Source organism: Phalacrocorax carbo, chromosome 8 (assembly GCF_963921805.1).
Source record: "Phalacrocorax carbo chromosome 8, bPhaCar2.1, whole genome shotgun sequence".
In the NCBI taxonomy this organism is placed as follows: Eukaryota; Metazoa; Chordata; class Aves; order Suliformes; family Phalacrocoracidae; genus Phalacrocorax; species Phalacrocorax carbo.
Window position 1 is genome coordinate 13,492,055 of NC_087520.1, and position 144,179 is coordinate 13,636,233.

At 43.3% G+C, this 144,179-nt stretch overlaps 2 protein-coding genes across 6 annotated transcripts; both read left to right on the forward strand.

The window, feature by feature from the left end:
* Positions 1 to 5,313: 5,313 nt before the first annotated feature.
* Positions 5,314 to 12,068, forward strand: LOC135314605 (protocadherin alpha-2-like). Its single transcript, XM_064458160.1, has 3 exons — positions 5,314 to 5,412; positions 5,767 to 8,602; positions 11,926 to 12,068. Exons 1-3 carry the CDS (start codon positions 5,314 to 5,316, stop codon positions 12,066 to 12,068), a joined length of 3,078 nt encoding a protein of 1,025 aa, XP_064314230.1.
* Positions 8,439 to 102,965, forward strand: LOC104049877 (protocadherin alpha-C2). 5 transcript variants are annotated; one of them, XM_064458808.1, is made up of 5 exons: positions 8,439 to 14,816; positions 63,858 to 63,916; positions 64,784 to 64,872; positions 100,593 to 100,694; positions 101,134 to 102,965. In XM_064458808.1, exons 1-5 carry the CDS (start codon positions 12,156 to 12,158, stop codon positions 101,202 to 101,204), a joined length of 2,982 nt encoding a protein of 993 aa, XP_064314878.1. In that variant the 5' UTR covers positions 8,439 to 12,155; the 3' UTR covers positions 101,205 to 102,965. The 5 variants fall into 5 exon arrangements, with proteins under 5 accessions (XP_064314878.1, XP_064314875.1, XP_064314880.1 ...); XM_064458807.1 differs by lacking the exon at positions 8,439 to 14,816 and adding exons at positions 52,675 to 55,559; positions 55,731 to 55,760 and having other exon boundaries at positions 100,593 to 102,965; XM_064458805.1 differs by having other exon boundaries at positions 8,440 to 14,816; positions 100,593 to 102,965.
* Positions 102,966 to 144,179: the final 41,214 nt, after the last annotated feature.

Consider the following 144,179-nt stretch of genomic DNA (forward strand, 5'->3'; position numbering starts at 1 on the left):
GGCTCGTAGTCTTGCTGGGAAGGCAAGAAGTGGTCTCTGCATTCAGGATGTTGACAGGCCTTGACTTTCAACAGAGTGAAATGGGATCCTTTGGTTTTCTTGTCTCCTCTCACTAAACCGCCCACCCTTTTGCGTTTTGTTTTTTTTTTCCCCTCTCACATTGGCAATATGTTGGTAACAGTGGGTGAGATGCAGACTGCTGAATTTAGGCAGCTGTCAGTTTGCCAATATTTGGATGTTTTCCAGTCAGTGTAGGGGGATGGCTTTTCCACTCTCCTGATCTAAGTTTCCCTTTGAGAGAATGTCCTTTGCTTTCAGGTGTCCTTCCTGCCTCCCCTGTGATAGAAGTACATAAGGGACACTGCGCAGGTTTTGCAGAACATGAGTCCTTTTATTCTGTCCATCATCCCCATAAATCTGTGATAATGTTAAGGGAAAATGTCCTTTAAAACCAATTCTCCTATCCTGAAGATATTTCCTTTCTGAAGAAGCAACAGGTAAGTCACTCACACCTGAGGTGGATGTGGTGTTTTGAGAGACAGGTGTACATTTGCTCCTAATCACTTGTGGCATCTTTATGTTGGATTGCCTGAATGTTGCCTGGACTGTAATGGCTGTAGTCATTCTCCATTTTGTTGTGCCACCAGAGTCATTAAGAACGTAGGGAAGGTGTTATGGACTTCTCCTATGTTAATTTCCCAATAATGTTGTTACTCTACTTAGCAGCATAAAGTATTCAGGCAGAAGAGTTTGACCCAAGGTAAGTGTTCGAAATGGGAATTTTCTTTTTCTGCACCACCCCCACCCCCATTCCCGAGGTTGTCAATTTGCGTTCTGAACCAGAGAAGTAGTGTGAAAAACGCTGGCCTCTTTTGATGTTCTTTTGGAATTTTTATCAAGAGCCACATCATTACAGAAGTCCTGGAAATCACCTTTTCTGACAAGAATAAAAAAAACCCCAAAACAAAACCACACCAGTCAGATTGGTGTCATCCACAGACTTGCTGAGGGCTCACGCAATCCCACTGTCCATGTCCCTGACAAAGAGGTTCAATAACAGTGCTCCCAATATGGGTCCCTAAGGCACACCACTCATCATGCTCTCCACCCAGACATCAAGCTGTTGACCGCAGCTCTTTGAGTGCAGCCATCCATCCAATTCCTTATCCACCAAATGGTCCACTCATCAAATCCATGTCTCTCCATTTTAGAGAGGAGGGTGTTGTGCAGGACAGTATCCAATGCTTTGCATGAGTCCAGGCAGATGATGTCAGTCATCTTCCCTTATGCGGCAATGCTGTAACCCCATCACAGAAGGCCCACCAAATTTGTCAGGCACAATTTGCTCTTAGTGAAGCCATGCTGGCTGTCACCAATCACCTCTCTGTTTTCCACGTGCCTTGGCATAGTTTCCAGGAGGATCTGCTCCATGATCTTGCTGGGCAGAGAGGTGAGACTGGCTGGCCTGTAATTTCCCGGGTGTTCCTTTTTTCCCTTTTTTAAAAGTGGGGTGATGTTTCCCCTTTTCCAGTTGCTGGGAACTTCACCAGTCTGCCAAGACTTCTCAGATATGATGGCTAGTGGCTTAGCAACTTCATCTGCCATTTCCCTCGGGACCCTCGGATGCATCTCATCAGGTCCCATGGAGTAGTGCACATTCAGGTTCCTTGGATGGTCTCCAACCTGATCTTCTCCTGGAGTGGGCAGTACTTCATTCTCCCATCTGAGGTTTGCTGTTCCAGTGTGAGTAGTTCTCCTGTAGAATAAAATGAATGCCAGCTTTGCAGGTGCTCTTGCTTCCTGGTGTGTAGCATTTCCACCTGAGACAGATGAAGAATGGCAAGACATGCAGGCTGTGGTGGTTGCCAGTGAAGGGTCATGACAAGGGTCTTTTCCAACCTGAATGATTCTACGACTGTATGATCATCTTTGGAGAAAGTATTGCACCCAGGTGTGTAAGATTTCCATCTGAGATTGGTGGAGTATTGCAAAACACGAAGGGTAAGCTGCAGAGAGGCTGGTGGACATTGTGCGTACGGTACAATCTGTATGTTTTCCTATGGTGCTCTCAACGAGGGGAGGGTCTGCAAATCCTGGACTGTAAGGACTGTGTGGTGTGTTGATGGAGGTGAATGTGGCAGTGGTACTGAGCCGGGTCCTGATGTGAAGGATGACCCTGAGCAGTGGGAAAACTTGTCTGAGGGAACTGGAAATCCTTGGGAAAACCATGAGCCATGTTGTGAGAAAACAAGAATCGGGAATGATGAGCTTGCCCTGAGAATGCATGTCTCAGAGTGGGGAATGGAGGTCGGTTAGAAGAAAGCAGGAGGCACGATGGGCACAGAGTGTTCATTCACAGGATCCTTTTTCAGGCTCTCAGGTGTCTGGAGTTTGGAGGCATTCTGGATCTTGAGCTAGGGTGTGGTATTGCAATGTCCACAATGTCCTTTGAGGTTATGAAGATCTCCCACAGAGACAGTCATTTGTGCTGCTGCCTGATTGCCATATATACTGTGTTGGTAAGAGGAGGTGAGCTGCAGACCTCTGGATGCTGTCTGATGAAGGTTTTCCCACTTGTTTTAAGAAAGGTGTTGTGCGAGGGTAGTGCTTCAACCTGCTGTCCTTGTGTAGAGGTGGGCATCTACAGTAGCTTTCACATTGGTTGATGTTGCATGATGGTTCCTTGATCCTCCTCAGGCGGGATTTGTAAGTGCGTGTGCTGAGGAGGTGGGTGTAATATGTGTGCTCTTGATTTCCCCTACTTCTGCACTTGCACGGTCGCCTCAGTAGAGGTGGTGCATCCCCCTCTCACGCTGAACTCACACACGTGCACGTACACACCAACTCCTTACAGCACGCCAGCTCTGGTTTCCTGTGGTAGACATTCTCCCACGCAGTTGATATGGTGAGTGCTCTTGCACTTCACCATTTGGTGTTTTTCACTTGAGGAGTAAAATCCATCCAGGCTGGGATCAGAGATGACTGCTCTAATTGCAGAATCCTTAAGAAGTCTAACATTCAGCTCTGTGGTGTTTCCATCTGAGATTGCTGAAAAGGCACAAAACATTCAGGGTGAAGGTCAGGCATCTGGGAAGAGCCTGCCAGAGAGTGAGCGGCTTTGCGTCCCTCCCTGTGTTCTTTGTGCCAATCATGAGGGAAGATTAGGACGTGCAAAGGCCTGTGTCATGCCCAGTGTGGGTTTTATTGCTGGGCCATGCTGTTGTGGTGGAGCAGTGTCTGGGAATGGTAGCAGCGATCTTCTGAGTGGCATGGAATAGGGCTTAGGGCATTTGTCATGGGGAGGGTGACGCTGAGCGGGGAAGAGCCTTGCGTGAGGAAATGGAGATGCTGTGTAGGACACAGAATGTGTCATTGGTGAGGAACTGGAGAATGTCTGCTTAGCTGGAGACCTCATTTTGCAGGGCTTGGGATAGAGGATTCCAGTAGAAAACTGTCCTGAGCTGATGTTGATGTGGAGTGAACGTCCTTAGTTTTCAGGTCTCCCTCCTTGTTACCCTGCGATACAAGTGCATAAGGGAGCAATGCAGAGTGTCCAGTGATTTATAATGCAGTGATGCTACAGGTAAGTCGCTCACACCTAAAGAGGATGTGTTTGAGAGAGAGATGCACTGTTGTTCCTGTTTAGTTGTGGTATCTTCATCTTGGGTTGAGTGAGCGTTGAGTGGACTGAAAGCCAGACTTGGTGATCCTTATGGGTCCCTTCCAACTTGAGGTATTCTATGAGTGGACCAGCAAAGCCCCACTCTCTGCTCTCATTCCTTTTGTGCTGCTTCCAGGCACCGTGTGAGGAAGTGGCAGCAAGGACGGATGGAGGAGGGACCCTAATGCGTTTCTCAGAGTGGATGTGTTGGATATGGAGGGGATGTTCTGAGTGATGATGCCACGGTGTTACCTTGGGGGTGTTTTGAGGTGTGTCTCATGCTAATGAATGAGAAGTGTTCTGTGGGGACTGATGCCCCATAGTATGGAGGTCGTTGCTGTGTAGTTCTGGCAGAGCATGCCTGCCTGAAAGGAGAAGCAAGAGCTTGACATTCATCATGCAGGTGAAAAAGGAGGCCGGAAGAACAGCTCTTCATCGACGTAGATGAAGAGTGTGTGGGAGGTGTGGTTGCCCTGTGTTTTTTGAGCCTTTGTGGAGGACTGGTGTGCTGGATTGTGATGGGTTGGAGTTCCAGAGTGAAAGACTCCCCTGGGTTGTTTGGACTCATTGGAACATTTTTTGCGCAGATGTCCAAGTACCTGGAGCTTGGCTTGTGCTTCAGAGCGAGGTGGATTCTGCTCTTGAGAGGACAGAGGCTGAAGAGTGTGGTCTTCCTTCGACAAGTGGAGGTGAAGGTGCACTCTGTCTGTCTTGCGTAGATGGGAGGAAAGCAGGAAGGTTGTTCCCCATCTGGATGGTTGGAGGGCAACAGGAAAGATGAACGAGAGGTCTTGCCAAAGGGCACGTTTGTGCTTCATGTTGAGCGTGGTGTAGACATGTAGAAAATGTTTTGTTAAAAGGGAAAAGGAAGAGATAAGGATGGAATTAGGAGACACGGGGAGGCAAGGATAGGGCAGGGTGAGGCAAGAAAGAAGGGAGAGAAGGAAAAGAAGAAGGAAAGAGGAAAAAGTTGAAAGGAAGAGAAAGGAAGAGATGAAGAATTAAGAAGGAGGAGAAAAAGAAGAGAGGAAGAAATGTACAAAATGTGTTGGTACGGGAGACAAAGAAGAGGCAAAAAGGGAGGAAGGGAAGAGGAGGAAAGGGCTGGGAAGAGAGGAGGAGTACAAAGAGAAGAAAGGAGATAGGGCAGAAAGAACAGAGAAGGAAAAGCAAACCAGAACAAAGCAAGCAATAGAGAGAACTAAGATAAAATAATAAATGAAAATTGCATGATAAATGCACGATAAACTAGCATGCACATCTTCTATCACTGCACATGGAAAGATGGCGAGAGGAAGAAAGGAAAAAAGACAGGAAGAAAGAAAGGAAGAAAGAAGCAAGTATGGAAGGGAGGAAGGAAGGAAAATTACAAAGAGAGGAAAAAAAAGGAAGAGACCATAGAGGAGAGTACCAGGGTGCACCAACTCTGTCTTGCAGAAGGAAGAATCAGAGAATGAAAGCAAAACAGCAAGGAAGGAATCTGTGAAAGTGAAAAGGATGGAAAGAGGGAAGAAGGAAGGTAGGAAGCAAGCGATGATAGATTACCAGCACGCACGGACCTTAGCTCTAGCCGCTGAACAGACCTGGTCCCGACAGCCGCCCCCTTGGTTAGAGTACGGCGCTCCGGCGGTGATACCGGGTAATTATCGGTGATGGCTCCGTCTTTGCCGGCCTCCGCCGCGGCGCCGGAGGCGACTGGTGAGCTGCGAGCGGGTGTAAAGAAGAGAGAAGGATGGCAAGAGCGGGGAAAGGTGAGAAAAGATTGAGGTACGGCAGGGGAATAAGGAATGGAGAAGAAAGAGAAGTAGAAGTATTGTGAAAGGGAAAGAGCAAGAACGAGAAAAACGAAGAATGGTAACTGGAGGGAAAAAGAAGTTGAAAATAAGGATGAGAAAGGAAGCAGGGACAAAAAGAATCCACACAACGAAGAAGCAAGTCAGCATGGAAAAAGGAATAATGAGAGAAAGAAAGAGAGAAAGAAAATAGAAGTGAAGAGGAGGAAGGAAGACCAGCCGGCAGCGGAGGTGTGACGAGCGCGGGTGCGGAGGCGCGGGCGAGCGTGGGGAGCGTGTGAGGCGGCGGAGCAGCACACGGTGTCGCTGCAGGCTCAGAAACGGCGGCGGAGCGGCGAGGCGGCTCCGCCCCGGTGCGGCGGAGAGCCCGGCTGTGAGCGCGGGGGGGCGGCGCGGGGCGAGCAGGAGAGCCGGCGCGTCCGTGCGGCGGCGGGGAGCCGTGCGGGGCCCGGGCGGGTGGAGGCGGCGGCGGCGGCGATGGGCGTGTGGTGGGTGCCCGCGGTGCGTGTGCTGGTGCTGCAGGCGGCCTGGGCGCTGGTCGGCGGGCAGGTGCGCTACTCGGTGCCGGAGGAAGCCAAGGCCGGGACGGTGGTGGGGCGCCTGGCGCAGGACCTGGGCCTGGAGGCGGTGGATCCGGAGGCGCGGCGGCTGCGGCTGGTGGCGCAGGGCCGGCGGGCGAGCGTGGAGGTGAGCGGGGCGAGCGGGGCGCTGGTGGTGAGCTCGCGGCTGGACCGGGAGGAGCTGTGCGGGAAGAGCGCGCCGTGCGCCCTGCGCCTGGAGGTGCTGGTGGAGCGGCCGCTGCGCGTCTTCCACGTGGAGCTGGAGGTGACCGACATCAACGACAACGCCCCGCTCTTCCCCGCCGCCCGGAAAAATCTGAATTTATCAGAGAACTCCCCTCCCGGGTCTCGGTTCCCGCTGGAGGGCGCGTCGGATGCAGATATCGGAGCCAACGCGCAGCTCTCCTACACACTCAGCCCCAGCGACAGTTTCCGTCTCGATTTAGAAAAATCAAATGAAGGGACTATTGTACCCGATCTTGTTTTAACGAAACCGCTGGACCGGGAGACGGTGGCTGTGCACCGACTGGTGGTGACGGCGAGTGACGGGGGCCGGCCGCCGCTGACGGGCACGATGGAGGTGGTGATCTCTGTGCTGGACGCGAACGACAACGCGCCCCAGTTCAACCAGTCGGTGTATAAAGTGCAGCTGCCGGAGAGCGCTGCAGAGGGGACGCTTGTGGCTCGGGTGAACGCCACGGATCCGGACGAGGGAATAAACAGCGAGGTGACGTACACGGTGACCAGCTTCTACCCCGTGAGTGAAGAAGATATTATTACCGTCAACCCGAAGACGGGCGAGATGCGACTCACGGGCGCCCTGGACTTCGAAGAAGTCAAAATCATTCATTTTCGTATTGAAGCGAGAGACAAAGGGACGCCCCCGCTGTCGGGTCACTGCAGGGTGGTGTTGGAGGTGGTGGACGTGAACGACAACGCGCCGGAGGTGTGGGTGACATCGCTGTCGGTGCCGGTGCCGGAGGACGCGGCGGTGGGGACGGTGGTGGCGCTGCTGAGCGTGTCGGACCGGGACTCGGGGGCGAACGGTCGGGTGCGCTGCGCGGCGTGGCCGCCGTCGCCGTTCGGGCTGGTGTCGACGTTCGCGGGCTCGTACTCGCTGGTGCTGCGGGAGTCGCTGGACCGGGAGCGGGTGGCGGAGTACGAGGTGGAGGTGCGGGCGGAGGACGGCGGGGCGCCGCCGCTGCGCGCCAGCCGCGCGGTGCGGGTGCCGGTGTCGGACGTGAACGACAACGCGCCGGCGTTCGCGCAGGCCGTGTACACGGTGCTGGCGCGGGAGAACAACGCGGCGGGCGCGGAGCTGGCGCGGCTGTGGGCGCGGGACCCGGACGAGGCGGGCAACGGGCGCGTGAGCTACTCGGTGGCGGAGGGCGGCGGCGGGGGCGCGGCGGCGGTGGTCGGGGGGTGGCGCCCGGCGTCGAGCTACGTGTCGGTGGACGCGGAGAGCGGGCGGCTGTGGGCGCTGCAGCCGTTGGACTACGAGGAGGTGCAGGTGCTGCAGTTCGAGGTGCGGGCGGTGGACGCGGGGGAGCCGCCGCTGTGCGGCAACGCCACGGTGCAGGTCTTCGTGGTGGACGAGAACGACAACGCGCCGGCGCTGCTGCCGGCGGCGGGCGGCGGGCCGTGGGCCGGTGCGTCGGGCTCGGCGGCGGCGTCGGGGCCGGGCTCGGGGGCGTTGTGGGCGTGGGCGGCGTGGGGGGCGCCGGCGGGGCAGGTGGTGGCGAAGATCCGCGCGGTGGACGCGGACTCGGGCTACAACGCGTGGCTGCGCTACGAGCTGTGGGAGCCGCGGGAGAAGGGCCCGTTCCGCGTGGGGCTGTACAGCGGCGAGGTGAGCACGGCGCGGGCGCTGGAGGAGGCGGACGGCCCGCGGCAGAGGCTGGTGATCGTGGTGCGGGACCACGGGGAGCCGGCGCGCTCGGCCACGGCCACGCTGAGCGTGTCGCTGGTGGAGGGCGCCGAGGCGGCGCTGGCGGCCGCGGGCTCGTCCTCGTCCTCCTCGTCGTCCCCGTCCTCGTCGGGGGCGGGGCTGCGGCCGGCGGCGGGCGCGGAGGGCGGCGCGGCGGCGGCGGCGGCGGCGGCGGCGGCGACGACGAACGTGTGGCTGGTGGTGGCCATCTGCGCGGTGTCGAGCCTGTTCCTGCTGGCGGTGGTGCTGTACGGGGCGTCGCGGTGGGCGCCGCGGGCGGCCGTGCTGTCGGGGCCCGGGCCGGCGACGCTGGTGTGCGCCAGCGAAGTGGGGAGCTGGTCGTACTCGCAGCGCCAGAGCCGGAGCCTGTGCGTGGCGGACGGCGCGGGCAAGAGCGACCTGATGGTTTTCAGCCCCAACTTCCCGCCGCCGCCCGGTCCCGCGGCGAAGGAGACGCAGCCGGAGCCGCCCGCTCTCCTGGACACGGTCAGTGGCCCTCCCTTTCTCGCCTCTCGCCCCTTCCCCCTTTTTGCTAGTCCCGCCCGATTCGCCCTTCTCGCCCGCCGCCTGGGCAGGCGCTGGTTTCTAAGTGCTCACTGTGTTAGCCCTGACCACAGCGTTCCTTCTGTCTGCTTCCTCTGCAAGGTTTTTCACTACTGCGGTGTGTTTTTTGGTTTTTATTGCCATTTTCTGCTCTTCCTGGAGCGCGGAATTGCTCGAAGCCGTTCTGCAGCTATTTCCATAGGGTCCTGAAGTGAGTGGTAATATGTTCATGTGATCGTTTGCTGCCTTATTTCTAATTGAGGTGTTCAAGTGTAGGGTGCTTTTTCTGTAGCACCTCGTATCTTTTTGTAGATCATATGGGGACATCTAGAGCATAAGTTAGCATTTCAAGGATGTGGGGAACTCTCCAGTCAAAACTGATCCTGAAAGGCAGATAGTTGAGTTTGGATTGCTTTCTCATGGTGTCGTGCAGTCTAGTTTTCTTGTCTGTACTCCTTATCATTCTTCATGGTGCTTCTGCTTTGAAGACCTCTGTAGTATTCCATTTCAGTCTTTTATTTTTTAACGTGAGGAAATGTTCCTCACACATAAACTGCTCTAAATCTTTTTCTATCTTCTCGCCTTCTTTGGAACCCTTCCTGGGCTCCTCTCTCCTTCTTATCGTCTTAAGAAGGGGAGCACCTCCAGAAAATATTCAAAGTGTTGGTGAATCTTGTTTCCACAAACTTGAATGAAGTGCGTTGTTTTCTTCCATGGTGTCATAAGTCTTATTTTATTGATTGGCACTGAGAACAGATCTGATATATCTTTGTCACTGTTTTCTCTATGTCCAAGATATTATTTCAGAACCATAAATGGTTATTTCATTGTCAGTTACTGTCTCTGTTGAGGCCACATTTTTTTCCTCATCTGCTCAGCTTCGTGGTGTCGTGCGTCAAAAATATGTTGCCATTTTCCCACCTAGGTCTTCAGGGTCGTCAACGGTTTCTGCAGTTCTTCTCAGGAGACCTGTATTTTAGCTTTGCCCCATAGGGTAATATCTCCCATAGCCTTTGTTACATTACTCTTCATGACTTTTTGAGATCCCTTGATGAGCTATTAAATGGCACAGTTCCTGGAAAATATCTCTGCCCAACTGCAGTGTTGACCTTACTTTCTCAAGTGCCCAGGTTTGATTTTCCTGCCATCTGTGTAGTTAATCACAACTCTAACTGTTGCTTTCAGCCTTCTTTCATTTTGTATGGAGTGTCTTCAATTGTGTAAGTTTTTCTGTCTTGCAGGTAGGGCAGTTTTAATGATCTTTTTGCTTTTAGCTGCTGCAAAGTGTGCGTTCCCAGTCATTTCTTAATCAGAAGTCTGTCTCCTTTTTGATTTTCCTCTGAAACAGAGCTCATGCAAGGTGGCAACAGTTGGTACTCCAGGTTCCCTGTTCACTTTGCATGGCATATATTATTTTGTGAAGCACTACAAAATTACTATGGACATAGAAAAGATAGTAGAAGCATTTCACGTTGCCCCTTTTTAAGTATGGTGCAAATTTACTTTCTAATGCAAAGAATGGCAGAAGAGCAGCAACCAAGGTAGGTGTGAAAAACGTGCAGCTGTAGTGCTATATTAGGCAAGATGCATTGCTAGAGGACTTGTTTTTGGTGGGCAAATATATTTGTAGAAGCACCTTGGCTATGGCTCCTGACTGCTAGTTCCATGTACCCGGCAGTGCTAGGCTTTGTCTTTCTGGTTTTTTTTTGTTCCCCCCCTTATTCCTGAGAATACTTCTTAAAATAAACCATTATTTTGTGTTTTGTTGTGTGTGTGCCTTATGATGATCATCTGAATATGAACTGCAATTACACCTGAAACTCCTGATTCTCCTGTAGACAGCGTGGCTTAGCTTGCCTTTCTCAAGAGACGTGTCAGTAATTGTGAGCAAGAGCCATGTTGCCAAATAGTGCTGACTGTTTCATTTCAGAATTTGTGCCCCTTGCCATCACTGTGGTTCACTGTCTTGTAGTCTCTTAAGGTGATGTTCACCTTAAAAGAATGCTGTGAGACTTCAGGTTTAATTTCTGTTTCTGCCTTCATAGAAGTGGATACAGAAACATTGGCAATACAGCAGAGATTTGAGAGGCTGGGCAAAACCTGTTTGCTTTTCCAGCCCTGTCTCCCTGAAATCCTGAACAGTGATCCCTGAACTCAGCCCTGACAATGGAGGCCTGGAAATAAATCAAGACAATTGTTAGAATACCAACAGGTGTACTTAAAGATGACCTATCGACAGACCTACCTGGATTATTTTAGCATTAGGTATCTTCATTTTGTTTTGACCTCCTCTTGAATCACTGATGCTTCTGTGGTAGAACCAGCAAATCACTCCTGTGTGAAATCATCTGGTTTGTGGTGCTGCCTGGCCTGCTTGGCCTGCATGGTGGGGTAGCAGCAAGTCTCTGTAGCTGTGTAGAGAAGGGACCCTGATGTATTTGTGTCAGTGGATAAGGTGGGAGTCTGGGAACATGTTCTAAGACGACAAGTACCTTGCCAGAGCAGTGGTGCAACCCTTTTATGTTGTCTTCAGTTATGGGATGTGTGGACGACTGTACTGTATCCTGCTGCGGCTTATGTCCATCAATAATGGGCACATTGTTTTACTGTACTGTGAGCGCCTACCTGCCTAAACAGGTAAGAAAGAACTCATGATTCATTTTGCAGCTACAAGTGGGGAAATAAAACTTATGGGAAATACTTCACTGAGACATGTCAAAACTACTAGAGAGCTCAGGTTCCCTGAGCTGTTTCACCCTTCTGAGAGGATCTGTGCTGTGTGAGTTATGTTTAGACTGACATACGAGTTAGGAAATCACTGATGGAGTTGAAAGTCTTTGGAATTTGTATGCATTGCTGGTTTCTTTATGTCAGACCTATGTTTCAAAGGGCAAACCCATTCTGGTACGGATAAACACAGAATTTGTTTGTAATACAATGTCCTCACTCTATTATTTATTGCATGAAAACCAAGGAGAGTGCATGGGATTGCTCAGCCTTGTCACTGTCACAAAGCCATGAGAAAGGGAGCAATTTCTGCTTTTTTTTTTCAGCGTTGCTGCACCAGACACAAATGCCATGTGAATCTATTTCTTCTGGAGACCTGAATATTTTCCATAGATGAAAGATGAAGGATATGGTCTTCCTCTGTAGAGGAAACAGCTGCACTCTCTTTGTAAATAAATAAATAAATGAGGAAACTGAGTTATGCCTCCTCAACAACATGTAGGGAACACAGAGTCAGATGAGAAGTGGGGTAGGCTCTTTTCAGTGAACACCTCCCCAGATGTGATTCATGGGTTAATGTAGGTATTTAGGAAACGTTTTGGCAAGTATATATCAGCTAAGTGGCTTTAGGAAAGAGAAGAAGAAGAGGGAAGAAGATGAGGGGAGAAAAGAACAGAAGACCACCTGCTATCATTTTTTCGAAATGTTCCGAAGGGAAAGCGCGGAGCGTGTCGGACGCGGAGGCGGAGTCACAGCCCGTCCTTTTTCGAGCGGAGCGCTGCTACCAGGCACGGGAGGATGACAGGAGGCGGCTGCAGCGGAAGAAGCCGCGGTCGGACACGAGATGCCGCTGTTGACCGTGAAGGTGCTCTGAGCTCGGGGGAGGGCGCAGCTCCTCCCGGATCCGTTGTTACGGTTGCCATCAGCGAGCAGGCGGCGGCGGAATGCAGGAACGACAAGCTGGGCCGGGCGGGGCGGCGGACCTCGGAGTGACGCCCCGCGCCTACCGGGAATCCCTTGGGGCGGGCGTCCGTGCGGCGGCGGGGAGCCGTGCGGGGCCCGGGCGGGTGGAGGCGGCGGCGGCGGCGGCGGCGATGGGCGTGTGGTGGGGGCCCGTGGTGCGTGTGCTGGTGCTGCAGGCGGCCTGGGCGCTGGTCGGCGGGCAGGTGCGCTACTCGGTGCCGGAGGAAGCCAAGGCCGGGACGGTGGTGGGGCGCCTGGCGCAGGACCTGGGCCTGGAGGCGGTGGATCCGGAGGCGCGGCGGCTGCGGCTGGTGGCGCAGGGCCGGCGGGCGAGCGTGGAGGTGAGCGGGGCGAGCGGGGCGCTGGTGGTGAGCTCGCGGCTGGACCGGGAGGAGCTGTGCGGGAAGAGCGCGCCGTGCGCCCTGCGCCTGGAGGTGCTGGTGGAGCGGCCGCTGCGCGTCTTCCACGTGGAGCTGGAGGTGACCGACATCAACGACAACGCCCCGCTCTTCCCCGTGAACGAGGAAGCCTTTACCATCGCGGAATCGTCGCTGCCGGGGTCTCGGTTCCCGCTGGAGGGCGCGTCGGACGCAGATATCGGAGCCAACGCGCAGCTCTCCTACACACTCAGCCCTAGCGAGCACTTTAACCTGGATTTGCAAAAAACCGAGGAAGACGGGGAGTCCTTATTCTTGGTGCTCGACAAACCGCTGGACCGGGAGACGGTGGCTGTGCACCGGTTGGTGGTGACGGCGAGTGACGGGGGCCGGCCGCCGCTGACGGGCATGATGGAGGTGGTGATCTCTGTGCTGGACGCGAACGACAACGCGCCCCAGTTCAACCAGTCGGTGTATAAAGTGAAGGTCTTAGAGGGGTCAGAGCTCGGGACTCTGTTAATCAAGCTAAGTGCCACGGATATGGACGAAGGGATCAATAGCGATATAATGTATTTTTTCAGTAAGCGTGTCGCTGCTCAAGTAAAAGAAGTGATCTCTATCGACGAAAACAAAGGAGAAATTAGACTTCAAGGGAAATTAGACTATGAAGAAATAGACAGTTATGAGATAACAATAGAAGCAAGAGACAAAGGGACGCCCCCGCTGTCGGGTCACTGCAAGGTGGTGTTGGAGGTGGTGGACGTGAACGACAACGCGCCGGAGGTGTGGGTGACGTCGCTGTCGGTGCCGGTGCCGGAGGACGCGGCGGTGGGGACGGTGGTGGCGCTGCTGAGCGTGTCGGACCGGGACTCGGGGGCGAACGGTCGGGTGCGCTGCGCGGCGTGGCCGCCGTCGCCGTTCGGGCTGGTGTCGACGTTCGCGGGCTCGTACTCGCTGGTGCTGCGGGAGTCGCTGGACCGGGAGCGGGTGGCGGAGTACGAGGTGGAGGTGCGGGCGGAGGACGGCGGGGCGCCGCCGCTGCGCGCCAGCCGCGCGGTGCGGGTGCCGGTGTCGGACGTGAACGACAACGCGCCGGCGTTCGCGCAGGCCGTGTACACGGTGCTGGCGCGGGAGAACAACGCGGCGGGCGCGGAGCTGGCGCGGCTGTGGGCGCGGGACCCGGACGAGGCGGGCAACGGGCGCGTGAGCTACTCGGTGGCGGAGGGCGGCGGCGGGGGCGCGGCGGCGGTGGTCGGGGGGTGGCGCCCGGCGTCGAGCTACGTGTCGGTGGACGCGGAGAGCGGGCGGCTGTGGGCGCTGCAGCCGTTGGACTACGAGGAGGTGCAGGTGCTGCAGTTCGAGGTGCGGGCGGTGGACGCGGGGGAGCCGCCGCTGTGCGGCAACGCCACGGTGCAGGTCTTCGTGGTGGACGAGAACGACAACGCGCCGGCGCTGCTGCCGGCGGCGGGCGGCGGGCCGTGGGCCGGTGCGTCGGGCTCGGCGGCGGCGTCGGGGCCGGGCTCGGGGGCGTTGTGGGCGTGGGCGGCGTGGGGGGCGCCGGCGGGGCAGGTGGTGGCGAAGATCCGCGCGGTGGACGCGGACTCGGGCTACAACGCGTGGCTGCGCTACGAGCTGTGGGAGCCGCGGGAGAAGGGCCCGTTCCGCGTGGGGCTGTACAGCGGCGAGGTGAGCACGGCGCGGGCGCTGGAGGAGGCGGACGGCCCGCGGCAGAGGCTGGTGATCGTGGTGCGGGACCACGGGGAGCCGGCGCGCTCGGCCACGGCCACGCTGAGCGTGTCGCTGGTGGAGGGCGCCGAGGCGGCGCTGGCGGCCGCGGGCTCGTCCTCGTCCTCCTCGTCGTCCCCGTCCTCGTCGGGGGCGGGGCTGCGGCCGGCGGCGGGCGCGGAGGGCGGCGCGGCGGCGGCGGCGGCGGCGGCGGCGGCGACGACGAACGTGTGGCTGGTGGTGGCCATCTGCGCGGTGTCGAGCCTGTTCCTGCTGGCGGTGGTGCTGTACGGGGCGTCGCGGTGGGCGCCGCGGGCGGCCGTGCTGTCGGGGCCCGGGCCGGCGACGCTGGTGTGCGCCAGCGAAGTGGGGAGCTGGTCGTACTCGCAGCGCCAGAGCCGGAGCCTGTGCGTGGCGGACGGCGCGGGCAAGAGCGACCTGATGGTTTTCAGCCCCAACTTCCCGCCGCCGCCCGGCCCAGTGGTAGAAAACGTTTCTGCTGGCACGGGTCCGTCTCTCTCCGCACTTGCTTCAGGCGTGGTAAGTGTATTTGCCATATTTTTGCTGGGTAGTTCTGTCAACCTGTCACATTTCATGGATCATCTATGTATTAAACCAAATTTTTTCGTGGTAATAATTTTAAAGCGCGGGTCCTAAATAGCCTTATATTACTCTTGAATGTAACTCTAGTGATCTGCGTTTGGACACGCATTTTGGCCTTTTGAAATGTCAGACTTTACCTGAATGCCTCGTAACATTTCTGTTTAGTGTTTTTTCTTTTTTTTTTTTTTGTTGCGTATGACGGTATTATTAAAGACTTTTTAAAAATTTTAAGATTTTTTTTCTCCACTATGTGGCTTAAAATGGCGGTAGTAGCTGTTAGCGGATCTCTCATTTCCCTTTTTTAGCGTATTTCAACGTGTCAAAACACCCGGGAGGTGCCCAGGACTGAGGACTTCCCTCAGGATGTCTGTAATTAGGGTAGTAGTTATTTTTGATATCAAGTGTGGTTATGCTTCTTTTGATGAATATTGTGTTCATGTGCGCCAAGGATCGTTTGGGTTTTTATTGATTTAGAAGCTCGCTGGTTGGTGGTTTTCTGGCTCTGTTGTGACTCTGGTAGTCCGGTGACAATGTGGGGGAAAATGGAGTGAGACACAGGATGCTACATGAAAAAGGTGGAGAACTGTTTGAGGGAGCGGGTGCTCCCTCGCCTCGCTTCTCCCTACGACTTGATCCCGTTCTTTTCGTAGTGTTGTGGCGTCTGTTCTGTCCTGTCGCCCCAGTAACGTGATGTGGAAAGTGAAGTCGAAAACAAGTTGGTGGGAGTCGAGAGAGGGAGTAAGAGTGGTTAAGAGAAAAGTAGAAGGGAGGACTTCTATATGCAATATTGGATAGTCTAGAGATGGTACGTTGAAAACTTTTGGTTCTCTCAGCAGTAGAGCAGAAGCTGGGAAACACAGGTTCAGCTAAAGTTTTCGATACTGGTTTCCACGTTGATTTCCCTATGTGGGAAGGGATTGCTTAATTACTCGGCTGTTTTAACGCCGTTACCGAATCAGCTGATCCTGGCCATGCACTAATGGCACTGAATCGATTTTGTTCTCATCGAGACCGGCTCCAAAGCATTCCTTGAGACGAGATTTTGGGGTCATGTTTTGTGTTCCTTGGATACTGCTTCTACAGGGAAAAGCTAAGATCTCATATAAATATATATATATATATATATAAAATGAGTTTTATAGCACAAAAACGAAATCTGTAGGGCTGCCGGGGTAGTAAGAACAAGCAGTACTTTTACATCGTTCTTTCTCGTGTTACTCATTCAATTCACCAAAGACCCGCGTTTGGATAGCTACCATAGTTTTGTGGTAAAGTAACTACATAAATGTAAGTTTTAATAAATATAAATATGTAAATATACTGTACGTACCTTTTGTTGGGGTTTGTACTAATAGAAGTGTTTTACACGAAGCATGTGGACTAGAAAAAATAAAATCGCAGATAGTTGGTTCTAAATTGACAAGAACGTTCTTATAGGGTATCGAAATCCCCTAAAGAAAGTTGAGAAGTTCATGACGGTCTTGAAAATAATCGCAGGAGTGGGTTATCTCCCTCTGATCAATAGAAAAATATGAGCGCGTCCCACGAATTTCTCTCTCCTTTCTGCATCTATTTTAGATCCCTCAGCGTGGGCTTTACATTTGAGTTCTACGTGTATTTGCTGGGGATTTGTGTTTCTAGTCTCCTTTGATCATGTCCCATAGCTGATCGAGCAGAAAGGGAGTAGGTCTTTACCTCTTAAGTGCGCGTGAACTACCTTCGCTTGTGAGTAGCAAGGCTTATCCCAGAGCTGTAGAGCCGTGAGTTTCTTCCCTTCGTTCACATGAATGTGACAGAAGGCAGGAACAACAAAACGCAGTCTCCTAAAGGAGAATCTTCTGGTTAAGATAAGAAGGTTTAACTCTTCTAATAAGAGTTATAACTCTTCTTCTGTAGAAGAGGATGGAAAAACACAGCACTTGCGCACAGCTGTGGGAAGCAACTCATTTCCTTGGGCTATGATTAAGGGCGATGCAGAGTTTCTTAATGCCGATCATTTGGGGCAGGGGAGGCTTTGGCTTCCGTATGGTTTCTCTTGGTTTCTCTGACTGCAGTAATGAATTGAAGATCTGAACGGGATTTGTTACAGACGTGCACTGTCAGGAAATTTTTCGGTATTGCTTTTAGAAACATAATGTAGTCTTAACTTCAGCAACAGAGCTCGTGGCTGCTTTGACTTCGTTAGCATGCTCTGGGCAGGAGCCGTTAATACAAGGCGCTAGAACACTCAGTCTTGAATAAAAGATAACAATGTCGCGCAGGGCTGTCAGTCTCTGCAAACCCAGGCTCTCATTCCTTCTTCGTGTTGTTTTGGAGAATGACACGGGTTAGCAGCGATGTTACCAGGCACAATGCAATCGTGGCAGCCGAGGCAGGGCTTGCAGACCGGGTGCGCTGTAGAGCGCTTCGGCGGGCGGCTCTGGGAGCGGGAAGGGAGGCGGAGCCGAGGCTGCAGCGCCCGCACCGCCGTGGCGGCCGGAAGCTGTTTTGCAGCCTCACAAGTGGGGATTTTATAGGCAGGGAAATTAAATGCCCGGCACGGCTGCCGGAGGAATCGCGAGGGACGATGGGTGCTCGGCTCGGAGCTGCTCTGCCGCACGAGCGGGACCGCTCCCCTGTACCAGCTGTCGCTGGTGTCCCCCCGGCATCTTCTTCCAAGCCCGGTGGTCTCTAACTGGGGGTAAATAGACCTGTCTCCGCCTTCGTGTTCAAGGAGTGGGTTCTTGCCGACGATATCGCAAATAGCACGTTGTGAGTCCGTATTTCTGTGGCTTGATGTGGGTAGTGAGGATTTCCGTGGGGTTCGCTGAAATCTAGAAATCCTTTGCTTTTACGAGATTGTTCTCGCGGGCTCCTTTTAGTGATTTCTACTCCCGATGTCCCCACGTAGCATCTGCGAGCTCCCATGGCTTGTCGAATGGCATCGTGACATCGCCAGCAGTCACAGCCTGCCTCCGCGGAGCAGGGGGTCGGAGCTGGAGGAACAAGAGCGGATCAGCCCGGCGCTGCGGCCAACAGCAGAGCTGCTCTGCCGCTCCTTTCGCCGGGGAGGCTGAGGGTGAGCCCGCGAGGCGGGGGCTGAGGCTGCCATGGGGACAGTTCCCACAGGGGACAGCGCGGGCTGCCTGCCGCGCTGGGTCCCGAGCAGGAGGATCCCAGTGTTTCGGGTCGTTGGGGGTGTCACCGCCCTTGCGCTTCTCTCTGCCCGGAGGAGCCCATGGGTGAAAGGCACTAGCGGGGTCCCTGCGCCTCCGTTGGCGGCTCCGCGCTGGCGATTTGGGCTCGGTCCGAGAAGCAGCTCCTGCTTCTGGCTCTGGTGTTCCTCGGTGAGCAGGCAGACCCTATTTACTATCGGGGTCCCGTCAGTGTACGAGCTTTTCACGTGCTCCTTTCCGGGTAGAGATGAGGGCTGGGGCTGCCGGTCGGTCTGGAGACAGCTGCCGGCGTGGAGAACGGATTCAGCCTCTTCTTCTGTCTCCCGCTGAAGCATTGTGACCTAATTTAGCACCACTGGGGCCCCGCGGTTCTGGTGGGCGCACCCGGGTTTTTCCCAAGTCTCAGTACCGAGCGGGAGGTGTCCTGCAAACCTCCGCCGAAGGCACCGCTCCGCGTCTGCACTGTCTCTGATGCATTGCCCGCGGAAACAGCGTCCTAAAATAATCGCTGACGTAGACTATGACGTTCAAACACGAGTGACGAGTGGCCTTTCGTGTGGTGCAGCCATGAGCTCCACAGCCCCGAGGTATACCGGTTTTACTATTCACTTTTTCTGTTGTTTTGGTTTTTTTTTTTCTTTGCTCCCTTAGCAGTTTCTTCTGGCCGCTACCATTGCTCCAAGCACAACGTGCACGGCTGGACTAATGACGTCTTATTGCCGGAAAAGCGGATGATTGTTTGAAAATATAAGACGGGGCGGGAGAAAGAGTACGTAAGAGATGGTCGGGGCTCGGAGGCGGCGTAAATGCAGCACTGCAACCGCCTGTCGGGCGGAGGGACGTGAAGAAAGCGCTCTGCGAGCACGTCGGGGAGTAGGACATGATGAGAGGGGTTGTGTAGCAGTGAGTGAGAGGTCCCGGAGACAGAGGTCCCGGACCATGCCCTCGGGATCGCAGAGCTGAATTCCTCGGCGACTTGGGTTAAACCGGCTTTAAGAATGGGTCAAGCCGAAGGAAAGGAATTGGGAACGGTTTGGAGGTTGCAGATTGAAGGCAAACGTGAGATCAAAGACGAGGGTTTTAAAAAAAGTGGTTACATTATCTAGTGTGATACCACGGGAAGTGTCTACATTAAAGGTGTTTCATACGACTGATGTGCAAATAACGTAATTAGGGTAAGCGTTCTGAGGTGGAGAGGAGACCTTTGAGACTTGAAACCCAAAGAGGCATTAGGTGGAAGGTCGGCCAAACAAGAGTGAGAGTGGAGAAACTGAGCTTAAAGGCACCCTTGAAACCCCCGGGGGAGCTGGATGTGGGAGGCAGAGAACGAACAGGCAGGGAGGAACGGGTCTCAGGCTCTGCTGAGCAGAGCAGTGGCTTTGCACAAAGGGCAAAGCTGGATTCTGCCCCCATGGCACAACGCTGTTAGTCCCTTCACGGCAGGAGTGGCTATGGTGTAACTGGCCCTGGATATTTCATATTACCAAGCACTGGATTTTGGCCGTGGCCCAGAGCAGTCTACCTGAGTGGTGTGTGGATCAGGCACTTATCCAGGCTGGACTGGGAATACATTGCAGTAGGAGCTGGGTGTTGAGATGGTGCCAGCAACATGCATATTCTGGCGAGTGAAGCTGCCTGACTGATGGGGACATCGCTGTCCGCAGCAGAGTGTGGAAAAGGACAATCGGACAATGGATGCCAAAATACTAAAGCAGGGTTGTAAGGTTTGAAAATGTTTTTAAAAAGAAACAGAATCGAAGGCAGGTTCCCTTAGAGCCCTGTAAACAAGCATTAGGCAATGCTACAAAGTTAAAGAGATGTAGCAGAAAGCTGCAGAAGTTACTTCACTGTTAAATGAGTAGTAAATGACTGAATTAAAGACAAAATCGGTGTAGGCTGACAGATGTTTCTCAAAATGTGAGTACATCTTGGAAAGAGGCAAATGTACAATTACTTTGACTGATTTTGGCCATTGTTCATTAATAATTTTCTGCTAGCACTGCTGGTATTTCAGGCACCAGTATGCATAACCACAGCTTGTTATTCCAATATTAACATTTTAAGAAAATCTGCCTTTGAGTAGGTTTATCTGTTCAACAGGAGGATCTTGGGCCCAAAATTATTGGGTTTCTTAATTGCAAACCCAGTCACAGACGGGTGAGTAAAGTCTGTTTTACCTATGTGTGCACCTGGGACACCAACACCCATCTGCCCTAGCCTTCCCAGATGCACAGATTTATCTTTGCCAGAGGCCAAAGTTAAGGGAAATTAATCTGTCTTTTCTGTGACTTTAATAGGTGTTATTGCATTAGTTCAGGGTGTTTATAATGACTGGGCACCACTACAGAGCAGTAGAACTAACAACATTTTCATATATTGTAGATGACATCATATCTTGGCAGAAGAGGGTTCTAGGGCAAACCTGGGGTGGGGGGAGTCTCGATGACAATTTTATGGTGACTAGGTGGGAATTGGGGATTTCTGCAGTTAGCAATCAAGAAAAAAAAAAAAAGGTAACCAGCGTACCATAAATACTTACATTGTATACTCCGTGCAATGGTCCACTGAACAAATTTACATAGTATGTGAATTAAGGTGGATGCGCACCAGCTCTGCAGCTCCTGCACTCAGCCCCACCCCCAGCCGCTCCAATGGGTGGTGCAGCGTCAACGCAACAGAAGTAAAAGGCAACATTCGGATACTGCCAGGGATGCCGGAGTCAAAAAAATAATGATATCCGCAGATACGTGTGCTGCGGCTGACCAAGGCAAGATAGAAATTTCACCGGGAGGTTTTGCTGAGTTGTGAGGATGCAAACAGATGTATCGTGGTTTGTTTTTATTGTTTTGGTGTTGTTTTTTTTTTTTTAATTTAGTGTACATCTTTTGGCTTTGCTCCCGGTTTTCTCCTATTTTGAAAGGCCCTGATACTATGTATAATTGAAAAGTTCTTTTTTACTTGCCTGGAAATTCTCAGCTGCATAAAGAAACACAATGAATTCAAGAAGGGTTAAGATCTGTCCTTGTCGCACATTTATAGCCTCTTGCTTTTGGTCGATCAGCATCTCGTGATAATAATCTCTCACAGAAGGAAACTGGAAATGGAGGAGGCCAGAGGGGTTGTCAGGGCTTGAGGCACATCTGTGTGAATTGCTGCCGAAGGTCATTCCAGGAAGGTTTTCCAGGAGGGTATTTTGAAATGTTTTCTGCCCTCTCTTACCTGCTTAGGGGGTAGTTGCTAACTGTGCCCTTGGCGCAGAAAGTCGGGGAAGTGGAGAGCTTTGATCCCTCCACGCACCCCCTTCTCCCTCTCCACCAGTGATCTGCTGTCTCTGTGTGTTATCGGTTCGTCTCTCCCCACATTTCCTGGGCATGTCCTATATGCAAGACCTCTCTGGCGCCGATATTTACTTTTCTACAAGTAATTGCACAGCTGCAGCTTCCCACTTTCACCCGCCCGCCCGAGCAATCCCCATCCTGCTTTGGTGGGCTGGATGGGAGGTTGTCTGTGGCTGCGGGGGTGATCGGGTTTACCTTGTCCAGAAGGAGAAGAAGAAAGGAGGCTTCTTCTTTTTTTCTTCCCCCCCCCCCTTCCTTTCTCTTCTTTTCTCTTCCTTTCTCTCTCTCTTTTTTTTTTTTTTTTTAAGTTTAACAGGGGTAGATTCGACTGCCTCCTTTAACTGTGCTCTTAAAACCCCTCTGGGAAATGTTGTGCTTAGCCGGAGCCTGCCTGGACTGTGCTGACCCATGTTTAGCCCATGCCTGTCACTTCTCATACTCGTTTCTCTTCCACCACGGTACTCTGACAGCGTGCGGCAGCGCATCCTCTCGCTGCTGCTCCTGCCAGAAGCCGAGAAAGGGAAGCGCGGGGGGGTGGGTGAGTGATGTCTGCCTTGCGTCTCTTCTTCAGCGAAACGCACCCATGCCGCGGACTCGGGGGCCAGGACCCCGCCCCCCCGGATTTCCGTCGGGCGTTAAAAGAAAACACAAAACAAAACACAAAAAAAAGAAAAAAGGAGGGGGTGGAAGAAGCCGCCGGCCGGCGGGGCGGCTGCGGCGGGGGCAGCGCAGCCCTCTCCTCAGGCGGCCTCTAGGGGGCGCTGCCGCCGCCGCCGCGCGGGATCCCGCCGCGCCGGTCACAGCGAGCGGCGGCGGCGGGCGCAGCGGAGCGGAGCTGCCGCCTCTCCCCGCACGGCTGCCGGCGGCGCAGGGAGCGGAGCCGCCGTGGCGTAGGGGCGCCTCCCGCGCCTGCAGCGAACTTCTCGCCTTGCCGCCGGTGCGCTCTGGTGCCCGTTCGCTTTGCGCTGGGAACTTCGGGGGTTGGCTGAAATTCTGGATTATGTTCCTGCTGAGCCGGTCTGCGGGGAGCTGAGCCAGGGGAGGAAGAATGCGGGTCTATTTAATGGTCTTCTGCTTTATTTGCTGCACCGCGAACGGGCAAGTAGTGTATTCCGTCGCTGAGGAAACAGAGCGTGGAGCGTCTGTTGGGAACATAGCAAAGGATTTAGGAATAGATGCAGCTACACTTTCAGCTCGGAAATTCCGCATGATCACCGGTTCAAGTAAGCAATATTTTAATATAAATGCAAGCACGGGGGCTTTGTCTGTTAACGACCCCATAGACAGAGAGCAGCTTTGTGAATTAAAGTCTGTCTGTCTTCTGAATTATGAACTCGTGTTAGAAAACCCTCTAGAACTTTATAGGATGGAATTTAAAGTCTTGGACATAAATGACAATTCCCCCAGCTTTCCCTTAAGTGAATATCATATAAACGTGCCTGAGTTCCTGTCACCTGGGACACGGTTTACACTCCCCAATGCCCAAGATTTTGATGAAGGTACCAACGGTGTCCAGAATTACACACTGAGCCCTGATGAACATTTCCATTTGGAAATGGAGACACGCGGAGATGGGAGTAAATATCCTGATTTGGTGCTGAAGAAAGCCTTAGACAGGGAGCAGCAAGCCACTCACAGACTTGTCCTTACAGCCAAAGATGGTGGGGATCCTCCAAAATCCAGTGATGTCCCAGTCATTGTGACTGTGCTGGATACCAATGACAATGCACCACAATTTGAGCACTCAGTCTACAGGGCGAGTATCTTGGAAAACTCCCCCGCTGGCACTTTGGTAGTACAAGTGCATGCCACAGACTTGGATGAAGGCCCAAATGGTGAGGTCAGGTATTCATTTAGCAATACTACTTCTGCTGATCTACAGCAAATGTTCTTAATTCACCCACACACTGGGGAGGTGACAGTCAATGGCATTTTAGCTGTTCAGAGACCTCTCCTTGAGATGCTTGTTGAGGCAAGGGATAACGGGGCATTTGGCATGTCCAGCACAGCTAAGCTGCTGGTGGAAATCACTGATGTGAACAATCATGGCCCAGAGATAACAATTACATCCCTTACCAGTCCCATTTCTGAGGATGCTGTTCCTGGCACAGTGATAGCTCTGCTGAGTATTATGGATAAGGACCCTGGGGAGAATGGGAAAGTAACCTGCCAGATCCCTGATAACCTTCCTTTCAAGTTAAAGCCTTCCCTTGAAAACTACTACAGCCTGGTCACCAGTGGGCTTCTGGACCGAGAGCTGATCAGTGGGTACAACATCACCATTACTGCCACAGACTTGGGTTCTCCACCCATCACCACTCAGAAGACCCTTTGGTTGCAGATTTCTGATGTGAACGATAACCCCCCAGTCTTCAGTGCAGACACATTTGATGTGTTTGTGGAGGAGAACAATCCACTTGGTGCTTTTCTCCACCAGGTCTCAGCATCTGACCCTGATATGGGGGAGAACGGACGGGTCTCTTACGTGCTCAGGAATTCCACAGTTGCAGGCAGTGCCCTGGCCAGCCTTCTGTCTGTGAGCTTGGCTAACGGAAGCATCTATGCAAAACGTGCCTTTGATTTTGAGCATCTTAGAAGCTTCTATTTCCAAGTGGAAGCCAAGGACAATGGGTCACCAGCCTTGAGTGCTGCCGTAACTGTGAATGTTTACATCTCAGACCAGAATGACAATGCCCCAGCCATCCTGTACCCCATCAGCCAGAATGGCTCAGTAGCTGTGGAAGTTGTACCCCGACTGGCTGATGAGGACTACCTGGTGACCAAAGTAGTGGCGGATGATGAAGACAATGCGCAGAATGCCTGGCTTTCCTACCACCTTGCCCATTCCTCTGACTCCACCCTGTTCCACTTGGCACCACACTCTGGTGAGTTGCGCACCACGCGCTCCATGCGCTCCACTGACTTCCTCAAGCACAAGGTGGTTGTGGTGGTGCGGGACCATGGGGACCCACCACTCTCCTCTAGTGTAACAGTGGGCATCCTGCTGGCTGACACCCTACCTCAAGCACTGCCAGACTTTGATGACAGTGGGGAGCCACCACCACTGCTCAACACTACAAACATCTACTTGATCATTTCCCTTGCCTGTGTCTCCTGCATCTTTGCAGCATTCCTCCTTTTTCTTGCCATTGTGCACCTGTGCCGCTGCTGGACTTGCTGCAGCAGCTGCTGCTGCCCAGCTGATGAGTATAAAAAGTACCGCTATAGTGTGCATATGCTTCCCAGCTCCCACCTCCCACTGGACATGCTGGAGGTCACTGGTGTGGGTAAACTGACTCATACATACTTGTACAGGGCATCTGTAGGTCTTGGGCCTAGTAGGAACAGCATCCCAAAAGGTGATGCTGGGAACATTCCCAGTGGCTCAAGGTTACAAGTGCCAGGACACTGCATCCAAGTGCAGCAGGTTCAAAGTGATCGGCTGAGTGCTGTCCTTGTGGTAAGTACTTCTTCCTTTCACTTTTTTTTCTTCCCAGGCACATGGCCTTGTGTCTATACTGGATTGCTGTCAGTGTGAAAGAAGGTACTGAGGGTATTTTCAGGACAGCAGGTGTCATTTCATGGCACCTGGAGGAAACTTCAGTTCCATTTATACCTTTCCTAAAGCCAAGATCTATTTGGGTGAAATATGGTCTGGGATGACAAAAGTGATTTTTTTCCCCCCACAAACATTTAGGACCTTCAGACATACCTGAAGGTAAAGGTGATGAAAGTGAAAGCTAAATACCTTGCAAGCCGAGCCATTGTCTTCCGATAGCTAAGTAGGGGCATGGTAAGAGTCCATGCAAGTTTCTGATCCATGGGTGGTTCTAATCTATGCTGTATGGAGCCTGTGATATATTTTTTTTATTATTATTCTTTATTTTCCCCTCCCCCAGTTCCTGAGATTTTTTCATTGAGGGGTGAGTAGTTTGCTGAGCCAAGGTGCTGGTTTACAATGCCCAAGGTAAGCCTATGATGGAGTAGCAAGAATTCAATATCTAACATCCCTTTAGGAAATGTAATTTGTAGTGCTCATCTCTCTTTCCAAGCAATCCAGAGGTTGTGTGAATCTCAGATAATTATCCTCTGAGGCTCTGGCCAAGCTGGTTTCTTGTCAATAGTGTGACGGGTGACTTTGCAGGAGAAAATATCTTACTTTGACCGCAGTTTAGGGCTACAAGGTAGGATGTGTCTGTGGGTCTGATCTGCTAGTTGTTGCTGTGTCACTTGTCCAAGATTCAGTTTTCTTATATGCAAAGTAATGCTGGTTGTATTTTAATAGGTGCTGTGAGTTGCCTTTATATTTTTCTGAAGTTTTCAGATATTTTGCCTGCAGACTGTCAAATTTCCTTAGTATGCATAACAGTAGCTAACCGCTGTTGGCTCTGTCCAGACCAGTACTCTGTAGTAAGAGCCATTCCAGATGTTTCTAAGGCAAATATAAGAACCGATGTTAGACAGGCATGGGATAATCTGCTTCCTGCAGTTGTTTTTATCCTTATTCACAATTATTAGAGGTTGTCCTAAGTCTGTAACCATTATGTTTATTTTAATTTTTAAAAATAATTATTGTAACTTTAAAAACATGTAAATGGCCAGCCCCTTTTCGGACCTTGATATAAGGGTAGCTTCAGCAACTTCTTTGGATAATCAAATGTATATTCAGCTATATAGCACTTCCTTTTATAACTCTTTAACTTCCAAGTAGTGATTTTTAGTAAGTTTTCTCTTGTCCTAGTAAAGATTCCTGATTTGCTCTTAACTATGGAATTAATTTATCATGACTTCTCTTATTTGTCTGTTGGCAAGGTGAAATTGGGTTGTGTGTTTTTTTTCCCCTCTCACTCTTTTCTGAACACCTTTTCCACATAATTCTTACTGACAAGGAAATATATTTTCTCATATATTTGTTATTTGATCTACTCATGATGGTTTACCTAGTATTTAATCAAAGTCATAATCAGTTTTAAGTTCTGTTCTCTGTAGTGGCAGTGGGTTGTACATGTCATGGGTCTCTTACTATGCAAAGGGAGGGTTGGAATAAATATTGCAAAAGCAGAAGTGTCAGCGTCTTTTAGTAAGAAATTGTAGAGTCCAGAAAAAAAGCAGTGGCAGTGCATAAAGAAGAATTTGTACCTAATGCATTGGTGTACTTTGGGAATATAACTGACTATTTTGAGCATCTGAAAAAAAAAGGCTGAGTTAGAACCTTTGTAATGAGGAGTTAAAAACTCTTGACAGTCTCTTAACTCAGAAGGTGTCTGCAAGAACCCTGATAGTGACTTGGGGGTGTATCCTTGGCTGGGGAGTAGTTCCTAATTAAAAAACTTCTATAACAAAGGTAATATAAAAAACCCTGGCACTGCTAATTGTGATGTTCCTGTTGAGCAAGATCTTGAAACTCAGGTTATCAACACATTACTGGACTGAATAATAGTAAAAATGCAAAAGTATCCCTGATCTCCATAATTAGCACAACCAAAATGTGTCTCATTACATCTCACTGTATTTCATTCATTCAGGTAAATTTTTTAATTTGACGCCTTTTTAGGAGCCTTTGATGGTGGGCAAAATAAATCCCAGGTGTCACCTTTGGCAATTTTATTTTCTTAGCTCCTAATATGCGGCAATGGGTAACCATAGCTGTGACCTACATGGGAAGTCCAAAGGCTGTGCATTAACTGAGCTGAGTAGAGAAGCAGAGGCAGAGACTGTGAAAACTTATCTACCCTTCGAAACAAAAGGATGTCAGTTATTACTAATTTGGTGCTGATGATTCCAGTGGCTAGTATACTGGAGAATCAACTACATATATGCATATATATGCATGTCTATGTATAGAATTCACATATTTCTTGCAAAATTTGCAAGTTTTTAAAATGGCATTCATATTCAAATAATCAGGAATGTGCAGAAGCTGCAGTTTCTGTACTTTAACATCTGTGCATGCTTTAGATTCACCAAGATTTAAAATAAAGTATAGTTTATATTAGAGATGCTTCAAAAATATCTGACGTAGGAAAGGGAACTGTCACTTATTCTTGAAAACTTCTTATTCCTTAGTCCAAATCCCTGTGGACTTCAATATGATTTCTATGCAGAAAGATCACAGTCACTTTATTAGTGAGGAATATTTTTACTCATTTTATACTAAAATGAGCAGATTATAATTATTCTGTGTTTAACAGTAGAAATTTCAGTAAAAAAACTAAAATTTAAGTTTGGGTGTTGACTAAGTTTTGTCTTTAAATGTTTTCAAACTGAGCCAATTGGAGTGAAATATATAAACATATATGACTCTTTGAACTTCTGAGGAGGGATCATTGTATTGCTCCCCAAGAATATGAATGTAACAAAAAGAAGGCATCAAATATTTAAAAGGCACTGGGAGCAACTCCAAAATTGTAATTTTAGCAGAACTTAAATATCCTTGATTATTTTAATGTTCTAGTTGAGAGGGGAATTACAGCCTTTAGTATGTGGAAGATAGAAAAAATGTCTACATATATGAAAAGTTAATTGAAATCCCAGAAGTTAAATGTATTTTCAAAATTCAGGTTAACTTCTATGATTCTATTCTTTGTATTGATGTGCTTGATAGGCTTGAATGTTTTTTACGTATGCAGATGCATGACACCATTTTGTGATTTTATATGTTCTGTTTAGGTTAAAGCTAAAAATATAACTATGTTTGGCCATAATAGCAGTATAGTAAACTGTAATTGTATCTCTCAGTATTTTGCTGTGTCTTTCTGCAATGTAGCATTAGTGACAGCTAAGTGAAAAGCATGTTACACTGCTACGCTACTGTGCTGTATTAGAGGCAAAGGCACTGGTGGGATTACTAAAGTAAGCAGTAGGTCACTGAGTATTTCTGGGATCATGATGTGACCATGGATTGTTATGGTTCTTTTTTTTGCTTGTGTTGTCCATTGTACTGCTTAAAAGGCCTGTAATATATTTCTTTGTTCAGAGTGTAGTGGCCTCTCTGATATGACATTCAATATTTAGGTTATATCCAAAAATAGAGACAGATCTAGCAATGGAGACTATTTCTTGCTAAACTGTAATAGGAGTGGAATCATTTTACGCAACATGGCATGCATTTCCAATGACAAAAATGGATGCACTTACATTGAGACAGTGGCATGCAATCTCGGCTGAACTGCTGCAGGCTATGCATCAGTGGCTTACTCGCGCAAGTAAAGACCAGCCATGTGTGCAAGCCCTCCCTGCATCTCGTACTCATGGGACCATCCCCCATAACATAGGTAAATATAAGTGTGAAGCACCTTCCCATTTTTTTCTGTCTGTGCTGATAACATGCCCAGAACCAGCAGTCTTATACCCAATTTGTAATAATTCAGTTAAGTAGGCAAATTTCTTGGCTACACAAGTTACTCTTGGGGTCAGTCCAAGAAAATCCTAGAAGGAGTGATGATCAAAGAAAATTCAGCAAGGGAAACTGCTGTAGATATCCCATTTTCTGACTGCTCCAATTACCTTTTGCAAAGAAGGATGCAGTTCCAGTGCTCAACAGAGCACTGTGCCCATGAAAGGCTACAAATTCCTGGGCTGAAGTTTTGCTTGTCTGATGTCTGTCTTGGAGTATTATTTTTAGAGGTAGTGGAAGGGAGAGTGACAGAAGGAGTAGCTTGAGACAAAAGGCTTGAGGGGATGTGAAAAGTGATGTGACTGTGATTGGAGATGTGCATGGCAAAGGCAATGATGGGCAGGGAAGGATGAGGTTGGATGGTGACCTGGGCTGAAGTAGGGTAGAAGTGAGTAGTAATTCTTGTATGAAAGCATAAATCAAGAAAACGCAGTTTGGATCAAGTCCAGCCCTTTCCTGTATCAACCACCATTTAAGCTTAAATATTAAAATTCAAAGATTTAAGCTTTAATTGTAAAAACCCCTAATTTTAATTGCAAAATTCACTAGGTTGTGCCCATTATTCCTATTGGAAAGTTATTCTCTAAGACTTTGAAACCCTTTTTTAATATCCTGTCAACAGTTTTTTTGCTGTAAATTTGTACATATTTGTTCTTGTGCCAGCAATCTCCTTTTAGGATAAGGATTTCTCTTTCTTCTTTGGTGCTTGCTTTCTTCATAGTTTAGAGAGCAACCACACCTTTTCTTAGGCTTTGTTTGAATAATCTAAACAAGTCAACCTCCTTCAGTCTTTTTTTCTAAGATCACCTCAGCACTTGTCTGATCATGCTAATATCTGTTTTCTGCAACTGTTCTTCCTTTGTGGACATATAATTATTGCAAATATGTGATCAGAATTATATATAATATTTCAGACGAGGGGCCTCCTATGCAGTGATAGGGATACTTCCCTGTCCAGGGGATAGGGAATACATCATCTGATACATCTTGGGATGGCAGTTACCTTCTCCGTAGTTGTAATATGTTGATTGATCAGTCATGTAAGTATTATTGCAGAATTTCTTTGGGGTAGACGTGGATGGGGGAAGGTTGGTTCCCAAGATGGTGGTTCTTCTGCCTAAATTCATGCATCTAAATTCTTGATGTTTGAACCTTAGATGTTAAAAAGTCATAGCCACCTGCTGAGAGCAACTCATCCTGTTCATCTTAAACATAAGAATTTAGACATAGTCCAGACATAGTGCTGAGACTAGATGCACAGCTTTGAAATGAGAGAAACTAGCTGATATAAGTAGTATGTTATGGGTGTCTGCACTTTGGGTTATTAGATGTCATCAATCTCTGTGACAGGTGTCAAGTTGTTCATGCAGTGAATGATGCCGTATCATTGTCTTCCTCAACTGTTTTTAGAACAGCCCAACTTGTGACATTGTTAAACTTTTCAGTGTAGTGCTGTATTGAATGCTTTACTGAAATCAGAATAGATGAGATGAATTTCAGTTCGTGTTTTCATTCAAGAGAATTGAAGACCAGTCTAGCAAACAGCTGAGTTTGAAAAATTTATAAGAATGTTTCTTCCTTTTCAGTGTATCTTCATTTGTCACTTTTTCCTTCCTCCAGATTTTTATCCAAACAGGAAAGCTAGTGGGCTTGTGGTCACACAGGCTGGATTTTACCATTCTACATTACTGGCAATGCAGCTACTTTTCTCCAGTCTGATCATTCTACTCCAGACTTGACAGTTTTATCTTTAAAAAACACCAAAAAAACCCCAAACCAAAACAAACCATCCTCAGCTCTACAATTCTATTTGTCAGTTCTTCTAGAAATCTGTGATGAAAATCAGGTAGTGGGGATTTAAGGATGCTGAAGGATGCTGCATTTTACTTCTGTCTTTCTGCAGATCAATCAACAGCAATTTCTGTTCCCTCAGAGTAATTTGTCACATAGTCAACGTTACACTCAAGATATTCAAAGTAGAGCAAAATATAGATTTATTATTGTAAGATGAGACAGTGTCTCAAGGGGGTGATCGGTGTGCATATTTTTGTACTATTGGCCTGTGTATCCTCTGTATCCTGTAGGAGAGAGGCTGCTGGTCTTTAGTGTGGCCCAATATAACAGTACTCATGCTATGTATTTTTAGGATTACAGTTAGCTTGTTTCAATGTGTTGAAAGGAATTCTGCTAAGAGTGACTTGCTGAGGACTGTTTGAAGTCACAATTAATAAAATAGCAATAAAATAGCAACAAAATCCAACACCAGAACTGAAAAGGGAGGCAAGCAGGCACATGGGCATTAAGATATTGAGATTTGTAAGGCAGGGGCAGGACAGGGCAGGGTCCTGAAAAGGGCAGGGCAACAGCTCAGAGATTTGATCCTGTCAGAGTCATTTAGAGAACAACAGCAAATATGACAAATATGGCAAGTGTAAATTAAGTATCAGAGAAAGAATGTACATTAAGAAACAAAGAAAAGGTTTGTACTCTCTAGTCTTTGAGCAGTTTCTTTAAGGAAAACGAACACACTTTTGATCTTCAGATTGCTTCTTTTCCAAAGGAATGATTTTTATATTTTAATCTATTATTTTTTCTGTCTCTTCCTGGGCTTGTCCCAGCCTGATGGGTCTTTACTCCTTGACACCTCATTTAGCAGCTTTTAATTTCTTTCTTGTTCTACAAAGGCTACCTTCTCAAAGTCAAACATCTTTACACAGTTGGTCTGCAACATCAGCATTTATGGTGTTCATTCATGACACCTGAGGCTGTTGGTTCCAAAAACTTCTGTGCTGTTCCTCATCCTTTTCCAATTCATTTGTAGGGTGCAGAAGCTGAGCAAGGAAGTTCTACAGCTGAATGGGCTCTTCATCTTTTGAACTACATAGCTGTTTCCTATGTGTCTTGGGAATGTATTTTAGATAGTTATTAGACTCTGCTTTCTAGCCAATAGTTTTATGGAGATTGGCACAATATCCTTATGGTTAAAGCAGTTTTCATTGCATGGTATTAAATTCACAGGGTTGCAATCAGACCTATAGTATTAAGACATGAATACATTTCAATATAAGCCTGATTTCAGTCTTCTAACTTTGTGAGACTCCGCGAATCCCCGTACAAGAGAGATGGAGCTACTGGAGACAGTCCAGTGAAGGGCCACTAAGAAAACTAAGGGACTGGACCATCTCTCATATGAGGAAAGGCTGAGAGAGCTGGGACTGTTTTGCCCAGAGAAGAGAAGGCTCAAGGTGGGAATCTCATTAATGTACGTAAATATTTGAAGGGAAGCTGTAACAAAGACAGAGCCAGGCTCTTTTCAGTGGTGCCCAGTAAGAGGAAAAGCAGAGGTTCTGTCTAAGCATAAGGAAACATTTTTAAATTTTTTTTTTTTTTTTAACTGTGAGGATGCCAAGCACTGGCACAGATTTCCTGGGGAGGTTGTGGGGTCTCCATCCTTGGAGACATTCAGACATGGTCCCAGACAACATGCTTTAGTTGGCCCTGCTTGAGCAGTGGGGTTGGATGAGATGACCTCCGGAGGTCCCTTCCAACCTCAATCAGTCTGTGATTCTGTGTTGTCCTTAATGGAGAAGTGTGCTGGGTGTGCCCTGCATTAGAGTTGTGTGGTGACAATGGAGAAAAGATGCGACTTCTGGGATGCAAAATATATCCTCTAGTAGGTTTCCATTGGATAAAATACTCTTGGGTGGTTCCTGGGGGAGAGGGTGTTGCTGGGCTACAAATGTGAGATAAATGTTGCTGAAGTGTGAGTAAATGCCTGAGGATCACAAAGATTGCAGAGGGCTGGTTTTTGGTTTGTTTGTGTGGAGTTTTTTGTGGTTTTTTTTCTTCAGACTTAACAAGTTTAAGCCTTTGGTTAATAATAATTAGGATAATAATAACTAAATTAGGCCATTTTAAAGTTATGGGAATTAACAAAACCGTTGGGTTTCATATTTTTGCCTACACTATGGACCAAGTGTGCTGGTCTATGAAAAGCAATGTTCCTGGGCATTTATTGCTCAGTCAAAATTATCGTAGTGGAGATTAGGGGAGGTGAGGAGAATGTGTTAATGTAACAACAGTTTTTGGCAACTGGGTCCTCTGTGAGAGGATGATCTATTCATAGGATCCACCATGCCAAGGAAACCATGCCGTCTGAAACATCACACTTCATAGACTTGGATGAGAGTCAAGTTTTGTTTGTGTGTACTTTGGGGAATCTTTTTTAGACAGAAAATGTAAAAAAATTCCACCAGAACAAAACCCCAAACCCTCTCTTATGTGTTTGCTCAGGGAGACCTTTTCTGTGTTTTTCATTTTTACTTGTCTTAGGGTACCAAAGATACCAAGAACTCAAAACATCTGGCATTTGGTTAGGCCTAAAAGATCTGCAGAATTTGAGTTTTGTTTAGTAGAAAATGGGAAATTTATGAATGCTGATAAACGCCAATAAAAACACTACTCAGGATAATTGATGATTTGAATGTTCAGTGACCAAATCTTATGAAAGGCCATGGATTTTGCAAAGAGCACAATGCTAAAGGTGCTGAAACAGGACTGACTTAATATTTTGTAAACCCAGTGATCCCTGCAACCCATGCTGAGGTGGTCTTGGGTTTTTTTTTCCTTTTAAGGTTTTCAGATTTGTAGCCTGAATTCCATTTGCTTGCATTACCCGTTCTTCCCATACCCTTCACACCACCAGACCCCAAAAAGAAAAAACGTCTAGGCAAATTTATTAAAATAATCTTGATTCTGCTCTGTATGTCAGCCTGCTATTTATCTCCAGTAGTTATACATAATGAGAAAATTTGTAATATTTCAGGAGCCATTAAAATGTGGTGTTGTAAATGAATTTTTTCTGTTGACATAGTTTTCTTCTTTGAATAATTCATGTCTTGTGGTGCATAGCCTATATCAATTCTATTGTCTCCCTCTATATTCCTTCAAGTGAATCCTTTACTTGTTGGGCTTTTTCTGTTATTGTTGTTGGTTTTTTGTTGTTGTTGGTTTTGTTGTTTGTTTTTTTGGGGGGGGAGGGGGGAGCATGGGGGAGGGGAGCAATCATGAATACCCTGAAGATAATTGAACTCTAAAGCTATTTGTTCTCAATATAGTATTGATAGGAAGGAAATCTGGTGGAAAAAGGAAGTGGTTTCTTCCTTCCAGTCAGAGGAAATATAACTGACTGTCACCTTGTCTCACCCTTTTTGGGTTGGTGAAGTAAAATCACCCTAGTAAATGACTTGTCTAATCTGAGTGGCCAGCTGGAATGCTTTCAAATGGTTTTTGGTTGTTGGTTTAGGACTGCTATTTGCACTTTCATCTTTAATTTTATTATGTATTTGTCTAGGGATTAGAATTAGTGAGTTCCTGTCTTCTCTTTTACAACATCACGCTTCTTTACAAGGTATTCAGTCTCTTTAATGCATCTCACCTTATTTGTAAAACTACAAGAAAAATGAACCTGACCTAATGCAGAACATGGAAAGATGCCAGCCTGATCATGATCAGACCACAGCTGTAGAATACAAATCCACACTGAAGATTATAATTTTGGAGCTCTTAATCTGGTAAGGCCCTTTACAATAGTAATGTTATGTCTCATGAAAAAGCTTTTCTTCACTGAAGCTGCTCAGACAGGACCTAGATGTTTTGGGGTAAAATCTGAATTGGACTATGGAGCCCTGGAGCTGTAAGTCCCCATTGTATGAATTAATAGCTCATCACTAAGTTGTTCTTTTGTGTATTGTATTATTATCTAGGACATGGGGCCATTGTTGTTTAAACTAGTAAATTTATGTTTTTGGAAAACAGCCAATACTGGAGTTAAACCTATTTGGAGGAAAAAAACCCACCAAACAAAAAATAACATCACACAAAACACATGCACCAAAAAAACCCCACCAAAACACAAAGCAGGAATTAGTAGTTTTCTACTACCTAATAGGCTGGACACAAGGAAGGAATTCTTCCTTGTGAGAGGAACCCAGGGATAGGACCTAGAGAGGTGTTGGAATTCCTGTTCCTGGAAATACTCAAAGCTTGACTGCACAAAGGTCCTGAGCAACCTAATCTACCTGTCAGGTTAGCCCTCCTCCCATTGAGTAGGAGGTGGAAGTAGATGCCTCCTTAGCTCCTGTCCAACCTAATTTTTTTTTCCATGATTCTCTGAAATGTAGCAAAATGTAAACATTTAAAAGTTGTTATAGCCTTTCCAAAAATGATGCTTTATTCAATTTTCAAAAGCTGTACTGGGGTGTTTACAGGGGTTCTGAAATTACTGTATATTTCCCAATAGATGCTCAAATGCCACTGTGAAAGATATGAAAATCATGCCACAACACCTGAATTCCTTCCCTGTCAGATGCACAGCTGGTGGCATCCCCTGTCGTGGATCCTAATGCTGCGTTGTAACCAGCTGTCTCCAGCTGCAAATACAGTGATGATCGTACTCAAGTAGCAGTTTAGCAAGCTCTGCTTTGCCATACAAACATGAGATCAAAACCACACATACCAAGCTTTGGGGAAAGTTTTGATGCCTAAACTTCTGAATGCCATCCTAAATTCTCTTCTGAAAGAATTTTTTTCTGCAATAGAATAGCTATTTTCCTTTTCTAGAAAGCATTTATGCTAATAATTCAGCTCCCACAGGAAGCCTAGATCTTACCTTTATCCTCAGCTACGTATAACTGAGATGTAACTGAGAAGATTTTAATTTTCTTCTCTCTCTCCCCCCTTATAAAATACAAGTTCCTTAGATAAAATATCACCATATAAATTATGAGCCCAGTTGAAACAGCTGTTGGTTGTGTGCACACAGGGTTCTAGCCTAACTGTAAACAGGGAAGAGAAGAGATGCTCCATGGTGTAGTATCCTGATTTAATGGGAAGCTGTGGAAATGGCTTTACTGCAGCTATTAGTTTGTGGTGTACTATATAAGAATCTGTAGCTCAAATCCTACTCTACCTTTCAATTTTCTACTCTTTTTGCTTTGAAATTTACAGGTTCTATTACTCTGTCTTGAACCTATTGGTAACTCTAGCACACAAGTAAAGTAGATGGAAGGGGATTATACACTATCATTGTAGTCTAGTTCACTGATGAAAGCAATGATGAATGTCATCAGGAAGCTGATTAAAGGAAATGTCAGTTTTCATACATGATGCATATTGAATAATTTAATCTTCTACATATGGCCTGATTTGAAAGGATACATTGTGTTAATGTTTTTTGTTTCCCCTGGGTGACGTTTTGTGAACTGTTGAAAACAGTGCTAAAGAGGCAAATTAATGGGGTAGAGATACCTGCCAGATTAGAAATACCAGTAAGATAAAAGAACAAAAGAGAAGGGATGTCTTTTTCTAGTGCACTTAAATGAAACATAATTCTGATTTAATGTAAAATTCAGTTTACTGGAAATCATTGTTAATACTTCAAAATGAACCTGTACTTACCTAGGCCTATGCCTACACTGTATCACTGATACCAGCTGAGTGCTATCTGTGGTGGAGGTAACTGCACCAATACTTCCAAATTGAAATCCTGTAAGGACTGTTTAATTTCTTTTCCCTTCTGCCAGAGAGCAAGGAGGTTTTTGGAATAATTCATAAATCTCGCCTTTAAAATATGGAATGATTATGCCATCCATAAATTTCCTTTGTAATGCCCTTTTGAATGCTTACTTATCTACTTGTAATCAAGATTCTGATTTTATCAGATTTTATTCATTCATTGTACTACTGACCACAAGATTGTTAAAAGTACAAAGTACATGTTGGCTGCAGTGACCATGAGATAGTTGAGTTTATGATATTGTGTGGTAAAAGCAGAGCAACAAGTCGGGTTACAGCCTTGGACTTCAGAAGAGCCAACTTTGGCCTCTTCAAAGACCTGCTAGGAGGAATCCCATGGGCTAGGGCTCTAGAAGGCAGGGGGGTCCAAGAGAGCTGGTGAATATTCAAGGACCACTTCTTCTGAGCTCAGAATTGGTGCATCCCCTAGGAGGAAGAAGTCACACAGAAGACCCAGGAGACCTGGATGAATGAGTGAAGAGCTTCTAGAGAAACTCAAATGGAAGAGGGAGGTTCACAGTATGTGAAAAAAGAGGCTGGCCACTTGGGACGAATATAGGAATGTTGTCAGGGTATGCAGAGATGTGGTGAGGAAGGCCAAGGCCCACTTGGAACTAAATCTGGCAAGGGATGTAAAAGATAACAAGAATACATCGGCAGTAAAAGAAAGACTGGGGATACAGTGGGCCCACTGCTGCAAAAGAAGGGGCACTGGCGATGCAGAATGCAGAGAAGGTGGAGTTACTGAATGCCTTCTTTGCTTCAGCCTTTACTGCTAAGGTTGGCCCTCAGGCATCCCAGCCCCCAGAAGAGGGCGAAAATATCTGGAGAAAGGAAGACTTACCATTGGTTGAGAAGGATTGGGTCAGAGATCACCTATGCAAACTGGATCCTTGCAAATCTGCAGGCCACGATGGGATGCACCCATGAGTGCTGAGTGAGATGGCAGATGTTCTTGCTCAGCCACTCTCCATTATCTTTGAAAGGTCAAGGAGGGCAGAAGAGGTGCCCGAGGACTGGAGGAAAGTAAATGTCACTCCAATCTTCAAAAAGGGCAAGAAGGAGGACCCAGGAAACTATAGGCCAGTCAGCCTCACCTCCATCCCTGGAAAGGTGATGAAGCAGTTAATCCTGGAGGTCATCTCCAGGCATGTAGAGGACAAGAAGGTTATCAGAAGTACTCAACATGGATTCACCAAGGGAAGATCATGCTTGACCAACCTGATAGCCTTCTGTGATGGCATGACTGGCTGGGTCAAAGAAGGGAGAGCAGTGGATGTTGTCTATCTTGACTTCAGTAAAGCATTTGACATTGTCTCCCATAACATCCTCATAGACAAGCTAAGGAAGTGGGGGTTGGATGAGTGGACACTAAGGTGGATAGAGAACTGGCTCAACAACAGAACTCAGAGTGTCGTGATCAATGGAGCAGAGTCTGGATGGAGACCAGTTACTAATGGTGTTCCCCAGGGGTCTGTGCTGGTCCAGTCCTGTTCAAGATATTCATCAATGACCTGGATGATGGGATAGAGTGTAATCTCAACATGTTTTCTGATGATACCTAGCTGGGAGGAGTGGCTGATATGCCGGAAGGCTGTGCTGCCATCCAAGACCTGGACAGGCTGGAGAGGTGGGCCAAGGGGAACCCCATGAAATTCAACAAAAGCAAGTGCAAGGTCCTGCACCTGGAGAGGAACAACCCCATGCACCAGTACAGGTTGGGGGCTGACCTGCTGGAAAGCGGCTCTGTTGAGAAGGACCTGGGAGTGCTGGTGGACAATAAGCTGACCATGAGGCAGCACCGTGCCCTTGTGGCCAAGAAGGCCAACAGTATCCTGGGGTGCATAAAAAGGATTGTGGCCAGCAGGTTGAGGGAGGTTATCCTCCTCCTCTTCTCTGCCCTAGTGAGACCACATTTGGAGTACTGTGTCCGGTTTTGGGCCCCCCAGTTTAAGAAGGATGCAGAACTGCTTGAGCGAATCCAATGGAGAGCTACCAAGGTGATCAGGGGGCTGGAGTATCTCCCTTATGAGGAAAGGCTGAAAGACTTGGGTTTGTTCAGCCTGGAGAAGAAAAGACTGAGGGGGGATTTCATCAATACCTATAAATGTCTAAAGGGTGGGTGTCAGGACGATGAGACTAGGCTCTTTTCAGTAGTGCCTGATGACAGGCCAAGGGCAATGGGCACAAGTTGGAACACAGGAAGTTCCACCTAAACATGAGAAAGAACTTCTTTACTGGGAGGGTGAAAGAACAGTGGAACAGGCTGCCCAGAAAGGTTGTGGAGTGTCCTCCTCTGGAAATATTCAAAACCCACCTGGAAGCACTCATGTGCCCCCTGCTCTAGGTGTACCTCCTCAAGCAGGGGGGTTGGACAAGATGATCTCTAGAGGTCATTTCCAATCCCTACCGTTCTGTGATTCTGTGAAAGAAAGAAACATTTGAGCACCTGTAAACGTGTGTTACCTCACTTCAGAGTCTTAATATCTATTCCCCCACAACCGCAGTGATTCTTATCTGAGATTACACTATTGTAAGACTTATGGAGAAGTTTAACTTTTACACTGGATCTAGTATTCAAGATTAGACAGCTTGCAGGTTTTCAGGACTATCATTGATGCTCTTCTGCCATTACAGAATGGAGATGGTAATTTGTTTAATGGGACAGCACTTACTTCTGGACTTGGAGGACTTTGAGGAGTCTTGAATTCCACCTCATGGCAGTCCAAAACATTGAAAAAGCCCAAGATACCTATAAATGTCCCTATTCCCTCCTAACATGACTTCTGTTCTACAGAATCAGTTAGAAGAGAAGTGACAGAAGAATGGTCTTACAATAGCTATGGTTTGTTTTGTTTAGGTTTTTTTTCCCCTGAAAATATTGCCATATTTTTTCTCATTTGTAAAAAAATAAAAAACAAACAAACAAAAAAAACCAATGAAAAAGAAAACCCCAAACACCAACCAACCCCCACCAGAAAACCAACACCCACCCACCCCACCCTCAAAACCCAAATCAAAACAAAAAACCCAACCACCATTGGCTCTAAATAAATCATGGTCACGGCAAAAGCATTTTTCATGTGCAGTCTGGAAAATCTCCATAACTTGTGGCCATTTAAAATACATTAAAATTTCCAAACAAATATATATTACATTATCTTATATTTAATCTTTCTGTACCAAGAGCTTCCAGCCACCTCCACAGAGGCAGCAGAATTATTATTTTTATCATCTGCAATGCTGTATCGTTAGACTGTTCCAAGTATGTGTTTGGCTGCTGCTAATGCTCAAGCCTGGTTTGCTTCCAATACAGTGGGGAGAATTTTATATATAAAAATGTTCTGCCTGAAAGCCACTTTCTAGTTACTATTATAAGTATCGTTGAGTCACTCAATACCATGCATTTTTAATATAATATTAATTCTTCCAAAAGGAATGTTTTTCAAAAGACTTTCACAGAGGCAAACTGGACAATACTAGTTACTGTATATAGTAGCATCTTGTTTTCAGACTGGATTTCCTTCTGGTAGCAAACCTATATTATTTACATGGGGAATATTTTGCATAAACTAAAGGATAGGTTAAAGTGCTATCTGAAGAGAACTCTGTCACCTCAGTAAGAGCTGGAAGGAAATTCAGCAGTGTGAGCAACTTTCAAATTACTCTTTTTTGTTTAATGAAAGCAATTGCAATTGTATATCTTGGAGCTATGGAATTCTATATTTCCAGCTCTGTCCATTACTGAATGAATGAAAACTACTCAGTGTTTCAGGCTGTGTTCATATCACTGCTTACTATAAAACTGGCCTGATGTTATTCATTATAAAAGCCTCTAGTCTCTCAGCGTGGTAATATGTGTGAACCAGGGGCTGTCTGTTAGAAAAGTTTGACTGGACAGTTTGGTCATTCCTCAGACTGAGGGTAGTGAGAAATATTCTTTTTGCCTATAATAAAAATGTGTCTGATTTTTCCTATAAAAGTCTCGCTGAAGTCTATTTTTGGGAAAAGGACCTGATACTTGTTATGAAGTGGTCTTCGTGTCCTGTTTCATAGCCATTAAGATCTGCTAAGGTTGGATGAGTTACAAGCTTTTGAGAAATTCTTGTTCACTGTACTTGGTAGATGCTTGCAAGAGCTGGGAAGCTCAGTTCCTTCTGACTCCTGGCAGCATAGAGCCAAGCTTCAGCCAAGAGCTGGCAGGACCTTCCTATAATTGCAGTTGTATGATTGTGGCCCAGACCAAAGTTGAGGCTGGGGCTGGAGCTGAGAACAGGTAGGCTGGGAGGAAAAACCCAATGCTGAGTCCAGGACTAGGGTACAGGGAAAAGGAGGGTCCCTAAATTCAGTGCAGATGGTATAGAAATGCATTGCACAGGAGCAGACTAAGTGATCCCATGAGCAGAGCACAGAACTGGGTTGTGGGAGTCAGGTAGGATCTGTTCTTGATTCTCCTGCATGGTCTTGGTGTGTCCTTCTGCCATTGTGAGGAATTTTCCCATTGTAAATTTCTGTCAGTCATACTGACTGCTCCTTTGTGAAGTACTCTGAGATGTTCCAAAGTGAACTACCAAATATAAGCTTAGTGTTGGTGAATATTATGCATTTCAGGAAAGTCAGATGAGAACTGGCAGGAGGAAGAGAGAAAACTGGGAGGTGACTTGGAGATGCTAACAAAGAAACTTGCTGAAGGAAGGAAAGGAAGGTGTGGAACAGGTGGCCAAAAAACCCAAACTAAAACAAAAAAAACCTGGATGAGAATCCACATCCAATAGCAAGTTATGTTAAGAGTTTCATCAAATCAAGAGTAGAAGGTGTATTTGGAGAGCTATTACTATATATTGTCTTCTATTGGAGTGGAAGGAAGGAGGCTTTATGAAGATTTCATTGTCTGATTGCAGTGATATGAGTGGTATGTAGAATTTCAGAAGCAGGGCCGTTTATTTGGACATGAAGATGCTTTGTTTCAGAGAGATTCTAGCAAGACTGGAAAGTGTAAAGGCTTTCATATTGCAGCAGTATAGAAACCAGAAAATAACTCAGTAGTATTCACATTTGGCAGAGTTCCCATTGTAGGTGGTCTTACGTGCCAAGAATTCTTGAATGAAGGACTAAAAAAGAACCAAAAGTCTGTGGTGAAAGTACAATGACAAGATTGATCGCAATGTATGTACAGCAGAAAGATAACTATGGTTGCAGGACTAAGTACTCAAAGGATAGGAATACTGATTGGGTTGTGCCTCCCTGTCCTTCCAAACCTCTTTTTGTCCCTTTCTACTTCCATTTTGTCCTCCCCAGTTCTTGTCCCTCTTTCCTCACCTTCTACTGAGATCTAGTTCTTACTCCCAGGAATGTTTTCAGATTGTACTCTGATTTAAAATATATAAACCCCTGAGAGAGGGACCAGACCCAGTCTCCTGTTCTTCCTGTGCCCTTTCCAGGACACAGAACCAGGCTGCCGTTTTTGATATCATGAACATTGACTTTGTTGGCTGGATACTGGCTCAGTTTCCACAGAAATTCCTCCCCTGACCACTGTAGTAATGGTCTGGGGATTTGGGCGCCTTCTCAGTGGACTGGACTTGAAGACCTCTAAACTTTGTGCCTTCAGCCACTGTTCAGTGTGATAAAGAAACCCAGGAGGAACACTGGTGCTGCAGCTGGACATTATTCTAGTTTTTTTCCTAACCCTGTGGCCAGTAATAGTTTGTATTCCAGATGCTCAATCCTGAAATCTGTCACCAAACAGGACAGTATAAAAATAATATGAAATGAGAGGAATCACACTAAGACATTGCAGGTCTATCTGGTTGTGGAAGTCAATGTTTTGATTAGTACAAGAAGCGGGGATTGATTTCAGTGGGTACATTTGATCTCATTGTCACTGCTTATCACTCAGTCTCACACATCCTGATGTGGTTTCTCTGTTCAAGGATGGAAGAAATACACTGAGCTCAGCTGAGTTATTAAAAGCTAGAAGTCTAGGGTCATTTGAGGCATAGCAGGGCTAACAGATGTACCCCTGTAAGGTTGGCAGTTATGACCTGTGGGAGATCTGTGGCCTTCTGGAAGAGCAGCTGAGGACCAGGCAGGGTTCCCCACCTTCTGCATCACAGAACCATGCATAGCAGGGACAGGTACATACAATGTGGGTTTCCCTCAGTACCAAAGAATGAGTTTGCCATGTGTATGATCCATGCAAAATGCATAAGGTAAATATGTATTAGTACTGTAGTACTAACTAGCACTAAACACCAGATATAGCCTAGCTTTTAAAATAATATTTTATTAGGTCTACCACTCTGACCTATTCTGTAAGAATTCTTATGCTCAAGGAAGGAAATAATAAACTCTTACTAAATTAAAAATATAAATATTTCATGTCACTGAGGTTTTAAGAATTCTGAAGTTTGAAAACAGATTTACTTAATGTATACTTTAAAAATGCCAAACAGTTCTCTCCCTTCAGCATGCATTACAAATAATAAATTATACATATGTATATGTATCTTATTCCTTGAGAATGTCCAAGTATCCTTCACAGCAGTGCTTTAAACCTTGCACTGGCCATTTGAGCCCAGGTATTGCTGACATCTTAGGGACCAATTAAGACACTTGCCACAAATCATGAAGCCCTTGATGTCATAGTGAACAGAACCCAGTTCTCCTGACTTCCTGTTTTTATGGCATGATCAACTGCTTCTGTCACCATCTCACTCTTGTCTTGTCCCATTTTCGAAAGCCCCAACTTAGCTCCAGGGAACTTTTTCCCCCCTTCTTGTTACTGTATGATAACCATTGCTTCTCAATCCTTCCTCTGGGCTTCTGGTCATAATCTGCCCCACCGCGTATGTGTATCTCCCCTTTTCTTTTCCTTCTGAGTACTCTCAGATGCCTTTATGTGCTATAAATCAGAGGTGAACTTGTTGCACTCGTGAATCTGAAAAGAGCTATCTCACCAGTCCTGAAGCTGGCCATACATGCCCTGAGCTGGGCAGCTGTGGACAGTGGCTTTCTGTCATCTTCTTAACTTGACCACTGTTTCACCCAGAGGTGGGCCTGTCAGCCTGCGCAACACAGGATATTTTTTTTTTCATACCATGCTGCCAAATCCTTTTTTAATACTGTGTGTGATGTTACAGTTGTATTTTCTAAGGGCTGTTCACCACTACCTCATTCTCTGCCACTGTTCTCATCCAGGTAGTGAGCTGAGAGATGCTGCTGACTTCTCCTATCTCATCTCCCTCCTGCTCTGCTCCTTCCAACCCTTCCAGCTACCTGGAGGTAGTCCTGTTCTCCAGCAGCAATAGCAACAGTGAGTGCTAGAGGCTGTGAGGAACTGTGAAGAAGGATGAAGGAGCTGGTGCTGATGTCTGTATGTAGGTGAGGAAGTGGACCTGGAGCAGAGAGTTGATACAGCTGTGCCCTCAACCCTTTCTTAAACTCTCTCTGCGTTGCAAAACTTATTGTTGCCCTTCCACGCAGTATTGTCTGGTTTTGTTTTCTCTTGGTTCCTTGCAGCATCTTCTGGCTATTGCTGTGCCTTATCCTTTCTGACTGAATCCTTATCCTCTCAGGATCTGACCTTGTGTACAAATACTGTCTCTCACAGAAGAATCTGGAATTGTTATGTAGAAAATTAGTATAACAGACTGAATGCAAGATCTTTGGAAGGGAAAAGTTATTTTCTTCTGCAAGATCTCTAAAGTTTCCCACTCTCGCTCATTCTTTTATAGACTTTGCTCACTCACACTCACACACTCACGAGCATCAGCTCATGTGCCTGATGATCACTGGTGAGCAGGATCATTTGTGTGCAATGCAGAAGACAAGGGACCTATCATGGCTCATAGGTTCTCATTCATTGGTGACAGTAGACTGATCTGGGACTTGCCATTGATTTCCCTTAGGAATGGGTGGTGTTTGGGAGCTTTTGCACCATTATTGTGTCTCATCCCTTTATAAGTCTTAGGTAAACTTCTTTAATTTCACAGTTATATCATATTCCTCAGCTGTGCATTTTAAGGCTCCAGTTCTCCATCTTCTTGACAACTTATTTTAGGTCATTTTGTTCCTCTTCATTCATTTGGATTAAATCCCCATATAGGGTGGTCTGTAGCAATTAAAGCTTAAGATATGCTTTTATGTGTTAACTTTATAATTTTCTAACTTGATATACTTTCCCAGATTAAGAGAACTCATAGAGATGCTATTAGGAAATGCAACAAACTTGGAAAAGTCATTACGTGAGCAGTAGAGCAAGAAAGAAAAGTGCAAATGAAGGGGGAGAAAGCACTGACCTTCCAAAAAGCAAAATCTGATCTAGCACAAGATGTACAGGTTATAGTTAGGGCATTGACAGTCAGTACTTCTAATATGCTCAAAGGCAAACAGGTCATCATTAAAAGAGAGTGATAACAAACTCACTGATTGCCAACCTCTTTTCAGATCCAAACTGGGCAGTTTCAGATCCAGTTTCAGATTTAGGTGGTTAACTTCTAAGAGACTCTTAGGAGTAAGCAGGGAGCAGAAATAAAGTTAATAGATGTAACTAGGTATATGTTGTCAAGAGAGTGAACACACAGTACTTGGGTACTTGCGTAGTCTTTTATAATGCAAACTTGACCTCTTTTGCCTATTAAAGAGAGGCACTGACAGGCTTTCAAGAAGATGCTGTCAATCTTTCTCAGCAAAGAAGAAGGTGACTGTTCCTCATATTACTCCTTGCCTGTACTTTTGATTCTCGTTATCTATTTTTATAGCTGGGTCTCTGTTTCCATTGGCTCCATGCCACTGTTTGATGCTTAGCTTCCTACTTTACTTGAGTTGTGTAGACAAAAATGAAGGGAAAAGGAGATACCAGCATCCCTTATCAGCATTATTTTGGAACACAGTAAATTTCTTGTATATCCAGAAGGACAAACACAAAAGCTCTAGGACATTGAGGGGAAATAAATACGGGAAATCAACATAAAGAGAGGAAATGAGTGGATGACCCACAAAAACAGAATGAGGTAGGAGGACTGAGGGAAAATGGAGTAGAAAATAAATGAATGAAGTAGAGGTAGAAGATGCAAAGGAAAGAAGAGAATATTCAATGGAAAGAGACAAGATGGAGAAAATAATAGAGACCAAAATGAAAAAAGGGGAGGATAGTATAAATAAAAGATAGAAAGTTGAATTTAAGCTGTGGCTAGTAAAAAGGAAATTAAAAAACAAAACCACATGGAACAAATATTTAGGAGGGAGCATAGATAGACAAGAAAAGAAGAAAAGGATGGGTTTAAGAGCCAGACTGTGAACAGGAAGACAACACTGGGAGATTTAGAGCTGCAGTCCAACTTGGATGTCCAGTTAGGAGAGCTCAGGAGTCATCAGCAGAGATTTGGACTGATAGGACCATCCAAGTCTAGTAGATAGTGTTGTTTAACAGGATAAAACAATGTCTCAAGTAACTTTGTGCCAGGATGTATCTGTTCCTCAGAAATATGGCTTACTGGCAGATATATGCATGATGTTGGACAAGGTAGAAAAACTTCCAGGAGAACTGGCTTTCAAGAGAAAAAAAATTAAAATAGACCCCTTCAGATTTGGGCTCTTCTCATAGGAGGGGTAAAGTTAACAAAATACTGATATGCCTGGACATGAGAATAATATGCATGAAAAGTACAGGTACGAATGGGGCTCCCCAAAAGATAGCTCAAGGACTATCTGACTATTAAATGTTGTGGATAGGATAGGAAAAAGGTGACATAAGTAAAATTAAACTAAAACTATAGAGCTCAATATTTATGTATTAATAAAAAGAGTTTAAAATAGCAGAGAATAAAAGGTGCTGTTGCAGATGTAATGGTACTGGTTATACATTGTCTGTGACACTGTGTCATAAGGGTCTGGTACTATGAGCATGAAATGGGAGGACTCATGCTGTGAAAGTAGTTTATCATCACTAGCAAACACAGATGTGTGTGTGTGTCTAAGAAGTAACACAAAAGCTATATAACATTAGAACTAGTTCTACTGTGAATTATATCCTGAGGTGGTTTAGTATAAAGTTAATAAAACTTCTTGGAGCAAAACCAGGTTTCTACCATCATCTCCTCCTTTCCAAGTGGGTGCCTCAGGTATTGGGATACAGGATGATACTTCTTATATTGCTGTTCCCTTTGACCTAGAATGGCTTAAGTTTTTGTCTTGTTTCAGTAAGGAGGTAGAGGACATCATGTGGCTTATGATGAAGGTGCTTTCTAGGGAGATGAGGAAATAAGTTTGAACTCCTTAAAGCAGAAAATGAAATTGAGTATTCCATTTCTGGGCAACTTCTCTGACATTCATATGCAGTTTCAAGGTGGGGACAGTTACCTTGTAACTTTATCCCAGTTCTCAAACTCTAAAGAGGGGCATGCAACACGTGAGAGAAGCATGGGGTGAGGCAGTAGACATAGCTAGGGAAACAAAAGCAGTTATCATCATGAAGAGATTTGTTTGACTAGAGTGTGGTTCTCAACCAGTTCACTGAGCTGAAATTTAGTGGTGATGGCTTGAGCTGAAGAATTAGAGCCTGCACAGAAGAGTGACAAAGACTGTGGCTCTGAAGACAGACAATGGTGATAAAGGAAAACACACGAACCTTCAAGAAAACATTTGGCAGTAGAAGTAGCACTTACAGGCTTTGTGGTGGCTTTAGGAATGTGAGTTATTTTGTCAATATCCAAGTTGTTAATATCCTTCCATTTAGAATGGCACAGTATGTGACATGGTCAATAAATCACTGAAAGAACTTTGAAGTCATCAGAAAAATATAGCAGAAGACAATCAGAATGAGGCAGAGAGATATCCCTCTTTAAATTTAAAGTTAGAAGTGATAAATAATTGAACATACACTGGTGACCAGGAGAAGCAAAGAAATTTATTTTCTAGATATCGATGTTATATGTGGTTTGTCTGAATTCAGGTTTACAACACAGATCCCTCTCCACACTGCAACCCAAGACCCTTTTTTCTTTACATGCTATTTTCTAGAACAAGAGCAAGTACACTACTGCAAAGAAATTGTGACCTAAATACAAACTGGATTTTTTCTGGGGTTTAGCAGCCTTGGTTCCCATAACAGCAGTGTTTTAAATAGTCTTACTTTGGATGTTTGTGATACAAAATAAAATTCTCACCAGCTAGATACATACCAATGTGAAAAAATGGATTTAGGGAAAGATACAAAAGAACAGAGCCAATCCAGCTGAACAATTTGGCACCATACCTATCTATTTTAAACAAGGAAGGGGCAAATTGCATGTGAAAAGATGACTTGTCAACAAGTAATTCAAGTGCGGAAGATAACTTGAACATAAGAGCGACAACAACAACAACATAGAAGCATTGGGTGTAGAAACAAGAAGTTTACATTACCTCAGGGAGCAATTTTGCAGTATTTTTAGGAAAAGGGAGAATCCTATGTCCCCGGAAAATCCCATACAGAGAATGCAGACCGTATACTGAAAGAGATCTGATTCAACTGCAGGGGTCTGTTTAAGGGGTCGCTCAGTGGCTCTGTTCTGATTGCGGAACCTACTTTCTCCTATTTTGGGATCTCTGCGCTCAAGTTGCTAAATTGAGACTGATAGAGGCTTGTCAGGCAGGGAGCCACTGTAGGGTATGAATCCATTTCACTCCTGCCCTTACAATGTCTTATCATCTCCAGGTAGTATCTTACTGATCAGATAATACTTGAAACATGGGAAGTTCACCAGAAACAATCCTGCACATATTCTCCTTCACAGAAGAGTAGAGGAGATTGGGAGGGGCGGGGCATGACTGAAGTAAGTAGGGTGCAGAAGAATGCAGGAATCCCCAAGAGAGTGAAGTGAAAGATGGGGTTGGACTGAAGAAGTAGTGTGAGCGTCCCTTGAAATTATGAGGATGTTTTTTCCATAGATCTCATGAGTACCCGTGGGCTAGAAGCTGGTGCTACAGTGCACCATCTCACTGGAAAGAACTGTATATAGGAAACTCCACAAATCTGAGTCATTCCCTTACATTTTAAAGGTATTGTTTTCCATTGTGGTTGATGTAATCTGGCCTGTGACTGATGGATGTTCTTTTCCTCCAGATTTGATTTAATTCTAAGACAGACAAATTGTAGGCACCACATGCAAGCAGCCACCTAGAGAAAATCTGGGTTTTTTCTAGAGAGTGACACAGCTTATCTGCTTGTTAATGGCTAAACATATGGATTCTGTAGCCTTTTTTCCGTATTTTTTGCACACTGGTTTATTAGTAGGCATAAACTCTGTGTGTATTTATATGGTATGCAAGTAATCTCATTGTTGCTAAAAACCTACATGCTGACAAGACTACATGCAAAAATCTAGAGCCCAGTCCTCAGAGCTGGTGGCTTCCCACCAATTCAGAAAGGAGCTACATTGTGATATTGAGTCGTTGGATGTCATGTTTAAGGGATGTGATTTACTGAAAGTGAAATTATTTACAAAGAAGCAAAACGTCTTTTCAGATGTCAGATTACCTTAGAGTTCTTCAGTTAACATGTACTTTCACATCTTCCTGTTTTCTAATATGTGTTTCTCTCTCCTTTTGCTGTGTGAGACTCAGAAATAGCCAGAGAAAGGGCTCTGCATGGTGTTCTGCAATGAAGCAAATTGAACACAGATTTATTGCTGCTCAAGCAAAGTTAGGTGATTCTAGTTACAATGTTATATAAAAACATTCCTTGTACAGGTGTGATTTGAAATGGATGGACTTTCAATGCCCTAAATACCTACAGAATTATATCTGTGTATAACTGTGTCACTCCCAAGAGAAATATCTGCACAGAAATATTTCTGTGGCACTGTATTATGCTGCTACTAATTCAGGCATATCTATATGTAGAAATGTTTCAAGGAAGGCTTGCATAGGAATGTGAGGACTTTTCATACTAAAATAGTTATATTACTCCAACCTCTAGCATAGATATATGTCAGTGTATTACTATCTTGATATATACTTAATTTTCTTCTGCAGGACTTAAAGGACTCATAGCGTTTAATTTAACCAAGCTAACTGAAGTGGTGCAATTTTTGTATGTCAGCAAAGCCCAATAGGCCTGTGTATATAAATACTGCATACAGGCAGTATCCAGTCACTTCAGGGGTTATCAGGTTTACCAGAAAATGCACATCTGGTATGTTTTATCAGCTGTTTTTGCTGCAGGGTTGGATTCTGATGCTCTTGCTTGTGTGGATTGACCTGAACCCACTGGGCACATTTTTATCTAGTGAGTTATGAAGATGTTTCAAAATTTGATGCTTAGATGAAATTTCAATAAATTACTGGACAACAAAACTCTGGGAAAAAGAAAACTAGAAAGCCCCTAAGCCTCTGTTGAATTGAAGCTGAAATTGTGTTTTTCTGTGTTTCAATTTTTGCCTTTCACTAGAAAAATCAATATTACTACAGACCGGATCCTAAAGTGTTTTCTCAATGGAAGTTTTCCTGACTTAAAAATCAAGGCTGGCAGGACTGACTTAGCATTACCACTGAAGCTGTTGGAAATAACTAATATTATTGTGGCCATTTATGAATTTTAATTAATTAAATTTAAATTAAAGGAATATTAATTAATATTATATAACTTTATAGATTTAAAGGAACTCATGGAGTATTTAATCAGAACAGAACAAGGTTCAGTATATCACTTATAAACTGTGTAGTCAGCATAAACTGTATAAAATTACATTTTGAGAAAGACTGTTACGTTTGTACAGTGCTACTGTATATAAGCCAAGCTAAAGTATTAACTTGTAAAATGAAAATCAGAGTACCTATTTTACCGGTGCTGTAAAACTTACAAAAAGGCAAGAAGCCAGGCAATCCTAGGACTTTTGATTCTGAAATAAAGGCAAAAATTTTCTAAGGACCTGAGGTGTAGAAACACGTTTGATGGGAATGAAAATATTATGGAATGTGTTCTAGAATGGCTCCGTTAAGAGTGTGTGTGTGTTATCTCTGTTCAGTTTTACTGTCTGTGGTGTTTTGCAAAACTTTGGCTGTGTGCAGTCTTAGCTGTCCATAGAGAGACAGAACATAAGGAAAGATGAACCTGGGTGCCATGTAAATAGTGAGTTGGGCCAGGATTTGAGCGTTCATCAGCCCTTCCGTGCTGGGGGACCCAGTTGGAATGCACTATAGAGCAGAGCCTGAATATCTATCGGAAGTAACTCACTGGAGTCTAGGAACAGTGTTAATGATTCCTTGATGGTATTAAACCCCCTTGGGTGTGTGATTGGTGTGTGTCGTTCATACACTATAAGTAAAATCAACGTGTGGCTAGAAAGGCATTGCCTACAGAAATGTGTTTTGTTTTCTCACCGCCTCTTAGCATGGGCATTATCCATGTCCAGGAGAGTTTGTACCAACAGGTTCCTTAAGACAGGGCCTTAGATGTTGTCAATGTTGCTGTCCCTTTAGGCCTTTTATTGGTGTGCTATATGTTTTTTAGAGGACTTTGGCTGTACACGTGGGAGGTTTGGGACAGAGATGATCTGTCTGGATGAAACCACTATTTGATTGTCTAGAAAACTGAGGGTGTGTCCCTTCATGCTTCTTTTTTATGTGAGGACTGCAATTTGTTTTGACACATGGCCACATAATCCATGCATATTAGTGCTGCTATAGCTTTTTCTAAAATAGCTTTTAGCAGGGTGTTGGTTTTTGCTTTTCAGGATTTTTTTGAGGGTGTTGGACTATTTTGTTCCTTAATCTGTGAATATTGTGGTTCTGAAGGGTATGTAGCGAAAAATTTGAAGCTGACTTTTTTTTTTTTAAGTGTTTGGCTCCTGTTTAGACAACTGGATGAAATGGGCACATTTCCACATGTTCTAGGCACTTGGCATCTCTATCTGCCCTTCTTGGTCTGCACAGACCTACATTTATCCTACTTAAAAAGATAAGCAGGGTTGGGTAGTTCCACAGCAGTATTTGCAGACAGTGGGGTACTGGGCACATTATAAAAAATATGAGGGCAATTATTTGGGCCACAAAAATGGGCTAAGAAGTAAATGAACCCATTAGCCAAAAGATAAATCCTGCTCCTAATGTTGTCTCTTCTGATAATGGTGGCCACTGATAAAAGCTGAGAGGCTTAGCAGTGCTGAGTCAGAATTAGGGCAATTGTTCTCTGGGCTTTGTGCATCAGGTAAAAACTTTTGGGATTTATAGTGAAAGGCTGTGGTCTCAAAAGTCATCCCACATGGTGAGGGGTGCCCAGGCCCACAAAGAGCAATGAGAGAGGTTTTAGCTGCATGTTGGGGTCACCCCCTCCCCTTGATAGACCAGCCCAACCCAGAGAGGATTCATTGGACATTCCAAAAGACTTGGTGGGGTAAGCAAGGAAAAAAAAACAGCAGAGAAATACTGGCAGAGAAGTAGTTTCTGCACTGGGTAGTAGGTACGACATAGTTGCACCCCTGGAGGACTATGTTCTGTGGTTCGTCTCATTAAATATATCAGCTTAGTGACTTAGGTGTTGTATATTAATTAATGCTTAAGGTTATTGTCGTTGCTGGCATTTATGGCATTGGGGCAAAACTTATTGCAGCTGCAGCACCCTCACACCCACTGCTGAGTAGGTTCAATTTCATGACCCTATTTTTGTCAGTCCTACATCGTCGAGGGTAGAGGAGGAAAAACCTGTAACTGGAAAAGAGATCGTGTTGCATTTCTCCATCTTCTCTCCACCTGCACTTGATCACCTTGAGCCTGTCGATTGCTTTGGATGAGAAACTGAAGCCCACCTTAAATACTCATAACTCGTGGGTGTGACTTGCAGAATTCTACCAGCCGAGCTGCTGACTGGGCACAGCGGCTGCAGCAAAGGTGAGAGGGAGCTGAATGGGAGGAGGGTGGAAGCCGGGCAGGAGGGCCCGCAGGGGCTGGGCAGAGGGAAGGTGCTGCAGCAAGGATGAATCTCCGAGGGAGCAGAGGGGCAGGTCTCCAAGAAAGTGGTCGTCAAACAGACTGCAGCAACACACAGACGGCACCAGACCTGGCTAGAGGCCCATTTTTTTCCCGGAGCCCTGCGTTGATTTAACCCTCCCAAGCGGATGTACTTTAGCACTGCAGCAGCAGGTCCAGAAGTGCAGGCAGTTTGCGGCCCTTCCCCCCCTCCCCGCGCCCCCGAAGTTTCAGCAGCGAAGCCGGGGCGGAGACGAGGGGGAGGTGGCGGTGCGGAAGCCGCACCCCTCCCAGCTCGGCGGCGAGAGCCCGCGGCCACCGGGAGCGAGGGGCCCGGCTCACCGTGGGGCCGGCAACACGTGGGTGGGGACGGGGCGGCGGGGCAGGCGGCGCCGGGTCCCGCCGGGCGCGGGGGCGGCTCCCGCGGGCAGCCGTGTCGCTGTTCCCTCCCAGGTGCTGAACCGGAGCCAGCCGCGGCTTAGCGTCCTCCCCCGCCTCTTCCCGCGCAGCAGCTGGAGCAGGAGAAAGCGGATCCGGCGAGTCCCGGTCCCTCCTCCTTCCTCCTCCTTCTCTCCGGAGCCTCCTTCTCGGGCAGCCGGCGAGCATGGACCGGGCGGCGGCGGGGCCGGAGGCGGCCAGCGGCTGCTGCTCGCCGCTTGCATGAGGCGACCGGGCAGCGGTGGCGGGGAGTGAGGCCGCGCCAGGGCCCGGCGCGGCGGCTCCGGGCTCCGGCAGCTCCCCACCCCCGCCGGCCATGGCGGCGGCTGCTCGGCGGAGCAGCGGCCGGGCGGTGGTGCTGGGCCTGCTGCTGCTGGGACTGTGCGCCGGGCGGGCGGCGGGCGGGCCGCTCCGCTACTCGGTGCGGGAGGAGCTGCCGCACGGCGCCTTCGTGGGCAGCGTGGCGAGCGACCTGGGCGTGGATCCGCGGCGGCTGGCGGCGAGGGGAGCACGGCTTACCTCGGGCAGCGGCCGGCAGTACCTGGAGCTGGAGCTGGGCCGCGGGGCGCTGCTCGTGCGGGAGCGCATGGACCGCGAGGCGCTCTGCGAGCTGAGCCCCGCCTGCTTCCTCAGCCTGGAGTTGGTCATCGAGCAGCCCATCGAGGTGCACAACGTGGAGGTGGAGGTGCTGGACATCAACGACAATGCGCCACACTTCCCCCGCCAGGATTACCGGCTGGAGATCAGTGAGTCTGCCGTGCCTGGCGCTCGCTTCCACATTGAGAGCGCCCAGGACCCTGACGTGGGCACCAACTCTGTGCAGAGCTACCACCTCAGCCCCAGCCGCCACTTTGCCCTGGACCTTAAAGGCTTCCAGAGCAGCAGCAAGCTCCTGGAGCTGGTGTTGCAGCAGCCGCTGGACCGGGAGCAGAGTGCCCTGCAGCAGCTGGTGCTCACTGCTGTGGATGGTGGGGACCCCCCCAAGTCTGGGACAGCCCAGATCTCTGTGCGAGTTGTGGATACCAATGACAACCCACCTGCCTTTGACCGCTCCACCTACACTGTGAGCCTTCTGGAGAATGCCCCACCTGGCACGTTAGTGGTTAAACTCAATGCCTCAGACCCTGATGAGGGCTCCAATGGGGATGTGATCTATTCCTTTGGCAGCTACACCCCACAGAAGGTGAGGCAGCTCTTTAGTGTGGACCCACACTCGGGGGAGGTGAGGGTTAATGGTACCTTGGACTATGAAGAGGCATCTTCCTATGAGATCTATGTGCAAGCCACTGATCAGGGCCCTGTCTCTATGGCTGGGCACTGCAAGGTGCTGGTCAACATTGTGGATGCCAACGATAATGCTCCTGACGTGGTCCTGACCTCCCTGTACAGCCCAGTGCCAGAAGATGCGAAGGCAGGAACTGTGGTGGCCCTGATGAGTGTCACTGACCAGGACTCAGGGCTGAACAAGCAGGTGAGTCTGCGTATTCCCCCTGGCCTGCCCTTCACACTCAACTCTTTCAAGAACTCCTACACCTTGATCACCCAGGGCAAACTGGACCACGAGAAAGCAGCAGCCTACAACATCACAGTTACGGCTACCGACTCTGGGAGCCCTCCTCTATCCTCCCAGAAGGTGATCTATGTGGAGATCTCCGACATCAATGACAATCCTCCACACTTTGAGGAACCTGTGTACTCGGTTTACATCCCTGAGAACAACCCCCTTGGAGCCTTGCTGTGCACTATCAAAGCCACTGACCCAGATGTTGCTGAAAATGCCTATGTATCCTATTCTCTACTAGATGGGGAGATTGAAGGGCTACCTGTTGCCTCCTATGTCTCCATTAAATCTGATAGCGGCAACATGTATGCTGTCAGGTCCTTTGACTATGAGACACTAAGGGAGTTCCAGGTGGTTGTCCAGGCTCAGGATGCCGGGATCCCACCACTGAGCAGTACTGTCACTGTCCACATCTATGTGGTGGACGAGAATGATCATGCTCCACAGATTCTGTATCCTACCTCAACCAACACTTCAGCAGCCCTGGAGATGATCCCACGCTTGGCATATGCTGGATATTTGGTAACCAAAATTATAGCCATTGATGGGGACTCAGGACAAAATGCCTGGTTGTTCTTCCACCTGGTGCAAACCTCAGATCCAGGCTTCTTCAGAGTAGAGCGCCATACTGGAGAGATTAGGACTATTCGCAAACTGGGGGAAGACAGCCCACCTACTTTCAACCTGACGGTGGAGGTCAGAGACAATGGAGAGCCACCGATGTCCTCATCAGTAGCCATCACTGTTGCCGTGGTGGACAGAGTTTCCAAAATCATCCCTGATAAAAGAAGGCACTTTAAAAGTCCAAGCAATTACTCAGAGATCACTCTTTATCTCATTATTGCTTTGAGCGCCATCTCCTTTGTTTTCCTTTTCACAATCATTGGGCTTACTGCTATCAAGTGCTACAGATACAGTCTGTATGGGGACTCCTGCTGTGCAGGGTTCTGTGGGGTCAGAGAACGGTCCCCTGCTGAATTATACAAGCAGGCCAACAACAACATCGATGCTAGGTTGCCCCATGGCTTAAAAGTACAACCCCATTTCATTGAAGTGAGGGGCAATGGGTCTCTCACTAAGACCTACTGTTATAAGGCATGCCTAACTGCAGGATCAGGAAGTGACACTTTTATGTTTTATAATACCTGTGGCCCAACAGGAACTACTGGTCCCTCTGCAGTGATGACCGAGAGGCATCTGACAGGACAGAGTGGGCAGAGTGCGCAAAACCTGATCATACTTAAAAATGACTCCATCACTCCTAATGAGGTGAGGCTTCTTTGCTAAATGGTCAGCACCATGCTCTGACCAAATCTGTACTTCAGCAGAGGTTCAAACTGAAAAACTCAGATTGAGTGTATTACCTTTTGGGCTCACTGAAAGACAGCTACCAAACATGGTTCTAATGAATCTAATCTGTACAATGCATTTTGTTTCTAGGTAAATACTGGGGCTTTCAAGGTCCATTTGGTAAGTTCAGTATATGCGTCTGTTTGAGATTCACTTTATTTTTGCAGTGTATGCTGTAGAGAGTATTGCCTCCTTCCCTTTTCTCTTACAGATCTGAAACTGCCTGCTGCCACAGAGTGCTAGGGAACTATTGATTTCATAGCAAGGCAAAGCTGTTGAATTTAGATATGCTTTGTTTACTAACGTGGACCTGTTTTAGTTGCCTGAAAACTGCAATCCCTCCTTTGATAGTGTTTGTTTTACCCCATGCTGTATTTCATGCTTTCTGGTCAGTGACAATCCAGTGACGTCTCTGTAGAGAATTATAGCAAGTTACCATCATTATGTTACAGTGTGACAAATTCTAACCTGCTGGCTTGCTATCGAGGATTGTTTAATACCTATGGTTTGACCAGCAGTGTATTAACCTTTTTAATATTTTCCCACTGTGAAGAATTAATGGTTGCTTTATGCTAGCATACAGGCAGTCTGCAGTTAGAGTGTGGTTTGCATGCTCTGTACAGTTTCCTTTCTACACATATTGGAACTAATCTGAGAAGCACTCACAGGAGAGACTAATTCTGATTCACAAAAGGAAATTTTGCCATTATTGTATGTTGTTTGTGCCCTACAATTGTGGTAGACATAAGATCAGTTCGTGCATTAATGTGTGCTATGCTTCTAGACATGGGAAAGTTGGGGAGTAACTGGTGGGATAGAAAAGAGCCCGACTTGTATATTCTTGCCACAGAACTATAACTTCTTTATACTTATTCACATAGGAAGAAGTTAGCATCTTTTGCAACTGTTGTTTAGTTACACAAAGCTGCACAAATCTTAAGGACTAGCAAGTCTTGCATAAAAATGCTTTTAGAGAGTAATGATTATCCATTAAAAACTGATCCATTTAAAATTAATGCAGTGTTTTTCTAAAAATCACAGTGGCAATGTATGGGGAAAATATTTTTTTCTTTTTCTACACAGTTTTTGTACCTTAAAATCTTTCTGAGTGTAATAAAATGCCTGGAATCTGTTAGATGTAGGAGGGAGCATGAGACATACTCTATAAGCATGTATGCTGAAGAATCACAGGGTGAAATATACACCTGATTTATATATATATAAATCTGATTTATATAAATATAAATCTGATTTTCTGGGGAAAAAAGAGGAGCAATAATTGAAAATGGCTTCACTTTGCATGCAAGGCCAGTAGGAAATCAGTTTAACAGACATATTCCTGTAACATTTTAGGGATCACTCCTCTGAATGCAATGAATTAGCAAATTTTGAACACCAGAGCAGATCAGGCAGTCACAGTAAAGCCAGCCCAAACTCGGAGTACAAAAGTAGGGAGATGTAGAGGGCAAACGAAGGAATGCATGCCTGTGTGGAGTTATGATCCAAAAGAGGAATCAATTATTCAAATAATTCTGTGTGTTATAAACAGAGGTGAAATTCTGAAAAGTTCTACTAATCACAAGTTCTTATCTTAGGCCTTCTCTTCTTAAACTGTCCTGTGGTTGTACATACTGTGAAGATGTATCAGTGCCAGGTGTACATGACAAAATGAGTGAATTTTGTCATTCGCTATTACTACCATTCACTAATTGCCAGTCCCTAGCTAATTACATACTGTGAAATCCTGACTTTCCCTTGTTTCAAGCTCAGCATATGCACTGAAAATGCCATCCATTGCTTAGCAATACTGAATTCTACTTTTTAAGAATAATGATCTTTGTATTACTAGATCTTCAGAGAACTGTGTTTGTCTTTTTCGTTAGAGTGAACTTTTAATCAGTCTTTAAAAGCCCATGTCTTCAATGGTGAAGCATAGCAACAGGCATCGTTGTACTTGCATTGATTTAGAAAGTTAATCTCTGATATGTTGCTACTTTTGGATAATGTGAAGAGGTCTTTCTTTTTTCCTCCTACAGTTTTTGGGAATTGATCTCTTATTAGTTCTTCAGTGATGAGGATGGGACCAGGTGAATGGGCTTTCTATGCATATGGTACATAGGGTTTCACAGAGGCTAATGTTTTCCAAATATTTATACAGTTAGAGGAAAAAGATATCAAAGTTGTTTGGGATTAGTCTCAGTAACACTCCATGCAATAAGGTCTTAGTCCTTTTCATGTTCACTAGTAAGGTCAAAGATGCTAATAATTATTTTACACTAAGTTATGACTGACTTCATTGTGTCATTAGAAGGATGCAGTGGGAGGGAAAACCCAATATATTAAGGTTAGGTAGGGAATTATTCGTATCTGCTGAAGCGCTGATTCCTGTGTGACTATTCTGATTTGTACTGCTAGTGTTGTGATGGTGGGATGGGAGCTTGTTTCTGCAAGACAGCCTGTGCTTCTGCATTCACCGTGCTTGCCTGTATGGCCCTTTATAGGTTTATAAGAATGTTTCAAACCAAGTGTGTTTTGTAAAAGAAGAATTGTACTAACACAGCTTCACTGAAAACCTTAGAAAGGTATTGCTAGCAGGAATCTGGTGATAAGGATCAGAACGTGGTGTTAATGGATACCGTGCTTTCATCAGCTAAATAACTACTGAAAGGTGAGGAGGTAGGCAGTGTAGGCAAAATATAGAGGTAGCAAAATACTGTGGCTTTGTTGCTGGCACTGTGTGAGGTTATGGGCAGCCTGGATTCCTGCCTTTCAAAAGGGGGTGCACACAGATGTGAAAGGGGGGGCATGAAGATGTGATTTTTTTACTGGACACTGCGGGACTGATGATCCGTCATTTTTGGAAGGTTTTAGTGCTTTAATCTGGAGTCCCTTTGCTCATATGCCTGTGAAGATGCCAAGTGGTACCTGAGTAGTTAGTATCTGGTTCTTGGTTTGTCTTTTCATCTCTCCTGTCTTGTTCTTAACATTCTGTGAGGTTAAGCTCATTCCTTATGTCATGCGTTTCATGACAACCTTTTCCCTTCAATGCAGGGAACAACAATCAAATCATCATATGTTCTAATGGAAGTTTTCTGCCCCAGAAGGTAGCCTGGCACATTCCTAATGGTAAATGGCAGACTGGATACTTGATAGAAATAGATATCAGCTCTTATGATGTTTCATGTGATGTTTATAAATAAAATTGTATGGTGCTCTGTGCACTTTTCAGAACGAACAAAAGCTGCACATTAGTGATGGTAAGACCCAGGGGTTCATTGGAGTTTTAGGGTTGTTTGCTTCTGGCTTTTCCTCTGTATTTGCACTTCAAAACCAGCTTGCTAAACAAATGGAAGAAGCCTAAACAACGTTTGAATTGAACACATCTTGTTACTGCTTTAAAACGCAAGCATGTTTTGGTGTCTAAATCTAGTAAACTCACAGTATTGTCTGGAGCAGTCTTTCCAAGAGATTTCTCACAGAGGCTTTAAAGGCATTAATGGTGGAACATCTTACAATCTCAGTTCAAGAACTTAAGCCTTCAAGAAATTCTCCAGCCCTTCTGACATTGTAAAGGTTAACTATGAATGTTTGTTGTGCTTAGTGGCAGCATCTAAACCTGTTCTGCTAAGCAGGGACTGTGCTCTGTGCTTCAGGGCAGTCAGACTCTTGGTTTGATTCTTAGTGCTGTGCCAGCAGAAATATGCATCCAATATTAAGCAAAGGAGTCTTACTTCTCTTGGACTCATTAACTATACTTTAGAGATGCACTTGCCTGTTCACTTCACCTTAGTTTTCTCAGAGCTGGGAATGCAAATTAACACTGCCAGGAAGAAAATCTCTGGGCTTCTGAATTACACCCTTTTCCAGTTTCCATTCTGATTTCTTATATGATAAACACATGTTCAGTCTATAAATAGTTTGTTCTCCAGATTAAATTAATTATAAACATTTACAGAAGGAAATCAGGAGTAGAAACCTCTGTTTCTCCACATGTGTCACCATTGTCTCGCTGGAAAATAAGCAGGGCTGTATGTGGTCAGGGGTTCTAAAAGGCCTTTTATTATTGCTTCAAAGTAGATATTTGATAAATAGACCTTATGTTATTCTGTTATGCATTTGTATGGAAATAGGAATGGAGTGGGATGTTTTTAGCAGTCTCATCATCTGGTAACTGTTTATAAATGTTTGATTCACACTTCTATACCTCAAGCTGGCCATATTCTAACACCCACTGATGTGAACGGTAGCTTTTGCATTGATTTTCATGAATATGGGATCAGGACAACATCAAAAAATTTTAGAAATTCTTTCCATCCCAGGGACAAATCCTTACTGTGTTAAAGTATTAGCTAAAAAAACCAAAAGAACTAAGCAAAATGTTTGCAACAATGTTTTTTCAACTAAATTTATTCTCCATGAACCAATTAAATGATTCTTAAATTAACCCATGCTGTGCAATTTGAAAACACCTATGAAATTTTGCATGAGCTTTTTTGCTACTAAGGTGGGTCCATTTTATATTATACATTCACTTTGTTTATCAGACTTTCAAGCAGGGTTTGTTTTTCATGACTAGTCACATTAATGCGTGTGGTTATGTGGTTGGCAAAATATAACCCTGGTGCCTGGAAGAACCAGCAAGAGCAAAGCATTGGCGTGAGGTGTTCAGCTAGTACAGTGGCAACCACTTCTGTAGGCACCTGGACAGATTTTGATTCATCTCACAACTATGATGACATGTGCTGTTACTAAACCAGAAAAACCAGGTGATGGGAGAAACAGGGAATGGTTGATTATTTTTGTGGTGGATCGTGTGATTTCGTGATTTCCCTCATCTCCACTGATGAGTAGTAAGGACAGGGCTACTGGATTTGATACATGGTCTCTGAAAACCTCTGAGGGAAGTGGCAGACTAAGATCATCTTAAAGTTAGTAGAATGGGCTGGCGTGTGATAAACAGGGACTTGTAATGAGTTGGAAGCTGGGAAGGTAAAAAGAACAATATTATCTTCGTCAGCATCATGTGACATAGCTAGAGTATGGGGATATACAACTGGGAAGCATCTGGACCACTTCAGAGTCTGTATTCCTCTTTGTGCTTCCTCTCTGTACTCATGCTTCCCGGCCAGCTGTGCCTTGTCCTGGTGGCACTGATTATGACATGACACTTTTCGTAGCAAAGCCTGGGACAGGGCTTTCAGAGGAGCCCATTGACAGCTGCTGTGCAGACTCCTGTCCCATGGGACTGTGCTGAAGACACTGCCCTATTTTGAGATGGGCCATATTGTGTCATGACACGGTGACTGTGTGCTCTGTGACAGCACATGTCAATGTGCCAGCTTTCGGTGGGTTGTCTGGTAAAGGTTGACTGTTCATAGCCAACCCAAGCATGCAGATACTGAATGCCTGTCGGATCTGTAAGAAGCAACATTGTTGCATCTGAACTGGGGAAAGAAATTACTGAGCAGGTTTGCTTCTACTATGCTGTTACTTCTATTATTGATCACGCTGGTTTGCTTTTCTCACTTCTAATTGCCCAAACTCATTTAAAGGTGTATTGAAACAACTTTTCTCTTATGACCAGGGGATCTTAAAGAATTAAAGTCTGTAACAAAAGAAGAAGCCATTTACACTGACAAAATTGGAATTTCACCAGTTTTGCCAGTTGCAGGACATTGGCCTGTGGTAACAAAAGTGTGGGACAAATGTGTCCCTTGCTGAGGTCTAAAAGCTTCCAGTCAAGCAGTGCACACACAGTAAAACAGGGTGATAATAGGTTTAGACAAAGACAGACTGCTGCACAACTGCCTGCTCCTTCTGTTCTTCCTGTGAAGACTTTTAAAAGTAGAGAAGTCCCAGACATAGATTTTTAAAATTAAAAACAAACAAACAAACAAAAACCCCAGTCCCTGAATGTATCTGAAAGTCAACTGTGGTAGTAGATCTTTCTATGTCCAGAGTATATTTTTCCAGTCCTGTCCCCTCCTTCTTCTGATCCTCTGGCGCATCGCTACAGCTCTGCCTAAAAAGTAATAGCAAATCGAGAAGTATTTGGGAGTAGCCACAAGATGCCACAGCCTCTGAAGTAGCCTTTGAAAATACCTCAGTCTCCTAATTGCTGCTGTTTCTGTTATGTTGCCATGGTAAATGTTGGTCCATGCATGTAGAGTGAATGAATGATGAATTTCTAACTGATGAGTTTCTCCAGGCATCACCACCCTTTTATGATCTGGTGTCTGTAAGTTCCCACTGTAACAAAACATAGGTTTTTGTTCTCTAGCCAAGAGCTGGGAAGCTCTCTGCTGAAAAACATAAATCTATATACTGTGAGCAAGTGGCCATTTTCCTCTTTTCTCACTCCTACCCAACTTGTGTTAGACTTTTCCAGCTCTTTGATGTAATCTCACTTCATCTGTGTCTTCCTTGGGACTGTGGTAAGACTCCTTCTCCTCACACTGCCTATAAGCCTGTACAAACTAGTAACACACACTTCTCCCATCGCAAAAAAAAAAAAAAAAAAAAGAGCAAAGGTGCGTTTCCCCCACCCTCAGTCCAGCAGTTCCCCTGCTATCAGAAAATCCCCAGCAGAGGAAAAGCCAAATCTTCTGGTGTCAGTGCCCTTCACGCATCAAGAAGGACAAACTGAGGAGAGGGTCTGATCAGGGTGTGTTATTTTCTATCCTCATTCATTGACTGTTACTACATGGTTTACTTTAGAGTTGCTCTGACGTACCTGGGACCGTGGCCAAAATGGAATGAATCAGAAAATACTGGAACCATGCATAATAGACAAGCCACTTTCTGCTAAACTCAGCAAAACCTGAGCATGCCAGAGAACTGGGGGCTATATGGGAAGGAAATTGCTAGCACAGATATTCAATGTGTGGTTGCAAATAGCAGCTGCCTCACTTTTGTGTAATTCAGACGATAAAGAATACTAGGATGTACGTAATCCAAAAGCATCTTGCTCTTGAGTGATGCTGTACCGAGGAAACATGATTATAGAGTGATAGTGTACATTGTAATTGCTCCATTTTTATTTCAATAACACCTATTGATCCAGGGAAAAGCAGACCCCAAACCTCAAGAGGAAAGACAGACTTGGCTTTAAATAATTCAGAGCATTCAACACTTTTTTCTCCTCTTTCAAGTAATGGGACAAACTTAATTTCTGATCTGCCTCCAATAGCTTCAAGAGAATTAAACCATTAGTGTCATTTATTATTTGTGTGTTTGGCAACGCACAAGACACACCAGGAATGAGTGTAGTCCATTATGTTTTGGACATAAGTTCTCTCTTGGAATTCAGGTGCCTGAAGTTAAGCATTGGTTGCGATATCACCTACAGAATAATGTTTTGAGAATCCTAAGAAATAACCTTGTTATGTGCTTAGGGCTTAATTTTAAAGGACCTGAGCTTGCATTCAGTAGCTGTAGTTGAAAACTATTGTGATGGTCCACAGACAATGTAAAAGAGGTTTTCTGGAGCAATTTTTTATCAACAGAGGATTTCTTAACTATCTCCTTATTTAGCAAGCCATTCTGCAGCAGATCAGCATATGCTGAGGTTTGTTGCGTAAAGGGTATTGCTGGCTATTTTCCCCTTCCATCACTTCTGCCTTTCATGAATATGGAGAATGTATTCTTGATATTATGAAAGAACAAGTCTGCCTTTGATCAAAGACTTGCTGCAGTCTGCAAATCTGATAGAATCTAGTGCAGTCCTCTGCAGTACACTAAATGCCAGCAGAAACCTCACAGCAGACAGACTACCCTGCATGTACCCTTCACAGGGGGCTGTATTTATATGTCACCAGGCAGCTGCTATTCAGTGAAGGAGCTCAAGTTTCCTTGGCTTATCAGGTAAACAAACAATGTGTATTATGGGTTTATGATTTTTTTTTTTTTTTTTCCTATGCCCAGAATGTTGATAAATGTACGAAATATCTGCCTACCAGTTTCCAGCATTAAACGTCATTCCACAAAGATCATCTCTAGCCAAAGGCTTTGGCATGCAAACAAGTTTGTTATAGAAACAATCTCTGTGTGTCCATTTGGGAGTTTCTTTAGATTTGTAGAAGGATTTGGCAGTTCTGAATGGTCACAAAGATTGAGTAGCTCCATATAGAGTATTCTGACAAAATTAGCCAGATGCATATGCTTTTCAGCATGTTTAGCATACATTAACAACATTATCTTGGGCTTTTGTTTCTACAGCCAAAACACCCCAATCCTGACTGGCGTTACTCTGCATCCCTAAGGGCAGGAATGCAAAGGTATGTGTGGTGTTTCCCCACATGAAGGGGAATTCTGTCTTTGACCTCTGTGAAAGGACAAAGCTGGCTGACTCCTCTAATGCCCTAGACCGAAGATATCTGTATGCTGAGATAGTTCTGCTGCTGTCACTTCCAATCTCCAAGTGTTACAGATTCAGTCTGACTGCATCTTATGCTATTATTATACTACCATAGGTCTGTGGTTTTTTTTGTTTTACCTCCTGCTTTTTTATATATTGACTGTCAAGGCACAATTGCTCCAATTATTGAATTATTTAACTGTGATTATACACTTTCCTGTTTACTTTAAAGCTCCCAATACTCATCTATGCTGATATGTTTCAATAGACTGTGCTTAGCATTTTCCATCTTCTTGTTTCATGTTACCATAAAAGAATGCTGCTCCTGCAGTTGGTTTATTAATCATGTGGTGCAATCAAGATGATTAACACAATTTAAAGGATATTTTGAAGATATAAAATGGATTTTCAAAGAAGAAAAATTGAGGCTGTGTCCAAATCTATTTAGACATCTTTGAAAGTCTTCTGCCTAACATCGCAAGCAGTCTCTGCTATAACTTGCTACTGAAAATTTCTCTCTGAATTGTTCATGAGAACCATTCAGTAACCCAGGAAGGTGGAATCTGTTAAAGTAGCATAATGACAGAAGCTCAGAACCAACTCCACCAACTTTTTATTACTTGATTTAATGCTAATACATCATAACAGCAAAGAAGGTGTGTAACTTACTTGTTAGTGACTTCCAGTCAATGAAAACAAAGTGTCCTACAAGTATGTTTGTTTTATAAACAAACTGCCCAGGGCAGCGGGGAACTGTATAATCTGATTATGATATATGCTTATTCAGTGCTGTGCATATGGAGGAGGCAGGAGTCCTACGTGGAGGACCAGGAGGGCCGGATCAGCAGTGGCCAACAGTCTCCAGTGCTACTCCAGGTAAGGATGTGAAAATCCAAATATATGTGAGGAACTGATGTTAACTGAAGTAGATTTCCTAATGCTTCCATCTTAGTTTTTCTTCTGTTTTCTGGGTCTGAGTAAAGTTGTTGTAAAGTAGTCTGTGGAATCTAGATAGAGTGGAATAATAAAGCATAAAATAAATTTTTTTCTTTATTCAGTCTCAGATGAGCAGTGGAGATAAGAGTCCTTCATCCCACATTTCATCCTGCCCTTTAGATGTTATTGGTTTGTGTAATGAAAGGGCTTCGGTTCTGATGTGTGTATTCAGATTCAAAATGCTTGGGTCTAGAGCTGATTTGCCCTCCATTTCAAAAGAACAGTAAAACTGGAGTAGGAGCTTATTAGCTCTCCCTTTATGATTTTTACAAACCCAGTAAATCTCTTTGAATGTCTCTTCTCATTTTCTGTGGTGAAATCAGACCTGGGTTTTTTTTGCTAGCTATTTTTATTCACTAGTACATGATGATGGAAACTAAACTATTATTTGCTTGTCAAAATAAATACCAAAAATACATTATCAGAATATAGCTTCATTTACTGAGTCAATGACTGATGACTTCGCAGCAGTCAACAGAATTGGGAAAAGATCCTCACTGAGTTAAGAAAATAAGATTACCTGTATCTTTTGCAGTGCAGTCAATAAAATTTTCTCAATTTTTATGTTGGAGCAGGAATAATACAGAGAGATAGTGGAGCAGCCAGTCACTGGTGTGATCAGCGGTTTCAGTCATGTCCAAACTAAGCTGTCAATTTAGTGGATCTCCTCTGTAGGGTTGTGAGCCCTGTATGACAGCTCTGTGTGCATTGTGAGTCCTCCAGAAATTCAGATGAGGAGTGATGATCATGTCACAGAAGTCAAAGGCTGAGAAGTGGGGTCTCCAGCAGAAAAAATGAGAGCTGCTTTATTCAATACTTCTTGGTGCAAAACTTTCCTTAAGTGGGCTTAAGTGGGAATTTTAGCTGGATAAAGGGCGAGGAGCAACTTCAGGACCTGTAATCATGGTTAAAACATATCCATGAATTAATGGTGCCCCACAAAACCTGCACTGGTGTTTCAGAAGAATTGTTTGCTGAAACAGATTTGGAAATTAACATAATATATAATGGGCCCCTAGGCTGTAATTACCTGGTTTTCCTGTGCTCTTCCCTCTGTTGCAGGCTTTGCAGGAAGATAGAGCTCATGCCTGTTATGAAGGGCTTGAGCTTGCATTTGAAAATGTCACCGCAAGTACACTCTAACCTTTACAAGGGGTTCCCTCAGGCTTTTCAGCTGCACTAATCATCCTTGACTGAGTGCTTAGCGTATTACCTTATACCAAGTTCAGTATAGATGCAAATATTCACCCAGGTGTTTGCTTGCTGGTAATGCAGATTTCTAAGTACCTGAATATAAATGCAAATGTAGAATGGTCCAGTCTTCTGATGAGGTCCATTGGCATTTGGGTCCCAGAGCCCTGTTCCCACTATCTGGACTCCTGCTATTCTTCTTGGGTCTTGTCATTTTAGACTCACTTTGGGAACATGAACATCTCTGTGTTTGAGCAGCAGCAGTAACCCTTGGCTCTTATTGCTCTTCCCTGCGTGTACATGCGAAGAGGCATTTCTGCAATGAATGCAGGCCTGTCACACATGCTGCTCTGTATGTTCGTGGCTATGTAGGGTGGAGAAAAGTATAAGGCATAGTGTGAGGAGAAGCTGGCAGGAGGCCCTGTGGAGCTGGGCAGCTGAAGAGGTGACAGTCCAAGCGCCAAGGCTGTTTACTCTGGCCCTTGGACTGAGCATTGTAGATGATTGTTCCTCTGTGGCTTTTATTTCCAGGTAATATATTCAAACAGTTTTCAAGAAATATCTTCAGCAACAGGAAAATTTTCTGCCATACAGGAAAATGTGACTAATTAAAATTGCATTACTGAATATCCACACTAGTTACGGCTGCCTTTAAATCCAGTTTTTGTGAATCAGGTTCCTCATAAATGATTAGTTTTTCCTGCACAGTGAAGACTTGTTTGGGATTAGTGACCCTGACGTAACATTAATTAGCGCTTTTTTTAGTGTGTTTCGGGTAATATTCTCCTCTTGTAAGCAAAAGCTACAGATATCCCTGGTCCTTAATAGCAAACGGGCAATTCATAGGGAAATGTCTGTTAGGATTAATGATTGTGTTAATTCTAATAGCTTAAGTACATCATGATGCATCACATTTTCAGCAATTTACTCCCACTGTTTCAGACTCCTACCTGCAGTTTCCCACAAATATCTCTTTCAATGCTTCTTTCTTTTTCTGACTTAGGTTCAAGACCTGTAATATTTTTCTCCAGGTTAACATACACAACTGATGCTTTTCAGAAGAGATGCAACTCATTATGGTCAATTGCAGTCAGTTGAGTCAACAAATGCATTTGCTCCTGACATATCATCTGCATATGAATGGAATGCACCTGTGTCCAGATAAACTCCTAGATAAGCTATTTGTTATTTGTGTTGTCATCAGCATACTGTGGCAACTGCAGGTCTCAACTTCTGATTACTAGAAACCACTTCCAAGACTGTTCCGTGCACATGTTCTCCATGCAGTTGTTTTAGTCAATTGAGTAGTCCCGATCAGTTTGTCACTAAACTGTTCATTTAATTTAACAATCCACAAAAGCCACAGATAAGATGCCTCACAGAGACAGATTCAGAGAGTTAATCAATGAGAGCATTCAAAGATGATGTCATAGGAACACTTTAAGAAGGATGGAAAAAGTCAAGTGTTAAATCAGTAAATCCTTAATTCCTAATGCATAGCTGCACTCGCACGTCACATGATGTTTCAGCAAATATGTGTTGTCCAAGAAAAACCTGGTCCTACATGTGACTGACAACACTCCTATTGATTTTATTGCATATTTCACCATGCAGGGGACAGTGAATCTCAATTAATTTTTAAATTGTCTTTACATTGTCTTATTCATCAATCTAATAGTTTGTAGGTTTGAAGTCAGGATACTTCCAAGTGAGGTAGTACAAGAAGGCTCAAACTCCCTCTGGGTAGAGGATAGCATGGGGTTTAGCTTTCTGGCGCATCTGATTTGTGCCCCACATGCTATACAGTGAGTCCAGGAAATGCAGACAGATTTCTGGTTCCTGCTCTATGTCCTTCGACAGATTTGGCAATTTTATCAGACTTTGTATAGGTGACCACTAATCTGAGTGAACTTTGTTTTCTGGTTGGCTAACTTGGAATAAACGGAGCTTGATTTGCAGAAATGGTGGGAGATTGTAATAGAAACTAAGATGAACAGAAACTTTACTCTAAACATACCACACAGAAGATTGTGAATAAATCAGACCCATATATAGCTCAGAGCTTAGAATTGGTGGGCATTAGACAAATCTGTATGAACTTCTCTGTGCTCCAGGTTCCAACCTACAAAACAGAATTGGTAATGCAAGTGCTTAACAAAACAGTCTAAAGGTGCATCCATAGCACATATTAGACCCAGGAGAATGATACGGTTTTGTGATAAAAACAGTCATGAGGAATTTAAAATCCTCTATTCAATGTAGGCTTTATATTGTACAACAAATACGGCACTGGGCCACACAACTTATATGTAGAGGGAAAAAATACTTCAATTCAGACAACTCTGTAAACAAAAGAGGAAAGGACCTTATAGAAAAATCTGCATCTGAAATTTGGAAGCACATAGGTGAAGACAGTGGGTGAATACTGGCATCTCTGAAGTCCATGGCAAATAGCCCACTGACTTCAGGGAACCTAGGATTTCAGTGTCTAGTCTTACAAATATGCACAAGTGACTGAATTAAGGTTGCACAGGCAAATGCAATCCTAAAATATACTAATTATATGCTTCTAATTTTGCAGTGGTGATATTCTTCTAAGCATATCTGTCATTTTTGTCTCCTTTTCCCAGGTAATTAGCTGGGAAAGAGAGGTGGTAGCCTTGTTTTTTAAAGCACCCTTATGAAAACAGCAATTAAACTGTGTGAGAATCTGCTGATCTTCCATGCTTGACATTCGTGGTGCATATATTTATCCCTTAAACTGGCCAAGTAAACAGCAGTAGTAATATTGGCTGCTATTCCTTTAGAGAAATAAGCAGGAAAGACAGGTTAGCTGTGGGTTTCATAGCTACTTGAAAAGGCAGGGGAATATTATAACCAAGAAACCCAGAGATCAACTCTAGGTCTGAAGAGGATTGTATGTGCTATATATGTATGTATATATTTTATATATATGTATATGTGTGTGTGTATATAAAATCTTTATACAAAGATGTATATAGCTTCTTGTTTCCCATTACCCCAAGCCTGACTCTTTCAATGTTTGTCCTATGAAGTTTTTGTCTATCACAGTTTTCTTCTCTTTATTCAGTTTTTCCTGCTGTTCCTTACCTCCTGCCTAACCATGACCTTTTTACACATGCCATGCTAGCTAGGGATATTCCATGTCTGCATACTCTCAGACTGTCCTGAAAGACTATAGAGACTCCTAGGTTTTATGCTGGGAACTACAGTTGCTCTGGAATAGATTTCTGTTTTTCTTGGAGGATGGTTCCTGCTCCAATCAGCTGGAATGCAGAAGAGGTCCACTGATGGGGCATGGGCTGTAGAATAAGTGGTGAATACTGAAAATTACATGAGCAGCAAGTATAAATATGGCAAATAAGGAAAATGGTCTGAAAGGTAAAGCCAGTCTTCCTAGTAAGTTTTGTACTGCTGGTTTGGGGTAGAGTCTTCTGAACTGAATAACTGTGGGAAAGCTGTGAAGAAAAGCAAGGGGCTGCTTGCATGAATTTTAATAAAAATGGCCAAGAATGCCTTGATAAGAGAAGAAATAATTATAATTACCTAGTGTAAGTTGCAGTATACACAATTCTGTGTTCCACAGACTAAATTGTATGTCAAGCAAGTAAATCCTTCTTGAATAAGAACACTCTGTTAGAAAGAGACACTTTATTCTAATGGAACAGTATGAGAAGGGCCCAGAAGAGAGATGGGGCATTAGTGTAAATAGGAGAGATCTGAGCAGAGAAATCTAAGGACGTGAGTGGGGACACCAGTAAAAATCTTGCAGTAGGAAGGCGAGCATAGAGTATCTGGTAGAGGAAAACAATTGGAAAAGGATGCTAGAAGGTCTACAGGAGATAGATATTATTGGGAATGGCGCAGTGTAGATTCTTAAGTGACTGCTGAGCATAGGTCACCGGAAAGAAGATTGGCACACTGAGATTGTGATGAGGGGGACAGAAAGCCACACTGAGGTTGGTTGTTCTTTTCATGGAATAATCATTTGATCTCTCTGCATCTTTGAGCCCATTTAAAATCAGCACAGAAAGGAATGAACGATTTTTTTGTTTTAAGTTTGGCTCTCTCACTATTGCAACAGACACTGTTGTTGAAATTGAGCAGGCATAACGCTCCAGTAAAAGCTCACAGGGGACCACAGCACTGTCACAAGCCTCTTGGCTTCTGAAGTATTTTCCTAAAAATTCAGTTTAAAGAGAAAGAGCCTAAGAAAATAACTGAGTGCTATAAGACCTCAGGTACAACATATTTCATATGGTATAGCTTTACACTGTGGTTGTAAATGGAGAACAATTTCTTCTTAAATGTCAGTGAGTTTCTATTCACCTTCTTCCAATGACCGACCTTATCTACAGAAAAAGGGGCTAGTTAAGACTCGTCAAGCAGTCACTGCAAAGAATATGCAGGGGCCAAAAATGCTGCTACTTTGAGACTGTTAAAGGTTAACTTACAAATAACAGCACAGAACACTGGTCTGGCTGAACTTTAGCAGTTCATTGATTAAAGCTGTAAAAGATAATAACTAAATATCAACTCAGAATGCAAATCTGGGATCTCGGTTTGTTGCAGAATGTTGCAGCTGTTTAAAATGGAAGGAGATAGAAAATGCAGCTGTGCACATCTGTACCCTCTGTACTTATTTTAATTGATAACCAATTTTTAATGAAATTTCATAATTCCAACTTTCAAAACCAGAAATACCTACATATCAAAATACCAGCTCTAAGAATCATACTTAAGTGGTCTAAGAACCACTGTGATAATATGTGTAATATTTTAAAAGGAGAAAATAGGAAAAATACAGAATAGCAAAGTTATTCACATTTGTTGTAAAAATTAGTCTTCAAATCAGAGACACAATAAATGCCCAAATGAAAGTCATAAGCAGTTTAACTAGTTCCTAAGCCTACATAGTAAAGTATCATAGAGATTTAGTTGGCAGCCTCTTGTAATCATGGAAAAAATCATCCCCATAAACCATACAAAAATCACTATTTAAGCTGCAGCATCTCTCCCAGCTCAGTAGAGTCTGGAGAAGGAAATCATGCCAGCTTTCTCATGTGGATGCAGAGCAATGATACTATACTGAAATAGAAATAATCTGCTAGGTCCATATAAGGCTAAATCCCTCTCTTTTATCTCATATTTTGACCTTGGTCACTGAATTATCAAGTTAATTCCACCTAGTTGTTGAGACCTTCAACGTGGTGACAGTCCTCAGTTTTGCCCCTACTCTCACTATGCTTTATTCCCAGGATATTCCCTCTATACTTCCTGCTCTCCAGCTTTCCAATTCTGTTTCCTCCATTTTCACCTCTTTCCTGCCACTTATCTCTTTTGCCAAGTATGCACCTCTCTCTTCCCTATTTCTCTTCAAAACTTGTTTATTCCTTTCATCTAACGACTCTGGTCTCTTCCTGCTTATCTGTCCATTCTGTGTCCTCTCTGTATTGTTAGTCCAGGAATGCTGAAATGTAGATCACTGGCTGGGCCACACATCACCTTTTCAATATTTCACACTGAACTAAGAGTTTTCTGTGATAAATGCTTCTCATTTCTGGCAGCCTGATGGAAGCTGGAGGGGGCTGAGAATTTCAGAAACTGCTTGGGCTGAAGAAAAGCATTTTGAAATCAGAAAGATTTTTCAAAAGAACATGTCAAAAATGTAAATATTTTTATGAAAGATGCAGCTTGACATACTGATTATTTTTTAAAAGCTGATGACTCTTCTAACCAGGAACTCCTCTGCTTCACCGCATGCAAGCTATCATTGAACCAGCAGTTTGGGCTTTCAGTATTTGCAGCCAGGACTAGGTTAGCTTAGATTTCATTCGGCTGAGTGGGCAAAGAAAGGAGGGGAATATAGAAACTGCAGTCATGGTTTGGATACTGTTAAACTGACTTTCTGTTATTTTGTTATTTTCCTCTTAGCTCCAAAAAAAACCATGACTGACCTGAAATAACATCTGTGATCTTTATCACTGAGTCCATTATTTTTCAGCGGAGTGTATCAAGTAAATTAGATGACATGGATGAGAGATTTAATAGTGTGTGATACTTAAGTCCTTGAAGATTCACTGTAAGGAAAAGAAAGGACTCATCAGAATTTGAAAAAGGCTAATGCTGGAAACCTCAGTGTTGTGTGGTCTGTTTGTCTTGATATATTTGACTAAGACTGTGTTTCCATTTTGGCTACGACAGAGAACAGTCTTAAAAGAGTTTATGTCTATATACTGTGGAGAATTCTTCATTCCACCTACTGCAAGTGAGAGGAACTAACCTTTCTCATTAGCCCCAGGCAATGCAGAATCCATTTGGGCATCCTGTTATTTAGTCAAGTCCCTATGCATGTGCAGCCCAGCCATCTAGATTAGGGCCACATTTGTCCCTGATTGGAGCCAGTTGTTGAATTTGCCAAAGTGGAGATGACTATGTCCAGCTTCTGATCTCCACGTGGGTGATTTTTCCAATGCATATTTCTTGAAGGTTCATGTAAGACTGATAGCTCCAGTGAGATACTAATGACACAAGAAACTTGCAAACTTTCTAAAACCTGGAATAAAATAAAAGTAGCAGGAGCAAAAGGTTAGTGGTTTTTTTTGTGACTGAGTAATATGAAGCAGGTGTTCCCAAACTGTGGACAAAAGCTGCTGCAGCTCAAGACTTTGTCACTTTAAGCAGTTCAGCTGGCTATAATTTCTATATTTAGGTGCTAGGAGAAAGTTTAATGCCAGTAACTCCTTGTCTACTTAATTAATCTTTTCCTATAATAATTTCTTTACTTCCTCAAAATGGACATTACAGTTGCACCTAAAAAATATTTCTCATTTGATAGCTGTTACTAACTCTACTCTTTGTTTTAAGAACAAAGTAACATTTCTTGAAAAGTACCTGGGTTTTATTATGATTAACTTTGTTATGTCTGTAATGGCAAATAGTTTGTTAACTCTTCTGAATCAAACACCAAAATGTCCAGCTAGTTTATCAGGTTTGCCACCCTGATTAACCTACCATCTAGAGGTTAGTCACACCCCAAATGATGCTGTAACTGAGCAAAAAGATGGGTGGAGCCAACACTTCTCACAGAAAAATAGATTTGCCAGATGATGTGATTGATTCCTAGACATCTGGTAGGAAACTATTTTGTAAATAAAATAAAGGTCGATTTTCAAATCTAAGCAACTTTTTCATTTGTCCATTGCTCTAGGCATGTGCTTCTTTGTGATCTTGGTAACAATACCAGGGAGTTTGTCCTGCATGCCTACTGGAAATATTCTGTAGCTACGCAGAAGACATGGATTTCGATTCTCACCTCTATTATTTTCTCAGAGGTTTCAATAAATAAATAGAAAAATCACTGACTTGCAGCTGCACTACCTTGGGTTGTGATCGTGTCAGAAATTCTAAGCTAAGCAAGTGTTTATCTGGTCACTACTTTGAGGAACTGATGGTAATCAAATTGTTTCTACATGAGCTTACAGCTGTTTTATTGTCTCACTGTTGTGCCTCCCTTTTTGTGTGTGTTTTGGGTTTTTTCCTCTTTCTGTACCACTGTGGGCTTAATTTTATTCTTTTTAGATTTTCTTAAAAGAAAATATAGTCAAGTAAATTAAGAACAACATATCGTATTCATGATCCCAGAGGAATTTCCACCTTGTTATCTCTTGCAGTATACACTTTTTGTGTTCACTTTTTGATAGAAAATAGGTGGATAAAATAAGGAAGGTTCTAAGCAAATCTGAGAAATTTTGATCTGGAATGTATTTATATTGCAAACAACGGAAGGAGAAAAGAGGTTGTGGGAGTACAGACCATTCTGTGATATTACATCTTCCCCTAATGGATGTCTGCCTGAGTGCAGCACTTTGCTGTACACAAGGGTCATGAATGTATTTTTCATGTGTTACAAAAAGAAACTGGGCATTGCTTCAGTGTCTGTTATTAATGTTGTAGTGTGGCAGTGCAAATAGCAAAAGACGAGCCTTGCCTTACGGAACTTTCCACTTATATGAGTAGGGCAAAGTCTGGGAACACAAGGGAAAGGGAATGATCATTACTGTGGTTTAAAAAGGAAAAAAACAAGGTGCAGAAAAATTAAAAGTATTCTTATCACACAATGCTCTATGGTGATGCTGAGGACTGGATCAACATCCACCTGGCCCCAAATGCTCTCACTACAGCAGGGATGAACAAAGAATAACAGAGCTGCGAGCCTGTTTCAGAGCATCTTTCCCTGCTCCTCTCCAGCCTGCTGAGCCATAGAGAGCCCATTAAGTCCGGGCTTCCTGAACACTTTGTAATTATTGTATCAGCCTTTGTGTTTCACTGCTGTGCTTACAGGCCCTTTGCCTGCTATGTCAGGCCTTTAGCAGCTCACAAGCCCTGCTGTTAAAGAGGAAGGCAGAAGCTGCCTCACATTCCTCTTGTCCATTATATTTCTCTCTTTTGCACCCCCCAATCTCTTTGCCATATCCTTGCTTTGGTGGGACTGCCAGAATAGAACTGGCCTGCAAAAAGCAGAGAACACAATACTGCAATACCGTACATATTTTTCCAGCACATATTCTGATTATTTATGTAACATTGACCTAGAGATGTTGAGTTTACTTTGAGAGCTAAACTCTGAATTCATTTGGTCATTACTTGTATGCACTCAGAGGGTATAATGAGAGAGGTAAAACAGTAATAGCAGCATACAAAGCCATCCCCTTCATCATGGGGATTTAATTCTCAGAAAATCAAGGCTCTGGCTGTGGAGGGAATGAATCTGAATGCAGCTTCTCTGCTCTTGTCTTGTATGATTACAGTCACCCATCCCTAAAAGCATCCCCTTTTAGCATGCACATACAGCTAGAAAAATAAATGGGTTGATTAGGAAGAAAAAAAACCCACAAACCCTTTGTGGTCTTGTGGAAATTGTTTCTATGTGTTTATGTTGAGAAAAATAGTGTGCTGCTTCTACTTGTACAAGTAGATAGGACAGGTTCAGAGAAGGCAGGGGAGACTTGGTACAGCCTGCAGGAACTTGTGCAGGGCCTGCGTGCCGCAGCTCAGCGTGCAGTGCCAGCATCAAATACCAAAAGGCAACCAGAGCAAAACAGTTAACAGCAACAGCTTATCCTACAACAAATGCTATCAAGGAGGCTGGAGCTAGAATATAATTCATTGGTAGCAATTTGAACATGATGAAATTAAATTACTTATATTTTGATTGATTTTCTTACTAGGAACAGAGCAAGTGCTTCATTTGCATTTGTTAGTGGCCCAGTTCTGCTTGCGCCTGCCTCCCATGACTGGTTTTTTGACTGTTAAGAAAAGTAGCTGTTGAAAAAGCAAGTAAGATTTGTTGACTGGCAAGCAAATCCTGTGCCAATGGATTCACAGGCTCTCTTGGACTGTGTGTGCTATGCTGCTGCATAGAGTGGGGTGGGATTTCAGGGGCTGTAAAGGGAGTTCAATCTCCACGTAAAGGTCAGATCTCAGGCATGTAATACTGAAGCACGCAGAAGGCAGGCTGTTGCATAGGCTGGGAGTTGCACTGATTAAATACCTGATTGTGCAGCTAATCTTCTTACGTTCATTTAGACAATTAATAGCAAGAATGTTCCTTTGCCCTTCCCTCTCTGCATTTGTCCCTGTGGTTGCTAGAGCTGGCCAAAGGATTTTGCCTTAGGTTATACCTTCTTATCCTGTAATCTAACTGACTTGGCCTAGTGCCTGGTCCTATAGATTGCTTATTCTAGCTAGGTTGTTCAAACCTTGAAAATGAAATATCTAGTTATTCCAAGAGGCAAGCTCTAGTCTTCAAGTAATTTCAGCAGGTTTTCCACATTCAGATTTTTTAATACATTGGGAGGCACTTGGAAATCAGGAAACCATAGTCTGAGCTCAAAAACAATCAAGAAAGTCCTGAATGTTCTTTAGTTCTCTTGATTTAATTTTCTGATATTTTTGTTGCACATAATTGCTTGAATATGTTAGCTGAGCTTAAAGAAAAAATAGAATTTTGTAAGACTCAATAAAATCAGAAGGGTTTTGAACAAAGGCAGTGAGTGAAGAATGGAAAAACCTGTATTAAAAATATCAACATAATACTGAAAAAATGCAGAATGAACAATTCTGCCCCCAGGTTTCCTTCAAACACTGCCTGCAGACTTTATAACATTGCTTTCAAGACACAAAATCCAGCCTGGATTTTTCATTACCAAGGGATATTATGCATTAAAGACATCTCAGGATCTGCAGTTGCAGATTATATTTTCCTTCCTCACACTCTCAGTTTTTCACTATCTCATGCTGTATTACTTTTCTGTGATCCTCTATGCTCCCAGGAGCAAGAGGCTGTCATTTTAGTGGTAAATCAACTTGCATGCCTACAGTGGTGTTTAAGTAGTCATAATTAATGAGTACAGTAACTGCATACTTTGTCTTCAGTGGTCACCATACCATTTCAAACTGGTCCCATTGTCATCTCAGACAGTATAAACAGACAGACTGTAATGGTAAACAGTGTCCTTTCCAGATGACTGGAGTCAAATGTATTCAGTCACATGTAGAGGATAAACTGGTCCAAAGAAGTAACCTGCAACTGTGGCATGCATAGACCATCAGCAGAAGGCATGTGCTAGCACCACACTACTTTTCATTAGGTTTCCAAGGGATTTGTTCTCTCTAGTTATCATGCATAATGCTGCAAAAATTACCTGTTCTTGGTAGATTATTATCTTGCTGCAAATTTATGCTAAGTAGGTAGCAGCATCTCCCACATGTGTAGCTGGAAACAGAAGAACTAAAATAAATGAATACCATTAGCGTCATATTATCTATCTCAATTATTCCCAGACTTCACTGCCATTGGGAGAAATAAAGCACAGTAATCAATATCATGTTTTGCTTTTAATTCAGCGTATTTCCTGTTGAGAAAGAAAGGTTACAGAGTTTCACAAGGACCACACACACTGTGGTCTACTCTGGATCCCTGTCTTTACCCCTCTGAAGAGTGCAGGTGCAGTAATATAGTAAAACTATTTTCAGTAGTGAAATTTCAAGACAGAATAAAGTACGTTTCTGTTGTTCCACACTGTAAATCAGGATATCCATCTCAGTGTACAGACTTTCAAACTGCAGCTAAACCTATCTAGAAGACCTGTTAATGGGAAAGAGAACTACTTACTTCTGGGCTGACAGGCAAAATAATTTGGTGATCCTAATCCAGTTCCCAACTGGCAATTTGCCACGTCAGAGAAAATACTATGACAACTGAAACTAATTGGCAGCCCTAGGAGGGAGGCCAGTGGGTCAAGCAGACTAAATCCATGCAGGTCAACATCTGATCTTTTCTGAGACATGTTGTCTAGACAGTATGATGGGAAGCTCAGAGCATTTCTGCCAGCTTCGTAGCTTTCTCAGTGAAGAATATGTTCCCAGCCATGAATACTTATACTATGACTGTTTATTTCTTGATGCATTTTATGACTCTTCAAACTGTATGTCAAATATAATTTTAAAAGCTTAATCCTCATCAAGGTTTACAATTAGCCTCCTTATTCTTGCCTGGTATTTTGCTTTTTGCCATTCCCAGATGGCAAGTGTTTGTAACAGACATTGCAGAAACTGCATCTGGGTCCTTCATAGCTATGATATTAGGTCAGCCCTGGCTGGAGATCTGTGATGATAGCTTCACTGTAATCTGCAGATTCTCCTATCCTTTTGTTCATTTCATGTGATTAATTTGAATTAAAACACTAGTTTAAGAACTTTTCAGTTTCTTCATGTGGTGTGAAAAGTCATCAGAGGATGGAATGCAGGTAAAAGTAAGATGTAGGTGTTTCTTCCTGCTTCATACTAATCTTCCAGGCAGCCTTAGAACACATTCTGCTGGTGCATTAAAGGAGGGTAAGAGGCAGTTAAAGTTCCTCTTTGAGAAGAGGTGCAACAACCTTGTGTTAACTAGTACTCAGTACTCTGCAGTACTCACTGCAGAGTTGCTAGAAAACCAAAATAAAAACAGCAGATCTTTGCTGCCATTTGTCTTTGTGCGTGTGTGTGATGGTTATGCAAGGCTGTTGAGGATGGAGGGAGGAGACAGGCTGCACAAACTAGAGTTTGCACTAGGAAGCTGATCTCTGACCTGATGTCTGAAGTCCTGTATGTGTAGGACCAGGCTTACTGCAAGTAGTTTTAATTTTGAAAGAGGTTAGTTTTCAACTTTAGGACAATGGGATGCTTCCCTGCTCTTAACCAGCTTGTATTTCAAGGAACATGGAAGCAGCTGGCAGGGAAGATAGTAAGGCTTGTAACAGGGAAGAGCTTGTCTGCATTTCAGGGAGGCCATGTGGACTAAATATATGGCCTTTGTGTAGTTCCATATCAGCTTATACCAGTCTAAGTCTAGGATTTTGGGGTTTGCTTTTTCTTTTAGTTCTTGCCATATATTCCAGTCCTTTCTCAAATCAGCATTGTTTCTCTGACTATAGAGTTAGTGGGTTCAGGGAGCTGATCTGCCTGAAAAGGCTTGTGTAGGCTTAATTTTCAACTCAGCTGCTGATGAGAAGTAATACTGGCACAAAAAAGGGTAGGGGCACCACAAGCCAAATGGTGGAGCTGCATCTTCAGAACAAAGGACTGTTGTATTTGTAGAGAATCAACCCTCTGAAAACATGGTGGGCAAAAGAGGAAGAACTGATCTTGTTGTAAAGTTGATCGTAACAGATAATGGAGAGAAAAGGAAGATAAGAACTTTCATTATCTGAATAAGAGCAACATAAACAATGAAAGAGATACTATGTCCAAGAACAATGAAGCATTTGATAAGGGGTTTGAGAAGTATAGTAATCCCCTGACAGAATTAATTATTCTAAAATATGTTATTTTTGAAGTATATATATGAAGTAAAATATCAAATAGATATGCAATAGATACAATAGATATGCATAGATACATAGAACTCCAGCACTGGAGACACTGATTTCTGAAATCAGAGGTGAGATACAGATGGGTTACAGATATGCTGTAACAAGAACTTAGGCTATGCTCAGCATGCGTGGCTCCTCCATATTGCAGTGAACTTGCAAAAATACTGAACATTTCTCCAATTTGTGCTCCCTTGTTTGCTTATGCAGAGCCTCAGGAGTGGATAAACACTGCAAAAGTCAGAAAGAATAAACAAACAAACAAACCACCAGTTACATCGGAGAAATGCTCAGGTCTTTAGGAGGCGGATCAAAGTTTGACTGCTACGAACACAAGACAAGTGTACTAGGTCAACATGTAAGAAACTAAGAATCAGGAAAAAGCAGAGGATGGGGTTTTGGTTTAACTTTGGTCACCTGTGGGGTAAATGATAGCATCCCAGTTGGTCACACAAACTTGTGAGCTCAAGCAAATTTTGGTGGAGAAAAATGACATGTTACATTTAGTTTGTCACTTCTTAAAGTGGGTAGCTAAAACAGATCAGCTGAATTATGTTCACCAAATTTCCACTTAAATATGAGAAAAAACTTATTTACTGTGAGGTTCCCTGGGGTGCCTTAAAAGGAGTGTGGCCAGCAGGTTGAGGAAGGTATTCCTCCCCCTCTACTCCACCCTAGTGAGGCCACATCTGGAGTACTGCATCCATTTCGGGGCTCCCCAGATCAAGAAAGACAGGGAGCTACTGGAGAGAGTCCAGCCGAGAACTACAAAGATGGTCAGGGTATTGGAGCATCTCATTTAGGAGGAAAGGCTGAGACCTGGGTTTGTTTAGCTTGGAGAAGAGAAGACTGAGAGGCGTTCTTATCACTGCTTATAAATAACTGAAGGGTGGGTGTCAAGAGGATGGGGCCAGAGTCTTTTCAGTGGTGCTCAGCAACAGGACAAGGAGCAATGGGCACAAACTGGAACACAGGAAGTTTCACTTGCATATGAAGAAAAACAACTTTACTTTGAGGGTGACAGAGCAGTGGAACAGGCTGCCCAGAGAGGTTGTGGAGTCTCCTTCTCTGGAAATATTCCTAACCTGCCTGGACGTGGTCCTGTGCCCCCTGGTCTGAGTGTACCTGCTCAAGCAGGAGGGTTGGACAAGGTAACCTCCAGAGGTCCCTTCCAACCTCTGTCATTCTGCAATTCTGTGAAGTCCCTTTTTCACTATTATTCTAGTAGTCTATCATGACCACTGGAAACGCTGACATCTGTGTTGCAGACAGAGGCCAAAATACACAGAGTCATGATTTCTGTGTTCTTAGTTAAGACTATAACCTGTGCTGGGAAAGACAAACAGTGATACTGTGCATGGAAACTAAGTCTGGATACTGTAGTCACCTAGCCTAAGAAAAACTAGGTACAAGAATACTCCTGGTGATGTGGAAAGTTACAGTGAAGATGAGACCTATGGTATGATTTTAGCAGACCCAGACATTCTCAGTAGATACACTAGTTAGAGAGAGCTGCCAGGCATTCAGCTGCCATATGTGCAGCCAGTCTATTTGATCAATGACCAATTGCATTTCAGATGGATTGTGCTGCCAGCTGCGATACAATCAGGAATACTGATAAGCAGCAATATTGGACTGGCAAATGTGACCAAATGCTTGTGTTGTATTAACAGAACTATTTAATGGCTAGTGGGAAATTGCAGGCTGTTGAGAAGAAACCCACTATCCATGACGCACTATTGCTTGGAATTCATCGTAGCAAGCAGACTAAGCCTTGCACGTGGTTGCAGTGTTGCATGAACGTATTTACAAGAATAGAGGAGGAAGAACTCATCATGGGTTCTTCCTGCCCTTCTCATGCCCTCTAAGGGTATATTTCTAAAGAAGAAACTGAAGTCAGCACAGAATCCACTGTGCAGTCCATGAAACTGCTGAAATGCAGATGGCCATCAGATGTAGTAATACCACCATAAAACAGAGTCCATGAAGAAAATAAATTGTTATATCCACTAAAATTAGAAAAATGCATCTACAGCCAAATAATTATCTAAAAATGTACAGGTAAACTGAGAATCAGCATTGGCAACTCATTGAAAAAATATCAGCTAACTCAACCATCTGAGGACAAACTGATCTGCCCAAGGCAGTCTTCCCTGACTGTGGTGCGAGGACTGTGTTCTGCCAGACAGAATAAGAGGACTCATCAGACTAGCTGACTGTCTTTGTCTCAGCTTTTGGTAGGCATTTCTGGGAGTAAATGCTCAAGGGCATTAGGGGTTTAAAGATTTTTTCACTATTGATATACGCAGATGATAGAGAAAATCCAAGACACCTGAATGGCACTCATTTAGAGATTACCATTTTAGTGAAAATGAAAGCCTGGAATAAAAATCCCCAAACACCTAGAAGTGCCTCTTTCTACTGAGTGTAGGAAGGAGGTATCCAACCATCTCCCTTTTATTTCAGACTGAGCTTTACAGTGTATCTAAGTGAAATGAAACCTGCCCCAAGACAGGAAAATTTGGCCAGACAGACAAGCTGAAGATGAACACAGCAGAAGAAATCTGAACAATGCTAACTTCTGAAAACTCCAGTGGTCCACAGGAGACTGAAAGCCTGAATGGACAAGCCCAGCCCAAAGGACAGGAAGGGAGTAAGCAGTTTTTATGGTGTCACCAATTGCTTTTCCAAATTCTGTACTCTCCTATCAGTAACCAAGAAACCCTTCAGACTGTTGACTTGCAATAATGAATAAGACCAGATTCCTGAAAGAGAAAAAAAAAAAATCATTCAGAGTTCCTGCCCATATCCACTCTCCTTCCTACAGTATTAACCCTTTTAGCTACAGGTTTTCTGATGATTTCTCAGCATAGAGGAGATCCTTGTGCATTGATCTTTCACTTCTAGTGAATTCTCCATCAACATGGCCATAATATCTTTTTCTGTAACCCACATATGTATAATACATTGCTCTAGTTTTCTCTCTTTCCTCCATCCTGTTGAAGCGACAGTGCTATTCTCATGCATTTGTATCTCACTTTTAGGCAATCAGCATTATTTCCATGCACTGAGCTATTGCTTTTAGCATCCTTATCATTAACTTGTCCCTTGAAAAAAGGGACAGAAGATCTCAATAGGGAGCAGAACATGATATTTTTATGTTGTTCCCTTTGAACAACAGCTTGTGCTCCTTGTCCTCCCCAAGCCATAGTTGCCTTGTCACCCTTGGGGATTCCTTTCCAAGGACAGAGACTTTCATTTCCTCTGGAGACATGAATAGCTATGCTTATGGCTAGAGGTCTCAGCCCTGCATTAGCATGCCCTTCCTCATGGCATCTTTGAATGATTGTCTTTCATGCAATGCATAGACTTTCACTGCATCTCATGCTCTAGGAGCAGTCCCAGACAAAGACCAGTGTGGCCTGGACTTCTGTGAAATCTCATTGTTTTCCGTTTCTACTGAAATGAACAGGTTGTCCAGTTACTGTTGTGGGCAAGCCCCAGGTTTTCTTCTGAATCCTGGAAATCAGTGAAAATCCTACATGCATGTTTAACCTGTGCTTTCTATGGAAAGTGAGGTTCTGTACTACTCAAGCAAGTGGCTGTTCTCTCCTTGCATGGGCTGCCCAATCACCTTCTTACCTGTACCTGCTCCTGTTGAAGAACTATAATGCTGAGGTTGTGGTGAGGGTTGTTTGGAGACTCCTAATTACCTGCATACTTTTCAATTTTATTTTTAGCTCATTTATGGATTGTAGATTTCCCAGTCTGGTTGATGTCTTCCCTTAACAATACACAGTGCCTGGAAGGCCAAACTATTTTTTTTTTTCCCAAACATTTCAACACTTTGGTACTACTGTCTGATATTTGGGTAATATGCTGATGGATTCTGGCAAAAGTGGACAAGATTGCATTGGACTGGTCGTACATCTACTTTTGAGGTACAAGCTGAGAATTGGAGAAAGTAATAATTAAATGTTTGTTCTATCATTTCGACTTCACAGCAATAACCTTTCCTTTGAGCTGTGCAGAACATTATACTGGAGAACTTATTGAAAGGTTATTATTATCAGTACAGAGCTCAGTAGTCAAACATCCAACAGATCATCTGTTTAAAAAAAATTAAACTTTTTTGTTTTTCCTGCATCATCAAAGTTATGATTTTTTCTTTCTTCTTGCTGGCTCCCCCCCCCCCCCCCCCCCCGCTTTTCCTAAAGCCATACGGATTGTATATTTGATTTTGTTAAATTCTGAGATTATATAGTGCTAGAGCAGCATTTGAGCCTTCAAAAAGTCTAGCATCCACTGTGTAGCATGCACAAAATCAGAGAACAGGCCATTCAGCTTCATAGTAAATCCTGCTTCAGAGTAAATACTGGTAAAAAGTGGAGCTATTTCCATTCCATGGTATTAATTTTTGTGAAGATATAAATACAATTTTCTACAAGAGTTTTGGCATGCTAGTCAAGCCAATGTTCAACATATAGTGCTGCCGATGAACTGTGAACTTTTAGATATCCTTGGTCCTGATTTTTGGATGCATAACTGCTCACTTCATATGTTCAGTTAATAGTTAAGGTCAGCTCAGATGCTGAGAGTAATACTCTTGAAACTGGTGAATAAGTGTTCCTGTAGAGCAGAGCTTGCTTTCTGCTCTGCCAGACACTGAGTTTGTGGCCTTCTGGGCTATGTACAAATTCCTTCTACTTTCACAGAGGAACTGAGGAGACAAGAGAGGATTGTTTGTGTTTTGAATGGCCTTTATTCACTCTGAAGAGGCAACTGTTGCAGGATTTTTTTTCATATAGAACTGTGGTCTGAGGCTGTGCAATTCTGATGGTAAATATGGAAAATATATAACATGGATTAAGGTGAGAGGAATATTTGGTTGCTCAGATAAATTTAGTATTTGTGAAAGGGGGCAAATTGTTGCACCTGGCAGTGAGGTCTCCTGTTTACTGCAGAGGAGAGGTGTTGGGCAGAGATTTCTGCCTCCTTTGCAGACCTGCTTGGTTTTCATCTTTGACCTGGAAGAATCAAAGCTAGTAGCCACTGGCTATTTCTTATTTATGTGTTAATCATTCTTTTATTTCTCTGCTGAAGTTGGCAGTTATGGAAAAAGATGTTGTAATTGTTATTTGTGGTGTGGAGACTTGTCTCTCCCACCACTTGACAGAGAACCATCACTTCATAACGCATAGGCTGGGAGGTGTAAGTCGCAGCAGATGCTGGAATCTGGAGGTGAAATCTTCCAAATCATACTGATCACTAAAGTTGTTGAGATACAGACAGTACATCCTTGCAAACATTCAGCTGGGTTCTCAGAATAACTCAGGTACACCTTTATGCTGAGACAACAGTTTGAATGTACAAACAGAGTTTCCAGATGAGAATGTCACTGCCTAATCGGGAGAAACATAATCAGGTCAAGTGCCAGAAACAGTTATACAGAATAACAGTGTTGGTCCACACAGCCTTTAGGGAAGCAGCATAATACTTGAGCACTGAAAAAGGATCCAGTAAACGGCACAGCTTTGAAGGAAGCCATCAGAAGATATTTTTCTGTCTTGCAGATCATGATTATTGATTACTCAGTTCCGTGATTCTCAGACATGAGCTCTTCATTGACTGCAATCAGATTTATGAAGGCAGTTGCTTTCTCTGCAGCAGTAGCATAGGCATGGCAGGTTCTGTTTTTCACAGATACCTTGGTAAGGGAGAGCACATGTTATTAAATGCATCATGGTGTAGAGAATAGGATGGACAAACAGAACATGAAATTGCATTGGGTCAGTCCTATGCTGCCAATCCTGAACACTCAAACTTAATTAGCAAGTAGAGATTGTTTTAAAAATTAAATTTTTTTTTTCTCAAAACAAAGAATTAGTTCCTTTTATGTACTTTCTGGTGCATTTGCAGGCAAAAGTAACTTTTTCTTCCTCTGTGAAACCTGAGATTCTCACACAATCACAAAACTACTGATGTTTAAGCAAATATTCTGAGAATTGGCAGGTTGAGTGGGCATGACATGATCCCACAGCGGAAAGACTAGATACACAAAAATCCCAACTGGATAGAAAAAGCTACATTAGAAAATTCAGGCTGCAGTTTATGCTCTTTCATTATTTAATTGTGATTAAAATACAACAGCCACAAGGGAACAAGCTTGATTCCATTCTCTGTGTTGGACTATGGCAGTGCCACCTGCTCAGCATTTTTCTTAATGCAGCTTTTGTACTGATCCCAAAGCAGAATCACCTGGGGGAAGAGCAGAAAAACTGAAGACAGGCTTGTGATAGTTGAGGGTTAGGAGGCAGGAAATGGGTGATTTACTTTGGCTTCTGGAGACAAGCACTAAAACCAAGCTGCGGGCAGGACCAGGAAGTATATTTGGGGGAAATACAAACTGATCCCTAAATTAGTTATAGAGGGGAAAAATAAGTGAGTTTGCCTTAAGAAAGCTCTGCAGATTTGGATGCAGTTGCCGACATAGTTGTCCAAACAGGTGACTTTGGGTCCCAGTATGGCCTTGAACCAATGAGTTTATCCCAGCTTCTTCAGTGAGGGGAAAATCATCCCACCTGGCACCATTTGGTATACTTTGATGAATGACCGAGGCCCTGAAAGTTGCAGCTGGGCAATTTACAGAATATTCTCAGTATTTATAAATGGTTGTTTTGTTGGCATCTTGTTGGCTTCCCCTCTCCTGCCCCCCCCTTTTTTTAATTGTGTCTGTATCGCTAAGAAATATTTATGTGCCAAAGAGAAAGCTGTGGCCCCTGTGAAAAAAGAGCAAAGCCATCATAATTAATTTCTGCTATTTGTTTCTCTTAGATACTATTGGCAAGGCTATATGGCTCATGTCATTATTTGCTATTGAGCCTAAATATTTGTCCTCTCTCCAGATATTGTCCCCTCCTGAAGACTGACACATCGGCTCTAAGCAACTGGCAGATTTGCTCATCCACAGAGATACAAATCTGTTTGTCTGCTCACTGAGTTGTTTTGACAGAGATGCAAATTCGTTAATTGCTGATGCAAAAATTGTTGATAGTTGCTTGTCGAAGATCAGCATGCGTGATTATACTGTTTTTACAGGAAGAGGTATTAAATATTAGTGCTAGTTTCAGTAAATATGCACACACATTTTTGAATATAAAATTCAGAATTTTGTGCCTCTGGTGAGTAGAATGAACTAGATCAAGCACAGCATTTTAAAGCATCCTTTTGGTATCTTTTCTCCTCATACACAGTATATGTCCTTTGACTGCAATTCCTCCAGTTTCTAAGTCACTACAGAAATTCCAGCCACTGAGTAGCTGCGTGTGTGCTTGAATCAAGTGTGTGCTATTCCACATGTCAGCAGGAAGAGATAAAAATAGAGCTTTTTTCTCCTTGTCATGAAGTATGTTTCTGCTGGCTAACCCAAGCCATTTCTTCTTCAAGTCTGGTGCAAATGGAATATGTCAGCTTCAGTGCTGCAATTGTGGATCATAGGGAGACTATGAAGCAGTGTAATAAGGATTGCAGCCATTTACACCTGGTATTTAGTGGGACAAGGCATATCAAGAATAATGAATGGCTGCTTTTGCCACTGTCCAGGCAACTGGCCTTTTGCTGCAGAAGTTGCCTTCTTCTCTCCCCCCGCCCCCCCCCCCCATTTCCAGTGAGGTAATATATTGAAATAACTGACAAAAAAAACCCTTTACAAAGGAGGGGGTGACGCTCTTTTGGCTTTGTGCTCCCCTGCTGACCCATACTGGTTTCACACCTTTGCAATGAAGAATTGCTACTGTTGCCAACTCATACGCCAAATGCAGTCAGCTGAGAGATTTGGAGAGCTGGTGGGTTAGCTGGTTCGCCTGTCACAGGGCATCCCCAAGCGGGAGAACAGTGTCCTCTGATATAGCAGGAATATGCATTTATCATCATATGATCTGACATATGTGAGCTGCACAACATATCAGGACTCTGTGAACTTGAGTGGTCTGTGTGGATTAAAATGGACAGGGACACGATACCCATTAAGCTACTATTCCAGATACAGAGTTGATAATGTAACAAGTCCTTTCCTCCATGACCTGGCAGTGGTGTGACTGAGGAAAGATGCTGGGAAAGTAGAATCCGAAATGCGGTGTTCTTTAAGGTGGAAGAGGGCTTGGCCCATCCTGGGAAACACAAAGACTGGTTCAGAAGGCATACGGCTTTGATGGAATTGCAAATAATGTTGTCTCACTTCACATTTCCAACTCAAATCAATCTTTAAAGAGTTCCTGAGATGTAAACATCTGATTAGGCCTACACTTTCTGAAAGAAACATTATCTTTATATTACGTATGTGCACCTCTGTGCAAGGACTACTGTGGGTATTAGCAGGCCACAATTTATGCAAAGAATGTATCAGTCCATGCACCTCCATCATTGGTTTCCATTCTTTCCCGGCTAAAGAAGTGCCTTGCACAGCCCCGCATCTGCTGCAGTTCAGAGAAGTGTCCATATTATGGACCGGCGTACGTGAGACTGACACTTCACAGTGGTCCCTGTTGCTATCAGGAGTTGCTTTCTGCATCATTCTAAGTGCACTTATATGCAAAGCATATATGTAATAATTAAGAAGCCAGTCACCTCCTCAACAATCACAGAAATTCAAAACAAATGAACCAATTGTATATTAACACATATGTAATTAGACACAATTACAATGGGAAAACAAAAGTTTAAAGTTTAATTCAGTGTTATAATATTTTTTAAACATTCTACATGTAGATCCCACCAGACGGTAATTTAAAATTCCTTTTGAAGTGAAGGATTCAAGAAGCAATCACATAATCTTTTAGCCTTTATAAACACTAAGGTCTTTTAAATGTCTCTATTCTTTGGCAGCTTGTCCTAGTTACGTGGGCATATGATACGTTTCCTGGAAGGAAAATAACTGTGCTATCAATACAGATACAGTCTGTCCTTGATTTTCTTCCTGCCTTCTCATTTAAAGGAATCACATCGCTAAGAAATGTGAATTTTCTACAATTTAATCAGGATAGGATTTTTTCTAAGTCAGCCTTATTTAAGCAATAATGTAGAAATGAATTTAATTTTCCTTACTTTGCTCTCAGACATCCATTTTACATTGATTACTCTTTATGTGTAATAATTAATTTCCCAGATTTGATCTTCCTGTTAATTTCAAGCCAGTTCTTCCATTTTTAATATTTCCTCAGAGAAGTGAAATGGCAGGCATGTTATATAAATAACCATCTGATATGTTACTACAACTGTTTGAGCAGTGCCTTTCTTAAAGAGAGTTCATTAGCAAATGAGCAGTTCCTGAGTATAATGTAAAGAATAATTTTTATATGGAAGGACAAGCCTGAGCCATTTCTCCAATTATTCCGTTGAGGAAAAAATTCTTGGCTTAAATCATAACTGGGGCTATAAGATTAAAATAATAATAATTGAATTATAAAGTAGGTGATTTACTAACTCTTAAACTGGGATTCTGAAAAGATTACATTGATCAAAAATTAACAGAGATGGCTTTACCCACTTTTTGTATAAGTGTTAAGCCTCCAAGACTTAATACTTACCATCTGATGAATATTTTAAAAAGTGTAGTCCTAGAGAAAAGACACAGAAGACATCTGCAACTTTAACAAAGTTGCAGGCTGTTGCAATGTGGTGCCATCCATTTGCAAGCAACTGCCAACTTCAGTGTCATCTTCACTTAGATACACAATTACGGAATATTAAGATATAGTTATTATCCCCTCTTAAGTAATCTTTTTGTTAAATTTATTTTGTTTCATCATTATATGGCCTTTACAGCACATCAGCTAGCACTCGCTGATTTCAATATATGTGACCAAGTAGAATAAAGCATTGAATAAGTTAGAAGGTTCATAAACACATTCATATTAGCTTTTAACAGCCAGCCAGAGCAGAACTGCATGCAGATCTATTAAATTCAGCAGAACTACAGAAAGATACCTCTGTTGAAAACCTAATGCAAACTTTTCATCATATGGTTCAAGCACGTACTGTCCTCTCAATTAAGAGAGGACACCTTTAGCTGCAGGGAAGGACAAACAGGTAGAAGGCTTGGAGCCGTGATACAGTAGGTACAGACTTCCAGGGCAGTCAGTCTGGTTCATCTCATCAGTACCAAAATAATCTACTTTAAAGGTTTTAAGACCCAGATGACTCTAAATGATCATAATATCTGGATTCACCTACAACTTAAGAAAAAGTCCTCCAAGTTTGTCCCTCACAACCACTTGAAAGAGCAAAACTATTTCTGCAGTAGGAGAATGGATGTGGGACTCTTCACAAGCTCACCTCCATTTTCTCCTTGGTGAATGTTTAAAGGATTCTGAAAAATAGGGAAACTGTGTAGCATGCTTATCCAGGGGGCTTATCATATCATATTAGCAGTTATTCATCACATTTAATTAAGATTTTTTTTTTAGCTGATGTGAAATATTATTAGCTCCATTCATCCCATATCAGTAAAAAGGAATAATAATGGGATGTGATCCTAACAGGACATGATAGGAAGCTGGTAATGTGACATACATATTGTGGAAGTAAAAGCGGGCTGTGACTGCCAGAGTCTGTTTTGAGGCCTGTGATGTCTTCAGTTTTACAGCCCTTCCTGTGGAAGGTATTTAAGTAACACACCTCTTTTAGGGAGGTTGCTGGCTGACAGCCGTATTGGTGAGAATCAAAATAGACATTGATTAGTATTTAGCTAATTGGCTTTCAGAGGAGGAGAAGTTTGTAGAGGTTCAGTGATAAAGTAGTCAGAATAGGTCAGCTAAAGGATTTTGTAGGTCTAAATTGATTTTATATATCTGTATGGTATAGTTTACTTTTAAAATTAAGAAATCCCTTGAGGATAACAAAACCAAATAAACTAAACAGTAATAGTACATTTTCTTCCCCTTTATGGTCCAGATAGAGAAAAGGCCAGTTTCAGCTTTCATCCATAAAATACCAGTAAAACTATCCCTTTTTTGTGGTCAGAGCCAGAGGGAGCCAGGGAACAGGTTACAGCTCTGAGGTTTGGAGCACGGAGCCACCTTCAGCCTCTGAGAGACAAAGCACTGCATTTTCCACTCTGAAGCTTTGTGTGTTTTTTGAAAGGAAGATCCAAGCAGAAAGCTTCACACTGTAGTCATCTGGCCTGGAGATTACAGTGGTTTGGGCTGCTGGGGTGGGAGCCATATACATGAGGAATGGTTGAAGTCTTTAAGCTAAACGTAAATAATGATAAAAGAAAAAAAAAGTTATCTTTTAAGATCATTTCTTAGGTATCCATGATCCATTACTCTGCTGTCCTTTCTAAGTGGTAAAACTCATGCATTCATTCATGTTTAAAATAGATGCCTCTAAAAGCACTGAAATATGTGTGTCCCATTTTCTTTCACCACCACTTCAAGCCTCCAATTAGGCAGTTAAAATTAGGTTCTGCTTCGAAAGACTGAAATGGATGCTTCAAGTTTCCATAGTTACTGCCTTTCTATGAATTGAGGTTAGTTAAAAAGTGGGGATTCTCTTTTGCCTACCAGCACTGGGTTTTGGCAACCATGCTGGGCTCTTTCCCCTTTCCACACCAGCAGTAATATGGACTGTGCTAAGGTAAGTTTACCTGCAGAAGCTTTTCACAGCTGTAGAGACTGGTACTTTGTAAACAGTTTTGTTGAGGATAAGCAGAAAGGACTGAATTAATCTGAATTCTCTTAGTAGTGTTCACTCCTCAAGGTGGACACAAATAAAACCAAGCTAGTCCTGTCCAAGAGATCCAACTCTAGAAGAACATCTAATCCTGCCTTCTGTCTTCCCTTCAGGTAACCTGAAATCCCCAACCTGAATTTTTCCTTCTTTGGGGAATCAGTCATAGCCAGCCTTTGAGATGGCTGAGGCAAAAGATGACTGTAGTGGCTGTAGACAGGAGTCCAAGCCACTGATCCTGTGATCATGCCATAGAAACAGAGTGGCCTCCAGTGGCAGGAGGCAATCAGATAGATAGTGTGTCTGTGCTCTTGGCCTCAGTTCAATAGCTTATCTAGCAGAGAACAGGGGTGGGGTAGGGGGGATTGGCTGTCTGTAGAATATTGTTACAGGCTGCAGTAGCAGGCAGGAAACACTTCCTCCTTTTCACCTTCACAGCAGGCAGCAGGATTTATGATGGTCTGTGAGCCTATTGTCTTTCACATGAGAGTGCTTGTATGTAAGAATTAAATTATTTTTTTTTGTTTAAATTTGACAGAACACAGTTAGCAGAATTGGCTTTCCATAATACAGACTAAGCAGTGCACAGATCTGTTCCTGTCCTCCTCACATTTGGAGCTTTGTCTTCTGCAATGACTTTTGCTCTCTTTGAAATATTTCAAGTCTCTATATAATAGAGGCAGCTCCCACACACAGCACCAGTCAGCTGAAAGCAGTTAGAATGCCACCTGCCTCCTGGTCACATCCAGAGGGAGATTTGAGCCACAAATCAGGCATCCCAGTTTCTAAAGTTTTGCCTCAAAGTCCACATTTTTGGGATGTGTCATCTAGCAATCCTAAAATCAGCCCTCAGCAGAGGCCTGGGTGGCTGTTTGCTGCTGCAGTTGGTTCTTTTAGGGTATTTAAGGAGGCTGCATAGCATCTGGTTTGACATGAAGGCAAAACAAGCCTTTTCTTTGGTGGAGGTGGGGTGGATGTCAGTGAGGCCAACCCACCGCAGGTCCTATGGGCAACATTATCCCCAGCTGCTGCCCACACCACCTCTCCCCTCTCCCTTCCCAGGTACTGAGGGGCACAGCAGTCCTCCCAACACCAGGTCCAGTTTTCCTGCACTATTCGCTGTCCTTTAACCTTACTGTTTGCAGTAAAACAAGGGTAGAACAGCTGACGCTCTACCTGCCGACAATGCATTTATAAAATTAAAATTATCTGGATTCTTTGTTGTTTGGGTTTTTGTTTTCTGTTTTCAACTACGAACTCTTTAAAATGGTCACTGTGGGCTTGCAGACATGGTAAAATGCCCAAATAAGAATCCATCTACCTTATATTGCAAGAGTAGTATCTCCCTAACAACCTCTGCATGCCACACAAACAGTCATATGCTGCATCCCCCAGAGTCCAGTGTCCGATTAGAGCTGGAAAGATGATATGGAGCATCCTGGATATGTGCACATGCTGCCTCAGTGATGCAGCCGGTTAGTCCTCAGTTTGGTGAGGAAAAGGTTAAAGCTTGTGCTGAGCAAGTACTAACAGGTGCTTTCCAAGACAAATTCTACCGGTGGAAGAAGGACTGGGCACAAGTACAGGACTAGAAGGATGTTACCCAAGAAGGCTGATGTTTTTGTGGGAGAAAAAAGTCTCTTTTAGAGAAAAAAGAGTGAGAAGAGCTTGGGGCTGCAGACACTGGGCTCTGCTTCTTCAGCAACTGTGAGAAACCATTTAGCCTGTGTTGTGCTCTGGCCACAGCAGGCTGTGGTAGCAAGCAAATCAATTTTTGCTTTCACATATCTCAGAATATGCTGGCAGAGCTATTTTGTAGCTGAGACAATTGCTTTAATACACAGCCATGTAGTATTGTTTTCTTATCATGAGATAGATAATCTCTATCTAAATTAAATTTCAATGTCAGCATGGACAGTAACCTGAGATGGAGGTGGAAGTAACCTCCATGCCCACACCCTGCTTTGTATCTGGATGTTGGAGCAGTGGGAGGTTGCGGATCTCCCACAACATATGTGACATAATTACCCAGTTTAATGTTACTGACTTTAAATCCGAGCAGTGGATTAAAGCTACAGGCTTCTTGGTGGGGAGAAGTTTTCATTTTGTTCATTCTTCCTGTCTCTGAATCATTAGTGCAGAACAGATCAAACAGATGGAAGGGTAGAGTAATAATTTTTTTTCTTTTTTTTTTTTTTTTTCTTTAAGACTCCACATTGACAGTCCTTAGAGGTGGTTGGGATTGTTTGGCCAAGTGATAGTTAAATGGTTCAGCTTTGTTCTGACTGAATCATTTCTCCATCTTCCAATTCAGCATCTGCCATTTTATCATGATGATGATGGATATTTATTTACTTTCTTTGTTGTGCTGTTGGTTGTGGTTTGGGGCTTTTTTTTGCGTTTAAAAAAAAAAAGATTAAATGGGCATTTTAATCCCAAAAAGGCTTAGGGATGATCAGTGAAGCCGGAATGTCCTCAGAGATCCTCCAAATGACACAGAGAGGGTTTTTCAGTGCACACTGTTTGCATTTGATTTGCTGTTTCAGAATCAGTGCAGAATGTCAGACTATAACAGTGAATACTCATTAAGTTTGCCAGAAGCAGAAGCTGCAGTCAGTACAGCATCAGTGGAAGAGGCGGGGAAGAGAGAAATCAGATTAATGACTAGCTTTCTCTGCAGTTTGCTTCCTGCTTATTGCCTGATCGCAGCTTTAAATAAATACTTTTAATTAATGTGTTTTGCTACTCTGACCTGCTGTCAGAAGGGTCTGTGATTAATGATGGGGTACTCCTAGTCTCACAGTGGCTTTAGATGGTATGTTCTGGTGTCTAGAAAAAAAAATTGAAAAATATTTCCTTTAAACCTAATAATAATAGATGGTTTGACTGAAAGCTTTTATCTAAATGATCTTCTAAATCCGTGAGCCACCAAGTTTTTAAAGACAGGGGCAAAGTGGTGAGTAGGGAGGAGTGGAACAGAGTGAAAGCAAGCTGCTCTCTTGGCTGAGCATGTCACACAGTCAAAAATGTCTCTGCAGGGAGACAAAGCTGCAGAGAAATGCTTTCCTTTTCTCTCCCTTAAGGAGGGGCACATCTGTTCTAACACAAATTAACCTTCTTCTGAAAAAGGTTCTTTAAGAAAGCAGCAGAGGCCTAGGAGGTACAGACAATGTACATGACACTCAGAATATATAGCCAGCTCACATTATGGGAAGTGAGCACCACCTGTTCTTAGTAAACACCAGATTGGAGCTGTGGGGCTATACAGGGACAGGAAAAAAAACCACATGGCCTTCACAAAAGAGAGAAAAATGTCAGTGAGATAGAAACTGCAGTCTTAGCCCAGACCTAATGGGATGTTGATTTGTGGGGTAAGTGATGACATGTTCTGTGAACAGGCAGTTTGCCCCAAATTTGGCAGACATCTCAGTTTCAGACTGTACCCATCACTCAGCATTTTGACTTTATTCTACGTACATATCAGCTTAGATGGTTTTACAAGCTGATGAAGGCCAAGCTTTCAATTGACTGAATTTGCAAATGCGGTATCTGAAAAGACAGCACTGTAAATCCCAGTGACAGGCCTGTACTTAGGAGTTTTGCAGCAGAGTATCACTCAAGACCTAAACTGTACTGTTGTTATTGCTGTCATAATTAAAATGTGGCCTTTTAAGGAGTGGAAATAGTGCAACCTTAACAATGTGGCTGAGCTTTCTTAGGTATTTCTAAACAGAAGATGCCAACGCCTACCTAAATGAAAATTCTGTGAAGGGATTAGGGCTGAGAAGGTCGTTTTGTCTTGCAAATAGTTGCACAGGATTTTTGTGGCTGTCACTGTTAAAGAGATTAGTTTCAAACTTTTTTATTTTTTACATACTCTGGCATGGTCATTAGTACAACGTTCCTGAAGGCATGATGCTGTTCAGCTTGCTCCTGAGGTTGGAATTAATTCGGCTCCTTTTGCACTATCTACCCAAAAGTTAGCTGTCTAGTTTAAATTGGCTGTCCAGGCTTCATCTGTAGTTAAAGAAAGAAAGGTAATACAGCTCCAGCACAGAGAGCAGAGAAACAAAGAAAATTCAGTGCATCTAAAAGAGACATTTAAGTTAGGCTGATTGATCTGCCTTCTGAGGGTGTCTGTCTCTATAAACTGTAGCAAGAATTAAATTAGACATTTTATATTGGATGCCTGCTTTTTTGGTGGCTGAATTTAGAAAAGGGATACCTTACCCTGTGGGTGACATCTAACAAAAAAAAGTTTAGGTGTCTACAGCTACTACAAGCTACATTTTAGGTACTCTGTTCCTTGTAGTAGGTGCCTGGGCTCCCTGCACAGACCACAGGGAAGGTTAGGTACCTCTGAAAAACCTGTGTGCTGAGATCAGGGCTGCCTGGAGTATGCGAGCAAGAAGCTCTGTGCTCAGTGAGGTGACGCAGCTCACCTGCAACCTGCTCCCTTTCAGGGATCTTGGAGCCTATGACAGCCACATGACACTTTCTATCTGATAATGTGTAGGAAATAAGGTGCTTTCAGAGCAATTAGGACTTGGGCAAGTGCCTATTGATTGAGATCTGTATCTTTTTCAAGTCTTGTGACAGGTAGAGAGCTACAGCATATGACCTCGGGAAGAGAAAAAAGTAGCTAAATATTTTACCCTACTGATTCAAGCTTTAAGATAGGACATTTTAGGATGTGGGTTTTTTTCACATGTAAATCTGTCTGTGCATTTCAGACAACAGTAACTGGATAGGAAAAAAGAAGTATTTTGAAAGACAACCTAGAATTCCTTTCCTCACAACTAAATATGTGATCTACTTGACTGCAGAGTCTCTCTTGCTCTAGGTTCCATTTAAAGTCTACTGAGACACTTGTATTTTGGTGAGAGTATGAGTAAATGGAAGGGGTGAAAAGTTCATCTCTAATTTTAGCATGCAGACACAGATGAAGAAGCATCAGAGGCTGCAGGTGCAGCCTAGATTTTTGGTTCTGCTGCATGCATGCATTTTAAAAAATTCATTTGGTCATTGAACATGAAGACTGACGTATTCCTTGAGAATAAAGCAAAGGGGCAGCCTTCAAAGTAAAACTTTGAGTTACACTAGGAAATGGCCAGCCTCTGCACTTTTATGTAGGAACTCTGGCAAAACTCCCCTGTGTAACTCTAGGAACAAGAGAAGTGTAATGTTTTAAATTAAGTGTTATATATATGGCTGATGGATTTGCCTTACTTAGATTTTCCTCTAAGTTTAATAAACAACTTTAAAGCATTCAGTAAGACCCAGAAAATATGCAAAAGCAGTACTACTAATCCCGTTAAATGTAAAATAGCATCTAAGTGGAACGTGGTGGGTTTTTTTGTTAAATTCCTGCTGATAAGAAACAGAAGAGATATTTAATGAAGCTTTGGAAACTAGGTGGTAAGTGACATTTATCCTTGATCTGAGCTGCCTAAACACGCAACATTGTTAATACAGCTGAAGTGTGACCTTCCAGCCTGCCAATACAGATAAACATACATTATCGGGTAAATCACACAGAAGGGAAATTTCCTGAGGAGACCGTTGAAGCTCCACTCATAGGAAATTATGGCTAATAACTCATTAAGTTCTGTCTGTCTCTGGCTTTTTGTATGTGAGCTCTCCACACAGCTGTAAGGATAATTAGTTTCTTTTGGCTTAGTGAATATTAAGGAGTATTAAAATGCTTCGTTTGTACAGACAACAAATATATTCAGGGGCCTGAGAATAAACACACAGAAATGCAAGCAAACCCCTTTAGGCTTTAGCTTGGCAGAATCCTGATTCCAGGGTAGATATGATGGGTTTGTTGTGTTCAGATACATTATGTCAGATGGCTTTGTGATAATGTTACTGACTTCATCTGGTGGGTAGATTTGGCTAGGCAGAACCAGATTAAAGGGTCAGTATCCTGTTCTGAATTATATTTCAATAATGCAGATGTGTATGTGCACCTATTAGACTGGCAAGAGTTTTCATGCCAGGAAAAAGAGATGCTGTGCTTTAAAGATACCCTCTGTTCTTGCACATTACTGTATTTGTGTGGTAAAAGGGATAATATAAAGTCACTGTCAGTCTCATGTCCTGTCTTCAGCCTAATACGGTCATGTTGAAATGGCACGACCACATACCATGTTATTGCAGGTGTGCTGTGGTGGCACTGCAGTCCATAGAGTGTTGTAACCCTGTACACTTCAAAGCAGTTTTTAGGCTATTCACTGCTACAGGGGTCTCCCCAACCAGAGCAAGGATGGTTCAAAAATAATTTGAGGTCACCTTCAGCTGTTCTTTTCCTGCCAGGAACAAGAAAAGAGCATTGGGTCTGGGCCAATGTTGTTTGGAATGAATGTTGCACAGTCTTGTTGGGAAGGAGAAAGACATTATTTGTCAAATGGGGCTTAATTTATTATGTACAATATGAAAGCTCACATTTTTGTATTGCTGGAGAATGACAATTGATTAATAATTTGGAAAAAGGCCAAGAGACACAACATTCACCTTTGTAATTTATCATCTCAAAGAAACAGAAGAGATTAGATATATGCTGATGCGGAAGTCACGGACACCGCGCACGACCAACATGATCAAGCAAATGCCAGTTTATTACAGACACAGTGCGGTTAATATAGCTCTGCAACCACCTTATCACACACAAGCCTCTACTGTTTATTATATACAAGCCTATTATTAGTTGGTCAGCACGGCCTTGGTCTTTATCCCAAGGATAGCAACTAGCAGCATCAGCAACTCCCGCCTTGTTTTGCTACGCTGTAACGAGACACTCCTGCCGGTGGTATGGGATGCGGCCCCTGTTGACAGAGCAGCACCTGTGGCCAATCTTGGAATGCAACTTATCAGGAAGGCCTAATGCCATCCCATACGTTCCCACAGTAAGCTCGTACCATGCCGCTTTGTAAGCCTTGGGAAATACAAAATCACAGCTGTTATTAATAGCTACATACATTGGTTTTAACTTGCAACATCCTTGAGGCCTTCTTGTTCCCAGGCCGATTAAGTCCGCGCAGTCCAAGCCTGGATTGTTCACTACGTGTCCTTTGCTTTCCAGATATCCCACAGATATGTACCTGACCAAAATACTGTATTAAGCAGAAATGAAATCTAGTTCATATTAATGCACTTAGTATGAATGGGCTTGCTAGGATATGGCTATTACCAACAACAAACATGTAAAAAATCTGAAGCTGATAGTTAACACCATAGGAAATTTACAGAAAAGATACAACTGGTGAAAGAGAGGAACATCCACATTAATAATAACTTCAGAAAAGATATCTGAGACTAGAGAGGTTAAGGTCAGTAAAACAACTTCAGTAGTTCCTGGAAATAAACTTAAAATCAAATCTTCTTCATCATTAAATACAATTTTAGGGGAGAAAGAACTGTACAGGCTCTTCTAATTCTTGATTAAAAATCACACTTTGTAAAAGCAGTTATATCACCTCTTTCACAAAGATTCCATGTGCCAAACCTATTATCCAGATAATCTCAGAGACAGTTCTGATGTGTCATGTATGTACATTTCTTTGGCTTTGTAACATGGATGTACTGTGTAAGTGTGGAAAAGCTTAAAAGGAATTATGCTTTCTGGTGGAGTTTATTTTGCTGCCAGGCAGGAGAAAGTTTGTCAAGCAGAAAAACGTTTTCTTTAGCTTTTGAACCAGGAGAGCCCTATGTCTGCACGCATAACATACATTTTATTTTGTAAAACAGAAAGTTGTACAAACAACATTACAGAAGATGAAGAGTCATAAAAGAATAAGAAATACAGGAGATGTTCATTTCAGGAAATGGCTGGTAAAGCAGATGCAATATTCTCCATTATTACTACAAGGGTACAGAGCAGTCAGTAGCTGAGGTTTACTGAATAGCATCTTCTGGTCTGGCAAAACGTTGGAGATCTCCCTCTAGGTTATCTACTTTGTTTCCTTTTCCTGTCCTCTTTCATCAGCGGGACACCTAGGACTTCTGTTTCTTCTCCTCCTTTCTGTGCCCTTACCTCCTCTTCCAAGGATTACGGAGTCCCTTTCAGATGGTTTTCCAACCCTTCCTTGTAGCAATGCAGATCCCACCTCCTTCCTTCCCGGAACATCGTTATGTATTCAGCTGGACAGCTTTAATGCAGAATACAATAATGTTGAGACTTAATCAGGTCAGTGGCATTGGCATTGTTTGTGTAGTATTGCAGGAATTTGTGTGTGGCTAGGAGTGTTACAAGTGTGACAGGTCCTATGTTTGTGATACTGCACTTTTGGAGTGTAGATAAGAATATTTTCATCAGATTTGAGGGCTTTAGCATCAATGCACAAGCATTGAGCTTTCCCCAATCACAATCCCTTAAACACTTAAAATGATACACTAAAATGAGTATGATGTTCCAAATCAAAACTGGGAGTTACGTAAATTACAAATAATTTTCGAAGTGTAAGAAAAAAGAAAACAGTCAGGTTTTAAGACTTTCTCTCATGGAAGAATCTGATTTGTGTTGCATGTCATTATGCTAGAGAATTGTCCTTTTCAGGACAACATACATAAATGTTTCAATCTGATTAGCTCAATCTTGCTAAAATCATGGAAATAATATTAAAAATTTGCTTCATATTGCAAGCCTGAAGCTGGGAACAGAACTTCATTTTATATTTGCCAATATAAAATATCGTGATCTACCATTCTACCATATCAATTCAAAAAACCAAGAGTTAGCCACCAGTCTGGTGTTTTTCATCCTTTATGTTGTGATATTACAATAGGAAAAAAGAAACACAACAGTGAGAACTTTCCCAGTTTTAGAACTCACTGCGGTATTATTTACTTCTGAACCATTCTTGACAGCTTACCACAAGTTTGGCACAAGCCCTTTCCAATTTCCTATTTTGCTTGTAAGTTCATAGTTTAGAAAAGCTTTACAACTCTCTCACAAGAGTCACCCTATTTCCTGCCAAAAGGGAACAGGTTGTTAGAGCCTCACCTTGAGGAAGACTGAATATTTGTGAAACCAGATTCTGCACCTTGATTGAAGGAGTCCTGTGGTATCTCTGCCCAGGCAATTCAGTTCATTCCTTGTTTTGCTCTAGGGCTGTGTCTGCTGATCTGCCACGATGCATACATACGTACATACATACATACTTACTTACATCCTACTTGGCTCCAGCTTTGTCTCTGGGAGGCATCAACTCATTCCCTCCACAAGAAATCCTGGACACAGCTGACAGTATGGTTTGCTAAGTTATCCAGCATGGATGTGCATACTGCCAAGACTGACTCCCCCTGCTCTGGACACTCCTCTAACCCTATCCCAAAATACTTGACACCCTCAAACACACCCTTGTGCCATGCAATGCGCATGCTTGTGTTTCATGCTGTAAAACACTACAGTGGGCTGCATCACAGTGATCTCTTATTCCAAGCACTTCAGATTCAAAAGAAACACAGAGAACAACTGTATTTCAAGGCACAACATAGGATCCAGAGCATGTTGGGCCCAGCAGTGTGCGGAATGAGTCAGTGCATACTAGCACTGGGCAGCCTGGACAAGAAACAGTCGCTAACACCCAAATGAGCAGCCGGATAACCAAGAGTCAATGTAGAGCCAGGCTAAAGCCATAGCTTTCAAATAGGAAGCTCATACTCACTGAGTGCTTGTGCTTTGTTTTAATGATTAATGAGGTTTAATGATGCTTTAAGCTTTTCTTGCTGTTTTGACTTTTCCAGAACCTGAGGCCGGAGAGGTGTCCCCCCCAGTGGGAGCTGGTGTGAACAGCAACAGCTGGACCTTTAAATTTGGACCGGGCAATCCCAAACAAGGTGGTCCTGGTGAGTTGCCAGACAAATTCATTATCCCAGGATCTCCTGCAATCATCTCCATCCGGCAGGAGCCACCAAACAGCCAAATTGACAAAAGTGACTTCATAACCTTTGGCAAGAAGGAAGAGACCAAGAAAAAGAAGAAAAAGAAGAAGGGAAACAAGACTCAGGAGAAAAAAGAAAAGGGCAACAGCACCACTGAGAACAGTGACCAGTGAGGGGTTTATACTGAAAGAATCTACTTAGTCAGTTTTTGTAATAATGGCAGATTTCTCCTATGTAGCAACTCCTAACTTCTTCCTACTGTTAACAAATTTCCTGTATGTACAGACTTGAGAAAATCAGCAGGAAATTCACAGTGTCTGTCTAAATTGCATAACAGGTTTTGTCTTAAAAGCTTTATTAAGTCTGGTGTTAACTCTTTTTCTCCACTCTGGCTTGTTTTCAGAACCTAAAAAGCAGACACAAGTTTCCTTTCTCCTACGCCGAAAAGGAGAATCTTCACAGTACAGCCAGTGAGAGGTTGGACTCTCTGCACTGTGGTTCCTGTGCTCCTGTCTTGATGACACTTACAGGACAGGTTTAAAAGTTTTAATGTTGTGCACCCTCTATCTGACTGGAAATATTTGTGTGCAGATGTCAGCTAGGTGATATGAAATCAGATTATAATATGCAAGAAGAGCTGGTAAATATGCAACAGAGGAAACACCTAATGAACGTAAATGTTCAGAGATGTTCAGGCTGGGGAGGAAATGTCTGAAAGGAGATGACCAGACTTCAAATTTTGAGAAGTCACTGTGTGGGAATACTGAGTCCTATACATGATGTATTGTACACACTCCTGCAAATAAAACCTTATGTTTACAGCTCTTTAAGCTACCATAAATTTTATCTCTTACCAAGCAAGCCATTGGATAAATTGTCCCTTAAAGCCCAACATCACCCTGGCAAGGCTAGCCCTTGGAGTGTAAGCAGGGCTGGGCTGACATCCCAGGAATGTAACTGACTATGATGCTCTGTGCCCCTATTTCCACTCTAACATTATTTTGCACAATATGTCTCTGAAAAGGTCAGAGTTTTTCCACGACACTTATGCAAAAGAGAGAAAAAAGAAACATTAACTATGCTATTTGTTATTTGAGATATTTATTTATAAAGAAATATAGCTGTAAATGTTAGAAATATGATGCCCTTTAACCCAAACAGAAGTCAATCTAGAGCCATTATAAATTACAATTGCTGCTACAAAAGTGCTTTAGAAAAATTGCCTGAAACATCTGTATTATATCGGCCACTTGCCAATAACAGCTTTATTCTGTCGGGTGACCTGGGGGCTGCCTCTTGCATGTATTAATAAATACAAGAATATATTTTTTTTCATTATTCTGCACTTTGAATACACCTTCGCAAACAAACTGCCCTAATATGAAGAAGCAGAAGCAAACTCCTCACACAAATGGATTTACTGACCTGCTAGCTCTGTGCAGTACCTTGGTGTTACCTTCCACACAACCTTTTCTGATTTTAGTTTTACTTTTCTATAAGATTATGAATTTCTGAACCTACTAACACTCATTATGTAAAATTCAAGTACTGTATGTATGCTGTATGCTCTTATAAGAATCCTGAAATATTTATTCTGTGCTTGTGTATGTGAATGTCAATGCAACTATTATTAGACTGGACTTTAAGCTTTACCGTTGAATGTAAATTCATTATTTCTTTTTTGTACACTTGTGAAAAAGTGGAGTAGTGTTAATTTTTTAAGCCACTGTTCATTATCAGTTCTTTTGTGTATGAAACACAAGTAAAATATCTTTCTTAAATCAAGCCATGCATGCATTTTTGGGATTTATTGGTAAAAATCTGTGAACCTAGAGCTCTGTGAATTACTAAACCTAAGGGTATAAATGGAGTACGGAATGTGGTTAAGGATGCTGTTATAAAATCAATTCATGTATTTTTAAATATAGCTGATGAGGGAATTCCAAGGAGTTTTCTACATTATTGTGTATTCACAGAATAATGCTCAAGTGTCATTAATTGGAACTGTGTAAGAAACTACATAGTTCTAAAATTTTTAACAGGCCCTTTAATCTAGGATCAAAGAGAACAACTGGACTTCTTGAGATATGTCCTGGATGTTTTAAGTTTCCAAACTGCTGACAGATCAGAATAGGACAATTCCTATTAATTTTTAAGAACCTGAGCAAGTCTTAAAACATCACAGAAGGTAAAGGTCTAATAAAAGAATTCATATATCAAAGCCTGAACCACCAATGGCCTCATGTGGTCTATTTAGTGTTTTCTTTTGTTACCAGTCTTGTTTTACTGGCAATGAAAAAGATGCTACTTGAGAAAGAGAATCCTTGATTCAGTTTTAAAGGCTAACCAAGAGGAAAAACGTAAGATTTGGGGAGGGACCTGTACTTTTATGCAAGTGTGCTATGCAAGTACATTTAGGTAGTTGTTTTGTTTACTTGTTTGTTTTCAACAGTTCCCAAAATGTTCATAAACTGGAGTTGCTGTGGTACCTTAAACACACAGAAGGATACTGTTATTTTGTACTCATCATGAAGTAGTTCTCCTCAATGCCTCTGGCAAAATCCAGCACAAAAAAAATTAATTCTTACAGGAATTTTTAATATTTGATTATTTTTAGATTTTTTAAAATGGATTTCTTTTTCTTTTGAGTGCTTTCATTTTCCTCTATACAGGTCAATCTGATTCACTCATTTTTCATCAGTGGTCATACACAGCTGGTTTTCCAAGGCTTGCTTCTATCCAAATGAACCGAGAGCTGCAGTACGTCTCTGATTTGCCTGTTTTAACATAAAATTACATTTGCCAATGCTGGATTTGTTGCAGGTGCTTACTGCAGGAGGAGTGTATGCTTGCATGACTTGGTAGACAAAACAGAGTATCTGAAGATAAGCATTCCAGTATGGAGGTCTGATAGAACAGAGAAAAAACTTGGAGAGGAGCAGTAGAACATGTATTACACAGACTCACTCTGTTTTCAGAAGACTGAAGCAGTCACCTCACCAGATTTTAAAAAGATTTTTCCACATTTGAACCTTTTAGTACAACTGGAATGCTGATATGTCTTAAGTGAAATTTGGATATTTCAAAAACTAGTATACAAATGGCACCATTGACAACCTTGATTTCAGATGTCCAGGAGGAGGAGCCCTTGGCATGAAGTGTTTTAGGCAGGGCAGGGTGGGACAGAATTTGTACATTCTGCCACAGTTTTTGGGGGTTACTGTTTAAACACCACACAACATTGGGAACTGAGGATCAGCAGTGGTGGCCAAGACCAACAAGAATCAAAAAACAAGAGTTTCCTTTATCCTCTTGCTGACAATGTAGTGAGTGAGACAAAACACACTGCAGAATTTGTTAACAAGGAAATTACAATTTTGGGGCTTTTTACCACTTGAACAATTTATTCCTCTCAGAATCAATATCTTTTCTGTGACCATATTGTCTTTGGAAGTCTGGTTTTTATGCATACAGTATCAGTGGCCAAAATCATTGGGCTTTTATAACAACTAAGCCTGAGTTATGTTGTATATTAATTAAATCCTGTCATTAAAAAGATATCTCATTTTACTTTAAGCTTCTAAGACTTAGCCTTGCGCAGTTTCTTTCTGCTCAGTATTTGGGTCGTTGCACATCACAGGATGGGGTTCCAATTAAAGTTTTCCAGTGGTCTTACATAAGGGGAAGAACAAAGAACCCAAACTGCATTTCCCAAATTTCATATGTGAAAATCCATTATGGAATTAATTGCAGCCAGCTTTGATATCTTTTAGGATCATCTTTCATTTCCCCTGCTTCTTCACTCATTTGATGTGTTTCAAGAACCGTTTCCATTTTTGGAAAAAGCCATTACACTGTTAATTGACTTTCTCCCCAGGAGAAATATGAGTGAGCTACCTTTATAGAACAGTGCTTATTAGTACATGATATGGTGACTACAATTTCTGTAGGATACATAAGTCATGTTGGCTGGTCAAAAACTTAGACCTGCCCATTCTGGAGTTTAACAGTCCCAAGGTTCCAATAAATAGCATTTCCTCCAGGAAACTTCATTTTATTAGCTCCCTGATTTATATGTAACATATTTAGGTAGAAAATTAGTCCATGATTCTTCCTGCTTTATGCCACCAAACACTTCAGTTAAAGCTTTCTGTGCTTCTAAAATCACCTGTTCTCAAACTGTAATTATATTCCTAAAATGTAAAGTCAATTACTACCTGTCTTTTACTCAACTGGCCTCACTTATTTTAATCCAGGTTGTAGCCAAGTTTGTGTCAACAACTGAGCAAAATAAACCATGTACAATCTTCTTTCTTTATTCTATTCTCCCCTAGCAGCAGTTTTGTGGAGCTCCTGTAAGACAAGTATTAAGGAAGGAGCTGAGCCATTATCCTCATTTGAGTCCTGAAGAATGAGTAGGCTACTCAGTTTTGCTATTTTTCAATTGTTTGGAAACTATTGGCTGTTCCTTGACACAGGCACTTTTTAAAGACAGTGCCAAGAAACCTATGTTCTGTTAAAGCTCCTATAAATACGCAGAAGCAAAAGTTTGGCTTTGGCTATAAACTGAAGTCCTTTGATTTCTTCCTTTGCCTACCTCTGAAGGAGAAATAAGTGAACAGCTGAAGAACATTTTGATATCATCACACACAGTTTAATCTGCATAAAGCAAATGTATGCCCTGGAAAGTATAGGACAGGCTGAGGACTCCAAGCAATACAATAATGAATTCTGTATATGAGGGGCTTGATATGGTGGCTGGCATATATTAGGCCCTGTATGATGCTCACACGTGCCTGAGTGGCTGGCTTTGCACAGTACTCACACAACTGGACATACCAAGAGTGCATAGAATAGCTATAATGAAATAAATGCTTTATCACATTTTAATGACCTTGTGCAGCTTTAAACCAGCATGCTAGAAAATCAATATTGCTAGCATATAAATTAATTTTCCATTAGCTCTTGGGATGGGGATGCTGTACTCTCTACTCTCCTCTCTATGGCCTCCATCCCTCACTAGAGGATCCAGCAATACAGCTCTGCATTTGCAGATAGGGGTGTGTGTCTATATATACACACACACAAGCATTTCTATAGATATCTATAAAAATCTGGGACCTGATTATGTTGTTATACACAATATTGCAACACCTGCTGTCAGTGGTAATACTCCTTAAGTAAAGCCTATTATGCAAATCTATCTGATTTTTCAAGGTGATGTTATTATGCTGACATTATGCACCTACTTTTGGAATATGTGTTGTTCAGGTGCCTTTTCCTGGGTTAGAGAATTAATGAAAAAATTTCTTCAGCATGAAGTACCACAGAATTGCTTCTGTCACATGGGGAGAAAAGCTTATCTTACAGCGCACTATCGATTCCCTTTCATATCCTGGGACTGCCTCCATGCAATTACTCTGACAGAGGTTTTAACATCAAAAGATGACAGAGATGTAGTCAAGGAAACATCACTCAGAAGCCACACAGCTTGGCAAATATTAAAAATGTTTGCCTGCCAGTGGCACCTAGAGCTATGTAACTGTTGTCTGAATAAAGACAGCAAGTAACTCATCCACATTTAAGAACTGATGTCTAGAGCATATTACAACATGCTAGGCCTGAAAACCAGATTTCAAACCCAGGACCCTGACAAAAAGTTGGAGGTATTAAGCTGACCTGCATACCAAGTAGAGCAGCCATAAGTCTGTTGTCACTCCAACCACTCAACTCACATGTCCCTCAACATAATGCACTCCATTATGGGGAGGGGAAGGAGTGAGACATGCTATAAAGAGATAAATCCATGTATGCTGTCAGGTGCAAAATGCCATGCTGCAGGCATACCTTTGCTATGAGGTACAGGTGTTGGGCACACCTATGGGGCTTTGTGTTAGGTGAGGGGTGAAAGCCCATGCTACCAGTGCACCATTCCAGATGGAATAATATAGAATGTCCTGAGTTGGAAAGGACCTGCAAGGAACATCGAGTGAAACTCCTATCCCTGCATAGGACAACCCCAAATTCACACCATGTAGCTGAGGGCTTCTTGAATATTATCAGGCTTGACACCATGACTGACTCCCTGGGGAGCCTGTTCCAGTGCTCCACCACCATCTGGGAGAAGAACCTTTTCCTAATATCCAGCCTAAACCTCCCCTGGCACATCTTCCTGCCATTCCCTCAGGTCCTGCCATTGGTCACCAGAGAGAAGAGATCAGCACCTGCCCATCCTCATCCTCTTGTGGGGAAGCTGTAGACCACAGTGAAGTGTCCCCTTAGTCTCTTCTTCTCTAGGCTGAACAAACCAAGTGACTTCAGCTGCTCCTCATACGGTTTCCCCTCTAAACCCTTCACCAACTTCATGGCCCTCCTCTGGACACTCTCTAGTAGCTTTGTATCCTTAATATACTGTGGTGCCCAAAACTGCACACAGTGCTCAAGGTGAGGCCGCACCAGTGCAGAGCAGAGCGGGACAATCACCTCCCTCAACCAGCTGCAATGCAGTACTTGATGCACCCCAGGACACAGCTGGCCCTCTTGGCTGCCAGGGCACACTGTTGGCTCATGTTCAACTTACCGTCAATCAGAACCTCCATGGTTCCAGGGCTGCTCTCTGGCCTCTCACTCCTCAGCCTGTATGTACATCCAGGGTTGCTGTGTCCCAGGTGCAAAATCCAGCACTTGCCCTTGTTAAACTTCATATGGTTAGTGATTGCCTAGCTCTCTAATTTGTCTAGATCTCTCTGCACAGCTTCTCTGCCCTTGAGAGTGTCAATAGCTCCTCCCAATTTTGTGTCATCAGCAAACTTAATTAGTATTCCTTCAAGTCCTGCATCCAAGTCATTTACGAAGACATTAAACAGTACTAGCCCTAAGATGGATCCCTGGCCATCAGCCTGATGTAACCCCATTTACTACGATCCTTTGAGACTGACCCATCAGCCAGTTGGTCACCCATTGCATTATGTGTTTATCCAGCTGTATGCTGGACATTTTGTCCAGGAGGATACTGTGAGAGACAGTACTGAAAACTTTACTGAAATCCAAACATATTACGTTGACTGGCTTCCTTTGGTCAGCTAGGTGGGCAACCTTGTCATAGAAAGAAATTATGTTTGTTAAGCAGGACTTTCCCCTCATGAACACATACTGGTTGGGACCAATGACTGCATTTTCTTTCAAGTGTTTTTCAATAAATCCCAGAATAATTCCTCCATAATTTTGCCAGGCACAGAGGTGAGACTGATGGGCCCATAGTTAGGAAGGTCATCCCTTTTGCACTTCTTGAAGATTGGGACATTTGTCACCTTCTAGTTAATTGTGACCCCTCCAGATTCCAAAAAGCATTGAAAAATCATTGAGAGAGGTCTCAGTATGACATTAGCCAGCTCTTTAAGTACCCTTGGATGAATCTTATCAGGTCCCATCAACTTATAGGGATCCAGCTGGAGCAGAAAGTCTCACACAAGTTTGGGGTTGATTGGGAGTTTATCATTCCCACAGTCATGGTTCTCCAGTCCAGGGCTCTGGGGGTTCCAGAGCCCATCATCAGTGTTGAAGACTGAGGTAAAGAAAGTGTTAAACATCTCTGCTTTGTCTATGTCCCTGTTTGTGAGGTGACCATGCTCATCAAGTAATGGGCCAATGTTATTTCTGGCCTGCCTTTTGCCATTAACATGTTTTTAAAATACTTTTTTATTGTCCCTTACAGTACTGGCCAGCTTCAACTCCAACTGAGCTGCATGAATTTCCTCCCTACAGTGGCAAACAGCATCTCTGTAGTCCTCCCATGTCACCTGACGTTGTTTCTACTGACCATATACTTTCTTTTTAGTCCTTATTTCTGGAAGATCCCTGCTCAGCCAAGCTGGCCTTCTGCCTTGCCTGCTTGACTTCCTACATTTTGGAATTTTCCCCAGGGGACATTACTAAGTAGTTCCTTGAGCAACCTGAATTCTGCTCTCCTCATATCCAGATTTGAGGTCTTGCTGGCAGTTTTCCTCCTGTTACCATAGATTTTAAACTTGACTGCTTCGTGGTTGCTGTGGCCAAGGCAGCCATCAATTTCCACTTCACCCAAAAGACCCTCTCTGTTAATAAGCAACAAATCGAGAATGGCACCTTTCCTGGTTGGTTCCCTTGATACCTGTACCAAGAAGTTATCATCCAGATGGTTTAGGAATCTTCTGGACCTGTTTGTACCAGCTGTGTAGTATTCCCAGTTGACATCTAGCAAGTTGAAGTCTCCAGTAAGGACAAGGGCAGATGACTTCGAAATATCCCTTAGTTCATTGAAAAAATAACTGAAGAGTGTCATCATCCTGGCTGGGTGGCTTATAGTAGGTTCCCATGACAACATCCACTTTATTTATCTGTCCCTTAATACTCACCCAGAGGCTCTCAACTGTGCCATCACCAACTGCAAGCTCCATGCATTCCAGCTCCTCCACTACATACAATGCTCCCCACACCCCTGCCTCACCTGCCCTGCCTATCTGTCCTGAAGAGCCTGTAACCTTCCATTATGGCACACCATTCACAGGACTCATCCCACCAGGTTTCCCTTATGCCAATGATGTCATACCTCTGGAACTGGGCCAAGGCTTCCAGCTCCCTTTGCTTGTTCTTTGTACTGCGTGCATCTGTGTAGAAATGCTTCAAGTGTGGTTCATTGTGCTGATCACCACATGGAGCAGTCTGAAGAATCTTACTAGCATACAGCTCCTCAAACTTCAGTGTGTATCCCATTGCTCACCAGTGACTAGCCTGGTATTGTCTCTTTCCCCCTTCCAATGTAGTTTAAAGCTCTATCAATCAGCCCTGGTAGCTCCTAAGCAAAAACCCTTTTCCCCTGTTGTGGTTTAGCCGGCAACTCAGCCCCACACAGTGGCTCGCTCATTCCCCCACCGGTAGATGGGGAGAGAATCAGAAGGGTAACGCTCATGGGTTGAGATAAGAACAGTTTAATAATTAAAATTAAAAAAAATGCAATGGAAAAGAAAACAACAAGAGGCACGAAACCCGGGGGAGGGAGGGGGGAGGGGGGAGGTGGATGAACAGCTGAAACAAACTGCACATGACAAAGCCGCTCACCGCCCGCTGACCCAACACTGCGCCTCCCCGAGCCGCAAACTGCCCGCCCGCCCCCCCTCCCTTAATATACTGGTCATGGTGTCACATGGTATGGAATGAACATCCCATTGGCCAGTCAGGGTCAGCTGCCCCCACCATGGCCCTGCCCCTCCCAGCCTCCCGCCGACGTGGCAGAGTGCAGGAAGCTGGAAAGGTAGCCGACCATGACATTGAAGAGAATTAAACCCTTCTCAGCCAAAATCAGCACATCCCCTTCTGAGAAAGGTGCATCCTTTCGGATGTCAGTAGACCTGGTGATGAATAGACCATCCCATGATCGAAAACCCCAAAGTTCCGCCATTGACACCAGCCTCAGAGCCACATGCTGATCAGCTAGGTCTGCCTGTTCCATCCAATATTGTCCCCTGCTACTGAAGTGATCAAATAAAACACTACCTGAGCACGTGATCCTTCAACACACAACCCTAAGGCTCTGAAATTCCTTTTGACTGCCTTTGTACTTCTCTTTGCTACCTCTTCTCTGCTGCCATGAAGAACCAATAGTGGGTGTAGTCTGAGGACCTTACCAGACTAAGGAGTTTTCTAGTAACATCTCTTACCCTGGCCTCAGGGAGGCAGCAGATTTCCCTGTGGATTGGGTCTGGTCAGCACATCAACCCTCTGTTCCCCTCAGAAGGGAGTCACCTATGACAACTACCCTTCTTTTTTTCTTAATATAGGTGGTTATCATGTGTGGGGTAGGCTGCCTAGACAACCCCTTCATCCCGGGAGGACCTTCATCCACATCATCTGTTGTCTACCAGTCCAATTCCAGGGGCTCATACCTGTTGTGTACAGGCATCTAGGAAGGTGAGACAGGCTGAGAGTAGATTCACCTGTCACCTCGAGCAGTAACAAGCTTCCATTCTCCCCCATCTCCTGGGTCTCCTCCTTCTGCCTGTTGATGAGGGGGTAGGGAGTCTTTTGTCTCTTGTGCCATGGTTGGTTGGTGCATCTGTCTCAGGGATGGTAGAGTACTATTCCACCAGTCAGTCTCCTTCTCTGACTCCCTGATACTTAGCCTGGACACTTCCTCCCAAAGCTCCATCACCGGGCTGAGCAGCTCCTTTACATGGGCATGTGTCCCACAGGTGAGCTCACTGCTGCCATCAGATACTGACCTGAAACTCAGGCACACCCTGCACCTGGACCAAGGGACCTGGACAGCTGCATGTTCTCTTGAAAGCTCTGTTTGGGTGGCTGCCTCCATTCCTGTAGCTGGAGGGGCTGTGAGAGATGCTGAGGGCACAGCTTTTTGCCAGGTGAATACCATGGCTCCTGCTGTTCTCAGCTCCTTGCAAGTGGGTTGCAGCCTCCATTTAGAGGTGGAAGGGCCCTCCCTGCTCGCCCTGCCTGCCCAAGATGCCATGCCACGCCCTATTTGCCCACCCTGCTTGCCCGTGCTCCCTAGGGGCGGTTTAAATTTTCCGCTCCTGGCAACCCCACCACCGCGTCAGCCCCGCACGCGAGATATGCTGGCTCCCGCAGGGTCTCTCTGCACCCCGCAGGTTTCCCGGGCTCCAGGAATTCCCCCTTTCCTCGCCAAGACGTGCTCAGACACGGAACTGACCGTTGCCGCCGCTGTGCTCCTTGCCCACTGACTCTGAACCTCCTATCAAATGTGAGACCCCGAAGGGCTGCCCTCTGGGTATTGCACCAGTGCTGGGGTATTACACCTGATTTCAGGCCTCAGCACTGAGATGGGATAACATTACATCTGACTCTGGCAGCCCTGTTCCAGCTCCTTTGGTGATATTTTATGGAAGTTTCAAGTGTCTTGGTACCTCTTGGGCAACACTGAGAAGAATTAGAAAGTCCTTGCCCATTAACTACAGGAATGGTGCCACACAAGAAGCCTGACAAGACATAAGAGTTATTACAACACATCAATCACAGCCACCCTAGGCTTTTAATCCTGCAATAGTATTCCTGTTAGATAAATCCTTCAGCTTTTCCAGGACTCAAATTCCACTCAGTGCAGCCTCAGTAGGAAAAATGTGTGTAATTCTGAGGAAATCTAGACTGAAAATGTGTGTAGATGTAATCCTATCTCCTAAGCCCCCAGTGTATCATAGCCCTCCTTTAGGAAGACAAGAATCACTCTCTACCTTGACGAACTCCCTTCTACCACTGTTTAAAGAATCCTACGTGAAGTCTTTCTACATGTGAAAAGGTGTGCTAAGCAGTTATGAATCAAACTAATTCTATACTAGGGCTTATGACTTTCCAGACATCACCACCCCAAACCCCCAGATTATGTACACTTCCAAAGTCATTACTGAGTGGTGCCTACAATCCTCTTCATCACCTATGGTGCAAACAGCCCTAGGCTCAGTGAGGACTCAGGAGCTCATTCCCATGGACTGGCACAGCAGGCTGAGGCCCTGCCTAGAGCAACTATGCCACCCTGGCCCCTCTCAGACACTGTGAACCCCAGCTGCTGGCAACTTCAGCTGGCACCAGGGCTGCATGGTGACAGGATGAAGAGGCTTAACTTTGCTGAATTTTTTCTCAACCTTCTACCTTGCAGTGTAGAAATTACCTGGGGTAACTGCATGTTAGGTAAGGAACAAGCCTAAAAAACATGAAATTCTGCTTGTCTTCTTAGACGCCTAAAAGTGGATTATGAAACATTTAGGTACTGACATTTGCGAAAGTGATCCACAAAGTTCCTTATGGGTGTTTATGTGATAAAGAGGAGCTGCCTAACCCCAAGACTGTGTGAATTGTGTTAGAGCAGCTACCTGTAGACTCAGAAAGTTTTTTGTAGGACTGAATTTAAGCTGCCATAAAGCATCACAAAAATCTGCCCTGATCTTTCCAAAGCTATCTGTAACAATCTCATCTTAATCTACTTCAGTGCAGTTGCACTATAAATGTAATCCTGAAGATAAACTCCCTCTTACCCTGAAGGGTGACTGCACTGAGAACTAGCAGGTGCAAGCACCTCCCTCTGTTCTCAGGGAGTAAATGGCCCAAAAAGGTGAAACCAGTTTTATTTTATCCTCAGTCTCCCTTCACACACAGAAGGGGAGGTCTCAGCTGGCCACACAGGGTCAAATTCTGGCCAGCAGCACGAGCAAGGAGACATTTGTTAGCCAAAGAGTAGTGAGACTGTTATGTGGGTGAATTTTTCCACAACATTAGAAGATACCAGAGATTCAAAGTGTGACTGGTCAACCCAAGGCACTAAATGCACTTACTTTTGGTCAGAGGTAGGGGTTATTCGACCTATAGATCTTGCTAATGGCCCCCTGGGTTAAGCAAGCTTTCACAAACGGACAGCCCATATCGTCTGCAAAGCTGTCAAATATGCTGTTTGGTTGGTGGCAGGAACTGTTGATCTGTGAGTTATATTCACAGAATCACAGGTTGGAAGGGACCTCAGGGATCATCTAGTCCAACCTTTCTGGGAAGAGCACAGTCTAGACAAGATGGCCCAGCACCCTGTCCAGAAGACTCGTAAAGGTGTCTGACGTGGCCGAGTCAACCACTTCCCTGGGGAGATTATTCCAATGGTTGACTGTCCTCAATGTGAAAAATTTTCCTCTGGTGTTCATTCGGAATCTCCCCAAGAGCAACTTGTGTCCCTTCCCCCTTGTCCTCTCCATGTGACTCCTTGTAAAAAGGGAGTCTCCATCTTCTTTGTAGCTACCCCTTAAGTACTGTTACATGGGGATGAGATCCCCTCTAAGCCTCCTGTTCTCAAGGCTGAACAAACCCAGTTCTCCCAGCCTATCCTCATATGGCAGGCTTCCCAATCCTTTGATCATCTTGGCGGCCCTTCTCTGGACCCCTTCCAGCCTGTCCACATCCTTTTTGTATAGAGGGGACCAGAACTGCACACAGTACTCCAGGCGTGGCCTGACAAGCACTGAGTAGAACAGGATGACGACTTCTTTATCTCTGCTGGCGATGCCCTTTTTGATGCAGCCCAGCATCCTGTTGGCCTTCTTGGCCGCAGCAGCACACCGTTCATGTTGAGCTTTCTGTCCACCAGGACCCCCAGGTCTCCTTCCACAGGGCTGCTCTCCAGCCAGGTGGGTCCCAGTCTGTACTTCACTCCTGGATTATTTTCCCAGGTGCATGACCTTACACTTCTTGTTGAACTTCATAAGGTTCTTGCTGGCCCACTCTTCCAGCCTATCCAGATCTTCCTGCAGAGCAGCTTTCCCTTCTGGTATGTGTACTTCCCCACTCAACTTGGTGTCATCAGCAAACTTCATCAGGCTACACTTGATGCCGTTATCCAAATCACTTATAAAGATATTGAATAACATTGGGCCCAATATTGATCCCTGGGGACTCCACTAGTGACAGGTAGCCAGTTTGAGAAAGAGCTATTTACCACCACCCTTTGGGTGCAGCCTGTCAGCCAGTTCCCCACCCACTCCACAGACCACTTGTCTAGGCTATAACGCATTAATTTCTCCAGCAGGACACTGTGGGGGACTGTATCAAAGGCATTGGAAAAGTCTAGGTAGACAATGTCCACCGCCTGCCCCATGTCAACCATGTCACTTTGTCATAGAAGTGTCATAGGAGACCACCAGGTTTGTCAAGCACGATCTGCCTTTGGTGAAGCCATGTTGGCTTTTCCCAACCACGTGCTTCATTTGACTTGTGATGGACCCCAGGAGGATTCATTCCATAACTTTCCCAGGGATTGAAGTAAGGCTGATGGGCCTATAGTTACCCGGATCCTCCCTTGAGCCCTTTTTGTAGATAGGGGTAACATTTGCCTTCCTCCAGTCCTCTGGGACATCCCCCATTCTCCATGACCTCTCAAAGATTATGGAGAGTGGCCTTGCGATGATGTCAGCCGGCTCTCTCTCAACACCCTTGGATGGATGTCGTCAGGGCCCATTGATTTGTAGGGGTCAAGCTCCTGTAGTAATTCATATACTAACTCTTCCTTCACTGATGGCGGGTCGGTGTTTGGATCAATTGAAAATTTTGTTCCCAAAGCCTGGGACCCAACAGTGTTGGTAAAGACAGAGGTTAAGAAGGTGTTGAGGACCTCTGCCTTTTCTGCATCATTGGTGATTGACTCTCCTTTTCCATTTCACAGCGGGCCTATGTTTTCCTTCTTTTTCTGCTTATGGTTGACATGTCTGAAGAAACCTTTCTTGTTATTTTTTATGTCTACAGCCAGTTTCAATTCAAATTGGGCTTTTGCTTTTCTAACTGCGCCTCTGCACACTCTGGCAATGCCCTTGTAGTTCTCAGCAGATAATCCTCCACTTCTCCATTTCTGGTGTGCTTCCCTTTTGGATTTGAGTAGACCCAGGAGGTCATGGTTGAGCCATGGGGGCCTCTTGTTCCGCTTACTTCCCTTTCCTTTGTACGGGATAAACTGGCTTTGTGCTTCCAATAGAGAGTTTTTGAAGAATTCCAAGCACTCACAAGCTCCTTTGTCTTCCATGGAAGCTTCCCATCGAATCCCTCCCAGTTGAGCCCTGAGTGAACTGAAGTTTGCTCTTCTAAAATCCAGAACCCTTGTCTTAGAGCTGACCTTCAGCACACTCAGCAGGATCCCGAACTCCACAATATTGTGGTCGCTGCAGCCAAGGCTGTCACTAACAGAGATATTACAAGGCAGGCTTTCTTGGTTTGTGAATAGCAAGTCTAGCGGCGCCTCCTTCCTGGTTGGCACATCTAGCATTTGTATCAGGAAACAGTCCTTCATACGTTCCAGGAGCTTGGTGGATGACACGCGAGCTGCCGTATTGTTCTTCCAGCAGATGTCTGGGTAGTTGAAGTCACCCATCAGGACCAGGTTCTGTTGGCCAGAATCTTGCTTTAGTGCCCCAAATATCGCTTTGTCAGCTTTGTCATCATGGTTAGGAGGTTGACAGCAGATGCCCACTGTGAGGTCCTGCTTGGACATGACCCCTTTGACTTGAACCTAGAGGCATTCAATAGAGCAGTCGCAATCACCATAGTTGACTTTGATTCATTCAAGGTGTTCCTTGATGTAGAGTGCAACTCCTCCACCTCTTCTACCCTGCCTGTCCTTACGAAGGAGCCTGTAACCGTCCATTGTGATCCCCCAGTCATTTGAGTTGTCCCACCATGTTTCAGTTACTCCTATGATGTCATACCCTTCTGAGTGGGCACGGAGCTCCAGTTCCTCCTGTTTGTTACCTAGACTGCATGCATTTGTATACATACACTTGAGGTGATTACACTTCTGTTTCACCTCTTGGGAGACAGCTAAGGAACCTTTATCACCACACTGCTTGGCCTGACTTACTCCCCTGTTGGACGTGCTGGTGTGAGTGTTTTCGGAAGGACCCACCAAGTCCTTCAGTTTAAAGCCCGCCTCACCAAATTAGCCAGCCTACTGCTGAAGATTCCCTTACCCCTTTTAGACAGATGGATTCTGTCCCTCCCTAGTATGTCGTCGTCATTGAAGAACACCCCATTGCCATAAAAGCCAAACCCCTCACGGTGGCGCCAGCCACGTAGACAGGAGCTGATATACATTATGCGCCTGTTTCTGGCTGCTCCCCTCAAACTGGCAAAATGGAAGAGAAGATCACCTAGGCGCCAATGTTTTTCATTTGCTCCCCCAGGGCTCAAAAGTCTTCCTTGATTTTACCCAGGTTATGGCTCTCAGTGCTGTTCATGCCTACATGAAATAGTAATAGTGGATAGTAGTCTATTTTCCTGATGAGTTGTGGCACCCTCTCAGCAACATCTCAGACCTTGGCCCCTGGAAGGCAGCATACCTCTTGTGACTCCCTGTCAGGTCAGCAGATGGGTGCCTCAGTACCCTTCAACAGACAGTCACCCACCATGAGCACTCATTGTTTCTTTTTACTATGTCCGTGGTATGTTGCTGGTACAGTTTCCTCTTTCATGGGACTTTGCAGACCTTGCTCATGGGTATCCTCAGTCATTAAGGCTTCATATCTGTTTCTGGTTGTGATGGTGAGGGTGCAGGCTGATGTGGAATCCTGCTCCTGTGAGTCACCAGGGTCCACGGTGCCTCATTCTCGACGGTGTCTGCCACAGGAACATGACTCTGAAGCCACCTGTCTATCTCTGCCTCAGCTCCTCTAATACTGTGCAGCCTCTTAACCGTTTCCTGCAGTTTAGCCACCTGACACAGCAGGTCATCAACCTGTGCATACCTTGAGCAGGTACTTACCTTTTCGTCAGGAGAGGGGTTTGGGCAATTGCCACAACCCCGCTGCCTGTACTGATGTGTCCTCTCTTACCAGACCCGTCTGGATGGATGCGTCTGACATCTCAGGGGCTCTCGCTTAAAGAACTGTGGTTTTAGCTCCGAGGCGAGTGCCTACCATTTCACCCGAGACCGAAGCACTTGCTGAGCTGTAGACCTACAAGTGGGCTGTGGCGTCCCTCCTGCTCGAACTCCGCGCAAACTGCCGCACCACACCCTTCTGACGCGCCGCGCTCCTGGCCGCTCGCGCTCCCTGGGGGCCGTTTAAATCTCCGGCCGTTGATCCTAGCAACGCCTCACGCCGCGTCAGCTGCGCGTCAGCCTCGCTCGCGAGAGCTGCCGGCTCCTGACGGGTCCCTGTGCTCACCCTCGGGCTTCTCGGGTACGGGGAACCGCCTCGCCTGCCCCGGCCTAGCGCTGAGCCGCGGGACTCGCCCTCGCCGCCGCTGCGCTCCTCGCCGACTCAGGTTGTTTGTACATAGGCAAAAATTAAAATTCCTGACAAGTATCTTTGCTTAGGCCTTTATCGTGCACTGCTGGGCTGCCCTTGTGAACCTGCCCAGCCAGGTTATGTAGGTGCTGGCATTCATTAGTATGCACACAGGCTAATGCAAAGTAACCTGGAAGTAACAGGATATTGCAGTGCTATAACGCCAAAGCCTTCACAACCAGATCAATATTGATGGTGGAGTTAGTTCTGCATTGATTAACTTACGGAATGAAACCTCTACAGCAAGTGAATTTTGTGGTGAAGTGCTCGCTGCCACAGTGCCTACCAGAATTGTGCAGCTGTATAAAGTAATAAATAGGTCACAGGCAAACTACAAGTGTAAGCATGTGCAGTCCAAATGGTATGCCGTGCAATGAACACGTAGAAGGTGGCTGCACACCCCACAGGGTAGACTCTGGAAAATTTTTATGTTATGCTAAGTCTTGTCCCTCCCCCGGACAGAGGTAGGTACTAAACACTCTTAACCCCAGAAGCTCTTATCCATGCACCCTGTCCTCACTCGGCAAGGTCATGTGTATGCTCCAACCATACATATCTATGTTGGCTGCAGCTGCCAGTGGGCTTTGGGCTGCTGGTACCTGCTCTGTGTAAAAGCATAGGGCTGGCTACAAAATCCATACATGCTGCTAATCAGAGGTGGGATTATGGTGGCAAATGGGACAGATGCCCTGATGCTTACTCAGCCACATGGCAAATAGTGATCTGCTTGAGCCCATCCTGAAAGCTCCCAAGGTCTTTTCTGTCTGTGCAGCTGAGTGAGGTCAGGTTGTCATTCTGTAACCAGGGTGATGAAGTTAACCAAACATGGATGCTGCTATACCATCCAACTGAACATTAAGTCTGGGGACAATCAGTGTATTCTTTAATCTGTATTTTAGTCATTAGTTAATCATTAATGCAATAGATTTGTTTCTGTCAGAACCCCTCTTTTCAGACTAAAAGCCTAATTTTTAGGACCCAAACCCTCACTCTTAGTGCTTAGGGTCCAAACCTCTGTTTTAAGGATTAAATTAAAGCCTCACTTTTAGGTAGCAATGATTCAGGATGTAAATGGTTGGGAGTTACTAATGCAACCTAGTGTAGCACAAATAATGTTGGAACCCGGAGCCAAAACTTAGCCAAGATAATGAGGCAGCCAAAACAGGAACAGCCTACACGATGACTAAACCTTGTTGCTTTAGGGGAGTCAGAGAGGCTTCAAGATTAGAAGTACCTAAACAAAGTCACGATGACATTTGGCCTTAAGAAAAGCAGATGTTCAGAGTCATAAAGATAAGGAACTGCAGAGCAAACACTAAACCAAGAACAGACCATCCCTCAAGAACTGTACATACGTAATCTCAGAACTGAGTTTGTGAGAAAACAAGGGTTAACTATCAGACACAGGGAGGAAGAGCTTGTCCTTCATCCAGAGACCCCTGACGACCACCCAGAGACACCAATAGGCATGCACAAATGACGTCTGCATATAATGAATATGTATATCTTTTATCAGAAAGCTAATGTATATGAAGCATGTACTTAACTGGCTCAATGAGATCTGATGTTCCCCCCTGTCGTGCATCCGGTGCTGTAAATAAAGAATGCCTGCCTTTTAACACTACATTGGTGTTACGAGGTTTATTCCCGATTTTGGTGACAATCCTTCTCTGACAAGTCAGCTCAACCACGAGTCCTATGTCCTTTTTTAAATGCATGGGGAAGATGGCATCTTTCTGGATTTTCTATACACTGTCAAAACAAATAAAAGAATTTGGTGGTGGAAAACATGCACTACCTCCTCCTGCCCTAGTCCAGCTCCCCTAGCCTCCTTCAAAATCTTGTTTTAAAATGCAGAACTGGGCAAGTTTGGCAAGACTGGATTTGTGCCCATGTCGAAACACATCTTCAAAATGAAGAGACTGACCAAATGCTTCCTGTCTAAGCCTATCTTGGTCGGCTTCTCTTCTGCTCTCCTACCCACCCAACTACCCCAAGCTCTGTTTCAGAAAACTGTTTAAAATGTTTTGAAAAGCCACGTACATTCATTCCTGGCAACAGATGTCTCACAGGCTTTTAGCCATTTGTGAAGTTGAGTTGTAACCAAAGTAATGAAATTAATCAACCAGAGATGTTGTTATGTTATGGGAACATGGAGTGTACGAATCAGTATATCTGTTGATCTGTATTTTAGTTAATACATCTTCTGGGTGGCCTGAGGCTTTTCCATGCCGCACCAACAAAGCAAGAGAAGTAGTGAAAATATTGTTAAAAGAGATAATACCAAGATTTAGGGTACCATAGGGCATGTCCTCAGATAGGGGACCGCATTTTATAGCAAAAGTAGTTAAACAAATTAGTAAAATTTTGGGTATAAAATGAGACCTGCATATGCCCTGGAGACCACAATCAAGTAGGAAATTTGAAAAGATGAACCAAACACTAAACTGATATAGTGGAATGTTATTGATCTAAGATGGAAGTATTAAAAAGATTATTATTTCAAAACTTCCAAAGGGGGGAAATGTAACCAAAGTGATGAAATTAATCAACCAGGGAAGATGTTATATTATGGGAACATGGAGTGTACGAATCAGTATATCGATCTGTATTTTAGTCTCTAGGTAATCATTAATGTGAACGAAACAATAGACAATGTACTTCTGTCAGAAAAAGATGACAAAATGTGGTTTCGTGTAGTGGACTGAGAAAACTGGCCAGGACTGCCAAAAGCCAAGTAGGTAAAAAGCAATTCCGGCAGGGGGAGATCGCGACCACCGACTCACGGACCACAGGCCCAAGTAATACCACCTACTCAGAACAATGAGAAAGGACAACTGAGTCTGCGCAATAATTTACATATGAAGCGAGCAAGTTTGTACCAATCACCAAAGAGAATAATATTGAATATGTATGGCTAAAATGAATATGTATATTTTTGATCTATAAATCACGTGAGAAGAGTGTGCAAGGTATGCATGCTTGGAGGAGCGATCCCCCGTGCATCCAGGGTTGCAATAAAGAATGCCTGCCTTTTAACACTACATTGGTGTTACGAGGTTTATTCCCAATTTCGGTGGCAGAGTGGCCAAGAGTTGACACAGACCAAGAAGGCAAATATCTCCAATCTCCATCGACCAGCGTCCCAATCCTTCCCTGGCATGTGTGGGCAACACTTATACATCCAGGGACATTCCTAGCTGACATATTGAGCATAAGGTCCCAATGGAACTGGATCACTGACTAGTCCAAAGCCCTTTTCAATACATGGCTGTTATGAATATGATTCCTCTAATGAGACACATGACCTACATTCTTGATCATATAAGACAATGCCCTTAGATGTGGTAAAGTATATGTGTCTCAGCTGGTCTCCACCTTCCAAACCAGTTCAGGTTAGTCAGTATAACTGACATAAGTGTCTAATTTTCTTTTCTAATAGTATGTGCCATTTGCATGTTTTTCCTTAAAAAATTTTTGTATCTTCTTCTACATTAGTAATTTCACAGCATTTGGTGAAGAAGAAATCCCCTGGAGATGCATGGAAGATCCCAGAGAAAAATTTGCACTTACTTGCTGTATTCTGTCTGTTGTAAGATGTTTAGTATCCAGTTTACAGCTTTATTATATATCATTACTGTTGTGTAAAACTAAGGCACACAAATCGACCAGGGATTTTTAGCTCAGTTTTATCTGTAAATCAGGCCAACGATCCTTTAAAAAATTACATTGTATTTATTTGCTAAGACCCATTTTTCATAAAACCATAGTTTTATTCTTTACTGTTTGTATACCGTACCAGTCTCTACTTATTTTTCCCTGGCACAGATTTCAAGCTCTTTGCCCTATAATGTTTTAGCTCTTGCATTTGGCCTCTTTCACTGGTCTCTTTCTAGAGTTCCAAGAGGTGTTAATGTCACTGAAGGGACCCGAGCCAAATCTTGTGTTGTTCTTGAATGAAGATATCTATCTCATCTGCCGTCAGTCCAGGTTCATTTACACATGCAAAAATGTAAACGCATGTAAACAGACACTCACTTTTTGCACTTTGTACTATTTTATCTGTTTTAACTATCATCACAGCAGAGGTTTATTTTATACTTAACACAGTAGAACAACCATTTCAGGTGAAGCTTCTCGGCCAATACTATAACAAAATAATGATCACTAGTGAAAAATCCATGCACATTAGAATCCTGTCTGGAAATGTTCTCATTTCTAACAGTCATTTTGGCAGACACTTATCTAGCAATTTCTCATCCCCTTCAAGACTGTGTAGAATGAAGCTCTCGCAGCTTCTCAGAGCTTGTTTTTATGTCATAAATAGTTACCCTTATATTGACAGTGGGGTGTACTGAAGCTAGGATTCTAATGAAATGTTTTACTTGGGCCATAGTGAAATGTGATATTCAATATAATGCCTCTGCCAAATGCAGTTTAGTGGAGGTAGGGAAATGTCACAAATCTAATTGTCAAGGCCATGCACATGCTGCTGCAAACTGAGTCCTAAATCCTACTTTCAAGACTCTCATTCCTCAGTCCCTGGTGTAAAAGACTGAAATTTTGCAGTGGTTTTATTTTCAATTGCTCACATAATCAGTACAGTTCTTCTGAACTGTTTGCTTTAATATTAAATTATACACATTACATACTTATCCTTTTTTCTTAAAAGCCCTGATTGTCCTATTCTCAGAAAATCTTCTCATAGAAAGTGTCACAAATAATTAGAGAAGAATTGGAGCATTTGACACATGAAAAGATGTGGGAGGGAGTTGTAGATAAGGGAGCTTTTCTGTAAATCTGAAGAGAAATGAAAGAGTTAAAGATATTTATTTTTAAACTATGAATGTTTATTTCACCATTTTCAACTCTTCGAGATGTGGCAGTTCACATTTCTATGATGACTTAGGACAATCTCTTCAAAATGTAGACATGCTGTCAAGATCATCTCCTGTACGCCAAGGACAAGCATAAAATAACAGAAATAAAACAGGAATTTTGATCATGCAGTAGGCAAATGGCACAAGGTCTTTCATCAGCCTCTAGCTTTTAACAGTAATGGAATGTAACATGCCATGACAAAAGCTGGGGGTAAGTTTGTCTTTACTGGCCTGTTTTGAAAACAGGGAATTATTACACACGCTGCTTTTGTCAGTGAGTACAAGACATTTTCTGCTGCAGTCACATAGATGGCCTTCTTCCTCAGATATATCCAGCAAGGTCACCGTGATCATATCACTGTTGTTTTTTTTTCTGCTAAGATCATCGTGATTGACTATTAATATGGCTAAGAAAAGGCACTTGTAGACACAAGGCATTAACAGGCACTATTTCGTTTCCACCCAAGCAATGTTAATAACAAACCATCTGCTTTTTGTATGTTTCTGCTGAGGGCAATGGCCACACCAGATCCTACAAAGAAAGGAGTGCATGAGTGGCTGCACAGGCATACTGCTATTAGAAAAATGGTCCAGAAGTGGCTATTTTAGGGAGTTGCCTGCTTAAGAAGTCCAGCACTGTTGGAAAAATATCTGGTAGTCCCACTGAGCGTACAGTGGCCAGGGCATATTATGTGGAAGATCTCATCCTGAACAATGAAACACAAATTCTATACACGTATAATTTTTTTTTGTTGTCCAAAACAGCTGTTCTGGACATGCAATATCATTGGGAGAAAAAGAATTGCTCAGCCGTGCTTATTGTTTTGAATCAGGTTAGAAATCTTATGTATTTTACTAACAGATTTTCTTGATTTTGTGACTTTAAGCTTTGGTCTCTTAATGCTTTATCTAATGCACTTCTCAGTCATGTAATTTTTAAAAAGATAATACATTATTTTACAAAAGATTTTTACATGTAACAGGCAGCTGAACTTCTTTTAATGCTCAGCTTAGTATATTTTAGAATAGGAAATGTTATTCCGTGTCAAAACCACGAGGATAGAAGAAGTGGAAAAAATGCTTTTAGTAAAACTGAGAAGAATAAGGGGGGGGGGGTGGGGGGGGGGAAAGACGACGGACGGGCTGGGACACACAGGACACAGACACCCAAACCAAAAAAACCCACCTAATGAATAGTGCTTGGAGGTTCCACATCTTAAGTACCTAGTAGTTCAAATTTTATTATTTCAGTGTAAAATAGCAATTTTTTTTTGCTATGAATTTGAAGTTCTTTTGTTAGATTTTTGAATCCTGGGAGAATTTTTCAAGCTTGTGAAGATGTACTTGTAACACTTAAAAATTGAAAGAGTGAAGAGGTATGACAACCTCTAATGAGAAAGACTGTTTTGGGCCACAATATACCTATTTGCAGTTCTACTAGTGGAGCTCGAACTTCAAACATCAATATCCTCCAAAATAAGCAAGGGTAGCAAAGATTGCTCATAGTGTTTTCACCTCTGTAATGTGAGCTCGCTGACATTTACCGTTCTGAAGCCTTTCCTTCATATCCCTGAAGTTCGTCTTTCAGCCCTGCAGTCACGACCAGGCTCTGGGACAGCGGCTTTCATCTCTGCACCCAAAGTCCTCTAACTCTCAGAGCCTTGCACTAGCACACCGTAAATACCCGTTAGGTCTCATAGGTTGCATTTGTAGTGGGGCACTGATGGTTTAATTGTCTTTCCTTCTCCACCTCCTGCTTTGTAGCTTTGATCTAAAACTACAAGGGACCACACTGCTAAGTAAGTAACAATAGGAGGTAACCGTCATTTAAACAACTAATAAACGTTACCCAATGATGGGCAGCACAAAGTCTAATGGTCAATTAGCGCTGCAATATCTACATCTCACCAAAGCCTGCTCCAATCAACACTGTTTAGGTTAACAATGGAAAGACCAAGTGGACCTGATGACACCATATTGTTACAGCTGGAAAAGTATTTGGTGTTTCTTTGTTGCATTGGAGGAGATGCTTTTTCAGTTGCTAGAGAGCTTTCCTTTTCTCTTCTTTCTGCCTTATTTTCATTAATTCACTTTTGCCTAGTAATGACTTTTTCTGTTAGAGTTGATGTGTGCTGTTAGCTGTGGATCTTCTGAGTTAATCTGTGTGCATGTAAGCCTGCCTCCTTATTTGATGTGCTGTAAGGCTAAACTAATTTATTGTTAAGTATTGGGGTGGAGGATTGCTGTGGTATTAAATATTAGGAAGATGCTTAAATATCTTCCTTCCTTTTTCCCCCTTTCCCCAGTAAAAAAAATGAGTCACAACTTGTTTGCTCCTCTTACACTGCTCGAGTCCTTGTAATCATTTAGATTCTGAAATCACCGTTTGGAGGAAAGAGAAAGAAGAAAATAAATTTTAACCCATGATAATCAACTCCCTAATTACCATTCCGGACTGGTAGTGTCAGAGAAAGACATGATTTCAGGGAGGGTTCATACTGAATCAGTCTCTAAAGCATCTGTTGCTCTCAGACCTTACCTTGTGATCTCAATCCTAAACAGGCTGTACATTTCATGCTGTGAGAAAATGAGTGAGCTGAAGGTATATCTCTGCCTTTGCTCTTGATTTTTGGCAAATGGCAGCTCTTGACTGCAACAAGGAAGAAATATTTTTGCATTTGAAGTCTATGTTTTGTCTAGGGGAAAAAAGACTTTAAAAGAAGAAGAAAATGCTTTCACCTAAACTTAAGGAATCTTAGATTTAAAGAAAATTAATAGCTTAATTTTGCCTATTCTCCTTAAGTCTGGTAGCAATATTGCAGAGAAAACACATTAGATCAAGAAACACGTGGGCAGGGAGGATAACTGCAAAGATAGTGGGATAAACAGTTGAGCAGCATGTGCTTTGAATTGATACCAATTAGTTAAAATGTTTCAGTTAGACTAAGAAACATCCGGTTTGATTCCGTCTATAAAAGATACAGAATTGCTTGCTCCTTTCACTAAACGGTGTAACTGAGTCTGAGGTGAAAGAAGAAATGAGAGAAACTTAGGTTTTACGAATAATAAAGCCACTGAGCTGCCCGTGTTTTTCACAGGTAATGGCTCTTTCAAAAAACAGGGCAGAATTTTGATTCTGTGTAATCTCAAACTGATCGTGTCTTCAAAATGGGGTAGTACTTCTGCCTCAAAAAGAGACTAAGTATGAGGTAGGTATGGTGAGCAGTTAAAAACAATCTGGCAGTTCCTGTAGTTAAAAATAATTCTTGAAATATGACTTTGTGAAAGCCTGAACTTATTCTTTCCAATTGTAGACATCTTCAAGTGGTGGAATAGTTATTCAAAGCTGCTTTTTTTGTTTATTCGATGCCACAAGTTTATTCAAAGCTACTTGGCCTGTCTGCTTCTACCGTCAACAGAGAACAACGACGTTCCTGGAAGGCAACTCTTCTGAGTGCTTTTAGAAGTGAATTATCATTTGCAGATGCTCATTCTTCTATTTTGAAGGATTAAAGTCCTTTTTCTTTTCTCCTTTTCAGAAGGGAGGGGGTGTATGTACTTCAGATCAAGTAACCAGCTATTTAACTGGCTAAAGTGATACAATAAACCTTTCAATAAATTGTTACATTTCTGACTGAGATTCATCATTTATAAATAAGGCCGTGCTGATCACTGTGGTGCTCTGACAAATGTACTGAAAGGGCCAAAAAGGGAAGACAGACACAGGATGAGGCTTTTCCAGATAGCTTCAATGTTTTAAAAAATAGTACTTGGTTCCCAGGCAGTGATAATAGGTTCTGAATTTAAGAAAATATACTTTAAAAGACTATATCAGAGAAGTGCTGAGGAATCATGTGAAGTCACAAGTTGAAGTGTTGCATTAGAATCAGGAAATTGTTACCAACAGAGCACCAGCTCTGTGCTGCAGAAAAAAGTTGCAAGTAGTATTTGGTGTTGGTTATGGTCCTCATTATGCAGAAGTTATTTCGTTCAAGAAATCAGCTGCTTTCTCTCACTGTAAAGAATTTTAGGAGGGCCTTTCCAAGATGGGACCTTACATAGCTGGGCATTGGTCTAGAGTCTGAAGACTGCCTCTCCAGCTCTTTTTTTCTGACCTATGCCAGGTAAGAAATCTTGGCTGTTTTTGAATACTCATTCTAAAAGAAAATACCTTGTTTTCAAATTTGTGAAATGTTATGCTTGCTTACTTAGTCCCCAATGTTGCAAATTGTTCTAAATAATTTTATTCTCAATCATAGGTATGAAATTATGGTGATGAAGACTCCTGTATTCAGTTAGCTGTTCCCAAACTTTCCAGATCAGTCTCTCTCTTCTTTTCTGTAACAGTTTTCAAAATCACTGCTTGAGTTTTTCTGCCTGTAATAAAAAAGCGAATATAGAAGTCTCACTGAAAACAGAATAAACCACTAATTCAAACAGAGCAGCTTGAAGGCTGAAGTCATATAAACTGTAAGTGAGGCTATTGTTTCTTCATTAGTGTAGTAAGTACTTGTATTTTTGGACAAGGCCCTTGAAACCGATGGCTTTCTCTGGAGATGTAGCTTTCAAAAATTCTGGGGCTTGAAGGTGGCTGTAGCCAAATCAGAGGCCTGTTTCACCCCTGGAAATAGGAGCTCCATAAGTAGGACATAATTAATATCAGCTTGTTTTAAATTCAAACATAAGCACACTCATAACTATCAAACAGTGAATATGCATTTTTGTACCTGGTCTCCAAATAAAAGTAGTATTGCTATTGCTAGGTCTCAGGCTTTATACTAACTGCGCCAGACTTCAGTCCCTGCCTATTAAGTTTGTTAGCGGCTTATTACAAGAGCTTTATGTGTGAACTCAAGCTTGAACTAGTGTCTTTAGCTATATATACAATTTAAACATAGGACAGCAGTGAAGGCCTTGAAAATATGGGCACATGGTGAAACAGAGCCCCCAGAACTATGAGTCAGCAATAAGTTGATCATTGGTGATTAAAAAGGCACAGGCTGGAAAGCTGGGAAAAGACTGCTTTTGCTCTAAGATGGTGGGGGGGACAGCAACAGCAGCAGCTTATCAAGAGATTAAAAAAGGAAAAAAAAAAAACCCACAACGAAAAAGAATGCCAGCACAAAACAAAATCAAGCAACAGGCCAAGACACATGTAGCAGCCTGGGAAAGTAACACCCCCCAGCATACTGCAGTGCATAAGTGAATGGGTAAGAACTGTCTAGAAATTGAAACACCTTTATAGAAGAAAACATTGAATTTAGGGGTTATAAAGAAAGAATTTTCTCCTTTGATTCCAGCGTCCCCTTTCTCAAAACTGATCACCTTCACCTCATGCACTGAGATCATCAAAGACAGGGGCCCTTGGCCCTGACTATATGGCACCCTTTCCATTATATTGTACACTTACAGCTGATTTAGAATAGGATTGTTAAAATAACTTATTTGAATATGTGGTGATGGTTATTAATAATAAATACCAACAAATATTAGCTGTGTGTATTGTTAATAACAGGCAAGTCAAGTGGGGTTGATTTTTAGAGTTTAAGGCTGCCCCTTTTTCCTCTGCTTCCATCACAGCAGTCTGTATTTCCCTAATTAGCACAGTTGTATTCAGTTGCGACATGGTAAGGGGACTGCTAAGGAATTTTGTTCTCAGCAGTGAAGGAATCAAATATCTAATATTGAATACTATATCTAGTATTTATATATTTAATAGGAAATATGTGGGCAAGATTTAGAAAACTTAGTGGGACTCACCTCACCTAATCTGAGAAGTCTGTAGCATAGATAACTGTATCTGATCTAATCTTTGAGTCTCCTTTTGTATTCAGTGGAGGGAAATAAACTCTTTTGACATTCTAGTCATTTGTCCTATCTTCAAGTGAGATGAGGTGACCCTTGAAAGGCCTATTTCTGTCTCTTTGTAAAGAGAGCCCAGACAACAAGCTCCGAGGTGCTAGTCTGCACCCTGAACATCTCCATTTTGACAGGGGAATCTCACCCTTTATGTATTAGAGATGTCTGCTCCTGGAAGCTCATCTAGCCAGGAGTTCCTCTTCTGTATCTTCACAGGAAAAGCTACTAAAATCTTGGTTTAGACAGAGTAAGAAAGCCCAGCAAGATTACTCATTTGTTATTCTTAATCTTCCCCAAGCAATCCAGGTTTTGGGGTCAAGTAGGTATTGATTAGTTATTAATAAGTCCAGAGTAAATGTGTTATGCAATTTATTTTTTTTCTGCTTAAATTAGTTTTCCCAGTCTCCCTCCTCCTTAATCCTCCTTGCTCCTGCCCCCACGAACTGTGGATCCTGTCAGGGTACTGTTTGAGTGTAGCAGGAATGCAGGCTTCTACATTGATGAAAAGGTTAACAGGCTATTATTCCAGGGAGCAAGGTATGATGGTAATGCAATTTATGCTGAGTAAAGGGAGAGGATGATTAATGGAATGAAATTCAGGGTCTTCTAGAGATCACTAGCTCATAATATAGGACAAATAGCACAAAAAGAGACAGTGCTGGAGAAGTGATTATAGGGGTAATTATCTGCACTATAAGGGGAAACTACAATGTATTCAGGGAGCAATGAGAAAGCAATGAGACTCCTCAGTCTAAGACATTTCCTTTTTTTATGATTGAAAAGCAATTGCTGACTGAACAGGTTGGAGCTCAAGAGATGCAGCCGTGAAAGACTGCAGTAGAGGAGACCTGTAATAGGTCTGATTGCTAGTGCAGGTCTTTGTGCTACTCCTTCCCCAGGATCTTTTGGCTGCTGTGATCCCAATGCCACCTTAAACTCTAGTAAGATGCTTTAGCCAATGCTTTATGCCATAAGGGATGATTTGGGAAACAGTGGGGAAAAGGAACACTGCAACAGGCCATGGATTAACAAAAAATACATTAAAAGGAAAAATATTTTCCACCAGTTTCTAGCCTTTTGAAAGAAGACAATACACATATTATAGTAGTGTACCTTTCATGCTGGCTGTTCTTAGGACCCTTCTCAGAGCGTGTGTGCTTGATTTGCACTAAAATAGCTTCCAGACAAGGGAATAAATAAATCTAAAGTGACAGCTGCTAGAAGTCAAGGACTAGGAAAGACTGTAGGGATGTATTCTTCTACAGATTGCAGGCATATTAAAGGCATGGAGTAAACACAGATGGTTTACACCAGCTCTGTATTTCTGACTCAATGAAAAAAAAGTTGCACACCCTTTGCATATATTCCAGGTCCATCAGCACCTCCCTGACCTGTTGTACAACTTGGGAACATGATGCAATATGCATTCTTTAGCTTAAAATCTAAATTATGGTAAACATTATGTGAAAGCACAGCTAATGAAAGACTACAAATACAATCAGAACATTTTCTGCCCCCTTCTCTTTCCTTCTTTGTCACCAGGCTACTAGTGTGTCTTTGGATTCTCTGAGCAATTCCAGCTCCTGAAGCCTAACATCCCAGTCTGCCCTTCCCAAGACTCACAAGGTGGCCTGTGCAGACCTTAGTGTGTACTTCTGGTTCTATCATACAAATACAATAGAACTCAGTCTGATTATTATGGAAAAGAGTAAAGAACACCCCCCCCAACCTGTTCCATTGTTATTCCTGAGCTGCTGCTGTTTTTTCTCTGAATGAATAACTTCAAATACTAGGTAAAAGCTGAAAAAATTTTGATTGGAACAAAATGGTTGTTCCTTGATGTAATAAAGCAACTGGCAGTTGGTTAACTGGCTAGTCCAGCATTTAAAATAAATCCTTTCCTATCTTGACCCAGAGCAAAGCACAAACACTCCTAAAACTGTTTAAAAACAGCTAGTATTTGCTGGTGGTCTTTGCGCTATCAGGGTCTTCTGTTACAGTGGTAGGGGAAAAAGCACTTTGATTTACTTTGCTCCTATTAGGTCTTTGAGAGCACCTGTTGGGATAGACTTCTTTTCACAAACTTAAAACAATGCAGTTCAATAGATAAACTTCTGAGCCCCATAGTCATTAACTACTGCAGCAATTGAGCTGGCTTATGTTTAGGCTAGCCTGTTGATTTGGGATGTCTTATGCACCTTCTGTTGAGACTACTTTGCTTTGTAATCCTTAGGATTTGGTTTGTGGGGTTTTTTTGTGGTTTGTTTTATTTTTTACAGATCTGTCTTATGATAAGTAGCTATCTAATTAAGTCTGCATGGACAACCTTTCCTTGCCTCTCTATTCTGTTGTAATAATATTTGGCAGACACTATTTCTTGCCCATTATCTCCCAACTTTTGTCTTGTGGCTGCAAGATTGTGTGTTAGTTGAAAGTACAGTTCTGTCACATTGCAGTGTGCATCACTGGTTGCTTGTTCAAATAAGGGACCTGCAATGCACAAAAGTGAGAACTGGGGTTTTGAAAGGAGCTGTTGAAGGAGTTATTAATCCTTGGGGGGAAAAAAAGCATTAAAATTCTAACAACTCTGCTTGCTACTAGCATTATATCACAAATATCCCACAAATGGGCAAGTGAAAGATTATGAAAATTAAAGACGACAAAGTCATTATCACAGATCAGTATAAGCAGATATGTATCTGTTTATTTAAATATTTTTTTTTTCAAAGCACTTGCCCTGGATAACTAGACACTTTTATAAATTTTTTTTTAACATAAAAATCCAGCAAACTTAGTGTCCTTAAAAATCTACAAAATTCCTTATTCCTCTGCAAAGTTTAAAGCTCCTAAGCTCAGTGTAATAAAACCCACTAACCACATTACATGTTGAGAGACTATCATTGCATCTTGTCATATTTAGGAAGGAGGTGAATGCAACATGCAGATCACCAAAAGAAAATATCTGGTTAATGGTTTCCTCCCATTTGAAAATGTTGTTATGTATCAAAGCACTCAATAACTAAGAATACACTTAGTGTCAGGTAGAAAGAAAGAGGATTTCCAGAGTAAACAAGACACAAAAAACCTGCGCTTACAGATAAAAATCAATAGATTGAAATTCACAAATGTGAAAACATTGCACTTCAAAATATAGATATGTCCTGGTTTCAGCTGGGATAGAGTTAAATTTCTTCACAGTAGCTAGTATGGGGCTATGTTTTGGAGTTTTGCTCGAAACAGTGGTGATAATGTGGAGATGTTTTAGTTGTTGCTAAGTAGCGCTTACACTGGTCAAGGACTTTTTCAGCTCCCCATGCTCTGCTGGGTGCACAAGAAACTGGGAGGGGACACAGCCGGGACAGCTGACCCCAACTGACCAATGGGATATTCCATACCATATGATGTCATGCTCAGTATATAAAGCTGGGGAAGAAGAAGGAAGGGGGGACGTTTGGATTAATGGTGTTTGTCTTCCCAAGTAACTGTTACGCGTGATGGAGCCCGGCTTTCCTGGAGGTGGCTGAACACCTGCCTGCCCATGGGAAGGACTGAATGAATTCCTTGTTTTGCTTTGCTTCCGCGCGCAGTTTCTGCTTTACCTATTAAACTGTCTTTATCTCAAACCATGAGTTGCCTCACTTTTACTCTTCTGATTCTCTCCCCCGTCCCACCAGGAGGGAGTGAGTGAGCGGCTGCATGGTGCTTGATTGCTGACTGGGGCTAAACCTCAACAAGATGTGATGTACTTTCTGTGAGTACTATTTGACACACAGGAATGTTGGAAATTAGAGAAGTCCAGTGTCAAAAATACTGTAGCAAACTGTTGACAAAGCCAGAGTACTCTAGCGGGATCTGCCCTGTAATAATTTACTTTCATATTCTTTTTTGGTTCATAATGAAATACTGTCATCAAATAGTGCTGCTAATGATCCTTGTCAGCATGTGTGTAAATAGCCAATTGTATCAAAGATGGCTAGAATATACTCAGTGATATCATTTACCAAATATTTAACAAGCCTCTAACAAGAATTCCTGCTAACTCTGCAATCAAGATGCTCATCAGTGTGAAGTCAGATGCACGTCCTGGTCCAGTATCATTACATATAGAATATGTGTAGATGCAGTGGTAAAATTACATCAAAGATGCAAGAGATGACCAAATGATCTTCTACCTACTTGAAACATTAAATACATGCAGCTTCTATCCCTGACGCATCAGCCAAAATTGTTCTTAAAACTTCTTTTTGAAGGGGTCTTACTACCTCTAGAGATAGCCTGTTCCAGAGCTTAACTATCCTTATAGTAGGAAGTTTTTTCTAGTGTGTAATATAAATCCTCTTTGCTGCAAATTAAGCAGATTACTTCTTGCCCTCCTCCAGAGGACACTGAGAACAATTGATCACTGTCTTTGTAATAACTTTTGGTAAACTGGAAAACTCTTCTCCTCTTTCCTCAACTTCTTTTTTTATGATCTAAACAATTCTTTAAAGGTTATGTTTTTTGAAAAACTTATTTTTCTTGCTCTCTGTTGGTTAGTCTCTGTGTCCATGCTTCTTTAAATGCTGTACCCAAAGCAGGAACTAAGCTCTCACTAGTAACAAGTAGAGCAGAATAATTATCTCTCTTATCTTGTATACGACGCTTCCAATAATATACCCCAGAATGAGATTTTTCATTTTTTTGAAGTGGCAACTCATAGTCTGTGAACTGCCATAACCCCTGATATTTTCTGCAGTACTGCGCACTCATTTATTTCCCCATTTTGCTCTGATATTTGTTCTGACCTTCCTGACTGTACCTTTTGTGAATGTGTCATTATGAAATTTGTCTTGATTATGAACTGTCTTATTTCAGACTCTCTCTCCCAAAGGGAGAAAAGGTTCTTTTGAATTCCAAAAAGCTTCCCTTTTTCCTTGTCCCAGTTTGGCATCAGCTAAAATTTTGTGTGCATTACAGTAACATATAATGTGCTAGTAAAACAGTTTTGTAGAATTGGATGCATGACAGACTCCTGTAGGAGTACACATGAAATATCATCACAGATTGACAGTAAAACATAGCTTAAACACTGAATTTCTTCAGAGTCTGTTACTTATGAACCTTATGGTGATTTAATCTAAAGCATTTCTAGATGAAACCAGGATGCTTTTTGAAGTTTATTTGCTTGAGTTTGCAGATAAAAGTTAAGTATCAGGTTGAAAGTTGAGGTGGGGAGAAGGAAGAGGTCATATTTGGAGTAATGGGTCATTAAAAGATGACTGTTGAGCTCTGTGGCATCAGGTAAAGAAAGCATACTGGAGAAAAAGAAGATGAGGGCAGGCACAAAAATTCAGAAAGGTTTTCTGAAGGAAGAGGAACAGAGGCATATTAGACAGCAGAGACCTACTCTAGGTTGGGAAGTAAGTGTGAAGAGAGATGCAGTTTTCTTTAGTCAGGAATGGACCAGATTTGAAGGACAGAATTAATTTGGGAAGTAGAAAGATTGTTTTACCAAAAGGCTTCCTGTAGAATTACTAAGCATCATTGAGCAAAAGCAGCAGAAGTGTGTTTGGGAAATACACCCCAACTCTTGCTTATGGAAACATCTCACTTTTTGATGAAAGGGCAAAACATCTAAGGGGAACAGAGAAAACAGGCCAGAAACAACAGCAACAGAGGGAATTGTAATAAGGGATTGAAAGCGTGGATGACAGATAAACAACCAGATGAAGGGAAAGTGCAGTAAAAGGTAATAGATCCCTGTTCAACTCCTCAAAAAAAAATGTCACCCACCATAGCAAACATGGAAATTGAGATGGATTATGCGCAGTTGCAAGCTTAAACTTGCATAGACATTTTTGAAGCTGTCTTCAAAAAAACCAGAACGATTTTAAGGAATTTAACACTTGAAGAAACTCTATTAGATTTCCCATTTTTGTCTACTAACTGTCAATGTCAAGAGCCCAGTCAGGATCATTGCCAGCCAAAGATGTATTAGGAGTCATACTTCTATGCAAAGGACAGAAAACTTACTGAGTAACCACTTTTCATTATACAAGTCCCTCCTTTATGTGCCATCTTTCTGTGTCAGAGCAGTCTGGGATTTCCCTATACATTTGCTGTCACTTAAGATCCCTGTAATCAAGGGTAACAGCACAGTGGGGTAAGCCAAGCCCACTGATGCCCATGTAATTGGATGCTCCCGTGCACAATAAGCACCTTTTACTGCACAGTTCACAATCTTCCATGTGTGAATCATTCTGTTCTGCTCATGCTTCCTTCAATCTGCATGGTCTTGTTGCTGAAGGGCATTTTGCTCTTACTTAAAGAAGTCTACATCTTCCTTCCTTTTTAAGCTTCACTGTAGTTTGTCTATGTTTAGTTGCTGAAAGTGTTGAATCTTAATTTCAATTCACTGAAGCCTACCTTTTGGTTGTCCTTATCTACTTTCTGGGGCACCGGTCAGCACAGACTCAGTCTCCATGTATGAAAAGTGACTATCTGTAAGAAAGGTCAGTGCTTTTCAGCCACATACACAAAAGCATACAGGCTTCTTTAAGTAAAGGAAAATAAACACATGGCTTTGTAAATGTTCTAGGTGTCCAACTGACACATCAAGACACATTGGACAAGTGGAAAATTTTTTCCTGCTATGATTCTGGGCGCAGGCTGCAGTAGAGATCAGTATGAGGGGTATCAGGTAAACAGGATTTGAGGAAAAAGACAGGTTATTCAAGGAGAGATGATGTGGTCAGAGACCAAAACATATTTATTCACATCTACATTTTGACTCCATGGCATATGTCACAATGCAAATGTCATGAAGAGCAGTAATGGGGAGGACCCAGAAACAGGGAGGTTCTGAGGAGTTGTATACTTCTGAGTAGAGAACAAATGGTACATCTTTGGGATGGGGCAGTGCTGACTCATTTGATGCTCCTGAAGATAAGCCTGAGGCAGGTCGCCAGGGAAGCCCTGGGCTGGCTTGGCAAAAGTATTCCAGCACTAACTGGGCTGAGTCCATGCTCCAGGAAGTTCTAAGAACAACATATGCTATAGTGAGATACTGGGTGGGGCATATTTACATAGCTTTTGCAGTGCTCAGAGGTGTTGATATACCAGCAGAACTGTGAGGTACTACAATATCCAGATACACGCTGAAGCTTTCTTTAGGAACTAGGCCTGGGGGGGAAAAAAAACCTAGTTGCCTTATACTCACAACCTATGTCCAATATATCTCCTTCCCAATCCTCAGTTCCTTTCAGAGCTCAGGACTCAGGTTTGGTGAGCCAGTGCAACTAGAAATCTGTGACTGACTCGTTCCCCAGATGGGTTGGGTAATATGGTCCATGGTATCCATAAAGGAAAACATGTCCAGCACCAATAAATTGTGGGATTTGCTCTTTGACCTTCCCTCAGTACTTGCACAATCCCCTCTTCAGGTCTGCTGAGCAACAGCTATACTTCCATAGACATAAATAGCCAAGGACTAATCATCAGCTAGAGGCGTTTGTGGTATAGAAGTGTACCACAACACTGTGGCATGGAAGCATTCCTCCTCTGACTTCCTCCCTCCATTCACAAATCACTCCAGAAAGGGGATTTTTTGCATCTTTTTCCCTGAGAATGAATGCTGGCAAAGGGTTATATGATGCAACTATGTGATGCAATGCAGTTTTCACACGTGGCCTACAAGGTATATAATTAAATGTACGATAGAATGTAGATTTTAAAATATATTACAACGTATATGAAACTACAGGACTAAACTTTCTAAGCATCACTTAATGTATGTATATTGTTATTACATTTTGTTAGTAAGGAACCCACTATCTTCCTTTTTGTCTATGAAATGACCACAATATCAGTCTGGCAGAGATGAATGTTTTGCTTTCTTGCTGTCAGACTGAGAGCTCTGGGAGTCTGCAAAACTGAACTCAGAATGTTATTACAGAGAATAAATATGTGTGGCCACAGCTGTGATCTTCAGAACAGATAACTGTTAAAGTCTGCTTTAATTTCCTTCCAAATATTAGGCTATTTTAGAATTATCTTTGTAACAGATTACATTGCTGTAAACATTACTGTTGGTACAATAAATGAGTAATTCTTTAACTTGAACGTTCTTTGTTATTTGGTTGATGTTATCTAGAGTGACTGCTTTCAAACTTAACAAACTTCTCTCTAGAAACATTTTGGACTTACACAAATCACTTTAGTTCTAACTAAAGTACAGTTTGGGGGCCAAAGTCACCAAACTTTTTTTCTCTTAAGCCATGTACAGAGACGATTTTTAGAGCTGAGGAATATTCACTAAAGTTTTTCAACAAACAATGACCTGGAGTTCCTCTGGAACTGCTTTCTGGGTAGTACAACAGCCTCAGCTGATATAATCCACCAGAGGGTTGTATGAGATAATTACCAGTCTTTTAGTTTACAGTTAAGTACTTGGATTCAGCTGGACATAGGGTATGCTCCCTCCTGTTAAGCCCTGGCATATTAACCATCCTAAAAAATAAATGGAAGCTGCTGACTAATTTCCTCTCTGTACCACCCAGCAGTACTATAAAGATAAAGCAATGGAAAGGCTTTATGTTGGCTGTGGGTTTACTGAAGAAAGTGCCTACTTGATTATCTACTAGTGTATTCTCAGTGTTATTATGCACCATTGAATGTCCTTTCCCTCAGCTGGGACAGTTACTACACTTGACTACAGCATAAGGAACAATGGGCAGAAAAAAGCTCACAGATTTTTCAGTCTTTATCCACTCTGATATTTGCTGAAAGGGCAACAGAGTGGGACACAAGCAAACCAGGAGGTTTCTGGATTGCATTAGTAACTCATTGATATAGGTGACTGAGGAGTGAGGAGAGGAAATTCTTTGCTGGACCTGATACTTACAAACAAGGAAGAACTGCTCTGGGATGTGAAGGTTAGGGCAGCCTTGGTTTTTGAGTCTTGCAATGGTGGAGTTAAGGATTCTGGGAGGAGGGAACTGGGCAAATATCAACCTCTCAATCCTATATTTCAACAGAGTAGGCTTTGACCAATTCAGGGACAAGCTAGTGAGAATCCCACAGAAGATGACCCTGGAGAGGAGTTCAGGAGATTTCAAAGTTTTACCTGCTCCAAGCTCCAGAATTGTCCACCTCAATGTGTAGAAAATCAAATTAAGGTGGCAGAAAGCCTGCATGGATGATCAAGGTGCTCCTGGCACAACTCAAACTTAAAAAGGAAGCCTACAAAAGGTGAAAGAAGGGTCAAGTGACCCCACAGGAATGCAGACATAATGTCCAAGATGTATGCAAGGACAGACGAGGAAAGCCAAAGCCTACCTGGAGTTAAATGTGGTGGGGAATGGGAAAGGCAACGGGCTTTTACAGGTATATCAGCAGCAAAAGGAAGACAAGTGAAATGGAGGCCCACTGCTGACTGACACAAGGGAGATGGTCACAAAGAGCAAGGAGGCACTTGATGCCTTCTTTGCCCTAGTCTTTACTAGTAAGATTTGAATTCAGTAATCCCAGGACTGACAGCAGTGGAAAGTGTGGAGCAATAAAGTCTTACCCTTAGTGGAGGAGGATCAGGCTAGAGAACAGTTAAGCGAAGTGGATATACGTAAGTTCATGGCACCTGATGGGATATATTCACAAGTGCTGAGTGACCTGGCTGGTGTCACTGCAAAGTCATTCAATCTTTGAAAAGTCATTGTGTTTGATGGAGGTTCCTGAGAACCGGAAGAAGGCAAATATCACTAGTATCTTCAAGACTGGCAGGAAGGAGGATCTACAGAACTACAGCCCATCAGATTCACCCCAGTCCCTAGGAAGATGGTGAGAAAAGAATCCTGGAAACCATTTTGAAACATATGAAGGCCAAGAAGGTGATTGGGAGTAGTAAACATGGATTTATGAAGGGCAAGCTATGTTTGATCAACCTGATATCTTTCTACAATGAGATGACTAGATCACTGGATGAGGGAAGAGCAGTGGATATTGTTTACCCTGAGTTTAATAAGGCTTTCAATGCTGTCTCCTGTGACATTCCTACAGACAAACTGATAAAGTATGACCTACATAAGTGGACACTGAAGTTGACTGAAAACTGGTTAAACCACCAGGCACAAAGGGTTGTGATTAGAAGTAGGAAGTCCAACTGGAGACCAGTTCGCATTATGAGCAGATGCTTGGAATGCTGATAGAGCTCACCCTAGAGAAGAGAGGATAAGGGCGGATTTTTATCTATCAAATACCTGATCAGAGGGAGTAAAGCAGACACAGACAGACTGTCTGACAGGATAATGGGCAATGGGCAGGAACAGAAATATATGGAATGCAGTTCTAAACATAAGAAAAAAACCTTTCATACTCTAATAGTAGTTGACCACTGCAACAGGTCGCCCAGAGAGGCTGAGGAATCTCTGTTCCTGGAGGTATTAAAACCCAACTAGCCGAGAGCCTGAGCAACCTGCTTTAGCTTACTCAGCTTGAGGGGGGAAGGGGGAGGACTTGATCTAGATGATCTCCATTGGGTACATTCTAACCTCAACTGTTCTGTGGCTTTGTGAATGACAGGAAAACTGGTTCCTGATAAAGCAGCTTGACAATGAGCTGCCAGGAAGAAAATACAAGAACAGACTCAAAGAAATAATTGGTCACATTTAAATAATCTATGATTTATGCGCTTATAGGTAGAAGATGGGAATTTATGTTTTGCTGAAAGCGATGTGGTATGTCTCTATGATTAATCGACCAAAAGATATTATGAGTAGGTAGATACATTTAATTTGATGAAGCTGAGTGAATTAAAATTTGGTCTACACTTTATCTTTTGATTTCATATATATAATTTCAAAGACAGGTTTTTCTCTTTTGCAAGTTTTTCATACTGTATATACCCTAATCATTAACTTTCTAATTTAACAATATGCAGTACGGTGTCAAATCATTTTTATGTCCACAGTTTCCCTTGGTGATATTTGTTACCACTCTGAAAAATTCTGTCAGGTTTCATAGGAATAATCTTCCATGTGTGAATCCCACTGAGTCAAACTCTCCTTAATTAAATCATAACAGCCCAGCTGGCCTGCTCCGTCTCAGCTTAACAGTGTCCTCTGTTACCCTTCCTGCATTTTTTTATCCTTGTATTTTCCTTAGTGTAAAAGACAGGTGTTACTTTTGAATCTTTCTAAACATCTCCTTGCTTCCAGAAGTGTACTGAACATATATGCTAATATTGGCCCAGTTCTTTTGGTACTCGCCTCAGGATTCTGCAAAGGAGGCTTTCTTGCTTTGCACAGCTGCTTAATCTTCAGATGCTCCCTCCCTCCCTCCCTCCCTTCCTTCCTTCCTTCCTTCCTTCCTTCCTTCCTTCCTTCCTTCCTTCCTTCCTTCCTTCCTTCCTTCCTTCCTTCCTTCCTTCCTTCCTTCCTTCCTTCCTTCCTTCCTTCCTTCCTTCCTTCCTTCCTTCCTTCCTTCCTTCCTTCCTTCCTTCCTTCCTTCCTTCCTTCCTTCCTTCCTTCCTTCCTTCCTTCCTTCCTTCCTTCCTTCCTTCCTTCCTTCCTTCCTTCCTTCCTTCCTTCCTTCCTTCCTTCCTTCCTTCCTTCCTTCCTTCCTTCCTTCCTTCCTTCCTTCCTTCCTTCCTTCCTTCCTTCCTTCCTTCCTTCCTTCCTTCCTTCCTTCCTTCCTCCCTTCCTCCCTTCCTCCCTTCCTTCCTTCCTCCCTTCCTCCCTTCCTCCCTTCCTCCCTTCCTTCCTTCCTCCCTTCCTTCCTCCCTTCCTTCCTCCCTTCCTTCCTCCCTTCCTTCCTCCCTCCCTTCCTCCCTTCCTTCCCTCCTACCCTCCTTCCTCCCTCCCTCCCTCCCTCCCTCCCTTCCTCCCTTCCTCCCTTCCTCCCTTCCTTCCCTCCTTCCCTCCTTCCCTCCCTTCCTCCCTTCCTCCCTTCCTCCCTTCCTCCCTTCCTCCCTCCCTCCCTCCCTCCCTTCCTCCCTTCCTCCCTCCCTCCCTTCCTCCCTCCCTCCCTTCCTCCCTTCCTCCCTTCCTCCCTCCCTCCCTTCCTCCCTTCCTCCCTCCCTCCCTTCCTCCCTTCCTCCCTCCCTCCCTTCCTCCCTTCCTCCCTTCCTCCCTTCCTCCCTCCCTATCTTCTTCCCTCCCTTCCTCCCTCCCTCCCTCTTTGCTCCTTTCCATCCTTCCTTCCACCAGAACAGGCAAAATTCCAGTTTCTTTCAGTGGGTTTTGTTTTCTAAAATAATAACATCTGTTTCTGGAAAAAAGTGGCTTGCTTTAATGATTATGTTTTTTAGTAATTTCCATGCATGTTCTTGTTTCTCATGTGGCTGAAATACTATTCAGTTATGCTGATATTATGGTTCCTGCTGAACAGTGGGGCTCTTTGTCAAAAATGTATTCAGCCTGGTCAAAATTAAACTTGCTCAAAAATATTATGTACTTGCTAGTGATAAAAATAAGGTGGTAACACAAGCTTCCTTTGAATTATGATGGCCATTTAACAAGTGATACATATAATACAAGGTATAACTATAAGGCAGAGATAAAACTTAATAATTTTTACTCATACCTTTCTCCTTATCTTTGTACAGCTGGATAAATTAAAGCTGAGGTTAAACCTGGAATTTTGATATTAGGAATGCTACTTTCCTTCAGTAACTACAGCAATTCCTCTAAAATTTTAGGTACTTCCCTGTAAAATTTATATTCTTCTAATACAATTAGCAGTTGGAGAAAAGGTATTAGAAGGCAAATGATCAAGTACATCAAGGTTGATTGTTCTCTTTCATGGTCTCTCTTTCTCAGTTTTACTCCAGAATATTCACAAAACAATGTGCTATAATCAATTTTAGAATGTGCTTTTATGTGGAGATTATGTTTGGTCTAACAGGGATCTATATGCAAATAAACCCCAACAGTTCCTTAACATTCAGTTTACATCTTCCCCTAAGTCATTTTGTGCACATGCTTAGTTTTGTACCCCTGTGCCTCTGCTATTTCTTGCTTTATTGTTGACACACTTTTGATTTTTGTAGACTTACATCTCACCTCCTCATCTATTTCTCCCCAAGCTATAAAATTTTAACTCTCTTTCCTCACATTTAATTTCCTTCAAACCTTTTATCAGTTGATAATATTTATATGGATCAGCTAAGTTTATGAACATGTTGCATTTGAGCTATCCTGTGTGATGTGGCCATCCGTTTATTATAAAACGGATATTATAGAAACAGAAAGAATATAAATCAGTCAGAATTACACATGGACCTAGGAACTGTAGTTAATAAAAATATTACAAAAGCTTCATGTCTGCTGTTTAGAAAATAGGAAGCTTACTGGAAGTTCATTGTACTAAACAGAGTAGAGAGATGCAGGGCTGTATTTGAACTTGTCTTTTTAATTTATAGTGGATGGTATAAAGAAATATTTGAACAAAGCAGCAAGTAATGATGTAGGAAATTGACAAAACACATGGTTGACTTGCAGGGTACATTGCCTTAGATTACACCAGCTAAAACCAAGGTAACAGCCCAGTTAATATGCTACTTTTCAGGATATTTCAGAAATGCTTCACAAAGTCCACATTTACAGAGCTGGCATGATAAATAAGGGTGTTGCCTAAACTAGAAATAACAATTATATTAATTTTATATTACAATGAAAAATTATTTATGAATTTGCATTTCCTTTGGACTGGAAAAAACAGTAATTATTAGCAGAAGAAGCTACATTATGGTAAAAGAATTTACCCAGAAAGCCTGTGCTGGGGCTAATGTAATATATGCCTAGGCAGGTACAAACACAAACAAAATATGACCATTTGGCCAAACAGCTGAAATTCCAAGTAGTAACTAACAACATTGGAAGTTTGTCTATCTTTAGTGATACATTTCCTCCCATTCATGTGTTATCACGTCTCAAAGAGCCTTTTAGCACCATAAATGTGACTTCAAAAACCTTAGACAAGGAAGTATCTCCTGAGGAATGCTGGTTTTGCCTTGCATCCTCTTTGTGAACCACTCTCTGGATTTCTCTGACAGGGTTTCTGCCTGAGGTTCTCTTTTCTAGGTACGTGTCCAAAGGTCTGCCTCCTTTGTTGTCTGCTCTTTCACTTCTGGAACTTTCCATCTTCAAGTGCAATTAATTTACCTTATTAGATTCTATCAGGCCATACTGGAACAGTGATACAGTCACTGTGTTGAAACCTTGAAGATTTAGAAACAGAAACTTGCACAGTCTAGGATTTGGAAGATAGCTGCTTTGGAGAGGTGTTCTTATAGACTGCCAAGTGTCACTCACAACACCTGGGACTGGTATATAATAACTCCTGGTGTAAGAAAGTTATGCATGATATTTTGGAGCATGAAAGGTCCCTGAACATTAGAACAAAGCTCACTAGGAAATAACATTTGAGCAAAAGAGCTGCCTTACAGATCCTGTCTACTTTTATGAGTTCCTAGTGATTTTCGTCATCTGTCCAGAAACCCTCCTTGAGCACCTTCCATATTATTGCATGAGGGAAAGAACATAGAAGTAGATTAAGTATAGAGTAACCATATGAAGTTCATAGCTCTCTTTACTCCCCACTGCCATCCAGCACAGTATACATCAGCTCCATCCTGTTCAGGCTTGGAAGAGAATGTAATGAGTAAGGGACCCTGAGGAGCCTTTGGAGTGCAGAGAGATGATTGGCTTTGGTATGAACATACTTGATGAGTGGCTAGTATCTGGGGACAGTAGGTTCCTCCTGAGGGAACAGACCAAGTATTGTTAGGAGGGGAAAAAATGACATTATAATAATGGCAGAAAACCTCTGTAGAGATCCCTTTAACAAAGTCATCAAAATGAACAAGTATTCATGGATTTTTGTTGCTCAGTCTCTCCCCATGTGAAAAATGGAGCTCTGCCTCTCCCGCCCAGGTGTCCAATCTGTTCAATATTATACTGTGGTCAGTGGTATCAGTGACAGGTGATACATGTTAAAAAAATCCTAAGAGTATTCTTTCTTTGTCAGTGGTCAGAAGATCATCAAAAAGTGAAGAGCATTTGACAAGTAAAAGATTCTAGTATGAAATTGTCTATAAGAAAATCTGGCCCAGAGTTTGAAGGAAAGATTGGTAAAGTGCCTGCTTTACTGATCTGTGGTCAGCAAAGAGGAACCACTGCCATGGGGAAATCTCTGCAAAGTGTAAGGCTGATTTAAGCTTCCAGCTACTGTTAGTAGGGAATAATAAAAGTAGGACACTGCCACACACTGCCAATCCCAAATTTAATACTCAGGTCCCTTAAAAACTTCTACCAACCAGCAGAAAACAGATCTTTGAAACACTTCTGATTTGTCCTGGAAAATGAATTTGGTCTTCTCAGTGCTGAGGAAAGAGGTGAGTTGTTATATCCCTGTGCTTTATCACTACATTGCAATTACAGCAGAGAATATATACAGCCTGGTCCTCAGGCTTGTCTCTCAAAATGTTCTTGGTGGCATGTTTTTTCTCATTGCTTTTAGGTGTCTTCAGTCCTCAGAATTTTCCATCTGAATTTCTCAAAATACAGTGGACTGTCTTGGGAATTTATTCCATATTTTGCAGCAAATCACTGTCTCATACAAGTTGCTTCTTGCACCTTATCTACAGTTGTTCTTCACCACATTGACATAAATGGGACCTGAGGGAATGGCAGGAAGATGTGCCGGGGAGGTTTAGGCTGGATATTAGGAAAAGGTTCTTCTCCCAAATGGTGGTGGAGCACTGGAACAGGCTCCTCAGGGAGGCATTACGGCACCAAGCCTGACGCTATTCAGGAAGCACTTGGACAACGCCATCAGAGATATGGTGTGAATTTGCAGTTGTCCTGTGCAGGGACAGGAGTTGGACTTGATGATCCTTGTGGGTCCCTTCCAACTAAGGC

Coding starts and splice junctions, on each gene's coding strand:
- LOC135314605 (XM_064458160.1), top strand. CDS start 5,314: ATGGCTCCGTCTTTGCCGGCCTCCGCCGCGGCGCCGGAGGCGACTGGT. Junction 5,413..5,766: donor GATGGCAAGAGCGGGGAAAG/GTGAGAAAAGAT, acceptor GTGTCGCTGCAG/GCTCAGAAACGGCGGCGGAG. Junction 8,603..11,925: donor CAAGGTTTTTCACTACTGCG/GTGTGTTTTTTG, acceptor AATGTTCCGAAG/GGAAAGCGCGGAGCGTGTCG.
- LOC104049877 (XM_064458805.1), top strand. CDS start 12,156: ATGCAGGAACGACAAGCTGGGCCGGGCGGGGCGGCGGACCTCGGAGTG. Junction 14,817..63,857: donor CCGCACTTGCTTCAGGCGTG/GTAAGTGTATTT, acceptor TTGTTTCTACAG/CCAAAACACCCCAATCCTGA. Junction 64,873..100,592: donor AGTCTCCAGTGCTACTCCAG/GTAAGGATGTGA, acceptor TGACTTTTCCAG/AACCTGAGGCCGGAGAGGTG.